We start from the raw sequence: 114,341 nt of genomic DNA, 5'->3' as shown, positions 1-114,341 counted from the left end.
GTGAATGACACATCAGGCACATGAACAAATGAATGCATGCTACACTGAGCATCCCCGGGATGATGTGCAGGGACAGACGGGCGAAGGTGGGTTCTGCTTGTGATCTCCCATGGGAAACAGGAGGAATTTGTTACCCTTTGACCCAAAAGTGCAAGGATCCCTCTTCAGGCCCCTGGGGGTCAGTCAGGATCTGCCACAAGAATACAATTATAATGGTTAAAGATGAGGACAAAGGATGGGTTGAGATCACTCTGGGATGGCCATTTTTCTGCATTAGGTCCTAATTGCTGCCATTAACTAGAAAAGTCCTTAAAAAGTCAAATTTATAACATAATTGCTTAAAAGGATCATGACAGTGAGTCTGTCATTAACTGAAACATGTTTTTTTAACAGAGTTAACTTTACAGTGCAACCACATAAGGAAGTACAGGGAAATTCTGATGATTTACATCAAAATAACATTAAAATACACTGTTGTAACTGGTAAAGCATTTCACTAGCAGTGCAAAGGTAATAAGTTCGATTTCCAGGGAAAACACACACACACACACACACACACACACACACACACACACACACACTTATAAAATGTATAGCATGAATGCACTTAAATGCATAAAAGCATCTACCATATGCATAAATGTAAATTATTATGTATGTGCTTAATATTTAACACTGTTACATTTAGCCAAAGTGACTTCAAATGCATTGAGTATATACATTTTTATTGGGATGTGGGATTCCTGGGATCAAACCCGTGACCTTTGTGAGGCTAATGCAAAGTTCTACCAACTGATCTACATGAACACATTTTGTTTAGCTGACTGCAAATGCATTTGTGTATTTAATTGTAATTAGTTATAACGTTTATTATTATAGTGTTATTTATTATATTGTATATTCAATTTAAACCTAAATACATTTATTGTTTATTTTCTTTTTCAACCTGCAGAATAGAAAACATGTTGTATACATTAGCACTGTGTAGGGTGCTGTTTGTTTTGCTCTCCTCAGCAACTAAATACAGTAGTGCACGAGCAGTTGTCTCGTGCCCTGGAATCTATCAAACAAGCCTGAAGTGAATGGGGTTTCCATAGCAACTGTTGCGGAGTCACTAAATGGCCGTTGATAAACTTTAAACACTGAGGAGGACGAAAAATACGCCAACTACTCGCTAAAACTTTTTGTTAACCAAAGGATTTCCCTTCTTATAAGCTTGAAGACGCTGCACATTATATTTAACGCGACGTCGGATGACGGCAGTGATTTTAAACGAGGTATCTGACATAAACCATGCTTTTAATCCCTTGATTTTTGATCATGGTATGTTTATTTTTCTAGGTACAGTATATCCCATTACGGCATATGTATACTGTCATGTTTAAGTGAAATGCAGTGATTTATAAATACGTTCAGGTTTTACGTTCAGGGTTCCTTTTTTAGTTTAACCAGCCAACGAACAAAACAATGATTACTTACATATCAGAATATGATTTCAAGCAACAATTTGTTGAACATTTGCTTTCCTTTCATTTACTGATGGGCGTGACGTCATCACCTCGTTTGCCGCCGTACCCAAGGCTACTAAACAAGGCCGCAGCCTCCGGAGGTCGCATTTCTAAGCTCCGTACGCCATCAATTTCAGAATATTAACAATTATAAAGTTGACTATTATTCTAAGTTAATTGTAAATTGTTGTATAAATGCTTATTATGACTTGCGAATTTAATCAGGTAACTTAAATAACCTAGGCTTGGTGACGTATGCACCGTGCATACGCGACCTCCGGAGACTGCAGCCTTCGGGTTGACGTGCACCTTGCGATGTGATTTTTAAAGGGATAGTCCCTTCAAAAATGAAACTTTTGTCATCATTTACTACCGCTCATGTTGTTCTAAACCTGTATGAGTTTTTATTTTATTTTGATGAACACGAACATATTTTGATAAATTGTGGTAAGCAAAGCACACATCTGCTGTAACCATTGACTTCCATTGTAGGAAGACAAATATTATACAAAAAACACTCATTAAAACTTTGCTGTCAATACATTAAACTAATGCGATTAATGTTATGATAATTTTTGTCCGTTTTTTGTCAAATCATGTAAATTGCCTTCTTCTGTAGATGCCATTAGCGGATATAAGAATGGTTATATATTCTAGCACCGAACAGAAGTCTCTGCAACTCTTTGAGGCGGTTTCCCGGACAGGGATTAGACTAATCCTAGACTAAAATAAATGTAAGGGCTGTCCAAACTGAAAACAACTTGCACTGACATATCTTAAACACATCAGTGCTCTTCGTTTTGCTTTAAAATTCACACAAGTAATGTTTTTAGTAAGGCGTGTTTGGTAAATCCATATTACCCAATATTAAACTAAGGCTTAGTCTTGGCTTAAGATAATCCCTGTCTGGGAAACCACCCCTTGTGTTTAATAAAAATGGTAATGACAAGTTGTGTAATATAAGTTAAAGTAAACCCATTTCTGTGTTAGTGTTGGTGAAGAGGTACAGTACCCGTTGATGGGTGCATACAATAAAGCAGGTTTCTTCTGCATTACTCAATAAATCAAGCTTGTGCTGAACAAAAGAACTAACCATTTCTGAAACTTGCTTCTGACAGTTTGTGAAGAAGATAGTATGGACAAAAAAGGTGAGGACCGTCTTTATGGGTCTGGTATGTTTCTTCCTCACCCTCCAAATGAGCCCAGAGCGGGTCAGAGGGGTAAACTGCCCCCTTTAAGGGGCATCTACTCTGAGCTCATAACAACATCAGGCAAAAGTTCACAACAGGTAAACCATCTTTCACTTTATCTCAAGCTTTTATTATTAACTTACCTCATGGTTTATATTATTTGTAATATTATATTATTATATTATATGGTTTATATTATTTACAAAATACGTAGTGTAACTTGCATTGCTGTTTGTAGTCTTATACACAGGGTCTAGTGACCCAGCAGAGTTTACTGTGCCAGGCAGTTTACGAATCCAACACCCACAAAGGTAACACAACAAATTAAATTACACTTAGCCAATATTAATGTCAAAACACAAATTGCTTAAAGGGAAATATGAGCATATTTCATTTTTGAAAATATGCTCATTTCTAGCTCATTTTCCAGCTCCCCTAGAGTTAAACATTTGAGTTTTACCGTTTTGGAATCCATTCAGCTGATCTCCGGGTCTGGCGGTACCGCTTTTAGCATAGCTTAGCATAATCCATTAAATCTGATTAGACCATTAGCATCGCGCTCAAAACGACGGCGGCAAAGTTCTTGATTGTTGCGCCAGAATGAGAGTATAGTTCCTAGCCATATCTGCCTAGAAAATCGCAAATTTTAATATTTTTCCCATTTAAAACTTGACTCTGTAGTTCTGTAGTTACATCAAGTACTAAGACTGATGGAAAATTAAAACTCTTTGGTCATTTTTGAGTGCGATGCTAATGTTCTAATCAGATTCAATGAATTATGCTAAGCTATGCTAAAAGTGATACCGCCAGACCCGGAGATCAGCTGAATTGATTCCAAAATGGTAAAACTCAAATGTTTAACCCTAGGGGAGCTGGAAAATGAGCATATTTTCAAAAAAAGTGGAATGTTCCTTTAAACATAGTTGTACTTTCTTACTTTAGCAGCAGCAATCAAGTCATCTCAAGACCTGCACAGTGTTTCAGAAAAGGATTGGTATGGGCCATCCACACAACACCCACATGAAACAGACTTTCACTCTGGAAGTTATACCCCAAAAGTTCAGCTGCCTTATACTGGCCTCCCCGGACAAGTGCCCCGTAAAATTGAGATTGAAAGGTGAGACGTTTAGACAGATGCTTTAAGAAGTTGGTGTGAATGATTTAAAATAGAATTGATTTCATTGTTTTGGCACTTTTTTATCTTTACATGTATTGTATGTTTATGAGAGGAGTATTGATATGTGATTTAATTGTAAAGTACATGTATATTCGTGCCTGTTCTGATTCTTAGGCGTAGGAGGGAGTATCAGAAGTTAGATATCACCTACCTTCTAGCTAGACATGGCATTGACTCCAACCAGCTGATGCCCAGAAATCAGACGAGTGCAGAGACGGGCCCAGAAAACATAAGTCTACCTGTTTCAAACTGGCTGCCTCTTGAGGTCACATGCACTGCTTTTATATAGATTTTATGATGTATTCTTTAAAGGTGAAGTGTGTGATTTCTGGGCCATTACTGTTATCAAATATAATTTATTTCTTGTCACATACAGATTGGCAAAGGTGCTTAGGTCACAGGTGGATCCATTCAAATTTATTTCTATAGCACTTTTTACAAATTTGCATTGTAGTGTGACATTTTATAAAGTACATTATTATAATTTATTTTTTAAAATGCATTAAATAAAGATTAGTGCAGGCATTTTTAAATAAAAGGCTGATTAAATATATTATGTCTACAATTAGGCTGGCACTAAAGAAAGCTTTTTAATTTAAAAAAAAACATTACACAATTCACCTTTAAATGTTTGAGTTTTATAAATCTTGCTAGTTTTTTTTATTCTAATTTTAGTCTCTATGATGCATCGTACAGCTGCTTTGTTTTGTGTCCAATAACTTTTCCTATATAAATCCAGATATTTGACAACGAGGAGTTCGACTGTCGGACCCCAGAGGAATGGCTAGCTTTAGGTTACGAGGAGGGCTCCAGTGACCGCAAACCTGTACCTGCCAAAGCCCTGCTACCAACAACAACCTTTATCCCATCTGGTAGGGTACTCTCTAAACTGTAAATTACTGACATGTTGTTGCATGGATTTTGTCATTTTTCTTGTAGTTTCTCATGAAAAGAAATTCATATAACAGGAACAGGAACCATATGGAAAATATAAAACTTTCTTTTCTTCATGTCTTTGAAATGTAGTGGATCTAAAGAGCCCAAATCTGGAGTATTCCTGGCAGTCGGTTGGGGTTCTCGAATACAGTCAGGAAGAGAAAGAGTACCTGGTACAAAAAGCAGACCAGAATGGACGTGTTCGAGATTGCGAAGGAAAGCCCATTGTGAATGGAGGAAAGAGAACAAGAGGCATGTACAAAAAACAAGTTTTAATTTTCTAGGAGATCACTAGCAAACTACAGTAGATGCCCTTACAACTCATAAACATTTACTACAAGCCACAAAACTCATAGAATCTTTAAGCTATTAACGTAATGTCACCTGCTTTCTTTATCAGGGGTTTTATTACTGCAGGATGGTCAGTACTGGGTACCAAGGATCAGGCTGCTTTTCTGTGCAGAAGACCCACGTGTCTTTGCCCAGAGAGTCCAGTATGCCCAAAACTGGAGACAGGACACAGAAGCCTCACTTCTGTACCACCTTTCCATTGACTGTATGCCAGTTTGGAGTGGCAGCCCCACCCTCAACCCCAAAAGTCTTGAACACATCAAAACATATGCACTCTCCACACCGGGCCTTCAACTTAAACTGTGAGAAAAATTTAAATATAATAAGATCAAATATCGTTTTACATTTTAAAGCAATTGGCACAAAACCACTTGGTCTTTAGCTGATAGTTAAGAAAAAGAAGATAAATATGCATATGAAAATTTATTTTTCCCAATGAGGATCTTCAGAACATTAAATAAAACATACTTTTTCTATAAAAACATCTGTGTCTTCCATCAGCACCAGATGTGACAAAGCACTTAAGATGGCTGTAGTTGTCAACACACACAATGCAATTATTGCATAAACAGTCTGTTGTCTGCTTAACAGTATTATCACTAATAGTTTGTTTGCTCAGTAGACAGCAAACACGTGGAATAAAAATCTCTATGCATTGGTGTATCTGTTATTTGTGACGTGTTTGTGTGTTTAGTCTGCAGGAGTGCGAGAAACAGCTGGAGAGGGAGCTTCATTTGGACTACAGTCGCACTATGAACCAGATGTGCTTTGACAAGGTGGTACAGGAGAATCCAGAGGAGTTCTCCTATATCACACTTCCAAAGAAAGAACCAGAGAGAGTTCCTGACAGAGGTCAGTTACTGATGGGCACAGATAAGAGACTTTATTAAAGTCAGAGAAGACACAAAAATTCTTAAAGGGATTTATCCATATCTTCAGTGGTGGCTCTTGACTGCACTTCCGGGGGGCGCAAATTCAAAATATGTGTTTGTTGCGTCATGTGAACCATGTGCATCACATGTCTCCTCAAAATAAGTGCCTGCTGCACACGGGCCACAACCATTTATGATAAAAGAGAAGCTCACGGTCACAAAATCCATGCAAGACACTCCCTTAACAGTATACTCTGATTACGCATGAGATTATGCGAGTATCTGGCAAACGCAAGCGTCTCTTTTATCATAAACCCTTTAGACGTACGCGTCTGCAGCAGGCACTTATTTTGACAAGACACGTGATGCACATAGGATCACTCGACGCGCAGAACACATATTTTGAAATTACAAACCAAACACATGACGAGCTACTGTACATACATGTTGTGACGAACTTCGCATCGAGCGCATAGACTTATGTGCTATATTAATCCAATTTGCGGCGTCTTTTTTTCTAGGTTTAGTGTCAGTTCCTGACTATCCATTTGAGAGGAACCGGAAAGCTTTTGTCTTCAATTCGTTGCTCACCAAACCTGAGGTAATCGCCGTGCTGTCAAACGTGAGAAAAGAGTGCAACCGGGTGGCAGACATGAGCTTGTTCCGCATCACATTCACAAAACCTCTTCGCCTGGAAGAGTTTGTTTCTTCACAGTCTCAGAAACGTGCAAAGGTATCAAACTGTCATCTACAGTACACACAAACAAACAGACTCCTATATTATCATCATCTTCTTTTTCATACAGGTCCATCTGTTCCTGCAAGACACGTGGTTGTCAGCTCTACGTAAGGGGATTTTGTCTGACCTGAGCGATGTGGGCCATGGCTGGTACAATCTCACCGTGTCACGCTGGGATGTTTACTGCATGTCCAAACTGTGCCGTCTGATGGCGCTGGTGCGCTGCATCCAGCACGACTCGATTAGGTTCCTGGTGCAAGGATCTCTTGCGAGTCTTGCCAAATTACTGCTTGACGCTTGCCACAGTGTCATACGCTGCACCGAGGACCTCACCTGGGGTTCTGATCTTAAAAACAGCCCATACAAGTACACAATTTTTTTTATCTTGGCAGCTGCTTAAATGTAGTTCGATAAAGGGGCAGTTTCCCGGACAGGGTTTAGATGAAACCAGAACTAGGCCTTAGTTATTTTAGGACATTTAAGTAGTTTTTACAAACATAACTTACAAAAAATATTACGGGTGTGCATCTTGAGATGAAACAATGGCACTGATATATGTTAAGATGTGCAAGGTTTGTTTTTAATCAAGGCAGCTTAAACATGGATTTTAAGCTTAAGCTCTGTCCGGGAAACCGCCCCAAAAAGTTTTTTTAATTAAACACTAACATAATTTTCATTTATTCTATGCAGGCCAAAAAATAAACCCTTGTTTTCAGTTGAACTGGTTCTGGACCAAACCGGTGTCCGTTATAGCACTCCTCTAGAGAGCTTTGAGACCTCGGTTATCGATGTGTTCGATAAAGGGATCCTGTCCACACACAAACTGCCTCAGCTAGACAAGGTTGTCCACCTGACCCACTGAACTGGTCTTTATGTACAATCTGCACTGAAAAAGTAAGGATTTTATATAAAATACTGCTTCTTCCTGTTTTTTTTCTTAGTCCGTGCTTAAGAACTTGTTTATTGTTGGTGATCCTGTGTTGGAGTCTGTGGGTTTGTGGGAACCTGAAGTCAAGAATCTGAGAGAGAGCATCAGTTTGGCACTGAGACAGGCCATCATACCCCTCAGAGCCTACGCCCATGAATATACCTGCCACCTTGAGCTCCACAACTCTGACATCAAAACATTTCTTGAGTTAATATCCACACATATCTGTTTTTTTATTCAAGACTATACACAAGTATACAGTACATTGTATAACAGATTGAGTTTCTCTAAGGTTGCACAGTCAGGAGAACCAGACTCCTCAGGAGGTGAAGCAGGAAGTTTTGGGGCACTTGAAAGAGATGCAACATCTGAATCAATCCATCCCCTCCACCATCGTCATCGGACCTTTTGCGGTCAGCGTGGAGGCGGTTCGGCAAAGTCTGGTGAAGAAACGAAAAGCCCTCGCGAATGCCGTGCTCGACAAACTCGCCCTGAGGTTACGTCAACAAATGCAGGATGTGAGTCACCTCTCTAGTACCTAATCAAGTCTGGTAAGCAAGGTTATATAATGTTGTCCCTGTGTTTTAGGCATGTAAGGAGTGTAAAGCCATCAGCAAAAAGCTGTTTGAGAAGCCCAGCAGCATTGAGGAGCTCACAGAACTGAGAGAATGGATGAAACTGATTCCTGAACAGCTCAAAGTTCATCAAGTACATTTACAGCCTTTTTTATCATATCAGTAACATGAACCACAACAGTTATGTCATCTTATTTCTCAACATGACTTTAGAGGGATGATCACAGATATTTTGGAAATGTTTTAAAGCTTTCTCACTGTAGTGTTTTGTCATTGTTGTGGTTGATGGTATTTCTTTTTTTGTGTTTTGGTCTTCCCCTTTTCATTACTTCTCTGAAAGGAGCTTTTATCCAAAGCTATGTCAGATTATGATCTTATAGATGAGTTCTTCTACAGTCTCTCTAATGAGGATGTCAACGAGAAGTAAGTTAGATGCAATTTTTACGGATTAAGAGGGAATCACTTCTGAAATCAGCCCAATGACTTCAGTTGATTTTGTCTAACTGTTTAATAAGTTAGTAATGTATAACTTACCCTTTATTAGTTTTTTAGCACCAAAATACTAAATTATGTTGAATGTGTATTGTGTAGATGGACAGCTATGGCGTGGCCGTGTAAGATCCTGAGCCAGATGGAGACAGTAAGAGTCCAGCATGCTGAAGAAGAAGAACGCTTCCAGAAGATACAGCTGGCTGACCAAAACATCTTCATGGAACGCTTGAGCTTCCTGCAGGTCAGATTCTGTGATCATTATTAGATGGATCAAAAGTAAAGTGAGGTTTTTCCACAGAAACGTGCTAAAATGGTTTAGGAGAACAATCTTTAGCAGATAGGATAAGATGAGATTAGTGGATGAACTCTAACTCTGAAGACAAAGAATATCTAATCATAAACCTCTTCTGTTAAAGGGGACATATCATGAAAATCTGACTTTTTCCATGTTTAAGTGCTATAATTGGGTTCCCACTGCTTCTATCAACCTAGAAAATGTGAAAAAGATCAACCCAGTAACTTAGTTTTGGTAAACCATTCTCTGCAAGCATGTGAAAAAAGAGTGAATTGAAATTTGGCTCCCTTTTGATGTCAGAAGGGGATAATACCACCCCTAAATCTGCACTATCCAACCACGGCACTGCCATTTATCTGGATATCAGCTAATTTGCATTTAAAAGGACACACCCAAAACGTCACATTTCTGCTCACACCAACATATAATAATATGATAATAAATGATCTATATGAGATTTTGAGCTAAAACTTCACATACATACTCTGGAGACAGCAAAGATTTATTTTACATCTTAAAAATATCTTGAGAAATTTCCACTTTAAATTATCCTTTTGTTTATTTTCAGACGGTGGTGGCTGGATTTGCCGCTCACACAAACACTGGCCGAGCACACGAGGTGGCCAATGAGGTGCGTCGAGTGGACAAGCAGCTAAAGGAGTGTCAGGAAATGGCACAGCTTTACAACAATCGAGAACGACACTTTGGAAAACCTGTAACAAATGTAAGATAACCCACGACATGCAAGATAAGAGACAAATAAGCTCTTATTTTTCCTGATATGCTTTTTTTTGTCCAGTACACTGAGTTGCAGAAGCTGAATCGAGAATTTCAGCCATTTCATGATCTGTGGAAGATGACATCTGATTGGCTGCGCTGGCATGAAAGCTGGCTCAATGACCCGCTGTCAGCCATCAACCCAGAGCAGCTGGAGCATAATGTCAATGACGCTTACAAGACCATGCACCAGTGTGTCAAACATTGTAAAGACATTCCTGGTAAGTCAGAAGACAGGTTGGGGTATTTAAGATGAAAGGACACAGACATGTACCGTGTTCTTACTGTGTGCTAATGCTAACAGTGTTCCTGATGTTGAGTCTCCTCTCTGTCCACCGTTGATACTTTTAGCCTGTCAGGAAGTGGCAGCTGAAATGCGGGCCAAGATTGAAGACTTTCGTCCCTTCGTTCCTCTGATCCGGGGCCTGAGGAATCCTGGCATGCGAAGCCGCCACTGGGAGCTTCTATCAGAACGCATTAACAACAATGTGAAGCTTAATGCAAACCTCACATTTTCCCATTGTCTGGAGTTGGGCCTCCAAGACCACATTGAGGAAATCACGCATGTGGCCCAAGAGGCTGGAAAAGAATTTGCTATAGAGCAGGTGAGTCCAGTACAGTGCTAATAATGGGGCAATATTTATAATAGGATTCTTCTGTGGGCATTTAACAGTTTGTTGGCTCTCATGCATTCATATTGTCATGTCTTAGGCTCTGAACAAGATGGAGGAAGATTGGTCAACAGTGATGTTTGAGGTGATGCCATATAAGGAGACAGGCACGTTCATCTTGAAGAGCCCAGATGAAGCATCTCAGCTCCTGGATGACCACATTGTCATGACCCAGAGCATGACCTTCTCCCCTTATAAAAAACCATTTGAGGAGAGAATTAGTAAATGGGAGAGTAAATTAAGAATGACACAGGTAAGCCCATGTTTTATTTGTTTAGATTGCATTGACATGTTTGTGCTAAAAAAGATATGTTAGTTATGAAGATTGAGACCTGATAATCTTACTTCTGTGCATTCTGTCACCCCCTGCTGTCAGGATGTTTTAGAGGAATGGCTGACCTGTCAGCGCTCATGGCTGTACATGGAGCCCATCTTTAGCTCTGATGACATCAACCGTCAGCTGCCCGTGGAGGGAAAGAGGTACCAGACCATGGAGTGGACCTGGAGGAAGATCATGAATGCTGCTTATGAAAATAAACAGGTTACCAGAGCAGACCCAGATTAAAGTTAATACTCCACAGTCGGGTTGTTATGAATGTGCTTGTGTTTGTAAATCCAGGTGATGTCCATATGTCCTGATGCACGCCTGTTGACCAGCCTCAAAGACTGTAATAGTTCACTGGAGCTGGTGCAGAAAGGATTGAGCGAATACCTGGAGACCAAACGCAGCGCCTTCCCCAGGTTAAAACAGTCATTTTCATGTGGTCCTATGGTCTTTATATTCTTGTGATATGTGAAGCAGTAACTCAAAGAAAACCAGCCTGATCTAGTCCTTTTACCTTCATCTTGTGCTTGTGTCTAAATATCACCTCATCTTATTTTTTTGGGGGGGGATCTGTAAGGATATTTTAAGGATTTTCAAACATATTGCTACATATTTATAAACTGTAGTCTTTATGGGGCAGTTTCCCAGACAGGGATTATACTAGTCCTAGACTAAAATAAATATAAGAGCTGTCCAAAATGAAAAACAACTTGGACTGACATATCTTAAAATACATCAGTGCTCCTTTGTTTTGCCTCAAAATGCAGGCTAGAAATTTTTTTAGTAAGGCATGTTTGATAAAACTAGTTATATTTCCTAATTAAACTAAGGCCTAGTCCTGTCTTAAGCTAATCCCTGTCCGGGAAACCACTCCGAAATGTTTCTGCTGCATGATCTACAGCAGTGTTTCTCAACCAAGGTGCAGGGACTTATAAGGGAGCCTCAAACTAAAAATAATTAAAATAAGACAAAACAAGCATTGAAATAAAACTAAAATACCACATTTCCAAACAAATTTGGATCACAAATCACATTTGGAAATTGGTTATTTTTATAATGATTTTTTTTCTTGTTATGCCAACCTCTTGAATATTTTAAATTTATTGCATAAAATTTGTGAGCTGTCAAAATTGTTGTGGATAATGGCAGGGGCATGAGAGGATTTTATCTATGGGGTGGAAAGACATGGGCAAGGGCACAAACATTGATTTGAACATCCGCTGTTGGGATGGCGGCTGCCAACCTGTGCCACCCCTGTGGCGATGGCACTGGATAATGCAAGTCGAAAAAGGTTGAGATCCACAGATCTGTAGTAAAATTTATTTGGGCAATTCCATGCAAATGTCAACCTTATTATGAAACTTACAATTTTTTCCCAAATTTTTAACCATTTATTTTTGGCTGCAGGTTTTACTTTTTATCAGATGATGAGTTACTGGAGATCCTGTCTCAGACTACAGACCCAACAGCAGTGCAGCCACATCTGCGTAAATGCTTTGAAAACGTTGCCAGGGTAAGGCGTCCGATGCAGGTTATATTTTATATAGTTATCAACCTGTATAGTATACCAACATCAGACACTAATCAATATCAATTTCACTTTATATGGATTTTACTTAAAGGGACACTCAACTTTTTTTTTAAAATATACTTATTTTCCAGCTCCCCTGGAGTTGAGCATTTGATTTTTGCCGTTTTGGAATCCATTCAGCTGATCTCTGGGTCTGGCTAGCACTTTTGGCATGGCTTGGCGCAATCCATTGAATCTGATTGGACCATTAGCATCACGCTCAAAAGAGTAACCAAAGAGTTTTGATATTTTTCCTATTTAAAACTTGACTCTTCTGTAGTTACATCGTGTACTAAGGCCGATGGAAAATTAAAAGTTGTGATTTTATAGGCAGATATGGCTAGGAACCCGAAAATAGTCCCCTGCTATTGAACTAAGGGGACTATTTTCATCTGCTGTGTAATATCATTGCGCCTCCTGCAGCCATGTTACAGCAGCAATGTCCTTTATTTTTACGCCAGAATGAGAGTATAGTTCCTAGCCATATCTGCCTATAAAATCGCAACTTTTAATTTTCCGTCGGTCTTAGTACACGATGTAACTACAGAAGAGTCAAGTTTAAAATAGGAAAAATATCGAAACTATTTGATCATTTTTGAGCGTGATGCTAATGGTCTAATCAGATTCAATGGATTATGCTAAGCTATGCTAAAAGTGGTAGCACCAGACCCGGAGATCAGCTGTATGGATTTCAAAACGGTAACAATCAAATGTTTAACTCTAGGTGAGCTGGAAAATTAGCATATTTTCAAAAAAAGTGGAGTGTCCCTTTAAGTAATTGGATTGCTCTAAATATTCATTTTGGGACCTCTGTTTGATTTGTGGTGCAATAATGTAATAATTCAATAGATCTCACAATTTGTTTTCAGCCAGAAGCATCTCATATTCGTTTATTTAATTAATAATATACGGTCTGTCATGTACAGCTTCAATTTCAGTCAGATCAGCTAATCACGCACATGTACTCTGCTGAGGGAGAAGTCGTGCAGTTAGTCGTCCCAGTGTTCCCATCTGGGAACGTGGAGAACTGGTTGCGTGAAGTGGAAGAGTCCATGAAGGCCAGCGTGAGAGAGAACATCAGCCGCTCGCTGCAAGCATACGTTGAGGTTAATGTCAGTCTGCTCGCATGATGTCACAAATCAGCTGTTTGGTATTGTACATCTCTGCTCTTTTGGCTTGTGTTTAATGAACCTTGTTTGATTGGAACACTCTGCAGAATCCTCGTACAGACTGGGTGTTGTCCTGGCCCGGTCAAGTGGTGATCGCCGGCTGTCAGACGTTTTGGACCCAAGAGGTGTCAGAGTCTCTGGAGAAAGGAGACCTGGCTGATAGACTTTACCCCCAGCTACAGACACAGGTATGTATTTTCAAAGCATTCAAAGTAAAGTATTGCCGCTAAAGTGCTATAAAAACCTAGTAAACAGGAAGATATTTTAAAGATGTGTTGTACTGTAACGTGAGGGCGTATGTGTTTGCGTGCACACAAACAGCTGGGAGATTTGGTACAGCTGGTGCGAGGTCGCCTGTCCAAGATGCAGCGTGCTGTGCTGTCTGCCCTCATCGTGATTGAGGTTCATGCCAAAGATGTGGCTGCCAAACTGGTGGAGGAAAAAGTTTGCAGCGTCAATGACTTTGAATGGATAAGTCAGCTGAGGTTTGAACACTGACTTCCTTTTCTGTGTTTATTTAATTGAGTTGTGTGGTATATATTGCATGTAAAGTAATTTAATGGTGTGTGTCTGTATGTAGATATTACTGGCGTGATGACTTGTATATCAGAGCGGTGAATGCCGAGTTCTTGTATGGTTATGAGTACCTGGGTAACTCAGGAAGACTGGTTATCACTCCACTAACCGATAGGTGACATTCAGAAAACCAAACACTATTTATACATACAGCAGGGGGAAAAGTATTTGACACATCAGCATTTTTATCAGTAAGGGGATTTCTAAGTGGGCTATTGACACAAAATTTCCACCAGTTGTAGCCATCAAGCCAAATATTGAATTTAAACAAAGAAATTTTAACATTTAAGTATACAAGTTGAGTCATAATAAATAAAGTAAAATAAATACTTATTTTCCCCGCTGTACATGTATCCAAAATTGTACATTTTAAAGGATATCTTCTTTCTTAATGCTTTTGCTATAAAGTGATGCATATACACTATCCGTCTGCTACACAGGTGCTATCTTACCCTAACTGGTGCACTTCACTTAAAGTTTGGTGGCGCCCCAGCAGGCCCCGCAGGTACTGGGAAGACAGAGACCACTAAAGATCTGGGCAAAGCTCTGGCTATCCAGACTGTGGTCTTTAACTGCTCCGATCAGTTGGACTTTATGGCCATGGGAAAGTTTCTCAAAGGCCTGGCTAGTTCAGGGGCATGGGCCTGCTTTGATGAATTTAACCGAATCGACGTGGAGGTTTTGTCAGTCGTGGCACAACAGATCACTACCATACAAAAAGCCCAACAGCAGAGAGTGAGCTAGTAAATGGACACACAGCATGTATATACTGTTGCGGTTCTTTCTAAACACAGTTTATTTGTGTTGTGTTTACAGGTGAAGACGTTTGTGTTTGAAGGAGTGGAAATTCCTCTTGTTTCATCCTGTGCTGTCTTTATCACTATGAACCCTGGGTATGCGGGCCGAACTGAACTTCCGGACAATTTAAAGGTGCAGAGATCAGAAATGGCATTCCAAAGACAGTTCACACCAAGAATGATATCTTGATATAAAGATGCCTATCGATAACGAGTTTCATATTTTAATGAACGAGTGAGTTGATTGGTTGTTAACGTTTTTATCATTTGTCAGCTGAAAGAAAATATACTTATAGTTATGGTTATCGTCCTTTGTGTGAACAGGCTTTAACTCATTCTCCCCCAGTTATTTTTTGAAAAGTTGCCCGCCAGCATTTTTTGTGATTTTCACAAAAGTTTCACAAAATGCCTTCAAGGAAAATTTTCTTCTGAAGATATACACTGCAAAAAATGATTTTCAATTTCCAAATTTCCAAGTATTTTTGTCTTGTTTTCAGTAAAAATATCAAAAAATTCTTAAATTAAGATGCTTTTTCTTGATGAGTAAAATAACCCAAGAAAATAAGTCTAGTTTTTAGACCAAAAATATCAAATTTAAGTGATTTTCTGCATAAAACAAACAAAAAATCTGCCAATGGGGTAAGCAAAAAAATCTTAAACATTTTTCTTAAACACTAAATTCAAGAAAAATTTACTTACCCAATTTTTTTGCTTGTTTTATGCACAAAATCACTTAAATTTGATATTTTTGGTCTAAAAACTAGACTTATTTTCTTGGGTCGTTTTGCTCATCAAGAAAAAGCATCTTAATTTAAGATTTTTTTTATATTTTTACTGAAAACAAGACAAAAATACTACGACTTTTTTTTCTTGAAAATCATTTTTTGCCGTGTATAAACATACAAATATATCAAATGAAAGAACAGACCCTCCTCTTTCAAACAAACAATTTTTTTTTTTAAATATATTATTTTAGCAAAAAGCTGAAATAATTGCATTTTTGTGAAGGAATTTGATCAGATTCAGAATGATTACCAAAACATACACAGAGTTTAAAATTTGTAAATAACGTTTTGGCTTCAGTTTTTTTTATAAATTCACTGCAAAAATTACTTTTTTAGTATTTTTGTCTTGTCTTCAGTAAAAATATAAAAAAATCTTAAATTAAGATGTATTTTCTTGATGAGCAAAATTACCTAGGAAAATAAGTCTAGTTTTTAGACAAAACATATAAACTTTACGTAAATTAGTGCTTAAAACAAGCAAAAAAAATCTGCCAATGGAAAGAGAAAAATGTTCTTGAAATAAGTTTACTTTTTTCATAAACACTTAATTCAATATTTTTTTCTTATTGTATTGGCAGATTTATCTTTTTTGTTGCTTTTTTAAAGCACAAATTTGCTTAAATTTTATATATTTTATATTTTCCTAGGTCATTTTGCTCATCAAGAAAATACATCTTAATTTAAGAATTTTCAGATATTTTTACTAAAAACAAGATAAAAATACTAAGTAAGAAAGTCATTGTTTGCAGTGTTGGGTAAGTGGGTAATCGCAGTATTGCATATTAACATAAAAATGTATCAGGAACACGTTTTTTTATTGCAAATGTTTTCTCTTAATTGACTAAATAAATTGTCAATGGCGGGGAAAGAGTTAATAATCAAATAAGAGGCACTAATTTCAATAAATAAAAGAAATATGAATAGGTTTTATTATTTTTGTGTATCACATGTGATTTTTAGGCCCTCTTCCGTCCTGTGGCTATGATGATACCTGACTACGCTATGATAGCAGAGATCTCTCTTTACTCTTTCGGCTTCAGTGATGCCAAAGTCCTGTCTAAAAAAATTACCAGCACCTTCAAGCTGTCTTCAGAACAGCTTAGCTCACAGGTTTGGCTGTTTATGCCATTTATGCATAAGCTGCTTTAATTCTCCTGTTACTTTAAATTTCCCTGCTTGTTATTTTTTAGGATCACTATGACTTTGGGATGAGAGCTGTAAAAACTGTGATCTCCGCAGCTGGAAACCTGAAGAGAGAAAACCCTGATATGAATGAGGTTTAATGATACACACAGCAACTGTACATAGCTGTAGCATTTACAGTATGCTGTTTTGTCTTTTTTCACGCATCACTCATGACTCTGGTTTGTGTACAGGAGCTGATATGCCTGCGGGCCATCAGGGACGTCAACGTACCGAAGTTCCTCCAGGATGATCTCAAGCTCTTCAATGGCATTGTGTCCGATCTCTTTCCCAATATCCGTGAGGAGCCAATTGACTACGGGTCCCTGGAAGAGTCCATCAGAAATGTGTGTGCAAACAAGTGTCTTAAAGATGTGGATGGTAAGTGCGGTGAAATTACTGTGATTAATACGAGAACCGAAGACATTAATTCATTAGTTTCATTAGGTTCATTTGCAAATTCAAATAATTTTATTTGTATACCGTATTTTCCAGACTATAAGTCACACTTTTTCATAGTTTGGCGGGTCCTGAAACGTATAGTCCGGTGCGACTTATACATCAAAATTATTTTATATGAACCAAGACCAAGAGAAACCGCGAGAGTCCACTTTATGCTGCTCTTGTATTTATGTAATTCAATGGATTCAGTGATGCGGAATGACTTCGGGACCTTTTTGAACTTGATTTGGCTTATCGTGTTAATTTAGCCTATTTAGCCTCCCAGGAATGTTCTGTATGCTATTGTGTATCATGTAAAAAAACTGTTTATGTTACTTTAACATGTACGGACACCTGTTCAGCCTGCTGTTCTGTGCTATTGTTTAGTTAAATAACTTGCCTTTCCAGATTAAATGTCTGTTCTTCGGCTTGGATTTTGTGAAATCATTTACTAAATAAATGCAACATATAGTCCAGTGCGACTTTTATATGTTTTTTCCTCTTCAACACATTTTTGACTGATGCGACTTATACTCCGGAGCGACTTATAGCCTGGAAAATATGGTAATCAAAGTATATTTGTTACTTTTTGTTATTTCTGTTGTTGATTCTTAGCATACAGTATGAAAAAAATGCACATATATATGCATATATTTAAATGTTTGAATGTTTCTTCTGTCCTGCAGGCTACATAACCAAATGTATTCAATTGTACGAGACCACTGTAGTCAGACACGGTCTCATGCTGGTCGGACCATCAGGCTCTGGGAAAACTAAGGTCTACTTCTGTAATACACAGACCATTGCACAAATGTAGCAGAAGTTACAATTTATTATAACTTTATTTAATTAATGTACAAATGATTGTAATTAAACATTATGCATGTTATTGCCAAATGTTCATAATCATGCATTCTCACATGTGTAGTGTTATGAGGTTTTGGGAGCGGCCATGACGGCCCTGAAAGGCCAGCCCTCAGTTAGTGGAGGGGTCTATGAGACTGTACACATATATGTGCTCAACCCAAAGTCCATCACCATGGGGCAGCTTTACGGAGAGTTCGACCAGCTCACTCATGAGTGGTGAGTGCATTTTGTATATACTGTAGGAAAACATGAATTCTTGGAGAAATTTCTGTAGCTCAACTGGTAGAGCATTATGTTAGCAGCTTATTGGTTGTGGGTTCAGTTACCAAGAAACACGTATGTATACCTTTTAATAGTCACTTTGGATTAAAGCATCTGTCAAATGCATGAATCTAATAGGAGTACTCTACAAAACAATGATTTTGTGAAGCTTTACTGCAATGTTGTGAAAAGCATGTTACAAATTGTCCAAATGCAGGACAGATGGTATATTGCCAAGTCTGATTCGGGCTGGAGCTTCAGCCATGGACCAGGAGAAGAAATGGTACATGTTTGATGGGCCGGTGGATGCTGTGTGGATCGAGAACATGAACACAGTTTTGGATGACAACAAGAAACTTTGCCTGAGTTCAGGAGAGATCATCAAACTCACCGATGTATGAGAAGTTCTTTTGCGTTTACTGTGATTTTCTGTATTGTGAATATCTGACAAGCTTTTGCCCCTCAGGTGATGACGATGATGTTCGTGGTGCAGTTCCTGGCTGTGGCGTCTCCTGATACAGTTTCTCGCTGTGGTATGGTCTATCTCGAGCCCAGTATTCTAGGTTTGGCCCCGTTCACAGAGTGTTGGCTTCGAAACATCCCTGCCATTTTTCAACCCTACAGAGATCTACTTGACTCTCTCTTCAAGAAGTTTTTACAGGTGATAAATCCTGCGGTCACATCAGATAATCTCAGATGTAATTTACAACAGTTTCTTTTGGAAGGACAGAGACCTTCTGATGTCTTATTGTAAAATAAAATGTATGCTTATATAGTCTTATGCTAGATGATGTTTTCACGGCAAACGCGCCACCCATATCGCGTCATTCGCATTGCCCCACGCGAGGACGTGTCTGATCGCGTCTTTGCATTGACTTTTATGTAATCTACTTGCACAAATCGTTAAACTCGCGTCTGGTGTGAACCCACAGTAAGACAGTAATTCGCAAACTGGGGGAAGCGAGATGGTGCCAGGGGGGCCCTAGTTTAATGGCATTTTATAAAATACATTATAATACATTTTATGTAATTAAACCTTAGTAAAATAAGGCTAATAAACAACAGCAATACGTTGTATAATTTATTATGTTTTGTTTAAATGGCACCTATTTCATTGTTAAAAAACCTTGTTATTTTGTGTATTTAGTAAAATACAATGTGTTTGCATGGTTTTTGGTTAAAAAACACATTATTTTCCACATACAGTAAATTTTTATAGCTCCAGATTTCACTTTCTTCCCGAAACGCACAGATTTGAGAAGCGCTGTGTCCCTGATTGGCCAGCTAATCTGTACGCTGTGATTGCCCTGAGTACCTCTGACGTCAGCTGGAAATGTGACGCTCCTTACCATGTTTGAAAGATTAGCTCACAATGCAATGCTAACAGGAGTTAACTTACAGGCTCTGACCCCGGATTTCCACCGACTGCAGAACGGCGCGGAGTCAATCGGTTTCCATTCAAGTCAATGTGTGTATTTCCACTGACTGCGTTCCGAATCCGTCACAGCTCCGGCCATCCGCAGCCCTCCGGAACAAATACGCAGAGCTTCTATTTTTGACGGATGCCGGACAGCTCCGCAGGGTGGAGCCATGACTATATCACGTGATCATACCTGAATTCGCGAGATCTCGTGTTGTGATCTGGGCTGGTCCAGCAAAACGTCATAATTTAACGTCATAATGGGCGGAAACAGAACTAGATATTGCGCGATCATAACGTGAATTTGCGAGACCTCGTCACTTCAGCACGCAGCCGCTCTGCAACAAATACGGAACTGGTGGGTATTGGCGGACGGCGGAGTGCGGAGCCGTAACGCAGTGGAGTCGGTGGAAATCCGGGGTGAGTCCGAAGCGGGATGAATAATGATAATGTCGGTCTTGTCTACATCACCAATCCCAGGAAGTAAACTGTTGCCTACAATCCGTGTTTTTGTTGTAGTCCAAGAAGGTTCTTACACCAAAGAAAATGTAAAAACGTGAATTGGACAATAGTTGCTCTTTAATTAAAATTTTACGTTTTAGAATGTTTTTATGTCATGCATTTTCTTTGGAGGGGGGCACAAAGGGATGCACTGGCCTAAGAAATGTTTGCTTTTTAATCTAGTCAAAATGCAATTTCTATATCACTTATATATAATAATAATAATAATATAGCAACATTAATAATGTGTGACCCTGTCTGTGAAAACCCAGCTAAAGTTTTTTTTTTAATTTACAGTTTTCTACACAAAATAATTTTTCTGTGAAAATATAATCTTGATATCTTTAAGGACATGACTAAACTATCAAAATTGATGCTTTTTTAAAATCATTTAAAACGTTATTAGACTAGATTTCACAGACAGGGTCACATAATGCAAGTGGAATTTCATGTTTCCTGTACCTGGAGATTATGGGTTTTAATGTAGGTTATGAATATGATACTTTAAAGGGACACTCCACTTTTTCTGAAAATTAAAAATTTTCCAGCTTCCCTAGAGTTAAACATTTGATTTTTACCATTTTGGAATCCATTCAGCCAATCTCCGGGTCTGGCGCTACCACTTTTAGCATAGCTTAGCACAATCCATTGAATCAGATTAGACCATTAGCATCGCACTAAAAAATATCCATAGATTGTGTATATTTTTTCTATTTAAAACGTGCCTCTTCTGTGATATTACGCACTGCTGAAAATAGTCCCCTGCCATTGAAAGATACTAAGGGGACTATTTTCGGCTGCTGCGTAATATCATTGCGGCTTCTGCAGCCATGTTACGGCAGCAAAGTTCTTGATTATTACACCAGAATGAGAGTATAGTTCCTAGCCATATCGGCCTAAAAAATCACAACTTTTAATTTTCTGTCTGTCTTAGTACACAATGTAACTACAGAAGAGTCAAGTTTTAAATAGGAAAAATATCCAAACTCTTTGCTTATTATTTTTGCACGATGTCTCTTTAACTTTCTTTCAAATAGCAGATAATATAATGTATGTGGTTCATTATCAAGTTTTTCAAGCGGTTGGCATGTTTTCTTAGGACTCCATACGATTTGTGCGTGAGTCAGTGAAGGAGGTGATCACCTCAATGGTCAGCAATCTCACCTGCTCTCTGCTCCGACTGCTGGACTGTTTTTTCCAGCCCTTCATCCCACAAGAGGTCAGAGATTTTGGTGTTGTTTGTAGCAGAATGGTTGAATTCGGTTAAAATCTCACCTGCGTGTATTTGTGTGGTCAGGGCAAGAGACCCATATCCCAGGAGAAACTGTCTCGACTGAAGGAGTTCATTGAGCCTTGGTTTATCTTCTCGCTCATATGGAGTGTTGGAGCAACAGGTGATGCTTTCAGCTGCCAACGCTTCAGTGCCTGGCTCAGGAACAAAATGGTTAAAGAAAAGGTCAATAAAACAATTTACAGACTCTTCTACAATACAAATCCCCTGTTCTATTTTTATTGATCTTATATGCAGTATTTTATATATTCAGAACCAAATTTTGCACAAAGCATTTTAAAAACCTCATGATTGTTTTGTTTTAGGTTCAGCTGTGTTTCCCAGAGGAGGGACTTGTGTACGATTATCATTTGGATGATGCAGGAATCAGTCGCTTTGATGATGATGAGGAGGAGAAAGAGGGGAAAGGGAGGAAGGTGAGAGAATAGTTGTTACTGCTCCAGTAAAGTTCTTTCAACTGGAACGTTAAAATTTGTAAAGGTATTAGTACTGTATTGGTTGAAATAGATAACGGACCATTCATTCATTTAATTATTTTTATGTTTCAGATGCAATGGGTCAGTTGGATGAAATATGCACAGGAAGTGGTCATCACCCCAGAAACTAGCTACTCGGACATCATTGTTCCCACGGTCGACACTGTTCGCATGTCCTTCCTGATAGATATGCTGCTGTCTAATAGGAAGCCTGTATGTAGTTTTGCCTCATTATACAAAAAAATATTTTAAAAAGTATAATATTTATTTATTAAATTTGGATGCATACTATTTTTTAGGCTGGTACTTTTGTGTAAAGTATTAAGTGAACACTGTACTGTACATAGACTTATGTTCCTTCTCTGATTGGTCAGGTGTTGTGCATCGGGCCAACTGGCACAGGAAAGACTTTAACCTTGTCAGATAAGCTCCTCAAGAACATGCCTGCCGAATACATCACACACTTCCTGACGTTCTCCGCCCGCACCTCCGCCAACCAGACTCAAGATTATATCGACAGCAAACTCGACAGAAGGTCCTAACATCATCTTTTCATGAAATAACTATGCTTGCTTGTAATGTTTCCTCATTTGGTCACATAAATCTCATTTATAGGCGTAAAGGTGTGTTTGGACCTCCATTGGGCAAATATTTCATCTTCTTCATTGATGATCTGAACATGCCCATGCTGGAAACATATGGAGCCCAGCCTCCGATTGAACTGCTGCGCCAGTGGATGGATCATGGAGGCTGGTATGACAGAAAGCAAATAGGTTAGTTTACCAACACTAGAAAATTGTATGTAAACATTTTTACAGACTGAGATGTTTAACTACTGAAGCAATTAGTGCTTATCAGTTCTGATTCATCCTCTCTGTTTGGCAGGCACATTTAAAAGTCTTGTTGACATAAACTTTGCTTGTGCCATGGGCCCACCCGGTGGTGGCAGAAACCCCATCACCCAGCGCTTCACACGCCACTTTAACTTCCTGTCATTCACTGAGATGGAGGATGCCAGTAAGAGAAAGATCTTCTCCACCATCCTGGGGAAATGGATGGGTGAGTGGCACTCGTCATGCGGGCATCCAGATATAAATGTGTTTTAATGTGGGCTTTTAGCAGAAAACACCTGTTGGTAGTGTTTGAAATTGAAATATTTTTGATGTCAACCGTGGATTTGTTTTTGGATGATTGGTTTCGATCATGTTTTCTTTTCAATGCGAATATGACTAAAAAGAGCCCATTCAGTGAGCTAGACTGACTTTATTTTACTTTAAAGGGACAGTAAGTAGGGTTTTAAGTGTTTTATTAATCAAAATCAATGTCTTTATTCATAAATATGTCCTTGTTGGTGTCAAATGACCTCTGCCAGTGATCTGACTTTTCTTTGTAAGCTTAGAATATCTTATCTTTACTTACAACGAACGGGTCCATCCAAGGAGGCTTCCATGTCGTCTGCCACAGCGCGTTTTCAATTAGAACACATGAACTAGCTGAAACGGACAAGGAGATCATAACGGCTACCGTAGTTGCAACACGCATTTGGAAAAGCGAGGCGCTAGAGAGCACTATTCGTTTGAATGCAAAATAAAATTTCACCACTAGATGGGGGTAAATCCTACTTATCGTCCCTTTAAAGACAGCTCAAATAATATCATGCTGATATATTTAATATTTATATATTTAATGGCCACGTTGCTAATTTTTGTTTTTCACTCCTAAAGAGAAAAGTCCAGAAATTCAACCGCTTAATGAACCACTGGTGAATGCTACCATCAGGGTTTACTCCACCATCACATCTGCTCTGCTACCCACACCTGCCAAGTCCCATTACACCTTCAACCTCAGAGACCTCTCTAAAGTCTTTCAGGGCATACTGATGGCAGAGGCTGCAAAAATACAGGTACCCCCACCGAAGTGCCTCAATACCCTTTTGATTTTCTTCGTTGTGTTTAGATACTGAATTTGTGATGTCTTGACTCAAGTTCTTGGTCATGTGTATTTGGGCAGAATAAAGTCCAGCTCCTTCAGCTTTGGTATCATGAGAGCTGTAGGGTGTTTCAGGATCGACTAGTGAATGATGAAGACAGGAGTTGGTTTGACCAGCTACTCCACACTCACATACAAGAGTTCGGGTGCAAGTTTGAGGATGTGGTCCCCTACCAGCCACTTCTGTATGGTGACTTAATGCTCCCTGGGCCTGTCAAGGTCTACCAACTTATGGAGGATAGAGAAAAGGTAGATGTGTATTATATTGTAAAACATTTGTTTGGTCTTACATGTTATTGGTGCTTGCTGAGGGTTTCATCACCTTTTCTATTGCTTATATTAGTGCAACCTTTACTGCATTGTTTGTACTATAATGGTCATAAATAGTACCTCAATGTGCAACCTAAAGGAATAGTTCACCCAATTAGCCCATATTTAATTTTTTGTGATTTTTGTGCTATGCTTTTATGTTTGTCTAAAGCATCAGACTTTAAATTTTGCACCACAGCATTCAAAAAAGCTTTACATTTAATACATGACCTTAGTTACATCATGGGACTGTATAATAGAGGACAGGGGCTTTTTCTGGCATAGGCTACTATCAACCACCAGAATATAAAATATAAAATAGTAAAGCCCTAGCAGCCACGTGGCTATATCCTGGTAACCTCCCGCAACATTTTGTTTCTTTTTCAGAACATATACAGTGGGGAAAATAACAATTTGACACATCAGCATTTTTATCAGTAAGGGGATTTCTAAGTGGGTTATTGACACAAAATTTCCACCAGATGTAGCCATCAAACCAAATATTGAATTCATACAAAGAAATCAGAACATTTAAGTATACAAGTTGAGTAATAATAAATAACGTGAAATGACACAGGGAATAAGTACTGAACACACTTTATTTAATACTTTGTAGAAAAGCATTTGTTGGTGATTACAGCTTCTAGACGACTCTTGTATGGAGAGACCAGTCGTCTGCATTGCTTACGAGTGATTCTGGCCCATTATTCCACACAAATGGTCTTTAAATCTTAAAGGTTCCTCTTTTATTGCCTCTTTTATGAACTTTGATCTTCAGTTCTCTTCATAGATTTTTGATGGGATTTAGGTCAGGTGATTGACTGGGACATTCAAGTAACTTGATTTTCTTTCTTTGAAACCACTTCATTGTTTCCTTGGCCTTGTGTTTGTCCACCCTCTTTTCATTTTCAGCTTTCTGGTAGATTGGAGCAGATTTTTATCCAGAATGTCCCGGTACATTTCTCCATTCATCCTACCTTAAATAATATGAAGTCTGCCAGTACCCCTTGCTGAAAAGCAGCCCCAAACCATGATGCTTCAACCCCCAAACTTAACTGTTGGTATGGTGTTATTGGGGTGGTGGGCAGTGCCATTTCTTCTCCAAACATGGTGTGTAGAATGACTGCCAAAAAGTTCAATTTTTCTTTCATCTGACCATACTATAGTCTCCCAATAATCCACATGCTTCTCCAAATGCTCTTTCGCAAACTTTTACAGAGCCTTAACATGCTTTTTGTTCAGCAATGGAGTCTTGCGTGGGGAGCTTGCATGGATGCCATGGCGGTTCAGTGCATTGCTTATAGTTTTCTTTGAAACAACAGTACCTGCTAATGCAAGGTCTTCCTGAAGTTCTGCGTAAGAGGTTCTTGGCTCTTGAGAACTCTCCTGATTATTCTTTGGACTTCTCGGACAGGGATCTTACAATGAGCACCTGATTGTGGCCGGTTTATGGTGAAGTGATGCTCTTTCCATTTCAGGATAATGGCCCCCACAGTTCTCACAGGAACATTCAGCATTCTGGAAATGCACCTATAACCATTCCCATCAAAATGCTTTTCAACGATAAGATTACGAAGACCTTAAGAGAGGTCTTTGCTTTTACCCATCATGAAGTCTTTCCTGTGTGTCTCCTGGGTAATTGAAGCATTTATAGGCCATCAATTAGGACTAAAGCAGCTGATATCAATTAGTACTGATAGGGGGCAGGGTATCTCTCTCAATACTGAGAGATTTCAGGTGATCTCCTGGCTTTCTATGCCATTTTGCACCTTGTTCTCTTCATGTGTCATTTCACTTTATTTATTATGACTCAACTTGTATACTTAAATGTTCTGATTTCTTTGTATGAATTCAATATTTGGCTTGATGGCTACATCTGGGTGAAATTTTGTGTCAATAGCCCACTTAGAAATCCCCTTACTGATAAAAATAGCTGATGTGTCAAATACTTATTTTCCCTGCTGTATATATTATTATTAGTATATATTGTTTTACTTTAACCATTTTGTTTGCTTTGTAATTTCCATTGCCACAGTTTACTTTGCATTAAATAATTTATTTAAAACATTGTGGCACCAAATTTTTACTCTTGAGAGAAGAATACTAATATGATATACTAATATTATTATAAATATAATATATACTAATAATAATAGTAACATTTCATTCGATAACCTCTAATGCAGTTGTCCCATGTGATGGAGGAGTGCATGGATGATTATAACCAGACCAGCACCACCAAGATGAAACTGGTGCTGTTCATGGACGCCATACAGCATGTGTGTCGCATCAGTCGAATCCTGCGCCAGCCGCTGGGTAACGCCTTACTTTTAGGGGTGGGTGGCAGCGGACGCCAGTCTCTCACCAGACTCGCCACACACATGTAAGAGCTGAAGCTTTTATTATGCTGAACCCTCAAAATATAAAAAGCATTACTAATGAGTCTCATTTTATTTAAACCAGAAGTTAAGTAGGTATTAGGCCAAACTGGTTTCAAGCTTTAACAGTTTTGGCATTAAAATTATAGATTTTGTCAAAGTGAACCTTGCCTGCAGCCCTTTTAGCTCTGCCACCCATAGAGAACAGAAACGGGTGATGTCATGCTTGGAGCGCATATGCGAGTGACATCTGTGACATATGTACTACAATCAAGAAATCGTATATTCTTTTATGAAGTAATATTTGTAAACTACAAAATCAAGTAATTTCAAAGTTACTGTTAAAATGTGTTAGGGGCCACATATGGAAGTAGTCACTATTCACTAATGTTAGGAAAGCATGTGCTAACATCTTTGTACTGTTTTTGTAATGTACTGTATATCTGCCGTTCCTGAATCTGAAAGCTCCATCAGTCTTGTGGCCTTATGGGAAAGCAATGTGTTTGTCACATGCACACTTTCGCTGATTCATGAATACTTTGCTTTTGACACATAAAAATGTATGTGCTGCTTCTAACATACTGTAAAGTAGGATAAGGTTTATTTTGGCATTGGACCTTAGATTTCCGCTTTAGTATCCATGTCTTGTGCTTTCAGGGCTGAGTATGAGTGCTTCCAAATTGAGCTTTCCAAGAACTATGGCCTCACAGAATGGAGAGAGGACATCAAAAACATCATGCTGAAGGCTGGTCTCCAAAATGTGCAAATCACTTTCCTGTTTGTAGATACACAGGTGAGAGAAACATTTAAACATGAAGTGATGTCACAGTAGTACAAACATTGGTAATGGCTGGGATTCATAATGCTTAATAAACAAAGTCCTTTCATGTAATCTACTGCATAATAAACTTTTTTATTACTTCTTAATAAACTTCTTGGCATTAGACTTTCCCATCTGTGTTAAAATGCTTCTTTGAAGATCACTGGCAAAGTCATTAGTGTCTCAATACACATAAATTTAGGCGAGAGTTCTCAACACACTAATGTTTGGTCTGGTTTTTAGATTAAGAGTGAATCTTTCCTGGAGGATGTAAATAACATCTTGAACTCGGGCGACGTGCCCGGTCTTTACACTACAGAGGAGCAGGAGCGGATCTTGACGACTATGAAACCTGTGGTTCAGGACATGGGCCAACAACCCACCAAAGCCAATCTCATGGCTGCCTACCTGAAAAGAGTTCGAAGCAACATCCACACTGTTCTTTGCATGAGGTGTGCATTTATTATTCATTGGACACTTTAAAATAAGATTGTATTTGTTGATATTAACATAAATGCATTAGCTAACATTAAAGGGACACTCCACTTTTTTTAAACATTTGCGTTTTTAACTGAACATTATACACTAACTAACATTATACACTAACACAATAAATGCTGAAACACAAAATTGCTTATTGTTTGTTAAAGGTACACTCCACTTTTTTTGAAAACATACTCATTTTCCAGCTTCCCTAAAGTGAAACATTTAATTTTTACCGTTTTGGAATCCATTCAGCCGATCTCCGGGCCCGGCGCCAGCACTTCCAGCACAGCTCAGCATAATCCATTGAATCTGATTAGACCATTAGCACAGCACAAAAAACAACCAAAGAGTTTCGATATTTTTCCCATTCAAAACTCGACTCTTCTGTAGTTACATTGTGTACTAGAGCCCTGTTTACATGGGAACGCTCGAGGGTGAAAACGTAAAAATATTTTATCGGATGTGCCTTTCATTGACAGTACACGGCGACTGCGTTTTTGGGGCTTAAAAACGCAAAAAAGTGAAACCACGCCCCAAAGTGAAAATCTTAAAAACACTTCACCATCGCGTTCCCGTCTGAAGGGTAAAAACTGAAAAGTCTGCTCACGGTGGCTCTCGTCGCGTATGCATGTTCGATTATTTCCATATGTCGGGCCTTCAAGTTGCCGTAGCAGCTGTGATAAATATACAAGTATACATTTCCAGCAGTTGTACAAAATATTCACAGCTAGAATTACTAATCAGAGAAGGTGCATTAATTACCTCTATCAAATTGTTGATGCGCCAATTCGTCGGAGGCAAACCAGACGGCTTTGGACGAGACATGGGAGAACAAGGAAGAAGGTTGTATGCAGGCACGTGAACTTGGTGTTGTTGTGTGCCAGTGCTTCACATTGCCACCTAGCCGCCTGGAGTGCATACTGCATCGAATATCATAAATTTTTGCATCACCATATGCACGCAGATCCCCCCCCCCCAAAATGCTCATATAAACGCGGAATAAAAAGTGATAATGCAGCGCCATTTTTGAGTTTTTCTTCAGATCGTTTCGTGTAAACGTAGCCTAAGTCCGACAGATCTATGTAAATGTAAAGTTGCGATATATATAGCCATATCTGCCTAGAAAATCACAACTTTTAATTTTCCATCTGTCTAACTACAGAAGAGTCAAGTTTTAAATAGGACAAATATCGAAACTCTTTGGTTATTTTTTAGCGCGATGCTAAATGGTCTAATCAGATCCAATGGATTGTGCTAAGCTATGCTAAAAGTGGTAGCGCCAGACACGTAGATCAGCTGAATGGATTCCAAAACGATAAAAATCAAATGTTTAACTCTAGGGAAGCTGGAAAATGAGTATATTTTCAAAAAAGTGGAGTGTCCCTTTAACAAACAATGAGCAATATTGTGTTTCAGCATTTATTGTGTTAGTCTATAATGTTTGTTCATTGTGCATTCACTAATGTTAAAAGTTATAATTTTTTATTTCAAAAATGTATTATTAAATGCTGAAATTATCATGAATTAAGATTAATAAGCTTCACAAGTATTGTTTATTGTTAGTTTATAATAGCTAACGCATCTACTAATGCTAGTGTTAAAATTTCAAGTTTTGCTCAACTGTCATTTTTGTCTCTAATACTACATAATATCTAATGTGCTAGAAATAATTTTCGTTTGCTGCATATTATGCTTTTGGATGCTTTTATTAAAAGCTGTTAATGGAAAAAGGGTCTTATGTGAAAAACTGTTACGTTGTATCTATAGTTTTATGCATATATGTGCTATGCATAAGTGTAAGATTCTTTTGTCTTTATACATCAAAATATCATTCAATATTGCACTTAAACATTTAACTTTTTTAAAACCTCTGTTATTTGTCTCCATCTACAGTCCAGTAGGGGAAGTGTTCAGGGCTCGACTCAGGCAGTTCCCATCTCTGGTCAACTGTTGCACTATTGACTGGTTCAGTGCCTGGCCACAGGATGCGCTACAGTCTGTGGCAACATCTTTCCTTAATGAGCTTCCAGAACTGGAGGCCAACTCTACTGCCGTAAAAAGCCTGGTGAGGATGATGACTGTGTTTGTGAGCTTAAGTATATACCAGACACTGAAAAGTGAAGCCAAAACAGGTGGCTGACTGTAGTAAAGGTCATAAACCTTGTCCTTTCCATGTAAAAAAGGAATGGGACGTAATATATAAATCAAATTACACTTCAAATACCTTTTTTCCAACGATGGTTTCTGTTATTTCAGTTATGCTGGTGTACTGGTCAGCTGCTTTTTTTGGGAGATTTTGGCTTCATTTTTCAACATTGGAAGTCTATGGAGACACAATGTACATCTTTTTTTACAGTCTATGACAGAAGCGTAAAAATACCTTTGCTTTATCCATACAGGCGCTGATGTGTGTTGAGATCCATCAAATGGTGTCCAGGAGGTGTGAACAGTACCTTGCTGAACTTTCTCGCCACAACTGTGTAACTCCTAAAAGCTACCTGGAGCTTCTCAGCATATTTTCATCTCTGATTGGCCGTAAGAAGCAAGAGCTACACACCGCTCGGCAGCGAATGAAAACCGGCCTGGACAAGGTGATGAGGGCAAACAACTAATCGGGGCTCTGTACACACACTACAGTATATCGGCTGCGATGTGTTTTGTGATCCTACAGTATGTATGTTTTTGTGTAGTTGCTGAGCACAGCAGAAGATGTGAGCAAGATGCAGGAAGAGTTGGAGATGATGCGACCACAGCTCGAAGAGGCAGCCAAGGACACTGTGGTCACCATGGAGAAAATTAAAGTGAATAATACCAAAATCAAAGAAAAAATATGAATGCAGATACAGAGGCATACAACTCTATCATTATTTTTGTGTGTATGTGTAGAAAGACACTGTTGTAGCCGAGGAAACCCGCATAGCTGTGCAGGCCGAGGAGGCTAAAGCCTCTGAAAAGGCTCTTGTAGCTCAGGCCATCGCTAGTGATGCTCAGAAGGATCTGGACGAAGCACTGCCTGCTCTAGACGCTGCCCTCACCAGCCTTCAATCACTCAAAAAGAATGATGTCGTTGAGGTGCCACACATACAGTTCATTATTACCTCTTAATGTTTACTTTGCAATGTGTATATTATGCTATATAATTACTGCTCAACTATATAACAAGTGTGACCAAATGTCAAATATCCTTTCAATTCAGCTGTTATAAATCATCCTCATTTAGGTGATTGTGTGGACTTTGATGCGCAGGTTAGGGCTCTGCAGAGGCCTCCTCCAGGAGTAAAATTGGTTATAGAAGCGGTCTGCATCCTGAAGGGTATCAAACCGAAGAAGGTTGCAGGAGAGAAGCTTGGAGAGAAGGTTGATGATTACTGGGATGCAGGAAGGAGCCTGCTGCAAGATCCTGGGAGGTTTCTGGAGAGTCTGTTCAAGTATGACAAGGTAAGGAGGTGACCCGTGTTGGCAAAATAAGTCTAATTTTGAGCTATAGGCGAAAGAAAGTATAAATATCGGTTTTCATAAAAGTAAGTACATTAGCGATCCCAATGCTCTAAATAGTGGTTAAACGTTTAAAATTAATTTTATTTGTACGCTTTCTGAGAGGTGTACCATCCTAAATGGGTGATTCTTGCGAAATTAGACTTATAAGGTGTCATGAAACATTTTAATTAAAAAAGTAAATGCAAAGTAAGAGTATCAAAATAAGAAGCATACAGTTACAAACATCTCTTCATGTACTATTTTACACATGATTTCAAATGACATCATACAAACAAATTTTGTTTTTTTTCCACATTTAAGGGGAAAATTTTCATGCTTCAGTGCATGTTATAAACATTTACAGTAAAGAAATGTGGTATTTGGTGATCATTGGTAAATATAGAGACATTAATAAGGAATATAAATGTGTCCAAGACCAATTTTCTCAACCTCCGCAACAATTTTCAATCATTGTTTTAGCCCTCAAGGAACTAACATTTAAAAAAAGATTTTTTGGAAGGGACATAATTGACTGTGACACTCAAGATGGCTACCAGGTAAGCAGTTCTTATTTTTTTCTCCAGATAAGAGTAAAAATTTTGTTTGTCATAGTATCTAGACAACTTTTTAGTTCTCATTTCCGAAACATGAGTTTGTAAATGCATACATTTAATGTAATATCATGTTGCGTTAATGATAATTTTTATAACGATAATCTAAAAAAATGTAATAATTCTATAGGAAATATTTTTTAAATCTTCTAAAAATAATGTTTATAGTAAGTTCAGACCTTAATCGTATATATGTGCAAAACAAATTACTTCAAGAGCTTTTTAAAAAATCTGATGCTGGACACCTTCTAAATCTGGATTTCGTGAGAATCGCCCAAATGCTTAATAATACAAAGATGCGTCCATCCACATGGACATCTGACATTTTGGTTTTGATTTTAAAACATACAGGAATTAAAAAACTAAAGTGCAGGAACAGTTGTGATACACTATACTGTATATGGACAGTGAGTCTGTCAAAGCGGATATGCATCAAAATATGGGATATGGGCTGACACACAGATGCACGAGTGCGCAACCCCCATATATACACTTATATACACAGAATTACAGTTTAAAAATATTTGTTTAGACACATTTTTTTTATTTTCTACATATTTCTAAACCCATGCTCTATGTGAAACAATGAAAAATCTTGCTCCTCAATAGCATCCAATAAAAGTTCACAGTCGTGGCTGTCAAGTTGCAATTAGAATGTTAAAAGGATATTATAGTAGGTAGCTTGGTGTAAGAAACACAAAAATATGCCAGCAGTGGTCCTAACATTTTTTGTGAAACATTTGAATGAAAGCATTTCAGGCCAAAGTGTATAAAATTGATGTATTTGTCTGCTCCTGACAGGACAATATCCCAGACTCAGTGATCAAACAAGTACAGCCCTACATTGACAATCCAGAGTTCCAGCCTGCCTCCATTGCCAAGGTGTCCAAAGCTTGTACCTCCATCTGTCAGTGGGTGCGAGCAATGCACGTGTACCATTTTGTGGCCAGAGCTGTAGAGCCCAAACGGGTAAGAGTTTCATTCTTCTAATTCTTCTCTTTTAAAGTTGTCACCTGGCACTTCTTAAAAGACTGCAGGCATGTTTTTTTATTTCTTAAACTTATGGTTGTATGGACTAAACAGCACTTGAGATTATGAAATCTGAATGTATATGTGCTGTATGTGTGTGTTTGTGTACGAGCAGCAAGCTTTGCGAGAGGCTCAGGAGGATCTGGAGGTAACCCAACGCATTCTGGATGAAGCTAAGAATAAGTTAGCAGCCGTGGAAAAAGGCATCGCCACACTAGAGGCTAAATATCACGAATGCCTTGCCAAGAGAGATGATCTTGATGCTAAGTGTCAACTGTGTGAGACCAGACTGGTCCGTGCAGATAAAGTGAGTGAAAGAAGCTGACCTTTTGAATTTTTTAACTCACCTGTCTGTTATATACTCTGTCTTTCACTATATAAATATATGTGTTAGGTTCATATACTGTAAAAAAATAAGATGGACGTAGGGTCCATGACGTCTGTTCTGCTCTAAAGATGGGCATTTTAACATGGGGGTCAATGGGGATTTACTCCCTTTTGGAGCCAGCCTCATAGCGACCAGTCGATGAATTGCAGTTTAAGTCCCTTCCGTATTGGCTTCATCAGAGAAATCGGAAGGTTGCCCCTTGGTTAAGTTACACTACTAAAGATACATTTCTTTTAAGATGTGCAGTGACTAAAGTTTAATCTTCTGTTGCATCGAACAGTGGAAAATTGTCTACATACAGCATTTCAACCAGGGGTCCTTGAATCTACAGCACGGGTCCGTTGGAAAAGATGCAACAAATGAAACATTGCTTTGAAAAATTGATTGACATTACTAACTACTATTAGAATCTGAATTGAACATAAACTAATTATCTGATAAGCATTCTAGAATGCAGTAATGCAGTCATTTTAATGCGAGTTATTATAAGGATTTTAAAATCTAGCTTTTATGTTGAGTTTCTCAGGGTTTTCTGAGAGTATGGTGGGTGTTTTTAGGGTCTAAAAGGATTAAAAAAATTTGGGCTAAAATAATAACTTATAATAAATAAAACAGAATGGAGTAGCATAAACATAGAATAAACTTTTTAAATGTATATGGGGGACCAAAGTACTCAAAATGAAATCATTAAATAGACTGTCAAAAGATTAATCGCATATATATATAATAAATAAAATATATATATATATATATATATATAATAAATAAAAAAAAAAAAAAAAAAAATATATATATATATATATATATATATATATATATATATATATATATATATATTACATGTTTCTTAAACACATGCATGAATGTGTGTGTATTTATATATATACAGAATAACTACACACAGTGCACACACATTTATTATGCAATTAAACAAACTTTTATTTTATAAGCAATAAATCACGATAAATCTTTTCACAGCCCTAAAAATAATGTAATAAGCCAATAATAAAATATAAAATTGTATATATAAATATACACATTTTACCATAATGTAATTAAATAATTCAATAATCCAAAATATGTATTCATTCTTTTTGTAATATCAAATGCATTTATTTAATGCAAATTACTATAAATTCTGCCTATTATTATTATGCAAAAAAATGAAAAATATTGTCAACATTAAATGTTGTATTTTCCTGGAATTTCCCTCTCAAAAAATGTATTTTTTTTAAAGTTATTAAGTTATAAAATTATTGCAAAAAATTGTGCGTATTTACTTTGTTTGTTAAATTAATTGTTTATTATTTCATATTGGTTGGTCCTCCACATATATACCGTGTATAATTATGCTAAATCTACAGATGTTGTATGTTACAGTTAATTGGAGGTCTGGCAGATGAGAAGGTGCGCTGGAGAGAGACCGTGCAACAGCTGGAATACATGGTGAATAACGTAACAGGAGATGTTCTGCTGGCTGCAGGATACGTGGCTTATCTCGGACCTTTCACTGTAAGTTTGTGTGTCTCTGTGTAAGATTGAGCCAGGGCATTGTGCATGCTACAACTTTTTATGTGTTATGTATTTTTATAAGTCTGCTTGTTAAAGTTGTTTCACACTGATAAAAACCAAAGAGGTATGTGGGTTTTTTTTTTTATTAGTGTAGATCATTTTGTTAGATGTATGAAATGAATCATCAACCCCAAATCATTCATCAAGTGCAGTAACTTATGACCTTATTGTAATAAAGTAAAATGACTGAATATATGACATAGTGGAGTGTATGTAAATATGTATTTCTTTCAGGGAGAATATCGTTCAGCGATGGCTGAGGAGTGGATCAGAGGTTTTAAAGAGCTGCAGGTTCCTCACACAGAACAACCAAACCTGGTCAGCACACTGGGAGACAAAGTCAAGATCCGCTCCTGGCAGGTTAGACAATAACAAATGATGTACTGTACTTTAATTATGTGTGCATTGGCAAAAGCTGCTGGAATATAGTGTTTGCTTATGGTAATGTTTGTTTTTCACATTAGCCTATGCAAATAATATTAAACACTTTAACAATGGGTGTTCATTATTTTGTCCACCCCCATATAGCATATTCACATCAATGTGTTGTTATAGCATTCCCTACAGTGTAAAGCTAACTTCCTGTTTGTGTGTATGTATTTATATGTTAATTTGTGCAGATTGCCGGCTTGCCCAGGGATAGTCTGTCTGTGGAAAACGGAGTAATCGCCCAGTACTCTCAGCGCTGGCCTTTGTTTATCGATCCTCAGGGACAGGCAAACAAGTGGATCAAGAACATGGCAAGAAATATTTTAAAATGCAAAACTAGTCAAATCATACTTATCCAAATGTTGATTATTTTTGCATTTTCACATGCTGTGTATTCGTCACAGGAGTGTGATAACAGATTAGACGTGATGAAGCTGAGTGACCGGGACTTCCTGCGTAGTTTAGAAAATGCTATTCGCTTTGGGAAACCCTGCTTGCTGGAGAACGTTGGGGAGGAGCTTGACCCTGCATTGGACCCTGTGCTCCTACGACAGGTGCACACATTTACTTAAGTTTGATAAAAAAGCCTTCATATCAGCTCTAGCTTCCTAAAAATCTGAATGTTCTGAATGTTTAACGCTAGACTCAACATACAGTATTTACATCAATGTGTTGTTATAGTATTTACTTGTCTCTACAGTGTAAAGCTAACGTGCTGTTTGTGTGTTCCTCAGACCTATATTCATGAAGGTAACAGGGTTATGAAGCTGGGAGACACTGTCATTCATTATCATGATGATTTTAAGATGTATATCACCACCAAGCTGCCCAACCCACGCTACTCACCTGAGATCTCTACCAAAGTCACTCTGATCAACTTCACCCTTTCACCCAGGTAGGATTCCTCTTTACCTGTCTTCAGGTAGGATGTTGATAAAGAAATCAAATGGATTTGATGGATTTGAAACGGGGAAAGAGTTCTGATCTGTGCTTGGATAGCTAAACTTTTATGTTTGTACCTGCAGTGGTCTTGAGGATCAACTGCTGGGCCGTCTTGTAGCTGAAGAGAGACCCGATCTGGAGAGTGCAAAGAACCAGCTGATAGTGAGTAATGCACACATGAAGCAGGAGTTAAAGGAGATAGAAGATCAGATCCTGTTTCGCTTGAGCTCTTCTGAGGGAAACCCTGTTGATGACGAGGAACTGATCCGAGTGCTGGCGGCCTCCAAAGTCAAAGCGGAAGAGATTCAGGTCTGTCTAAGAAAAAATGCTTGTTTCCCAGTTTTGTAGAAAAGCTCAAGGTACCAAATTTTTATTTTTAATGCATTTAGATTTATTTATCCGTTTTATCCTATTGTATTCTCTACAAATGTCTGCTTTGAAATTTGTTGTCTACCCACACTGCAAAAGAATGATTTTCAAGAAAAAAAATTCTTAGTATTTTTGTCTTGTTTTCACTAAAAATATCTAAAATTTCTTAAATTAAGATGCTTTTTCTTGATGAGCAAAACGACCCAAGAAAATAAGTCTAGTTTTAAAACCAAAAATTTCAAATTTAAGTGATTTTGTGCAAAAAAAAAAAAAATCTGCCAATGGGGTAAGCAAAAAATCTTGAAAATTTTTCTTAAACACTAAATTCAAGAAATTGATTTTTGATTTTTTTTTTTTGCTTGTTTTATGCACAAAATCACTTAAATTTGATATTTTTGGTCTAAAAACTAGACTTATTTTCTTGGGTAATTTTGCTCATCAAGAAAAAGCATCTTAATTTAAGAATTTTTTGATATTTTTACTGAAAACATGACAAAAAAAACTAAGATTTTTTTTCTTGAAATGTCAAGAATTTTTTTGCCGTGTACTTAGTATAAAAAAAATTCTTAAATTAAGATGTACTTTCTTGATGAGCAAAATGACCTAGGAAAATAATTTAAAAAATGAATGCGAATTTGTGCTTAAAACAAGCAAAAAATCTCCCAATGGAATAAGAAACATTTTCTTGAATTAAAGGAATAGTCCATTTTCTTAAACAAAAAATCCAGATAATTTACTCACCACCATGTCATCCAAAAAATGTATGTCTTTCTTTGTTCAGTCGAGAAGAAATTATGTTTTTTTTTGGAAAACATTGCAGGATTTTTCTCATTTTGGTGGACTTTGGTGGAGCCCAACACTTAATACTTAACTCAACACTTAACAATTTTTTTCAACGGAGTTTCAAAGGACTATAAACAATCCCAAACGAGAAGGGTCTTATCTAGCGAAACGATTGTCAAGAAAAATACAATTTTTGACAAGAAAAATAAAAAATATGCACTTTTGGAGCACAGCTTCTCGTCTGGGTCCGGTCGTGATGCGCCAGCGTGGCCCCACGCAATACGTCATCACGTCAAGAGGTCACAGAGGACGAACACGAAACTATGCCCAGTGTTGAGAAAGAGGACTGTTCCTACGTTGTTGTATGTCAACTGATACTAATTAATGGCTTTGTGTCAGTTTATTGTTTACAATGGTCCGCAAATGTGCGTTTCATATATGTAACACGTGACCTCTCTACGTCACTACGCATTTACGTTAGGTCACGCTGGCGTATCACAGGATCGGACCTGGACGAAAAGTTGTGGTTTAAAAGTGCATACTTTTTATTTTTCTTGTCAAAAATGACAATCGTTTTGCTAGATAAGACCCTTGTGCCTCGTTTGGGATCGTTTGTAGTCCTTTGAGACTCCGTTGAAGAAACTGTCAAGTGTTAAGTGTTAAATGTTGGGCTCTACTAAAGTCCATTCAAATGGACTCCTGCAATGTTTTCCTCAAAAAACATAATTTCTTCTCGACTGAACAAAGAAAGACATCAACATTTTGGATGACATTGTGGTGAGTAAATTATCTGGATTTTTCTTTTAAGAAAATGGACTAATCCTTTAAGTGTTTATGAAAAAGTAAGCAGTTTTTTGCTTGTTTTAAGCACCAACTTACTTAAAGTTTATATTTTTGTCTAAAAACTAGTATTATTTACTTAGGTCATTTTGCTCATCAAGAAAATACATTTTAATTTAAGAATTTTTAGATATTTTTACTGAAAACAAGACAAAAATACTAAGTAAGAAAGTCATTTTTGCAGTGCAGAGGGAGGGGAGGGTGCTTTAGAAAGGAGTGTTACTGTAAACTTTGAACTCAGTTTTTTAAAAAGGACAATTAAGTAATGATTACAAAAGTTTATTTCTTGAGAGATATTAATGGAGTGCTAACTAATAAAACTGGTTTGATTTCTCGAACCCACTAGGCTAAAGTAACAGTAGCCGAGGCGACTGAGAGGGACATTGATGCCACTCGTCTGGAGTACGTTCCTGTGGCTGTCCGAGCGCAGATTCTCTTCTTCTGTGTGTCAGATCTGTCAATCGTGGACCCCATGTATCAGTATTCTTTGGAGTGGTTTCTAGGAATTTTCATGGCTGGTATCGCCAACTCGAATAAAGCAGGTTCGATAAACAATAAAAAGTACTTCAAAATCTAAAGTATCCAACATTAAAAAACATTACTTTGTAATCTCAACTGTTTGGTTGACAGTATTTTCCCAAATTTACAACACACTCATCAAATGTGTATACTGTGATTTGCTCTGTAAAACGAGAGTTACGTATGTAACTACGGTTCTATGAATCCCGGATGACCGCCAGAGGCGGTGCTTAAGCACTGAATGATCCATCTCGCGCATGCACAGGTCGAGTGTTTATACCAACAAAGTCACCCGTGACCCCTGATGCCTACGGAGAGTCTATAACTTCCGGTGACATCAGAGGATCTGTTCCTACAGAATCTTCTCGCGAGTACACGGGAATTCTGAGTGACAGAACGCTCTGGCGGTCATCCGGGATTCATAGAACCGTAGTTACATACGTAACTCTCGTTCTATTTCATCCCTACTGACCGCCAGAGGCGGTGCTTAAGCACTGGATGACACATACCAGAAAAGTCACGAGGAATTTAGCACGTACCTTATTGAGAGGACAGCGCAGAGTCTGGCAACAGGACCACCTCCAGTGGATGGGGGGTGGCGACATTCACCCGGTAGAACCTGGAGAAGGTACTCGGGGATGCCCATGATGCCACCTCACAGATCCGCTCCAGGGGCACGCCGCGCAGGGCCGCCCATGAAGTTGAGACTGCCCTGGTAGAGTGGCACCTCACCCCGGATGGCAGGGGGTGACCACCTCGTTTATATGCCTGGGTGATTACATCCACCACCCAATGAGACAACCGCTGTTTGGAGAGAGCACAGCCCCTCCTAGGACCACCATAGCAGAGGAAGAGTTTGTCTGACTGCCTTATACTCGCAGTCGCGACAACGCAGGCTCTGAGAGCCCGTACGGGACACAGCAGCTGTAATCTGTCCTCCCCTTCTGGGGGAGTAAATTGTGCCAGGTGGATAGGTTGGTTAAGGTTGGTTGATGACAAAACCTTCGGAAGAAAAGCTGAATTCGGCCACAGGGTAACCCCTGAGCCATCGGAGTTCCACCTCAAACATGAGTCACTCACAGAGAGCGCATGAAGTTCCCCAACACGTTTCGCTGACGTGATAGCAAGGAGAAAGGCAGTCTTAATAGAGACCCACTTCAGCTCTGCCTGAGCCAGGGGTTCAAAGGGAGGTGAACATAGGGAATCGAGCACCAGGTGTAGATCCCAGGCTGGAGCGCGTTGTGCTCGTGGGGGGCGTAACCGCCATGCACCCTTCAGAAAAAGGGACACCAATCTGTGACACCCCACCGTGTCGTTGTCCACCCGAGCATGTCGAGAGGAAATGGCTGCCACATATACCCTCAAGGTAGCCGGGGACCGGCCGCCATCCAAGAGTGACTGGAGAAACTCTAGAATCTTTGGAACTGAACAGTGCACAGGGTCCACATTCCTGTCTGAGCACCATGTAGTAAACAGCCGCCACCTGTTCTCATACTGCGCCCGGGTAGAAGGCGCCCTTGCATTCAATATGGTATTGCAGACGCCATCTGAAAACTCAGTCAGCAGCGGGTCGGGCCCTGCAGTGACCAGACCCACAGCTGCAGGCGGTGAGGATCGGGATGCCAGATTTGGCCCCGTAACTGAGACAGGAGATCCCTCCTGTCTGGGAGGCGCCACGGTGAACCGTTGCAGAGACTGTACAACAGTGGAAACCATGTTCTTCCCGGCCAGAAGGGGGCTACCAACAGTAGCCTGTGACCGTGTTGGAGGACTCTCTGCAGTGTTGGAAGAATCAGAGGGATTGGTGGAAAGGCATAGAGGAGAACCTCTGGCCAATCGTGTGCGAGAGCATCCTGGCCCAGAGGGCTGCTCTTCTCCGTCCAGGAGAACCAAAGGGGACAATGGGTCGATTCCTCTGAGGCAAAGAGATCCACCCCTGCCCTGCCGAAGATGTCCCAGATGCTGAGGACCACATCCGGATGAAGCCGCCACTCCCCCTGCGGAGGCTTGCAACGGGAGAGTAAGTCTGCCGCCTGATTCTGCTCCCCAGGCAAATACATCGCCCTCAGGCTGGCCAGGTGTGGCCCTGCCCACAGCAGGAGATCCTGGGATGCCTGCAGCAGTGGTGCAGACTTGGTGCCTCCGTGGTGGTTTATGTGAGACACAGTCGAGACATTGTCTGATCGCACAAGCACATGCCGGCCTCCCAGGAAGGGAAGGAAAACCTGCAATGCCCTGTGCACAGCCCGCAGTTCCAGGACATTGATGTGCTGTGAGCGCTCCTGCACAGACCACAGCCCCTGAGCTGTTCGATTCTGCCACACAGCACCCCATCCTGAGAGGGAAGCATCTGTTGTGAGGATTTCCCGACGAGATGCGATGGAACCCAAGGGCATGCCCTGCAGGAGAAATGACCTTACTCTCCATGGGGCCAGAGCAAGAAGGCAACGACGTGACACCTTGAGTTTCCTGTGCCGGTGCCACTTGACATCTAGATGAAAGCCGTGCAACCACCTCTGGAGGGGACGCAGCGACAGCAGTCCTAGAGGAATCACGGTAGCGGCAGCTGTGAGTTTTCCTAGGAGGCGCAAAAACTCCACATAGCATAACTGCCTGCCCCCCCGAAACAGGAGGAGGCGGCGGAGGATGTCGTCCACCCGCTGTGGTGATGGGCGAGCCTTCATGGTGATTGCGTCGAGAGTCATCCCGAGAAAAAGCGTGCCCTGCGATGGAACCAGGCAACTCTTTGTAAAATTCACCCGGAGGCCCAGGCGGGCCACATGGGAGAGAAGACACGACGTGTCCAGTGCCACTTGAGACTGGGATGGCGCACCGATGAGCCAGTGGTCCAGATATGGGAGAATCTTCATGCCCTGCGACTGCAAGTGCGAAAGGGCTGCCGTCACACACCTGGTGAACACCCGAGGGGAGAGGGAGAGACCGAATGGGAGCACTCGGAACTGGAAATGGCGCCCTTGAAAGGCAAACCGCAGAAACTGCCGATGGTGTGGATGTGGAAGTAGGCATCCTTCAGGTCTACTGACGTAAACCACTCTCCTTTGGCAATTGTACGTAGAACCTCTGCAGTGGTCAGCATGTGGAACCTCAGAACCTTCAGGAACCTGTTGAGACCCCTCAGGTCGAGGATAGGACGGAGTCCGCCATCTTTCTTTGCTACCAGAAAGTAAGTTGAGTAGAACCCCCCGGGGTGCAACAGGGGATCTACTGGCTCGATGGCACCCTTGTCCAGGAGGGCGGACAACTCCTGGGTGAGGGCTTGGGCTTTTGCCGGGTCGCTTATGATGGTCATCTTGACCCGGCCATGGGCTGGGGGCCGGCGTCGGAACTGAAGTTTGTACCCGTGGGTTAAGGTTGAGAGCACCCATGGGTCCCTGGTGGAGGCAGCCCAATAGCTGAGCTGCTGCTGGGAAAAACAGCCGACGGCCGACCCCCGGGCTTCAGCGCCGGGGTCCCCGGCCTCTAAAGGTTCCAGAGGCACGACGGGTTGGAAAGGACTGAGGCTGTCCTGAGGGAAGCCGGTCAGGCACCCGAAAGGTCGGTGCCTGCTGCTGAGCAGGCTGTGGACGTGGGCGCAGAGACCTTCGGTAGCCCCTGGGGTGAGCCTGTGGACGAGAGCTGCGCTGTGGGGCAGCTGGAGGACCTCTAGGCCTGCTAGGAGGCGGAACGCTTCTTTGAAGCCCGGACAGCTGCTGTCGAGTCCGTCCGGCTTGGACCGTGCGCTCAAGCGCTTCCAGAGCTGTGGAACCAAACAGCTCCCCTGGTTCCACCGGAACACTGCAGAGGGTTCTCCTACAGGCCTCAGTGAGAGGAGATTGTGCCAACCATACCTGGCGGCGAGCCTGCACAAGAGTAGACATCAACCGCCCCAATTCCCTAGACATCAAAGCGAATGCCTGTAGTGAAGCATCACTAAAATTGTGGACAGAGGCATCCAACTCAGTCTCCTGCAGGGAAGTTGACAAAGCGAGCATCAGGTGGGACATGGAGTTACTGATGCGTCCCATGCGGGCCGCTGCATCATAGGCCTTACAGAGCAGGTCATCTGTAACCCGGCACTGGGGACGAGGGCACCTAGCATCCGGCCTCAAGGCCTCATCAGGTGAGATGATAAGAGCCGCTATTGTTGGCTCAACTGCTGGCATGCGGTCCAATCCGAACTTCTGTGCGTCCTGCATGGCTGCCAGGGTCCGGCCATCGGACGTTGCATGAGAGAGGGCCCTAGAATCCCTCCAACATGCCTGCAACTCCCTCAAATACTCCTCCGATGGGGGCGCAGTAAAGCTGACGGAGGCTGGGACACGCCTGAAAAAAGCACTGGCCGGAGCCGGCTGAGTTTGCGGGACGTCCAACTGGAGACGAGCAAGAGCCATACGAATGATGGCTCCCATAGAGCAGTCCTCAACACCACCAGTAGAGCTATGGGTTGAAGAACGGGAGCAGGCCCCAGAAGGTTGGGAGGCTCCCATCTGTGGAAGTACCTCTGGCTCATATTCATTAAACTGGCCAGCTGACGCTGCCATGGAAAGCACATCGTCCTCCGACTCCAAGGAGGCTGCCGAGGGGACAAAATCATCCGGCGGCTCTGCTCCAGTCCCGGACTGGAAAGCCAGGAAGAGTGACTTCATAGTATTGAGCTCCGCTGTTAGTTGGTCCACTTTAGAGGCAAGCCGGGGTCCCTTAGCCTTTTTTGCAGGAGTGGGGCCTGCAGCCTCAGCAGCCTGACGTTTAGACTGCCCAGACTGATCTGGAACCAGTCGCTGGGCTGGGGTCAAATGTCCAATCGACGAAGTAGAGCCCAACAGTTGCTCCACCTCAGCCAGTCTAGCTGCCCTCACTGCCCGAGGCATGATACCACAGTTCATGCAGGGGTCGTCAGAAAGACCCTCCTTTAAATGTTCGAAGCCAAGACATGAGGGACATAAATCATGGCCATCCTCAAGCTGCAGAGGAGCCATACAGGCCGAGCAGGAGTGTTTGCCAACCATGCTGGCAACTGAGAAAAAAGGTAGCCTCGGCGGAAACGCTGCCACCAGTCAGTCACAGGGGCACGCCTATGCTGGGAGCGGGAGCGAAAACACTGCCTTCACCAGCTAAGGGTAAACTATCCCAACGAAAAAATAGACACAGAATGCAGTACAGATGCCGGGAGAGGAAGCGAAAGCACAACCTTCACCAACAAATGTAGCAAAAAAGAAAAAAGATTAGCTTCAGCGGGAACACTGCAACCAATCTAGTCACTGAGGCACAAATATGCTGGGAACGGGAGCGAAAGCACTGCCTTCACCAGCTTAGGGTAACGAAAAAATAAGACACTAAACGCAGTACCGGTGCCGGGAGTGAAAGCACAACCGTCACCGCAAACGTTGTGAAGCCAGTTAAGGGTAAGCGCTATTAACAAAAACCGGCACAACCGAGTTGGCACGAATACACAAAGCGCCGTTAAGCGCCGAAACGATTAACAAAAAACTGGCACAACCGAGTTGTTGCAAAATACACAAAGCGCAGTTAAGCGCCGAATGATTAACAAAAAGCTGGCACAACCGAGTTGGCACGAATACACAAGCGCAGTTAAGCGCCGAACGTTTAACAAAACCGACACAACCGAGTTGGTACTAAATACACAAAGCGCAGTTAAAGCGCAAAAAGACGTTTAACAAAATAAACCGGCACAACCGAGTTGGCACAAAGTAACTACACGAGCGCAGCTTAACAATCAACCAAAAAACGCGTCCGTGTTACAACAATAAATCGCAGATGAATCAATAATATAAAGGTAACTGTTAACGTTAGATTACAAATGTCGGGAGAGGGAGCGAAAACACAGCCGTCACCAACAAATGCACCAAACGAGCAGTTATATAAAAAGTTTGTAACTCACCTGTCGGTGGATTTCGTTGCGGCCTTTGGAGGGCGAGCAACTCGCTGCTCCGACAATAAAATGTCACGAGGCCACCAGCAACGAATGAAACACAATATCCTAGTCTTTTTGCTAGCGCGGAAAAAACAACTTGCGAAGCGAGAAGATGAAAAGGAACAGATCCTCTGATGTCACCGGAAGTTATAGACTCTCCGTAGGCATCAGGGGTCACGGGTGACTTTGTTGGTATAAACACTCGACCTGCGCATGCGCGAGATGGATCATTCAGTGCTTAAGCACCGCCTCTGGCGGTCAGTAGGGATGAAATAGAAATGCGCTTTACCAAATGTTAGCAGGCCTGTGTAAACCCAGCTTAAAATGTTAAGATTAGATTTAGATTATAAGACTTTATCCTGGATTTCACAGACATGCAGTGGCGGCCGGTGACTTATTTTTTCGAGGGCTCACGATGCAAAGTTCGTCACATGTATATGTAGCCTGTCATGTGTGTGGTTCCTTATGTGTTCTGCGCGTTGAGCGATTTTATGTTCATCACGTGTCTTCTCAAAATAAGTGTCTGCTGCAGACGCATCTAAAGGCTTTATGATAAAAGAGACGCTTGCGTTTGCCAGATACTCGCATAATCTCATGCATAATCAGAGTTTACTGTTAAGGGAGTGTCTTGCGTGTATTTTATCGTGAACGTGAGCGTCTCTTTTATCATAAATGACGCGTGTGCAGCAGGCACTTATTTTGACAAAACACAGGATGCACATGGTTCACATGACACAACAAACACATATTTTGAAAACAAAAGCAACACACGACACACCAAACACATATTTTAAATTTGCACCCCTCGGAAAAGCAGTCACGAGCCGCCACTGCAGACATCCTCACAAATGATTAAGATTTATGCTGAGAAATGTTTGGTTTCAACCCCAACCTTTAATCTCTCCACAGAGACAGTAAAGGAGCGCATTACCAACATTAATGAGTTCTTCACCTTCAGCCTGTACTGTAACGTCTGCCGCAGCCTGTTTGAGAAACACAAGCTTATGTTTGCCTTCCTCCTGTGTGCCCGAATCCTGATGAACGACAACAAGATTGACATGGTCAGAGATAAAAAAATATGCTAATACAGTGGTGTTCAATGTTTTTTAGGGCAAGGACCCCTTAGATGAGAGAGGCATGGAGCAGAGTACCTACTGATACTAAATGTGTAAAACTATGGTGACCATACGTGCCATTCTTCCCGGACGCGTCCTGGCCGGGAATTCTGGAGTGTCTTTTGGAAGTCATATTTGTTGACAGCATACGCCATTTATTTAAAAACATAAGACATACAATCGTAGTTTCATTCTTACCTTAAAATGTAGCGGTTGCTTTTCTGTAATAATAATAATAATCCTCTATAACGTATGCGGTCGACAAGGAGGACTTCCAGAAGACGCACCTGAAATCCTGGCCAGGACGCGTCCGAGAAGAATGGCACGTATGGTCACCCTAGTAAAACAGAGATATTTAAGTAGGCAGTAAAGTACAAGAGGCTGCTTTATTGTATTAGGCACAAATTACGCAAAGCACAATAATTTAATAATAAAGCACATCATTTTCTATATGGTATTTGTTATTGTTATAATAGATTTAGTTTTACTCTTTCCCCGCCATTGACAAGTTAACGCGTCAATTAAAAGAAAACATTTGCATAAAAAAAATTTGATGAGGTTTTGTAATCTGTAACCGTGATTATCCACTAGATGGTGCACATACCTTATTTATAAAAAAAAAATGAAGCAAAAATGTTTACTAATTTTAAACTCTGTGTATGTTTTGATAATTGTTCTGAATCTGATCTCTAACAAAATTCCTTCACAAAAATGCAATTATTTCAGCTTTTTGCTATTTTTTTTTAAAAGAAAAATACCCATATTTAAAAGTTTATAAACAGAGAAAAAATATAGATAGGATGAAAAGTTTTTTTTTCCATTTATGTTTGTTTATTGTTTGTTTGGAAGCAGAGGGTCTTTTATTTTATTTTATATATTTGTATGTTTATATATTTTTAGAAGAAAATTTTCCTGGAAGTCATTTTGTGAAAATCACAAAAAATGCTGGCAGGCAACGTTTCAAAAAATGGCTGGCGGGAAATGAGTTAATTATTATTTTAAGGAATTTGCAGTGTAATACATTTTCATTTTAATGTGAGATGGACAATTACACATTTATCTGAACCTAAGCTTTTAGTTTAGTTTTCAGTTTCAGACCTTCAATAAGCCTATGCGGCCACACACGTGTGCAACTTAAAGGGCACATTGGTTGTAAAGTTTTGTACATATGTTATACATTTTTAACAACAAAAAAACTTGTGATTAAACATCATTTGGCGGACCCCCTGTGGGCCGCGAATCTCCGTTTAAAGACCCATGTGCTTGTAGATATCATATTGATAGTGAAATAATGGCATTAGGAAATAGGCACCTTGTAAACTTGGTTATCTAAGACCCATTTGTGTGTGTTTATACAGGCTGAGTGGCGTTACATGTTATCAGGTGGCCTTACCCAGAAACAGGCTCCAAACCCTGCACCAAACTGGCTGTCAATAAGAGCTTGGCAGGACGTACTGGCACTGAGTGCCCTGCCCACCTTCAGCAAACTGGCAGAGAGTTTTACCGAACATAAACTTAGTTTCAAGAGGATATTCGATAGTAACCAACCACACAGGTACAAACACACCTACAATATAGGTCCTGTTAAAGGACTGTCCTCGCTGTAGTTCTTGTGTTTAGATTTTCTGTGTTTGCAGGGAACCTCTTCCAGGTGAGTGGCACAACATTTTAGACTCTTTCCAGAAGCTTCTGGTCCTGAAATGTCTAAGAGCCGACACGCTCACTCACGGCCTGCAGGACTTTGTGGCATCACAGCTTGGTCAGAGATTCATTGAGCCTCAGGTGCACAGATCATAGTCCACACATTGATTCACCATCAAACTGGTGATGTTTATTATGCAGTAAATATCTCATTATCCTCGGTTTGTAATTTGTCTCTTATTCCCAGACGTCAGACCTGTCTGTGGTGTTTAAAGAGTCGTCTCCGTCCACCCCACTAATTTTCGTCCTGTCTCCTGGCACTGACCCCGCTGCTGACCTCTACAAGTTCGCAGAGGTCATGAAGTTTTCAAAGAAACTGAATGCCATTTCTCTTGGCCAAGGCCAGGTCAGAATATTGTCTAAAAATATAAGCAAAACCTTACATACATACACAGTTTTATGCTTTAAACATACAAAACATTTTGCCCAGCTCTGCACTGTAAGCATTGACAATATAATATATATGCAATAATATATTGAATCAATACATTTTAATCCTCATATCACATGCATTGCCATGGTGTCACCACTAGATGCCTGTATAACTCTATAAAGAGGCTTAGACATATATCTTAGACATAATTACATTTAGACACATATTTAGATATTTTCAATGACTACTGTTTTTTAAGGTGTTCTCGTCTGACATGTTGAATTGCATTATTATTACAGTACAACCTGAACATTGTTTTAGAAAAAGGACACATGGGGTGCATTTTGTTGCCCATTATTTGATTAAAAATGTACTAAAAGTACAACAAAAAACAGACATTGATAGAGATCAATTAGACATAACACTTATTTTGGTATTTTTTATTTTCTAAATTTTTGTTTTCTTTCATTTCCCATGGAGTAGAATTGTGACCGATTACATCCAATCAAATTGTGCCCATGTGTTCCCTTAGCAAGTGCCACAAAAGTCACCAAGTTTTGTATCAAAATTCAAAACGTATTTTTTTGGTCAAAAGTGACTGAAGACAACAAAAAATGTAAATTTAGTTCCTTAAATCAAATGACCTTGTTTTTGTGCCTTTTTTTTCAAATTTAGAAACCAACTTGAAATTCATTTGACATTTTATTATTACACACAGACTGATATATGTTAAATGTTTCTTTCTTTTAATTTTGATGATTATAACTAGAGCCAGACCGATATATCGGCAGGCGGATATTATCGGCCGATATTAGGTATTTTTCAAACTATCGGTATCAGCATTCATAATGGCCGATAAATGAATATTAAAAAAAAATGGACGAAACAGCCTTCATTAGATTTCCTCACTGTTGGTGTTTTTGACAGAGCGCTCTGAACCAGTAGCTGCTGGTGGGGTCCAGATTTAGGCGTCTAGCCACTGCCTGAGTCAATTGATCAGCAATTTATATTTTGCTGTTGTTGTTATTTATCAGAACTTAACAGGATTTGTCTCCAGTCCTATTCAAAGTTATATTTATGAACCAAGTCTTTTAAAACTAGTAACTTTGATTTGGTTGTTGTTGTCTTTGTTCAAAGGCCTTTACATTTCATATCTTAAGTTTGTATTTTTATACATTTTATTTATCAGAACTTTAATATATTTTGATGTTCCTCTGTTCTGTTGTGACAATATTTAAAATGCATTATCATATTATTTTAGTTAAAACTCATAAATAACTACAAATAACTAATGTTAGGGAAATCTGTTAATGTTTTGTTGCGCTTTTTTGATGGAAAATATCGGCCGATATATCGGAATATCGGATTTTAAAACCAACAAACATTTGTATCGGTATCGGCCTTCAAAATCCTTTATCGTCGGGCTCTAATTATAACTGACAACTAAGGAAAATCCCAAATATCTCAGAAAATTAGAATATTGTGAAAGGTTCAGTTTTTAAGACACCTGGTGCAACACTCTAATCAGCTAATTAACTCAAAACACCTGCAAAGGCCTTTAAATAGTCTCTCAGTCTAGTTCTGTAGGCTACACAATCATGGGGAAGACTGCTGACTTGACATTTGTCCAAAAGACGACCATTGAAACCTTGCACAAGGAGGGCAAGACACAAAAGGTCATTGCAAAAGAGGCTGGCTGTTCACAGAGCTCTGTGGCCAAGCACATTAACAGAGATGCGAAGGGAAGGAAAAGATGTGGTAGAAAAAAGTGTACAAGCAATATGGATAACCGCACTATCAGAGCAACCTGGGCTCTCAAAAGTAGCCCCAACTAAGTATTGAGTGCTGTACATGCTCATTCTTTTCATGTTCATACTTTTCAGTTGGCCAAGATTTCTAAAAATCCCTTCTTTGGATTGGTCTTTTTTCTGAGATACTGAATTTGGGATTTTCCTTAGTTTTCAGTTATAATCATCAAAATTAAAAGAAATAAACATTTGAAATATATCAGTCTGTGTGTAATGAATGAATATACTACACAAGTTTCACTTTTTGAATGGAATTAGTGAAATTAAATTTTTTTGATGATATTCTAATTATATGACCAGCACCTGTGTAAATAAAATCGTAGTCATCATAGTGAAAAGTTTCCACCGCCTTTGAAATACATTCCTAGTGGCAAAGAGGATCTTATACATATGCATAGTGGAACATTAATAAAAGATTCCCCACTCAAGTGCTAATTATGTTACTAAAAACACTTACTAAAAACTATGACATTACTGACCTACACACTTAAAAAAACATTTATATAGTCTAATCTAATACAATTCATATAATTTGTGTTTCACAGGCTGTATTAGATGTATTTTTCTTTTACAGTATGTTTATGTTCACAAATTTGTTTGTTTTTTATAACTGATTTGCATTAGTGAAATGTCCCCAGGGATTATGAATCTAGACATTGGAGTATACGGTATATATTTGAGAATGCGGGTGTTTAGAAGGCTGACATTAGATGTTGTGTTTCAGGGCCCCGCTGCTGAGTCCATGATGCAGAATGCTATGGAGACAGGGAAATGGGTCTTCTTTCAGAACTGCCACCTCGCCCCCAGCTGGATGCCATCTCTGGAGAGACTTATCGAGAACATCGACCCAAACAAAGTCTGAGCTACAGTATTATAGACCTTTTGTTAAATAAACATTGTTATTATTAACCTTATTACTTTAGCTTGATGACTTTTTGTTATTTCCTTACATAAACATTTGTGCTACAGGTCCATCATGACTTTCGTCTCTGGCTGACTAGTTTGCCCAGTAATAGGTTCCCAGTGGCCATCCTGCAAAACGGCTCCAAGATGACAATAGAACCACCGCGAGGCATTAAAGCCAATCTACTGAAAACTTACGCCAGCCTTAATGATGATTTCATCACTTCTTGCTCGAAGGTTCACATTTATTACATTTACAATTATGCATTTGATAGATCCTGTTATCCAATAAAAAAATAAAAAACAAGACCACTATATGAAACTTTGACTTTCTTCTGGCAGACAGCGGAGTTTAAGGCTCTTCTCTTGTCCCTGTGCCTTTTCCACGGGAATGCTATTGAGCGCAGAAAGTTCGGCCCACTTGGATTCAACATTCCATATGAGTTTACAGATGGGGATCTGCAGATCTGCATCAGCCAACTGAAAATGTTCCTGGATGAATATCAGGACATCCCATACAAGGCAAATCCAGATGTTTTGTTGCAAAAAAAAACGGTCATCTTCCAGTACCAACTTCTCTGATCCTATTTTATTCCTCCTTTCATTTCTTCTCAGGTTTTGAAGTATACTGCGGGTGAAATAAACTATGGGGGCCGTGTGACGGACAACTGGGATCGTCGTTGTATTTCAAACATCCTGGAGAATTTCTACTCCCCCGATGTCCTGAACCCAGAACACATTTACTCTCCTTCTGGAGAATACAGACAGATCAACACTCAAAACAATCTCAAGGTCCATAATTAACTTAACTTGCTATAGTTGCTATAGTCACTATAAGTAAAGTGTGTACTTTTTGTGCAATGTCGGCTGGGATGCTACAACAGTGTAATATTTGATAGCAACACAAATCCACGGTGTTTCCTTTGGGCAAATCATACTATAAACGGCTTGACATCTTCTTTACATAAATCAATATAAAAGAATTTCAGATCCACGTAACAAGAATTTTCTGCTGCACAAACACACCACATCTTATGTAATACATTTTGGTACAGGGTTATTTGTCACATTTCCGTGGCTTACCAATTAACGACTCGCCGGAGATCTTCGGCCTCCATGACAACGCCAACATCAGCTTCGCACAAAATGAGACCTTCGCTCTGCTGGGAACTTTAGTAAAACTCCAGCCTAGAGTAGCAGCAAGCGGAGGCAAATCCAGAGAGGAGGCAAGTGCTTCAGTACATTTGATGTGTTTTGTATAGTACAATTTTAACCAGCCCAATTAGTTTGGATCTAGTAATGTAGTTAAAAAACATGAATACATGGTTTGCAGTTTTAAAAGGCAGCATTTGAAAGTGCACGACCTTGAATTTTGGTTTTAATATTATCCATCTTTTCAAATGCAAGGATGTGATTACCATAGCGACAGCAGCTCAGCTACTGTATGGATTGTGCTTTACACACCTTGGTAGTGTTAAATGCATACACTCCTTTTTAATATAAATCTGAATATGGGCTTTCTCTGTTTCTCTCTCACATTAAGATCATAGAGGAGATTGTGGAGGGTATCGTGGAGAAGATTCCTGGCCTTATTAATGTGCAGGAGGTCATGGAGAAATACCCAGTCATGTATGAAGAATCTATGAACACAGTGCTGGTCCAGGAGGTTATAAGGTGCACACACATTCTGCAATAACACAAATATTTGCCAGACAAAATACAAGCTGTGTCTCAATTCAAGGGCTGCAACCTTATAAGCATGCGACCTTAAAAGATGAGCCCTCGGTCTTTCAAGGTGGAAGCCTCAGAAGTTCGCGAAGAGAACTAAAATGAGACGGTCTAATCTTCGGAGGACCCTTAATTGGCGTCACCTGCTGCACACGCCCACCACGCCTGTCAGCAGGACACAGCGGAGACGTTTCTAACTCATTAAAATTAATTAAGTAATTAATAATTAATTTATTTTAGAAAATATGAGACGTTGATGTAGATTAAACTATTCAACAGTACACTGAAAAAATTATATATTGAATTTAATCAATTTTTTAAGGTAAGTGGTTGCAATCAGTTTATTTAAGCTACATTTAAACAAAAGTTTATATTTTATTTTACGTTAATAATCTTTTTTGTTTAAATGTAGCTTAAATAAATTGATTGCAGCCACTTGCCTTAAAAAAATGTATTAAATTCAATGAATAATTTTTTTCGGTGTATATCAAATTTATCAACCTTAGAAATATACGCAACATAAAAAGAATAATATTAACACAAAACATAAGTTAATAATAATAATAAGACGAAATGATGATAATAATAATAAACCAAACAGATAATAATACATATTTGTGTAGTAATAATGATAAAAATAATAATAATAATTATAATATGTACAGACCGTTTCAGCAGTAACAACATAAACAAGCGGCTGCACGTAGCTTCCGGTAAACTCCGCTAAGAATAAATAACTACAAAGTTCTTTAAACGTAGTTTATTTATATAACAAGCAAAAAAAACAACACATAGATTACCTAGAAAACCAAAACATTTGTTATTTTCGACGAGGCATTTGTTCAAGAGATCAGTTTAGCAACTAGTTAGAGCATTACAATAATGGTGGTAATACCAATAATAATTCTAGGGATTGTTATGATTTTAGGATTTTTTTTTCTAATCCCATAATAATGCATACTTTTATTTAATAAAGGTTTTAATTGTTTATTTTAGAATATCCAGCCATTATATACAGCCGTTGCAGGCACGCAATTACTCTTGGGATATCCTCGGCTGTTAAGGATCCATTCGTTCTATCCTTAACAGCGCGGAGAAATTGGGACGCATTTTGAGGCTCCATTGGCCCTGTCCCAAATGGCGCACTTCATGTGGACTTTCAGTCTCGTGGACTTAAATGGCGCGTGCTCGCTTAGTCTACGAGTCCGTAGGGTTTCCCATCTGTCATGTTTACACTTTAAAGTGTGCTCATCAGCGTCCCCTTGATGCGGTCTACGGCAAAGCCCGCACTGCGGCAGGCTTTGCGCACTTTACCAACCCAGAAGTCCTTACGAAAGAGTAATCAGACCAATCCGACGACGAAAGGGAGGAGTTTAAACTGACGTGCAACTTCCCTTACTATTTCCGGCGTGACGCTCGAGTCTGTCCCAAAACATGACTCCGGTGCACCCACGTGGACTAGCATCAAGGGTCCCTAAAGTCTGCACTCTATGATGTCATCAAAGTGTGGACTCTGAGAAGGACCACAAGTCCGAAGTGTGCCATTTGGGACAGGGCCGATCTAAGCATTCTTTGAATTGGGACGGCCTTACTAGCCTCAAGTCGCCCTGCTGTGATGCAATCGGTCTTAAAATACGTCCTTAGAAGGTCGCAGCCTTTGAATTGGGACACAGCTACAGTCTGTTGCACTACTAAGCACTCTAAATATGTACCTTGCTATCTCTCTTTGTCTCTCTCTCACAGATATAATAAGTTGTTATCAGTGATTTCTCATAGTCTCAGTGATCTGGTGAAGGCTTTGAAGGGTTTGGTGGTTATGTCATCTGAACTGGAGCTCATGTCTAACAGTCTGTTCATCAATGCTGTTCCAGACTTATGGAAGGCCAAGGCAAGAATTTTCCAAATGTTAACCATGTTAGACATGCAATGAATTATCTTTTATTATCTTTTTGTTTGTTCTAACACTCATGGCTGTGTCTACTTAAACACTGTGTAACGCACTATCATCGTAAACATAAGTGTGAGTGCTGTGGTTATTTACTGTACAATTTTCCACAAAACATTTCTCCCAGGCATATCCATCCCTGAAGCCACTGGCGTCTTGGGTGTCGGATCTGGTCCGGCGAATTAGCTTTCTGCAGAACTGGATCTCGGATGGCATTCCTGTTGTGTTCTGGATCAGCGGGTTCTTCTTCCCACAGGCTTTCCTCACAGGAACACTGCAGAACTTCGCCCGTTGCTGTAGGATTTCTATTGACACCATTGCTTTTGACTTCAAGGTGCACAATCCATTTTCAACCACAAGGCTTTCTTGAAATAAACCAAGAGTAATGCAATTAAAGTCCTAAAGTATGTTTCCATATTAAGCTCTCTAAGTAAGCTTGATATTTGATAGACCAATATGAGAACCACGTATAACTTAGGAGGTCAAACATTTGTGTTGTTCATTACCTTCCATATTTGATGATCAACATTATACATTTTCTTTAGAAATCTAGATCCATAAGCCATGTTCTTATTGATTTTGATGGGTGACCTTGACCTCTTGAAAAACCCTTGGCATGTTTCCGGTTTCAAGGTGATGAAGCAGTCAGCAGCAGAGCTAACTAAGAGGCCAGACATTGGCTGCTTCATCCACGGTCTGTTTTTGGAGGGGGCACGTTGGAATCCAGATGAAGGCCAGCTGGCTGAGTCTCAGCCCAAAGAGCTCTACACCGAGATGGCCGTTATCTGGATGGTCCCTGTCCCCAACCGCACATCGCCGCTATCTGGAATCTACGTCTGCCCAATCTACAAAACTCTCACTCGTGCTGGTAAGCTTTTTGTGCATGGGTTAACTTTATCAGAGCAGTTTTTTAGATGTATTGTTTCTCTGTGAACTGACCCAGTCAATATATTAGTATAGTATATCCTGTGACAAAGATTTATGTCACAATTTGTTTTGTGTTTAATCACAAAGCTTTATCTCCCACAGGAACTCTTTCTACCACTGGGCACTCCACCAACTACGTTATTGCAGTTGAGCTGCCCACAGATCGTACCCAGGGGCACTGGATCAAACGGGGTGTGGCTCTGATCTGTGCTTTGGACTACTAGACTCACTCATGCACACACATTTGCATCTAAATTCACACGCACACACAAACATTTTATTGGCATCTGTTAAAAAAATGCTAAAGTTAATATGTACTTTCCCATACGGAAAATTAAACATTTCAAGATAAGCACTTTCGTAGTTTCCAAGAACATTAACTTCACATCTGACCGAGTTTGTGGAAATTAACTTTAGGTTACAATGTAATTTGTAATTCAATAGAAACTGAGAGTCATTATTTAGTTTGTAGAAATGTTTGAATTTCCCTGTTTAATTTTTACATTTAGGCATTTCACAGATGCTTTTATAAAAAAAACTCGTATTAGTAAATTTGTTCCTTGGGAATCAAACCCACAACATTTACACTCCAAATGCAACACAATTGAGCTACAGTCAGTTCTGGTTTGTGTGCATGAAAGCTAAAGATAAAATGCAAACTATAAGATCTTGGATGTGAAGGTGTTAGGAGATCATAACGTGTAAAACACGTCGTTAAAAGTTTGACACTGATGCTTATCTCGATCTCGCGCTGCATGAATAAAGTGCGCGGCTCCTTTAAGAGATTAGCTGTGGAGAAATTGAGCCATGTGAACAGAGTCGGTCAATGACGGGAACTCACTTTCCTTTTCATATCCTTCACTGTTTCACCGCCAGCACATCTCTTCAAAGTCAGTAGTATGACTTTAATATTAACAGAACAGTGTTTTTGATTACAATCGTATAGATTAAATGTGATTTTTTTTATGTCTAGTAACTATCTAGTAACAATATGGTAATGTTAAACTTGAAATCCTAGTGATGTTGAATCTGGTATTTTTTCTAAATGCATCTCAATATCACAGACTAAGATTAGTGTTGGTAAATGCGCTGTGACAGTAGACATCAGTCAGCACACAGGAATTTATCAGCGGTGTATTTTCGGATCAGCGTCACTCTCTGACCGCGCGAGTCTACCGGCGGATTTTAAAGCCCCTTTGAGACTCACTCATTTACACCGGACTTGAAGATGCTTCAAAACGGAAAGTCTCAAGCGGACAGCCCTGACGCGTCCGAGTCCAAACCCGAAGAGCCACGCGAGGAAACAGACACGAGCGAAAGCGCGGCGGCTCGCGCACAGAATGAACCGGCGGACAGCGAGCCCACGCGCTTACCCGTCCATCCCAAACTGGAAATCAAGCGCCATGCCGTGACTGAAGACTACAAAATTTCCAGTCAAGTGTTGGGTCTGGGAGTCAACGGGAAAGTTGTAGAGTGTTATAATAAGAAAACAGGACAGAAGTGCGCACTGAAGGTAACATACTACACACATGCGTGTTATAACGGTTACGCGAGGGTTTATGTATGTAGTTTAATTCCTTGAAGCTCATACAGATAACAGACGTCTTGTTTATATTAACATAGTATTGTATTAAATGTATAACAACTTATAAGTAGGTTATTGCTTTTTTTGCTGCACACATACAGTATGACAAAGTATTTCTTAAGCATATAATAATTATACATATTTTATAAATAATGACTCGGTTATAAGTAATAAAAGCGGTGTATATAATTATAAATAAATGGAAAATACTATAGGGCTATTAGAAGTAAATTACCTCACATTGCTGTGTTACGACGTTGTTTTATTTATTCATATTTAATCCATTCAAGATGAAGGAGACATTTCTCCTCAGTAGAACAGTTAAGAAGACGTTAAGCTAAAATCATGATTTTTTTTTGTCACATTTTTGTAAATTTACAGCAATTTTTATTTTAACATGCAGTGTTAACCACACAAAAAAAACTTAGATTAAGATAAAATTCAGATTTGCTTATTCTAAGACCATTGTCAACCAACTTCTTGTTTCTGCGGTTAAGTCTTTTTATAAGTCCATATAAAACCATTCTATCTTTGTCTTATAAGTTTCCAAAAAAGTCATGAGAGGTGTGACATCATATTTGTAAAGTTCTCTAAGCATATTTTGCAATCCACATTTCTTAGGAATTTGCATTGCACTTTTGAACTGCTGACTTAGCCACCATTAAGTCTAAAATTTTGTTTATTGGCTTAAGTATTAAGATGTTAACCTTAAAAATATCTACTGCATAAATTAGTGTGCTCCAAAACATTGGCCTAATTCGCATTTCGAAGATATGAGGCCCCATTTAGACCGCCAGCGACTAGCAGAGCAATCTCATGCGTCATTTTTTGACGAACTGGGGACTTCAATACTGTTAAGTCCGTTGCATTCTCTTTCCTATTTTCTTACCATTTTCGCGTCGGTTTAGGGTTAGATTTACATAATGACATCCCTACCCAAACCTAACCCTAATCCCAACGCCAGGTGACAACTGTTTAATTTCGCGTACCTAATAGTATTGAAGTCCCCAGTTCGTCAAAAAATGACGCGAAAGGTATACCCTCCGCGTCAACATATTGACGCATGGTCAAGTGTCGTCAAATATTGACGCCATGGGGTGAGACTGTGTTGTCATTTCAAAGCTTGGCTACTTTCGGTGACATGAGGGAAAGTAACCGTTGGCGACCGGATAGGCGTGTCCAGCAACACGAGAAAGTTAACCATGGGTTCACACCAGCCGCGTTTGAGGTGTCAAATTTGCGTCTACCACGTCTAGTTTGCCGCTTGAAAATGTTGAGTGTGTGAAAGCCGCGCGTGAAATTCTAGTCATCGAGACATTCACGCGGAAATTCGCGTCATGGGAGGGGCTACTGCGACTCCCCCTGCATCCTGTAATCACTTCACTACTTGAGCAAGCTCCTGATTGGTTAACGCGATGCGTTTTTCCGCAAAAGTTAAAATTTTTCAACTCGCGCGTTTGCCACGGCAACACTCAATTCGCGCCATTTGTGCGAATGAGGCGGAATCGCGTCTACCGCACCGTGCTTAATGCCACATTCGCACCGCGAGACCTCCAACGCGTCTTCACATTTACTTAACATTGAAATCACTCGCGCTTGACGCTTCTACTGCGGCTGGTGTGAACGCATAAGAAAGTTTAACTTTATGTAAACAAAAAGCGATTTTCAGGAGTGCCTACCAATGAGAGCGAATCAGTGGAATTCACGTCATCCTTCCTGTCAGTTACTGGAGTGGCCGGTACTCATTTGTTTATGACAACCAAATTTAGAAATGAAAGAGACGGGCGACACAAAGCAAGAAAGTCGCTAGTGGTCTGAACGAGGGATAGTCTCTCACTTCCACCTATACAGATCAACGATTTTTTTATGACGTCATTCTGCACTTCAGCCTCTCATCAAATTCCAAGCTGTGAGGTAAACTAACACCTCGTTCAGACCGCCAGCAAATTTCTTGCTGTGTGTCGCCAATCTCTGAGGCTGTTTACACTTGGCATTAACATGCCAGGTGTAAATGGTGTTCAAAACGTTTTGAACGCGTCCACTTTCGACCACTTTCAACCACATTCAGAGGTAGTTGAAAACCCTTTAGATCGGATTGCTTTTTTAGTGTAAACGCATGTGGTTGAATGTGTTCGAACAGCCACACGGACCTCCTTCTCTCCGCTCATTTATCTAATCTGAGGTACTGAAAACAATGTTTTACGTCTTTTCTGACTTCTGCCGCGAACACACGGTGTACAGTGCTATTTTTAGCCTTTCATTGATGAAACTATAGCGGCTGATCTCCACAATTTCATTTTGCAAGTGTGTGAAAGTTGCGCGATCCTATTTCATCAATTGCACTGAAAAATCAGAGAAAGCTCTAACATATACATGTACAAAACACTGTGCAGCATGTTTGCTTACAAAAGCAATGGACTCCGACCATAATATTAGTTTGCGTCCATATAAACTCATCATTACTCCGGCTCGCGTTTAAATGACAGCGGAGAGACTCGCCCACCGTCTCGATAGACCACCCCCTCACAGTATTCAGGACAGAAGTGGTCGAAAGTGGACAAAAGAGACAGATTTAAATACCATGTGTAAACAAGATGTGTGTCTCTCGTCCACTTGTGATCCGATCGATGAAAACTCATTATTTCCATAAAGTTAAACTTTTCGTAACTTTCCCGCATCGCTGGACATGCCCATATGGTCGCCAGTGGTCACTTTCACTTATGTCGCCGGTAGTCACCAAGGTCCAATTGAAAATTCGCGCTGCTATTGCTTATCACTGTCTGTTTGAATCGGGCATAAGGCTGTTTCTGAATCCGAAGGCTGCAGCCTCTAGAGGTCGCATTTGTAGGCTGCATACGCCATCAGTATATACGTCTTATTTCAGTATATTAACTATAAAGTTGACTTTTATTCTTAGTTAATTGTAATTGTTGCCATATGCATATGCAACCCAGTATCACGAAATTATGTATAGTCACATACATTTTTTTATCATTTTTTCGTGACACTGTCACCTATTTCTGCATTTTTGCGTGACTATATCACGCATTTCTGTTTATATCATTGTCACGTATTGGTTACTCAACTGTTTTGTCCTATTTTCTGACCATTGTTGCTTCGGTTTAGGGTTAGATTTACATAAAAGACATCCTTACCCAAACCCAACTCTAACCCTAACGCCAGGCGACAATGGTTTAAAAATCAGAAAATATAAAAAATAAATCAGAAAAATAGGAAACAGCAGTTTAGTGGCCAATACGTGACAATGACACGTAGACTGAGGTGCGTGATAGGGTCATGCAAGAGTGCAGAGATACGTGACAGTGTCACAGAAAAGGATCAAAAAATGTACGTGACTATAGGTACATAATTTCGTGATACAGGGTTGGCATATGACTTGCGAATGTAATGCTCAGTCAACTTAAATAAATCAGGCTTGATGACGTATGCAGTCTGCATGCGATCTCCGGAGGCTGTATGCTATTGGCTATTAGGGGGAGAGCAGCTCAGCATGTCGGGCCCTAACTTTCTGATCCAGTGGAAATTCTGTCAACACATGGAACAAGCTGTGCATAATATCAAAGCACTTGTAAACAGACTTTAAGAGTAGATGTTGTATTTAGCACTACATGGCACTATCATATTATAACAACAGCAATATGTACGTCTCTATATGTCTAGATGTTTGGCTGTTTATTTACATGTGTTTTAAGGGTCTCTGTGTGCCTCTGTGTACCTGTATGTCATGGCAGCACACTTACTGGGGTTACAAACCATGTTCGTGGAAATTCAAGGGCTGGTGTGAGCCATTAGATATGACTTGACTCTTTAAGGAGATGAGGTGTGACAAGCAGCATTTGAGTGATGCAATGGAAACATGTCATCCACGTGACCACATGGCCGAGGATTTACTGTCCACTATAATCCAGCAGGATCAGAGTAACTCTAGACACATAAAGAGAGAGGGAGAGCAGAAAGAGTTGTGTTTGTTGGAGAAAGAATATTTGTTACCTAAAAAGGATTTTAAACTGTGGCACTGTATACAAATGATTATTTTTATGGCTTTACAGTGTAAACACCACAAGTTATTGGTTTGGGTAAATGTTAAATAAAAACGTTATAAATTATTATTAAAGAGCACCAACGGTCTGATTCACGATTTTAAATTTCCTTTGGTGTGTAAGTGTGTATTAGTACATGTTAATGATATGCAAAAGGTTATCGTCTCCAACGTAAATTTATTTTCTTGGACTGCAACAAACACACGGATTGTAGTCAAAAGTTTACTTCCTGGGATTGGTGACGTAGACAAGACCGACATTATCATAATTCCTCCCACTTTGGACTCAGCCTGTAAGTTAACTCCTGTTAGCATTGCATTGTGTGCGAATCTTTCAAACATGGTAAGGAGTGTCACATTTCCGGCTGACGTCAGAGGTATTCAGGCCAATCACAATGTACAGATTAGCTGGCCAATCAGGGACACAGCGCTTTTCAAATCCGTGCGTTTCAGGAAGAGAGGGAAATCTGGAGCTACAAAAATGTACGGTATGTGGAAAATAATGTGTTTTTTTAACCATAAACCACGCGAACACATTGTATTATACCAAATACACAAAATAACATGTTTTTTTTTTTAAATAATGTAGTGTGCCAAAATGTCAGCTAATAAGTTCCTATCCAAATAACATTTAAAGTTAAGAGAACTTAAACTCTCATCTGGTTTGGCAGGTCTGTGCTGCACCTCCTTGTTTTGGGCTAAAATGCTTAGTAAAAGATAACTAACATGGTTTTAACAGCAGCTTACCTGAGTTACACACTTTGTGTCTCTAATAGTGGTTGAGTAGAGGGCTTGGATATCAATATAACAACCGTTCAATATGTAAGGGATAATGTAGAGGCAGCCGGTAGTTATCGGGAAATAAGCCCCGACAGTGTGATCAGGACCCGACGCGAAGCGGAGGGTCTTGTATCACACTGAAGGGGCTTATTTTCCCGATAACTACCGGCTGCCTCTACATTATCCCGCTTATTACACGGCTACTTGTCACATAAGAAAAAAAACTGGACATGAATATGAATTTGAAACATTTTATTGCCATATTTGTTTTAAATTAACATTTTTATCCTTCCGCGAAACTTTGCACAGATGCATAAAATGATCGTAATACCTTATTAAGATCCGCTGCTTCATACTTGTCTGTCTCCATTTTTTTCTCTTTTAGCCAGTCTTTGAGAAGTTTTAATGCCCATTCTGTATTTTTTTGTGTGTTGGCTTCGTAGCTGTCATGCTCTATTTTGTCAAGTTCAGTCTCAGTAAGCTCTCTGTGTCTTGTCGTTGTTCGTTTGTCTATCCACTGTTTAAATGTTTTGTTTTTTCCATACATGTTAAAATTAATGTCAAAATTTTCCATTCTTAATTGTGGTTGTCCAGTGTTTGTCACAAGATGGCGCCAAAAACAGTAATCTTTATTGGTCTTTATTGGCGCGGAGCGATTTTAATCGTACAAGTAGTACCGGCTATGCGTTATTACTTTGGAGCGGTTATTATTTGAAAAGAACGAACCTGCAATTGTCTCAACTGACCAATCAGAATCAAGCATTCCAGAGAGCCGTGTAATAAGTGCAAATACTGACCGGTTCTCTCTTGCATATGACTCCAAATATCTTTCTACCCTTATGAAAGTTAACCATGTTTTTGTGGTAAAAGTGTAGTAACCCGTGTTTTTTGGTGTACTGATTATACAGTAACCATGTTTTTTTAAACTGTTAAGTATCTCCGTCTTGAATACGGACACCTAAGTTTACTTCAATGTTGTTGATGTAAATTTTAATCTATCACTACAAACTATGTATCTAAGAAAGGTCTAAGCCTCTAGAATAAACATTTCAACAGTGTTTTATAAAATAAATTATGTAGGGTGAATAATTGATTCATTTATGAAGAGACTAGTGTGCCTCAAAACATTTATATCCTGCTAAATCTCACTGCGCCGCCAGCGGGACATCTACGTTTACATCAGTGTTTTTTGTGTGAATTTTTATTTAATCATGACAATCATCGTTTGAAATGTCTAAGAGTGTAGATTTTACTCAATAGGGTGAGGTGATGCCTAAAGGGTTAACTGTAGTAAAACTTGGTTAATTTTCTTAATAGTATAGTGATAGGCATTGCTTATTGTTACACCAATGATATACAGAGCTAACAATGTAAATACGTTTCTTTTAATAAAAATTATAATGGATGATGTGTTTAGGATATCGCACAAGTGTAAACAAATCTCTTTGTACTGGGATACAATGAAAATCAAATTGACCTGATCTCCCTTTCTTGTGAGTCGTTCATTAGTAATTTATTACCCAATATCCTCTTTGCTTTTTAATCACAGGGTAAACAGGCACGAAGCAGAGCCACAGGGTGAACAGCCTTTTAAATCAAGTACGATTTTGGCGGCTAAGTATAATGAATGTGATTGTATAGGTCCTGTTTAATCCACTCTAGCTGGATGACAGCCGTCCTTTAAACCTAATTCATTTAATTCAGCCTTGATTTTCCATATTAGACTTGAATGGCTGCCAAGCGAATGAAAGATATCTTATAGCTTGATCAAACCCCTGAGGTTTATTTTGGTTCTGTTCCGCATACAGTGCAACACAAGTGGTGATCCTTGATCCATGACATTGGTTTTTGTGAGCTTAAAACAATTAGAAACCATTCTGGTGTGAAAGGTCAGCTTCTGCCCAAGACTGCCATGATGCAGTAGGGGAGAGGAGAGCACAACCTAACACTTTTTGGTTTTGACTCAATCATTTAAAAATATTTGAGTTTGATTAATTATATTTTTACACAAGCAACACACACATCTCTGCTACAAATTTGAAGTTTGTTTGTAGTACTTACCATTCTTGGATAATTACACCAAATGTGACAGAAGTGCAAACGTTACAACTTACCCCATAGGTGCGGGGTTAATTGTAACAGGCAGGGGGTTAGTTGTAACACTAACAAAAAATTAAGTTTGCAGGCAAATATTTCAGTACTATTTTGTCTATAAACTTGAAGTGGATTTGTTTATATATCTTTCTATTATAGACAGGTATCTACACTGTATTCATTCATTCAGCCCTTTTCTAACAATAGTTCAATTATAAATGGATACAAATGTATAAATATGTGAGAAAGAGCAGCACAATGATGACAAAACATTTTTTATATGTGACCCGGTCTGTAAGAACCATACTACAGTTTTAAAATCAAATTCTGAGATAATGAGCATCAAAGTCTGATTTTAGCCATTAATTTCATTATGATTTCAATCTTTGGCATGACCTTATTCAATCAATATTAAAGATACGAACAAAAATACATTTGACATGCAATTTTTTTATAAGACAGGTACATTTATTTTGTTGGCAGCCAGCAATCATTCGTGTGTAGCTTATTTATTATTAAAAATTAGGGAACGGTTTTCATATCGTAAGTGCTGAGGGGTTAGTTGTAACACAGCGTTACAATTAAACCCCGCTGGGTCAAAATATTTTCAAGCCCAACAAAAAAGTTGCTAGGAGCTGCAGACATATTTCAAAACGATGCTATGTTTTAGTCAACAAGACACTGATTAATATGACATGGCATTGGATTTGGTATCTTACACGCTCAACTCAGAAACCAAAAAAAAACATATGATGAAAAAATTTACTTACATGCCACCAAAACACTCGTTCATCAATAACTCTCTGGAAGAACATTATACATTTCCAATAATTTGCGGGAGATCGTCTTTTGGCAGTGTGAAAAAAATACCGGAAAAATAAAACGCTCAACGTTGTGCAACAATGTAAACAGTCTATGTTACAACTAACTAGGGATGCGCGATATATATCGGTCGACATATCGTTATCGGCCGATAACTGCTTATTTTTAATATTATCGGTTATCGGTCTGATAGCAAAATTAGGCCGATAAATGAAAGACGATAAATGATGGATTATTTTGGTTTGTTGAACCACTTCACTTGCTCATTGCTGGCCATGTGGAGTTTTAATTGGTGCTTTCTGTGACATAGCACGAAGATGACACGTGTTGCGGGCTTAAGAAGAGTATGCTAGTCTAGCGCAAAGACCAGATGTCCGCGGTCTGCGAGTTTTTCATTGTGAAAATAATATGAATATTTATCGGCCTATAGATATCGGTTATCGCCCCCCAAATGCAAAGAGTTATCGGTTATCGGCATCAGCCAAAATTTCCATATCGGTGCATCCCTACAACTAACCCCACGTTAGTTTTTGCCCAGCGCACCCCTACATGTCATGGAGTTTTTGTATATATTATGACATACAGTAATTGACTGTTGAATATCTGAAAATTAATATACTTTCCATGTAGTCATTTGGTTATTTAAAGACATCTTTCAGGTTTTGATTCTTAAAACCTTACTCTGTTTAAGTCTGCTTTCTTCTGTATTTTAATCTTGTTTAATACAGCCAAGCCACATTAGTCGCTAGCTTTGAAAGAACGTGACAGAGTTATATGGGACTGCAATACAGAAATAAAGCAATAAGGAAATCGGGATTTTTAAAAAAATAAATAAAACATGTGCAAGTCATTTCAAAAGCTCTACTGTTTCTATTCTGCATTTGGCATCTGTATGGTCCATTGGTTCGTATTACAGCCCTGGCAGTGCCACTCTTATGAGTTCATCTTTCTTGGCTGGATCCTGCAATCTGGACCAGCTATTGTTCAGGATTCAGTCTTTGTTGTTTAGTACTGACGTTTGCTTTAAGGCTTTTTAGGAAAACGCTTTGATTTCTGTGGAAAGAGGGTGAAATTTGTTCCCCCCAAGGGGCACACTGAGGGAGGTGAATGAGAAATTGCAATCTGAACTGCTAGTGTGTCTGTAGAAGTTGCTCAAATGCTGATCCCAGGTCTGTTTTATAAGTATAGCCTATTATTCATAAGTGTTTGAGCACTGAAATGAACTTGAATCTGCTAGTAATGAACATAATCTTTGGTTGTTTTACAACAGAGAGCAACAAGATAAGAAATTTTTAGCAGCTCAGGTGAGATAATACAGCGGTGTCATTTAGTTTGATTTTAAATGGAACAAAGTATCATGTTACACGTGTTATCATAAAACGTGACTCAGGGGACACACATTCACAAACATAGCAAGTACTCATGGCAAGTGTGTGTGTGTATGTTTGACAAAGAACCCAGTGAGTGATAAAGCAAACAGAATGACTATGACTAAGTTGACCTCTTTATAAAGATTACCAAGTTTTATTTAACACAACAATAATGGGACAGTCACTAAATGTCCACTAAACTGAAAAAGGGTGGTTTCTAGTTGTCATTTTCAATTCCAGTTTCAGTTGTGTAATGTTAAAACCTTGTAGCTAAGTGGTGAGCATTGCGTTAGTAGCACAAAAGGTCATAGGGAACAGACATACGGCTAAAAATGTGTACCTTGTAATGCACTACAAAGTCACTTTGGATAAACGCATCTGCCAAATGCATAAATGTAAATGTATCTGTAAAAACGGTATGCAACTGTAAATTGTGCTTCATACTGTAAAATCTAAAGTGATGCCCAAATATCATAATATCACTGAATCTGTCCAATAATTATTTGTGTTGCGTAGATATAGAAATAATAGCACATTCTCAGCTATTAACGTATCTATAAACATAAGTCTTTCATTTAAATTAACGACTCATAAGAAAACGTAATTTGGAAAGCAGTTGGATGTCTATTTACACGACAGTACTCTATCTAACTAATTTTACCGTTGAGACTCATAAATCCTAAGACCCAGCCGGCCTGTAGCTCAGGAAATTAAATGCAGTCATAAACATTAAAGAGTCAGTATACCCATTAAGCATTTGTGGTTCTGCAAACAGTCCCTGCAGACATGCTGTTGAAACGGCCTGTTGCTGCATAAGACATCAACTGGGTTCTCCAACAATAACTAATTGCTTTCACTGTAAATACAATGCTGTATTGTTTATTTGTCCCTAATGAAGTCTATTGTGGCATTTCCTTTGGCTAAAAATTTTGGTTTAAAATAGACCCAACTCTATAAACATAACCACCCATTTGTAGTTTTTACATATGAAGAGCACAGATGCAAAAGCTGCTAAACCTTAGTCAAAAATCAGATAATTATATTAACCAAATTCTCTTGGCACGTACAATATGTTCATCAAATATCGCTTCAAATCCCGGCCTCGGGTCATTTAGAAATACCTTTTTTTTTTGTTGCAGAATCCATTAAGAGCCTGATTAAAAAAAAAGCTTATTTACAAAAAAGTCAGGTGCACTTTGAGGGTGCAAATTCTAAATTGTGCGCCTTATAAATTCTTAAAGGCCACCTATTACGCCCATTTTTACAAGATGTTATATAAGTCTCAGATGTGCCCAGAATGTGTCTGTGAAGTTTCAGTTCAAAATACCCCATGGATCATTTATTATAGCATGTCCAAAATCCTCCTACTTGGGTGGGAGCAAAAATGCGTTGTTTTCGTGCCTGTACCTTTAAATGCAAATGAGCTACTCACTTCCTTACAAAAAAGAGAGTAACACTTTCAGTTAAAAATAATCTGATACTCACTATTGAGTTATGGCGGACATCATACAAGTCACTGAGGGCGGAAACTATGGTTATGCAGGATTGTCAGTCAGTGGCCGTGGGCGGAGCTTTATCAGTGTGACGTCACATTACCAAGAGGATCAAAACAGCCTGTCTAATGAGACTTTTTGGTTTAATGGGGATTAAAAAAGAAAAAATTTGGATTTTTTTCCAACACACATTTATGTCCAAACACCTTGTAAAAGTGGATTTTGCATTATAGGTGCTCTTTAAAAAAAAGTGCTCTTTGAAGCAATGCCATTGGAGGACCATTATTTGTTTCCCCATAGAACTTTTTAGTGAAGTCATAGTGTGTAGTGGTCGATACCGATGTGGATAAAGTAGTTTGGCCAATTAGCCGAAATGATGCCAATTTAACACAAATGTAATAACAGTAAATAAGTGACAAACAAAACATTTGTAAAACTATATTCACAGTAGCAGAGTCGGCGCCAGACCGTAACTCACAGGGGGGCACGCGGATTCCACGCAATTAGCAACAATGACTTGCAAAACTTACCTTTGAAAAAAGCTGAAGGCGGCGTTTGCGAACATTAAACTTCCTTAAACAGTGCCCTGTAGATTTGAAAATGTTGACCTTGTTGCTAATCTCCGAGTTTGAGCCAATCGGTGTTTGCATGAAATAGGCGGTGCTGGTTCTTTCTCAATGTTCTAATATCCATATTTTACACGATCATAAAAGTAAAATGACATAAAATGAAGTGAAAAAACATTTTGCTAGTATCAAGTATCACATTAGTATGCTAAAGACGTAAAGACGCATGAGACGCCGCAGTAGCTACAACCAGAGAAACTGGTCTATTTTAATTAAAAAAACTTATATCAACTATTTTCCTCATTTGATTACATTAAAAGTCATGAAACATTCAATGTTTAATTTATTTTAATTATTCTTGATATATATTAAATTAATAAAAAAACTGTGTAGGGGGCACAACAACCTGTTTGGGGGGGCACGGCCTGCGAAAGCCCCCCCTTGACACCAGCCCTGCACAGGAGTGATGATGTTACTGCGCCAGAGGTCGAAGTGCTGCAAACTGGTGGCGCTTTTCCATTGCATAGTACCCCACGGTTTGGTTTGGTTTGGGTCGGGTCAGCTTTCTTTTGGGGCTTTTCCACTGGGTGCAGTACGTAGTACCCAATACTTTTTTTAGTATCACCTTGGCTGGGGTTCCAAGTGACCCGAGCTGATACCAAAATGTGACGCGAACACACTGTAGATCACTGATTGGTCTTAGAGAATCGTCACTACTAGTGTCATCGCTATAATGTAAAAGATTAGCTTTACCTTCATACTAGCTTGCGCTGTCTCGAGTAAACCTGTTTCATCTGTGCTCAGCTGTAAGTTCCCAAACTCCCTTTTAGCGATGAAAAACATCCACAGGTTGAGAATCAGAATCACCATACCAGTTTTTTTCAGACTTACAGTTTGTGGCGGCACATTCGACGAGCACGTCCGCATATTTGCTTAAAAGCAAGTTAAATGAGGCTCAGCGGAGCGCCTTGACCGACACCACGGGTGTTTGTACAGAAACTGTGAGACAGAGGTAGTGATAAACGCGATGTGCAAACATCTATTTGTGGTGGTCAATTTTAATTTTGTGGCAGACTGAGAAATAAATAAATGTATGGGAATGTACAACGACGCTCTCACTTGTATGATGTCGCAGTAGTAGGCAGCGCAAATATAACGACACGCCAATAATCCCTCCCACTCCGAAGTGTTACTAAACTTGATGGAAAAGCTAACCAAGCCAAAGGCAGGTGACGTGAGCTGACCTGACCTGAACCAAACCGTGGGGTGCTATGCAATGGAAAAGCGCAATTAGTGTTCTTCCGCCATACAATATAGTTCTCATTTTTATCAGCTTAAAAAATCACCACGTTTTATTTTTGTGCCACCATACTTACTCATGTAACAGTCTTTAAATAGGGAAGTGTTTGGTGGCTTCTAAATTCATCCCTGTTTGGATCCTAAGGAATGAATGGGGCTAGGCTAAATGCTAACACATTCACGAGGCGCTGTACAAAGATTAAAAGTGCATGCATTGAATAAAGATAAGTATGTATTCATTCGTCTAAGTTGAGGTAAGAACGTAGTAAAATATTGAAAAACAGTGGTGTTTTCCTTTAAGTGTTTTTCATTAGGAACAATAATTTAAGAAACAGAAAGCGTAATTTTCAAGAGTGTGGTTTCTTAGGGTTGCTGATTTCAACGGAATAACAACACATGTGGTTTACTGGCATGGACCAGTGATAGTAACACTGTCACATGGTTAGTTACGGGCATACAGGAGAAACTTAAGGTCTTATGTTATGTACGAACATCAAGACCACAAGTACGTAGTAAGTTAACTACAGGCATGACTGTACTGTACATGCCACTACCGTTACATATTAATCTTAACATAAACCTATAAAGCTTATGGAGCTCAACCAGTGCACGTGTGTTGTGTGTGTCTGTGTTATATCCTCTTGCGGTTTGACTCCCACCACAACTTCTGTTCTGTGTTATTGTTGTAAAGGAGTTTCCTGATGTCTGTTCCCTTGTGATACTACAGCAGTTTGTCTGGGTTGTTCCTGTATCTTTTTGAATCAAGTCTGAACTATAAATGTTACTCTAGTCAATCACCGAAACTATCCTGCCCACGGACATCTCTGTTATATGAGTCAAGATGTTTTTGGGCTCCTCTCATTGGAAAGCGAATGCAACGCGTCTCTCCCACACAGACACGCGCTGTAAACTTTACATTTTCAGCTGTAGAGATGAACGCAGAGTGGGTGGAGGTCAAACGAAATGACAGCGGTTTACGCCTCTGCAGGTCCTTTAGCCACAAACAGCTTTTGGGCTTTAATTGATGATAGAAAAAACTGAATCACATTTCTGTTTGTTGCTTGTGTGTGTAAACAATATGTAAAATCATGTTTAAGAATTTTTAACAGTGTTTTATGTTCAAATTTACTTACATGAACACAAAAGAATAAATACTGTAGCCGGTTAGATGTTTTTAGTGTAAATGGCATTATGACCGCACTCGTGCTGAGTTCATTATTTTCAACCCTGCGTTGCATAAAACCGGGACAAACCCAAACCATTAAGTTGTATTTAACCTATGCTGGTTTGTTTCAACTCGTTGCTATGTCAAATATGAACATTTTCTGGGTTAATTTAACCCAATGGCTGGTTTTGTCTCTTTTTGTCTCACCCACTCTTTTCTATGCATAATGATTATAAAAAGTTGACAGAATTTCCTTTTTTTAAAAGGACGTTTGGGTGATTCTCGCGAAATTAGACTTATGAGGTGTCATGAGATATTTTGATAAAAAAGTAAATGTTATCAAAATAAGAAGCATCAGTTACAAACATCTCTTCATGTACTATTTTGCACATGATTACAAATGACATCATACAAACTGATTTTGTTGTTTTTTCCACATTTAAGGGGAAAAATTTCATTACCGCAACGTGTCCATGACTGGATTTCGGTTCTTTGACATGGAAAATTTATAATTAAAAAATCTAAAAATTTAAAGGCTTCAGTGCATGTTATACTATAAATATTTACAGTAAAGAAACATGTGGTATTTGGTGATCATTGGTAAAAAAATAACAAGGAATATAAGTGTGTCCAAGACCAATTTTCTCATCCTCCGCAAAAATTTTCAATCAATTCAATCAAATTTCAATTTTCATTAAGCCCTCAAGGAACTAACATTTTTTTAAAAAAATGGTTGGAAGGGACATAATTGACTGTGACACTAAAGATGGCTACCAGCAGTTCTTATTTTTTATCTCCAGATAAAAGTTGAAATTTGGTTTGTCATAGTACCCAGACAACTTTTTATTTCTCATTACCGAAACATGAGTTTGTAAATGCATATTTAATGTAATATCATGTTTCGGTAATGATAATTTTTGATAATGATTATCCAAAAAATGTGAATAATTCTATAGGAAATATTTTTTAAATCCTCTAAAAATAATGTTCATAGTAAGTTCAGACCTTAATCTTATATGTGCATAAAAATTGGCCTCAAGGGCTTTTTAAAAACCTTCTAAATCTGGATTTCGTAAAAATCACCCGTTTGTCTTAGAAAGAGTAATATACACAAAATACCTAGAGGGCTCTTGACCTTTTCTGTCCCCAAAAATGTACTATACGTGCAATGTCAAGGTCTCTTTTATTTACGTTCACATCGTGTTGTAGTCTCATCCTTCATGTGAAGAAACAAATGTGTCTGAATCTCATGGAGAAACTGAGAAAAGCCAAATAGGGGGTTTCTGAACTGACTCAGTAACACGCAGTTCCCTTTTCTTTTGGAAGAAATGAGCTATTGTATGTACAGTATGTTCACCTTTAAAGGAATAGTCTACTCATTTTCAATATTAAAATATGTTATTACCTTAACTAAGAATTGTTGATACATCCCTCTTCCCATCCCATCATCTGTGTGCGTGCACGTAAGCGCTGGAGCGTGCTTCGACGTTTCGATAGCATTTAGCTTAGCCCCATTCATTCAATGGTACCATTTAGAGATAAAGTTAGAAGTGACCAAACACATCAACGTTTTTCCTATTTAAGACGAGTAGTTATACGAGCAAGTTTGGTGGTACAAAATAAAACGTAGCGCTTTTCTAAGCGGATTTAAAAGAAGAACTATATTTTATGGCGTAATAGCACTTTTGGGAGTACTCGCCTGAAAAGTCCGCTCCCCTTCTCACTCTCATAATGGGAGAGGGAGGGTGTTACTGCGCCGAGTCGAAGTACTCCCAAAAGTGCTATTACGCCATAAAATGTAGCTCCTCTTTTAAATCCGCTTAGAAAAGCGCTACGTTTTATTTTGTACCACCAAACTTGCTCGTATAACTACTCGTCTTAAATAGGAAAAACGTTGATGTGTTTGGTCACTTCTAACTTTATCTCTAAATGGTACCATTGAATGAATGGGGCTAAGCTAAATGCTATCAAAGCGTCGCAGCGCGCTCCATCGCTTACGTGCACGCACACAGATGATAGAGGGATGTATCAACAATTCTTAGTTAAGGTAATAACATATTTTAATATTGAAAATGAGTAGACTATTCCTTTAATGGTCGACAAATCTGTTGGTCAAAATTACTGTAAAAACTGATGTAGAGTATAAATCAGATTTATTGACTCATAGCAAAATGTTTCTCATTTGTAAATCACGTTGAATAAAAGTGTCTACACTGTAAAAAAATTAGCTGTAATTATGCAGCTGGTTGCCAGTAACTTACTGTAGGTGATAAAGACTGAAAATGTTTCATGTTCATTTAACTTTGAACAAACTGTTGGCAGTAAAAAAAAACATAAATGTAATCTACAATAAGTTACTGGCAACCAGCTGCCAGTAATACTGTAATTTCTACAGACATTTTTTACAATTTAAATAAATAAACAAATCCAAGTTGTTGTTAAAAGAAATGCATAAAAGAATGCATTTTGCAGACAGTTTTCTTCAAAGCAACTTTCTTTTTCTCAGTGTGCAGGTTCCTGGGAATTGAACCCACAACCTTTTGCACTGGTAGTGCAGTGCTGTACCAACTGAGGTATAAATAGGAATAAATGTGTTGGACCCACATTGTTCCTCTGTATTTTTTGTGGTACACGTGATCCTGTAGCTCAGTTTGTAGAGCGTTGTCTTGGCAGTGCAAAGGTTGTGGGTTTGAACCCCATTGACCATACGTACTGATAAAATGTATAGGATGACTGCACTGTAAGCTGCTTTGGATAAAAGTGTCTGCCAAATGCACAAATGTAAATTTAGAGTACCAGAAATTCTCTCATACTGTTTATAGGAGCTGTATGTAATATTGACTTCTAGCTTGAACTTGGTACCGCAGTCTAAATTTAAAATATTGGAGATGTTTTTTACCCCAACCCCTCTCGGGTTGCCAGACACATATAGGAGCGCAACTGATGATGGAAAGCATAAGTTTATCTGCTCAGGTTTACGTTTGCAATGATTTTTGCTGTCTGCATATTATTAACTCACTCGTGTGGAGTTTTATAAACTTATTTATGGACGATTGCGGCAGTGGCGGCTTGTAACTGCTCATACGAGGGGTGCTAATTCAAAATAAGTGTTTGGAGTGTCACATGTGTTTTTTTGCTTCTGTGATAACTGGCAACCGAGCTGTTGACATACACTATTGGGTAAATTGGCATTGGGCAGGATCACGCAGACCAAAACAATAACATTCCGACACGGAAGGCACATTTCAAAGAGAAAATAACTGGCTACAGCATTGTTTTTTAGAGAAACAACAGATATGTGAACTTAGCATGTTTCCTTAAAGGAAAACACCACCATTTTTCAATATTTTGTTTTTTTGTTATTTTTCAATGTTCTTACCTCAACTTAGACAAATTAATACATACCTATCTTTTTTTAAAGAGTGCACTTAATCTTTGTACAGCGCGTCGTGAATGTGTTAGCATTTAGCCTAGCCTCATTCATTCCTTAGGATCCAAACAAGGATGAATTTAGAAGCCTCCAAACACTTCCATGTTTTCCCTATTTAAAGACTGTTACGAGTAGTTACACGAGTAAGCATGGCCACACAAAATAAAATGTGGCTATTTTTTAAGTGGATATAAAAGAGAACTATTGTATGGCGGAAGAGCACTTCGTTTTCAGCACTTCGACCCCGGGCGCAGTAATATTGACAGAGCGAGAGAGGGAGTTTTATTTTGTGCCACCATACTTATTCGTGTAACTACTCATGTAACAGTCTTTAAACAGGGAAAACATGGAAGTGTTTGGTGGCTTTTAAATTCATCCCTGTTTGGATCCTAAGGAATGAATGGGGCTAGGCTAAATGGTAACACATTCATGATGCGCTGTACAAAGATTAAGTGCACGCATTGATAAAAGATAGGCATGTATTAATTAGTCTAAGCTGAGGTAAGAACATAGTAAAATATTAAAAAACTGTGCTGTTTTCCTTTAATTTAAGAATATATTATAGTATTTTTATTTAGTACAGTCATAAACCTACATAAAGCTCATTTAAAGCATATAACATCAATTTTATATCTTATATCTACAGATTCTGTACGAATGCCCAAAAGCTCAGAGAGAAGTCGAGCTGCACTGGAGAGTTTCTGCAGGGCCACACATTGTTCGCATCATCAGTCTTTACGAAAACATGTATCGTGGGAAAAAGTGTCTTCTCATCATTATGGAATGGTAAGTCTTTTTTTAACCAAAGTTAAGTGGTTATAGATGCAACAGCTTCTTATAAGGTATATAGATAATAGTAGCTGCCACTCAGATATAATGCAATAGTGCTGGCATTTCAGTTAAAAAAAAAACTAAAATGTTGTTTTTAAATGTAAAGTGCCTCGTTTTGATACCTGTAGTGGCTTTAACATGAATATACAGTATAAATAATAATCATTTTTGGGTTAGGCAAATAAATTCACGGCAAACTTGCCATCAGTTGAGACAGAGTTGCTATGAAGAACCAACTTATCAGATTACTTATTGTGACTGAATATTATGTTTCTATAGATGCAATTTTTACACTTCACTTTTAATTTTTAATAAGCCCCATTCACTATTTTCTAAATCGTGCACAAAACCAGAATGGTGCTGTAGTAATTTTAGTTTTTAATCTTGCTATGAATAATAGTTTCGGTTCTCATTTCCAAGATTTTTTAACGCTTTTCTTGTTGAAGATGCAAATATGGATTTCTTCACCAACGGCAACCACATTCACTGAATGAAATGTTGGCCTTGCGTGCTGTGCTAACAGGGGTACACTGCATTTTATCTAAATGTAGACAGACATAGCGGAAGGAAATGGGTGAGAGATAGTGGTAAGATGGTTTTAAATGGCTAAGCTGTTTAAGAGCTCTCTTGTTTTTTAAGTGCAGCCGTCAGAGTTTCACACAGACAAATGTTCCATTCCTTCATTAGAGCTCATTTCCTGAAACTCGCTCGCATTCGGACATTCTTGGCAATGAAATAAAGACACATCAATTTCTATACCCATAATGCCATGTTGTTTGTTCCACTCGTTTTCCTGATGGGAAAGCAATTACACGTATTGTGATTGTGTAGTTGTGCATTAAACTGTGTAAATTACTTTGTGTGTGTGTGTGTGTGTGTGTTTCGTGTCAGTATGGAGGGAGGAGAGCTGTTCAGCCGAATCCAGGCCAGAGGTGACCAGGCCTTCACTGAGAGAGGTGAGTTGTGTGTCACATATATACACATACACAGTGCCAACCTAAACAGGTCACTGTCACTAATTTGTATGGCAATCAAATCTGAAAACTATAACCTGATATCTGTCAGCGTGTACATTTTATATTATATTTACATTTATGCATTTGACACACTTTTATCCAAAGCAACCATTCTACAGAATTGGCCCAAATTGCTGTCGCACTAAATTTGTCACCACCGAAACTTCACAACATGTTTCGGGTCATGACTGGTTTCGTACTGACAATTTTAGATAGTTTTGAGTCAAAGATGCTAATCAGCACATACTGCTAGCATGGTTCTGAACAGTTGGACAAATATAAAAAATACTTTAAAAAAAAACACCTAAAGATTATTGCTTAAACTAAAATGGGTGTTCGGTAGTGATGTTTCTTAAAGTTACACACATAATTTTTATTATTTTGAACACATATATTTTGCGGACATACATATCTAGTCACAATGTAGCTATGAGAGAGAGGGATGAAGCAATAATTCCTGATCGAAAATGTAGGGTACTATGGTTAAAAATAAATCAGTCTCAGCCATTGAACTAAAAAACATTTCGGTAGTGACATAAAAAACATATTTCTACATAAAGTTTCATGATTTACAAAGAACATGAAAAAATATTTTTTTTAAATTTAAAAAATATTAAATATATATTTTTAAAAACAACAAAGCAAAAATTATTTTCACTTTAATTTGAAATAAAATGTAGGGGTTATCGGGATAGCTAAGTTGAACCCAATAAAGGATCATTTTGTATTTATAATTTTACACAGTATATGTGAACCTGGACCACAAAACCAGTCATAAGTAGCACAGGTATATATGAAGAGTTTGGTTCCAAAATGAGATAAGATTTTTCAAAAATCTTGTTTTTTGATTATGTATTCCAATTGATATCAATAAAACTGCAGTTGGTTTGTATTGATGTAAGCCTTCATAACAAAAAAATACAGCTAAGAAGCACAATAAAACACATTAAAACATGATAACATAATAATAAACGTGTTTTGACAAAAAAATAAAAAATGGAGTTATCTCGTTTTGGAACAAATTTTGTAGCAATAGCCAAAAATACATTATAATAATTATCATTATTTTTATACCAAAAATTATTAGGATATTAAAGGGATAGTTTGGCCAAAAATTATATTAACACATTCTCAACCAGCCTTTTTTTTAAGTTGGCAGCATTTTTTTGTGATTTTCACAAAAGTTTCACAAAATGCCTTCCAGGAAAAATTATCTTCTAAAAATATATAAACACAAAGAACAGACCCTCTCTGCTTTCAAACAAACAAACAAACAAAACGTGAAAAAAAAAAACTTTTCATCCTATCTATATTTTTTTCTCTGCTTATAAACTCTTAAATATGGGTGTTTTTCTTAAAAATATTTTTTTTATCAAAAAGCTAAAATAATGGCATTTTTTTGAAGGAATTTAGTTAGAGATCAAATTCAGAACGATTATCAAAACATACACAGAGTTTAAAATTTGTAAATATTTTTTTGGCTTCAGTTTTTTAATAAATGGTAGGTCTAGTGGATAATCACGGTATTGCAGATTAACATAAAAACTCATCAGGAACACGCGTTTCTGCATGCAAAATAGCTTGTCAATGGCGGGAAAAGAGTTAACCCCATGATTTACCCATCCTCAAGCCGTCTGAAATTAATATGAGCAAATGTCCATCATTCTTCAGACAAACACATTTTCAGTTGTTTTACAAAATATCCTAGATCTTTCAGTTTATAAAATTCAAGGATATGGGGTCCACCTCCTTCAAGTCCAAAAAATGGCCTCAAAAATGGGTCCAAACAGCTCCAGGGCGATAAACAAAGGTCTTCTAAGGGTAATGTGTGCCGTTTTTGTCGTAAAAATATCAATATTTAAAACTTTAAAAGAAAATAACTAGCTTCCGGTAACGCTATCATCTTAGACGGCTTTATAACACATATATAAAAAATAGATATTCTATGACCCAAACTTCAAATCTACCCTGGTACCCACCAACATATTTTTAAATGTACTGTAAATATAAGCAAACACACTTTTTACTCTTTTATAATTAAGTGTTTTGTATGTTCCTTGTATTTTTTTATGAAATGTAAGTTCAAAAGTACCTTATGGTATATCATTAGTTTATTAGTTTAATATTTTTGTGTCATTCACCGCTACAGCCAAGCAACTTTGCGTGACCACCTTATCCGACCGTGCGACCCACAGTGTGAAAACCGCAGCGCTATATCATCACCGAAGACCGTTTAGTATAACCTATTTTTAACAGTATAAAAACATAGTAGTTTGTTTGAAAGTTGGTTGGTCTGCTAGTTGGTTATTTAGTCATTGAATGCAGTTGTCAAAGTGAGATCATTCACAAATCCTCTTATCATGTGTTAGTGGAAAATGACTCAATTGTTTGTCCTCTATAATAGATATCCCTTCTGCTGATATGATCAGGAGGTTAATTCCTGTAATGTTCATAATGGGAAATGCCCATGTATGATCATGTTACATGTTACATTACATGTATGCATTTGACGGAAACTTTTATCCACTTATATACTTGCATTGCATTTATTTTATTTACTCACCCAGTGTTGTGTAACTATATTGTTTGCTATTAATTTTTTATTTCGGTAGAGGCCTCTGAGATCATGAGAGACATTGGCACAGCCATCCAGTTCCTGCACAACATGAACATTGCTCACAGAGACATCAAGGTAACAAGTACACATGAGTTGTGATTTATACGTCTCACACGGCCTGAGTAGTTTGTAATGAACACCAAGAAAGCAGGGATGTATTATATTAACAGTAGCCTATGTGTCATCGTCTTCGCTCTTCAGCCGGAGAACCTGTTGTACAACAGTAAAGACAACGCCGCGGTTCTGAAACTAACAGATTTTGGCTTTGCTAAAGAAACATCACTTCAAAACTCCTTACAGACGCCCTGCTACACACCTTATTATGTAGCTCAGTATGCTTATCGTAAGAAGCACAACCTTTGTCCGTCTGAGATGCTGTATAACAGATCAATGTAATCAAATGCCTCTTTCTTTATGTGTATTTCGGCATGACTCTGCAGCCCCTGAGGTTTTAGGACCTGAGAAATACGACAAATCGTGTGATATGTGGTCCCTGGGCGTAATAATGTACATCCTGTGAGTATAACAGATTTTGTTTGCCTGTCAATTTAAGTGTTGAAGAACAGCTGCAATATACACTCTTTAAAATAAAGACTACTCCAGATGTTTTTTAAGGGGATATATCATGAAAATCTGACCTTTTCTATGTTTAAGTGCTATTATTGGGTCCCTAGTGCTTCTATCAATGTAAAAAATGTGATAAAGATCAACCCAATTACTTAGTCTTGGTAAACCATTCTCATGCAAGCAATAGGTAATTCAAATTTGGCTCCCCTTGTTATTTCAGAAGGGGATTATACCGTCTCTAAATCTGCATTATCCAACCACAGCACTGCTATTTAGTGCAGAGATCAGCTAATTTGCATTTAAAAGGACACACCCAAAACGACACATTTTTGCTCACAAAGTGGCAATTTTAACATGTTATATTAAATTATCTATATGGTATTTTGAGCTAAAACTTGACATACGCACTCTCTCTGGGGACACCAAAGACTTATTTGACATCTTAAAAAAGTCTTGTGATATGTCCCCTTTAAATTATTTAAAAAAATGTAGATGTTTATAAGACTTGAGTTTTTATGTGAATCTGCTCCTGTTGTTGTCTGCAGATTGTGCGGCTTTCCACCATTTTACTCCAACACAGGACAAGCCATTTCGCCGGGTATGAAGCGACGTATCCGAATGGGCCAATATGAGTTTCCCAACCCAGAATGGGCTGAAGTGTCCGAAGAAGGTATGGACTGTTTGTACATTACTGCATGTCACTTGAGGACACTGTCACTTGTTTGTTTTGATCATTGTTTGCATGACTACATATACTGTAAATGTTTATGTGCCTGTATGGTTATAGTTCCTGTTTTCCATAGTGCAGAGTTTTGCTTTAGTGTTTCCTGTCATGAGCTTTTTAAACATTATTCTCATGCGGTTGTTAAAGGGATAGTTCACCCAAAAATGAAATTTTCTCACCTTCATGTTGTTCTAAACCTGTATGATTGTATTTTGATGGACACAGGGGGGGATATTTTGGTAAATGATGGTAAGCACACAGTTGACGGTACCCATTGACTTCCACTGTATTTGTTTTTCCTACTATGGAAGTCAATGGTTACCATCAGCTTATCATCATTTATGGAGATATCTTTTCTTTTGTGTATATCAGAAACAAAGAAATTCATACAGGTTTAAAGGTGCAGTATGTAGATTTTAGCAGCATCTAGCAGTGAGATTGTGAATTGCAACCAATAGCTCAGTCCACCGTTCGCCAAAACGCATAGAGAAGCTACAGTACTCGTCACAGGACAAACATGTTGTTGTCTAAGACAAAATACAACTACAATTTAGTGCAATTTAGTGAAAAAAACGCACTCTGTAGAGCACTTTGTCCATTTAGAAAAATGGTGGAACAAAATGGGGACTTCCATGTAACTGTGGATTCACACCAGACGCGAGTTCAACGATTTGCGCTAGTAGATTACATACAAAGTCAATGCAAAGACGCGATCAGATGCGTCCTCGTGCGGGGCGATGCTAATGACGCGAATGCCTCAAACACGCCTTCGCGCAAGTTGAAAATATTCAAAGTGAAAAATTCGCATGACACAAAGTTAAATCCCGCGGGTAATCTAGAGCGAGCAACACGTTTGGTGTGTACGTAGCATAAGGGGACCCGCAGCGTATGTAGATAAAATGGCTCATTCTAACTGCGTTCACACCAAACGCAGAAGAGGCGGAAAAACGCGCTATTCGCGTGTTGTTGGACACTTGAATATTTTGAGTTTAGGGCTTTATTCGCGCGTGAAAGTCGCACAGGAAATTCTAGTCATTCGAGACATTCACGCATAAATTCGCGTCATGGGAGGGGCTTATATAGTTTCAATTGAGTAAACTTACCAGATTGTTTGACCTCTTCACTCACTTTCTTCCCAACAAGATTCTATGAATTCCTGTAAAAGTACAAATATGTCTCGTACAGAAGTTAACTTTTTTGACCACCAGCCACTGTGGCAGGTGGATTTAGAAATCCACCTGCCACAGTGACTTTTACCAGCCAGTTTTTTTTTTTTGCCTGAATAGTGAATGATAACCCTGTCTTTATTGTATGAATTAAATATAATTATTTTTTTAGAGCTACAAAAGTGATTTTCTCTTTGTCTTAGGTTGTTTGATTAACATTAATGACAAAGACTTAAGTATGTTAATTGAAGTTACAGTCTCTTTAAGACCACAGACTGGTTTTTGACTCTCTATACATACACTTAAGACATAAGGAACTGTTTTATTAGAAAAGGAATACTGTGAAGATCATTTTGTTTATATGTGCCCTGTCAAGAGCAGAAAGATTTTATGTACGCTTGCTTTTGGGAACGCGTCTCTCCGATGTGCCCTATTGAGAGCCCTTAAACCCGCGGCGCGCACACAGAGCGGAGGGTCTTGTATCACACTGAAGGGGCTTATTTTCCTGATAACTACCGGCTGCCTCTACATTATCCCGCTTATTACACGGCTACTTGTCACATAAGAAAAAAAAACGGACATGAATATGAATTTGAAACATTTTATTGGCATATTTGTTTTAAATTAACATTTTTATCCTTCCGCGAAACTTTGCACGGATGCATAAAATGATCGTAATACCTTATTAAGATCCTCTGCTTCATACTTGTCTGTCCCCATTTTTTCTCTTTTAGGCAGTCTTTGAGAAGTTTTAATGCCCATTCTGTATTTTTTGTGTGTTGGCTTTGTAGCTGTCATGCTCTATTTTGTCAAGTTCAGTCTCAGTAAGCTCTCTGTGTCTTGTCGTTGTTCTTCCTTCTATCCACTGTTTAAATGTTTTGTTTTTTCCGTACAAGTTAAAATAAATGCCAAACTTTCCATTCTTAATTGTGGTTGTCCAGTGTTTATCACAAGATGGCGCCAAACAGTAATCTTTATTGGTCTTTATTGGCGCGGAGCGATTTTAATCGTACAAGTACTACCGGCTATGCGTTATTACTTTGGAGCGGTTATTATTTGAAAAGAACGAACCTGCAAATGTCTCAACTGACCAATCAGAATCAAGCATTCTGGAGAGCCGTGTAATAATAAAAAAATAATAAATCTTAATATACCATGATAATATAGTTATGTAGATTATATTGCATTTCTGTCATTAGATCCCTCTAAAAGTTACAGGTTAACTATACCTTTAAATTTCTGTCTGGCTATATTTTGACTTGTTTTACCTTTAATCATTGGATTTTTGTTGTTGTTGGACTTTAAAAGACAGGCATGCATACTTGAATTTATGCTTAGTAAACATTGCTATCTGTATCTGTGACAACATAGGGGAACATTTAAGATGTGATAATGCTGAGTTAAGATCATGTTTGTGACATGCTAAAAATTGGAGTTTGTCAATACACTTTGGGTCTCAGTTCAGTTTGTATGTCTACACGGATGCTATGATCAACTGTCTAAAACTACAGATGTGCACATCGATGTTGCAGGATCGATAAATCAATGCCTAGAAGCCAATCATTTGGTATGGATGTTATCTAATAAAAAAAGTATCGATATAATTATATTAATCATTTTATCATAAGTAAGCGTTCCTGATGAAGATACACATTGATCGGTATGCGACTGCGCAGCGCGAGTAATGTGTGCTTCAACACACGCATACACACTTCAGCACCATGACTGAAGGCAAAAACGCAGCGTAATTATTAAAAATAATTTAAACATTTACAAACAACATACCCTAAACAATATAAGGAGGCTGAACAAAAACAAGCTGCCAAGTTTCTCTCTGTCCGTTACAGGAGAGTTTTCAGGGAGGGAAACCCTATCCAGGTACAAAAAGCACAGTTAACTTAATTACTGTACTCCTTCTATTTTTTGTAAGCATTAGATGAATAAGTGAATAAGTGCGTGTGTGGGCATGTCTTGGTATTCTTAGGTTAGGGATCAAAACGTCTCCACAAAATAAATAAAGTAATACCAACAAATTTTGACTTTGTGTGGACATTTTTAGGGCCCCATAAGGGTAGCAGCATATAAATCATACACATTAAAGAGATAGTTCACCCAAAAATGAAAATTCTATCATCATTTACTCACTCTCATGTAACCAAACTGATCAAAAGCACCATTGACTTCTATAGTATTATTTTTACCCTCTTTAGATGTCAATCAATGGGGCTTCTGATTGGTTTGGTTACAAAAATTCCTCAAAATATCTTTCTTTGTGTTTATCTGAACAAAGACATTTATGCAGGTTAGTAACAACATTAAGGTGAGTAAAGGGTGAACTATCCCTAACAGAATAGGCTTAGATTTCGTTGGATGTTTAATAATTTTCTCAACCCAATAATATCTTTATGATTATGGATATTTTTCTCTTTTAGCCAAACAGTTGATTAACCAACTGTTGAAGACCGATCCCAATGAAAGAATGACCATTAATAAGTTCATGAATCACCCTTGGATAAATGTGAGTGTTTCTACTATTTGTATGTGTTTGTTCATGGATATATCAGCACTGAATCTATACCAGTATTTCAACACTGACCTGTTTCTTTTAGCAATCAATGGTGGTCCCCCAAACACCCCTCCACACCACACGAGTGCTGGCAGAAGACAGTGAGATGTGGGACGAGGTCAAGGTGAGATTAGACTGCACTGCACCCTACTGGCCAATATGAGAGTTACAAATATATCCAAATACTATATATATATATATGTATGTATAAACGTAAAGCTCTACTGGGACATAGTCCCCCGATTTTTTCTGACATTTTTCTTAAAAGCCTGCTACCTGCAAGATGTGTGCAACACAGTGAACTATACAAATTTATTTTATTCTAGCAACGCCCCTGGTGGGTGGTTTAATACAGTGTTTTTATTGTTAAAAGGATAGTTCACCCAAAAATGAAAATTTTGTCATCATTTACTCCTCCTCATGTTGTTCTTAACCTGTATGAGTTTTTTTATTTGGATAAACACAAAAGCCGCTATTTTGATAAATGATGGTAAGCACACAGCCGATTGGAACCATTGACTTCCATAGTAGGAAAAATATTATGGAAGTATTGTGATTAATGATGATGAAGATATTTCGATAAATGATGGTAAGCACACAGATGGTACCCATTGAATTCCATCATATTTTTTATTCCTACTAGGAAGTCAATGGTTTGATAAATGGTGCTTACCATCATTTATCAAAATATCTGCTTTTGTGTTTAGCAGAATAAAGAAAACTTGTATATAGGCCTAAATATTAGTTGAAAAACTTAAAGTGAACAAAAATAGCAATCAACTAAATTAAGTTTAAGGTGAGGCACTAAAATGATTAATTAAAACAAAAACGAAAATAAATGTAAAATAAAATAGCCATATTAGTTTATATAAAAATATTTATAAGTTTAATTAGCTTTAATCTAATAAAAAGTAATGAATAATATGAAAAAGCTCGTAACTACGGAGCCCCTAAGGGGACATGGAGCACAAATTAAATAAAGTTTAGTTTCGTGTGCGCACGTGAAACTATCGCATGTGCACATGAAACTTGCGTGTGCGCGCGTGAAACTATCGCGTGCGTGCGGGAAAGCGAAAGTTTCATGTGCGCACGCGAAACTAAACTTTATTTAAATAAACTTTTTAAAAAAATTCTGCACATGAAGGTTTCACGTGAGCAGATGAAAGTTTCACGTGAGCACATGAAACTAAACGTTAATTTTTTTTACTCCTATGTCACCTTAGGGGCTCGGTACGTAGCCAATATTATTAAAAATAAACAAAAGTTAACATGAAAAATAAAAACTGATTCAAAATATTAATTGAACTACTACTAAATTAAGTACAAACAAAATTTTAAAACAGCAGTTTTCAAACTTTTTGGGCATATCTGTTCTTAGTTTTCTATATATTGTGATATATTGTAGTGTTGTCTGTAATGCTCACATGACATTCAGATTAAGGAAATAAAAAATACATTTTGTGTATGTTAGTGATTTATTTAGATTTAATTTTTTTATTATTTATTTAAATTTTTACATTTGATTGTAGTTAGATAATTGTATTTCATCTACTCACGAACCACCTGCAAATCCAAGAACAGTCAAATCATTGTTATTTCCTGTACTGTCATTGCAATAATATTAATACATAAAAAAATTTGTAAAGTGTTACCATTGTTTCAGTGTACTATTTTGTGTAATATTAATTCTGTCTAATATTATTTTTAAGTAAAAACAATGTAATACAAAATTGTGCTTGTAGTGATTACTATTATTAGTTGCAATACCATCTATGACCTCAAGAGGGCTCTATAACATACAGTAATAAACCTATTATGCAACCCTGTTCAAATTAAATATTAATATTAACATATTAAATATTGTATTTCTCTCTCTCTCTCTCTCTCTCTCTCTCTCTCTCTCTCTCTCTTTGTTTGTAGGAAGAGTTGACTAGTGCTTTGGCCACCATGCGTGTAGATTACGAGCAGGTGAAGATTAAAGACTTAGATGCCTCCAGTAATCCCTTACTGAACAAGAGACGCAAGAAAGCGGCTACAGGTGTGAAGAGCGGAGGAACTGGCTGCAGTAGCCAATGAGAAACGGTTCAGTGACATGAATGGGAGTTAATGAACAGTTGAAAGGAAGATAAGATGGAACCAGGCATTGGGAATAGATGAGCTGTCCAATGAACAAGAGATGATGGATGGATGGATGGATGGAGAAGACAATAACAGGAGATGCATAATTTATTAAACAAGAAAAACTGAAGGAATTGGAAGAGAAAATGCAGGAGGAAGAGGAATTTTCGTACTTCTAACACCAGCAGTAAAAAACTGAAAACTTTTTCAGCGTTGTGTGTGTATGTGAGTGTACGTTAATGTTATATTCTCTCTTTATACTGTATGTGTAGTCATCTATTATTTGACACACACCTCTGCGTAACTATATGTGTATTTGTATAAAATGTCTCTTTTGTCCTCAAAGTCTTTTAGCTCAACTGCAGCATTCCCATCATGCATTTTTAGGAATAAAACTTTTCAGTGCAATTGCGTCTCCTTACGGGAAATGATTCACAATCACTTTTGTGTTGCAAGATTTGATTCTCGTTCGTCCAGTGAGTCATAATGTTTTTCTACAAGGCATGCCAACTTCTTAAACCGCAATGCAACAGTATCTGCTGCATAAGTGTCTATAAACACCTGATCTCAGATCAGGACAATATGAAAACAATGTGCACAGTTCTATAGAAATCCAGATTGAGACATAATCAGATTTCCATATGCAATCTTTTTTATTCAGGAACTCTTTTATTATTTATTTATCAGAACTTACATCAGCAGATAATTACACATTCAGCTTGATGTGATGAAATACTGGGATTTCTGACGGTTATGACGGGTTGTGACTTTTCTTACAGTAAAGCCATGTAGAAGACATTTTCTTTTGCCTATATTTTTTAGGACAGAATGGCTAGTAAATTAATTTCAGATGCATTGTCTGAAAACATTTTGAGAGACAGCATTCATTGTAGTCAGGCAATGATTTATAAATAGCACTTGACTTGACATTCAGTGCTTTGGTGCAAAGCCAGCATCAGTGGCTGACAATCTTATCAGGCCACTTTCTAGTGCATAAATTTAGACAACCACTTCACAGTGAACTTTCCCCTAGTTTTTGCCTGTGCCCATATGAAATAATATCTAACCTCAAGTCACTATTGGTGAGGGTGCAATGTGAATATTTAATATAACTGAAACATGTATAGATTTAGTATCAGTGTCAGAATAGATTCAGAATGAACAAACTAAACCTTGATCAAAATTTGTTTGAAATTTTTAAACGTTTGTGGCCCCAAACATTTTTGACACTTAAACCATGATTTAAAGAATGGAATAATATTTATACTGTTCAAAATGACATTTTACTTTCTGATTGTCAATCATAGAGGGCGGAGCCAGGTTAAGTTAATGTAATGCATGGTTACTAACTGTTTTCTAACATTCCATGTAAAAAAAAAACTATTTTTTAAAAATATATTTCAAAATGTAGCAAAAATGGCCCAAAATATATTTTCTTAAATATTTTTACCAAAAAAATATATATATATCTTTTGGATTTTTTTTATTTTATTTTAAAATATAGTTTAAAAAAATACATTTTAAAGCATTTAAATGTATATTTAACTCTCCATATATTTTAGTCCAAGGAAATATACTCATGTCACATTGGAAGATTTTTTTTACATTTTATTTAATTTTTGTTACAAACTGTTAACATATAAAAATGTTAAAATTAAATATATTTTTAACTGCAAAAAACTAGGCAATTTTATAATTTTAATTATTTTCACTGTTGATAAAATGTACTTAACATATATTTAAAATATATTGTGGGCAGGAAAAAAATTTATATATATATTTGCCTTATGGGATTATAAAATTTGAAATATTATTTAACTTTTTTGCTTGCTCCTGAAAAACATTTTGAAATATACGGTACATTGTCAGAAAAAAAGATTTAAAACTGTATCTTTTCTTTTGCTGGGGCGGTACCCTACAGTTCTGTCTTGTACCTTTACAGGTATTCTAAACATAATACAATGTTGTACCTTTTTGGGTAGATTACTGCACCTTTAAATGTACAGTTAACTGTTTTTTTACCCCTAAAATTTAACAAAATTGTTCCTACAATAGGTCCATGGGTGTAATATTGTACTCCAAAAAGTACTAAATGAACCTTTGGGGGTACTACCTAAGCAAAAGAAAAGTACAGTTTTAAACCTTTTTTTGGGTTTTCAACAGGGGCTCTGGGGCCCCTTGGGGGCCTGTGGTGGTATTACTGGGGGTCCCCCAAATATTATTTGAATTCTTTTTTTTTGGGGGGGGGGGGGAATAAAATTAGGCATTAAAAAAAAATGAATTAATAGGCTTATAACACAAATGATAAAAAACTTGATTGAAATGAAGGTTCCCATATTATATAATATAAACCTTTACTAAAATAAATGTTCCCTAAAATGTAATCATTTAAAATTTAATTTTAAATGCAAAGTTATAGGTATGTTAACAGTATGTATCTATGTATACAAAAAATATAAGTTTATATATTTGTAATGCAACCATCATAACAAAAAAAAGGTAAATACATGATACATGTACTGGGGGTCCTTGGTTCTTCTCTCCAATAAGGGGTCCTTGGACTGAAAAAGGTTGAAGACCTCTGCTGTATGTTGATATATGAAGGTTAAAACTATATGTAATATCAAATACAAACATACGAGATTTACTTTCTACAAAATGTATATTTTTAACATTTTTGACCAGAGTGATTCACTTAATGATCTTGGGAGATGATTCAAGGTCCTAATTTTTTTTTTTTAAACTATAGCGCTAAACTACTTGTTTGCAGATATCACTAGTTTGATATTTGACTGTCTAATGCCATTACAATGTTAAAAATGTATAGCAGCTCAAAAGGTCATCGAACCCACTGATAAAAATGTATACCTTCTAATGTATTTTAAGTTGCTTTGGATAAAAGCGTCTACCATGCGTAAATGTACTATTGATTTGGTAGTTTTTGAGGCCAGTGGCAGTGATGATTGTTTTTTGTACAGATAAATAGGAGATTATTATTTATTTTATTCTAGTCTATTCCCTTTTTCAGTAAAACACAATAGAACATACACAATAAACACAATAAACCCAGACAATGAGAGCCAGAGCCAGTATGGCTACATATAGACATCTGAAGAAGATGACAGGGGTAGGGTCACTAATCACTATGGCCTTTATAAAATATGTTCCAGAAAGAATCAGAAAGGTCAGGATATTCAGTTACAACTGTTCGCACAATTTTCCATTCATGTTTTATGAATAAATAACTATTATGTGAACTTTGGCTTTACTTGGCTTTTATCCACAGCACATGTTTTACCGTGATGTTTCCTATGCTACATGGCTACGTGACCAACGTGTTACATCATACGTGCTAAATATGTTACAGAATGTGGAAGTTGTTCTGCATCCAGCAGGTCAATGTATTCTTAATGTAGATGTAAATGTCTTCTGAATAGACAGTAATTAAAACACCTATCTTGTCATGTAGGCCTTTGTAAATGAGATTTTAACAGTTTCTCAACATTTAAAGCACTTTCATGGCATGCTATACAGTGACTTTTATCTTTACAAACTTACAAGGATTTGATTTTTACAAGGATATAACATTTATATATAAGTTTATATAGATAGATACATTAAAAAAACATACAAAATGGCAGATATGTATTTTTTAAATAAAAAAAATAAAACATTTATATTTAATTTTTGAATTTGACTTTAGATAGGTTTGGTCAAATATCTACCTTAAAAATATAAATTTACCATGGTTTTACTACAAAACAGACATGGTTACTGTAGTAAATCAATGATAATCAATACACTAAAAAAATGTGCAGATTGATATCTGTCTGATGCTTCCGTAGAAATAAGACCCAAAACACACATAAAATAATTTCGTAATTGTTTAAACATTAAATATTTGATGTATTATAATTATATTTGCAGCGGATGAGACGATGTGGACACACTGTGTAATATAGCCTACTCTTACACGCGCAACAGTATAAACAAAAACTTTCCCCTAATTCCCTTAATAAAAAGTGGGCGTGACCCTTTATCTCTCATTCACAGCGATTGGCTCCGCTCCATGTCAATCAGTGGGCGTGTGCGCTGACGGTTTTACATACTTCTGCTTTCCACACCGCGGGTCGCGCATCAAAATAAAGCACTAACACGCAAACCACGGACGATGAGGGGTGTTGGCAGATCAAGAAACGCGCAGATTGTGGATAGGAGAGGTAAGGATATGATGTTTTGCTGGAGTATGTCTGTGTTTTGGCGGAAGAGTCTCGGATTGTGTACGCGAAGAAGTAAACAAGAGTCTGTCACGTAGGCGCGTGTGCATGCGACTCTAGTGTCCACGAGTCGTTTATTTGAGCTGTTACATCATATTTGCAGCGTACTCGAAACTCATTATCTATGCTTGCACGTTATTATATTTAATCTGCAAGCCATGAATTTGGTGTACAGTTAAAAAGCTGAAGTGTTCTGTATAATGCTTGTGAATGAATGAGATGCATGCATCGAAATGCATGTGCACGTATAGTTGATTTCATTGCTTTGAGAATTTTGTAGTCGTTAGTGTTTGTTGGGTATGTCATTCAGGATGTGCACTACTGTGAGACAGCTGAGGTCAAACCTTGGCTTTGGGTTATTGGCATGGTGGTAAAAATAGAATACTACGACCCAGAAAACTCACAATCGTTTTATTATTTTTAAAGTTATTTAAGGAGATACAATGAATGCTACTGCTGTTGCCTTGTAAAGAGAATCTTATGGGTTTGTGTAAATGACTATAAAATTAAGGGTTTGTTGTAAAGACTACAATCTGAGCTGGTAATTGAATGGCTGTGTGTGCACAAGAGTGACACATGGGGCAGTTTCTTGGACAGGGTTTAGATTAATCCAGGACTAGGCGTTAGTTATTTTAGGACATTTAAGTAGTTTTTACAAACAAACTTTACAAAAAAACATTACTTGTGGTGTTCATCTTGAGACAAAACAATGTTATGTCATTGCAAGTTGTTTTTAGTAAAGACACCTTAATTATGCATTTTAGTCTGGGACTTAAGACTTGTTCAGGAAACCGCCCCATAAAGAATTAGTTTATACAAACACAGCCACAGCAAGAGCATACAAAAACATGGTTTGGCATATTGGAATATGCAAGTAACTACATTAGGCCAAAGCTGTTGCCTGGCATGTTAAAACAAGCTTTCGAATACAGTAATTTCTTTGGAGCATCTGGAAGATATGGTAATTTGGTTTACAGGAAGTTTGATAAATCATGACAGATAATGGCATGGACTTATTTAATACCCACCTTCTATTGTTTCGCAACACATGAGAAATGGGAATCTGAATGGCGAGTAATAAAAGGCATAATAAGGATTTAATTCAGAATTGATTTAAATATTGCACATCTAAATCTTAAAAATGCCTTTTATACATGAAACCTTTTGCTTTAATAAATATAATGTATGTGTGTATCAGTATTAAGTTGCAAAATAATTGTATTAGGTTGCAATTTATAGATGGGCAAAGGCTTGTAATATGTAGTAACACTTTCAGTCGTGCATGATTTTAGGGCTTTAGTGGTTTTGTTGTTTCTCTTGCTGGAGTTTCAGGATCCGCTGTATATAAAGTGATTTTATATTTGATAAGGACATTCATTAAACATGTCACATTTTTTGGGCATATCAGTGGTTTGTGAGAGAAAAATACTTCCCACAAGATGAGATATTTAGTAAAAGACATCAGTCTTGTTTAAACTATCTACAAAAATAAGCTAACACGTATTGATAAACACTGTTCTCTGATGACATCACACATAGTGTTGTTGTATGCAAATACTCAAAAAGCCATTAATCTCATCTGTTTTTTACTTTAGAATAACCCATTTGAGATTAAAGACAATGGAAGCTGGTTAGTTAGAGATAAAGTATTGCTCTCACAAATCACTGTTATCAAGCTGTGGACAAAGCATGAGTCAAATCCCTTACCCACAATTCACAGGGGCTGAATGGAAGAGGATGTATCGCCATCTAGTGGATGGCTTGTGTATAATATACTGACTGGCTTATTTTATGTTTAAAAGGAATAAAATGCATATTATGTTTATATGGAAATAAAACCACATAAATTGTTAGGAAATAAAACAAGTGCCATCATATTGTTCAGAAAAATTTATGTTTATGTATCATAATAATGTTTAAAATCATTTACACTCCTATTTTGAATTTGACCTTTGACCTAATTTCGCTCTGTAGCATGTAATGCAACTGCTTATTACACGTTTTACATTTTTATCTTCCTCCTGTTGTTGGGCAAACAGGTTTTACAAGGTAGACTGGGGATTCTTAGATTTTGCTGACCTAGTGGTGACAAATCTAAACAGACCAGATCGTCCAAGTTTAAACCTGCCATCTCTCTTTGCAGAATCTGCATCAGGCGTTACTGACTTATAGGCGTAGTTGCTTCAAAAATTATTTTTGACAGTAACATTTAGCTATAATAATGAATAGACCGGATCATCAAGTTAAAACTTGCCACTTCTAACAAAAGCTGCATCAGGTAGTAGTGTTTTGCATGCATAGTTCACCCAAATTTTTATTAGTTATATATTAATACTTAAAACTAGCCCATACACACAGAAACGCACTTTAATATTAGATAACAAAATTCAGTTTATAATTGATAAACATGTCTGATATGCAAACTAATGGCTTTCTGTAGGGGGCGCATTTGGACACCAAAAAAGCCTTCATTCAAAGACCCATTCAAATATTTTCAAAGAATAATATCTGGAAAACAAATGAACATTTAATTCGTTAAAAAACAATACTAATATATTAAACAAAAAAAAAACCCGAATAAAAATACTAAAATAGTACAGTTATCAAAATTACGCAGAGGAAGTGTCAGGTGACGTGACTCCAGTGCCTTTCTAAAAAACAACACTGATTCATTTTAATAGCCATTACTTTTTAATCATATGCATTAGGTGATTCATATATTTTAATTTATAATTTATAATTTTATTATTATTATTACCTAACAAACGTGGGAAGATGTTAAGTTTTACGGTACACTTCTCTCTGCGCCTCTTCTTGCGCCGTTACGGTAAAATAACCTGATGCACTTCTTTGTTTGTCATTACGGTACAGTAACAGGGTGTGGGTGTGCTTCTTTTTGTGTCATCACAGTAAATGAAATGGGTGTGCTTAGTTTGTGTTATTACAGTAGAGTAACGAACTGTACGTCTTCTCTTGTGATTACGGTAAAGTATCCATTTTGCGCTAATTTTTACGCCGTTACGGTAGGCCAGTCCTTTATCAGTTATCGGTGACGTTTCAGTTCCCTGTTTTTTAATGCTCGTAGACGACCGTACGCGGAGAGGACGCTTCACCGAATCGGATGTTCGAGCAAGATAATGAGTTTAATAGAGACAAACATCGAATGTTGCGGCAACGATCGACCCCGAGAGCTCACCCAGAACCCCTTGAAGAAAATATGGGTGCCATTCTGCAGGAACGGCCTTGCGGAGAAAAACACTAAACAGAGAAAGGGTATGTGTGTGCGCGTGAAAGGATGCGAGGATGCTGGAGTCAGCGCGTTCACACATATGATGCAATATAGATGAAGATCGAGGTTTAAAAATATTCATTTATGAAATGCGGTGTAATAATAACGTTATTTTCTTTAGGTTACGTTGAAACGGCTTGCTCTTAAATTTGTAATTTTTAAATGTATACACTTGTCCTATCAGTTTTTTTGCTGTTGCATGTGTAACATAACCTGTCCATTACAAACCTTAGTTAAATTAACCATAGTTTAAGTTACCTAGGTTATTATTAGCCACAGTTTAAAGTGACAGGAGTGCACGAGCATCGCCTCCGCTCCATCTGTGAAACCGCCCGCATTTTGACACTTTTCACATGTCTTCTATTAAAAAAACAACAACTACACAGTCGCAACTGCCGCAAAACGCACTTAAAGGGATAGTTCACCCAAAAATGAAAATTTTGTCATCATTTACTAACTCTCATTTTGTTACAAAACTGTATACATTTCTTTGTTCTGATGAACACGAATGAAGATATTTTGAGGAATGTTTGTAACCAAACAGTTCATGAGCCCCATTCACTTCCATGGTATTCTTTTTTTCCTACTATTGAAGTGAATGGAGTTCATGAAATAATATTGGATAACATAATTAAGTTTATAATTCATAGATCTGTTTGATATGCAAACTAATGGCTTTCTCTAGGGGGCGCATTTGGACACAAAAAGACAAATCCTTCATTCAAGGACCCATTCAAATCTTTTCAAAGAAAAATACCTGGAAAACAAATTAACATTTAATTCTGTAAAAAAGCAATACTAATATAATAAACAAACACAAAAAAATCTAATAAAAAATACTAAAATAGTAAAGTTATCAAAATTGCGCAGAGGAAAGTGTCAGGTACCACGTGACTCCAGTGCCTTTTTAAAAAACAACACTGATTCATTTTGATAACCATTACTTGAGCATATGCATTAGGTGATTAATATATTTGAATTATTTTTGTATTAGACCTAAACGTTTGGATACATTAAGTATTACGGTACACTGCTCTTTGCGCTTTCTTCTTGCGCTGTTACGGTAAAATAACCTGATGCACTTCTTTGTATCTTCATTTATGAAATGCGGTGTAAATACGGTGTAATAATAACATTATTTTCTTTAGGTTACACTGAAACAGCTTGCTCTTAAATTTTACATTTTTAAATGTATGTACAGTTGTCCTTTCAGTTTTTTTTGCTGTTGTGTGTGTAACATAACCTGTCCATTACAAACCTTAGTTAAATTAACCATAGGTTATTATTAGCCACGATTTAAAGTGACAGGAGTGCACGGGCATCGCCTCCGCTCCGTCTGTGGAGCCGGCCGCATTTTGCCACTTTTCACATGTATTCAATAGAAAAAAAACGGTACAGTTGCGACTGCCGCGAAACGAACTTAAAGGGATAGTTCACCCAAAAATGAAAATTTTGTGATAATTTACTAACTCTCATTTTGTTACAAAACTGTATACCTTTCTTTGTTCTGATGAACACAAATGAAGATATTTTGAGGATATTTTGAAGATATTTTGAGCACCATTCACTTCCATGGTGTTCTTTTTTTCCTACTATTGAAGTGAATGGGGCTCATGAACGCTTTGGTTACAAACATTCCTTAAAATATCTTCATTTGTGTTCTTAAAAACAAAGAAATGTATACAGTTTTGTAACAAAATGAGAGTGAGTAAATGATGACAAAATTTTCATTTTTGGGTGAACTATCACTTTAAGGGCATTTCCCTGCAGCTGCGACTATATAATTTATATTTTTTTTAATAAAAGACATGTGAAAAGTGTCAAAATGCGGGCAGTTTCACAGATGGAGCGGAGGCGATGCTCGTGCACTCCTATTTTAGGGTGAACTATCCCTTTAAGACGGATTAACAATTAACTCCTATTTGGTCAGTCGTGTTCTTAGGACACTTACCGACTTACCGTCTATGTTTTTGCAGCTGGCTACAGGACTACATAGACATTGGTATGATCTGATGTTATGCAATTTGACGGGTAGATACTAAAATGACCTCTGCTTTACAATGACAACTTAATGATTTTATTAAGGCAATAAAATGTCTAAGATTCGTGTCTTTGCTTGGCCACAGTATGTGTTTACACATTCACGGTATGGAGTCATTGCGTTTATTCTCTTTTTCAGTATGTATGACCAACTGCCCAACGCTTATAGTTACCGTGGGACTACCAGCCAGAGGAAAGACCTACATCTCCAAAAAACTCACACGCTACCTCAACTGGATTGACGTTCCAACAAAAGGTACAGTAGATAAGTGTTTGTTTCCTTGATGTGTTGAATACAGTAACTTTGTTGATCCTTAGCTTGGTTTGTCTTCCTGCTTTGCCTTCACAGAGTTTAATGTTGGGCAGTACAGACGAGAATGTGTGAAGATCTACAAATCCTTTGAGTTTTTTCGGCCGGACAATGAAGAAGGCCTACAAATCAGGAAGTAAGATACATTTTTTTTAAATGGTGACTGGTGGTTAATTGTCGTGTTTCTTTTATGCCATTATATGTACAGTATATAATATTAATTTAAACAATTTAATGAAGACAAATAAATTATTGAACTTATGCACTTCAAACATTTCAATTCATAATTCAAAGGAGTTGTGTATTTGATTGTTCTGGTTGTCAAACTTTCTAATATTTTTAATACCATTTAAAGCTCATATAAAGTTTATGTTTGTTCCAGACAATGTGCATTGACAGCTCTCAATGACGTAAGACAGTACCTCACAGATGAAGGTGGCCAAGTAGCGGTAAGGAAAACATCATTTGAGCACAAATAAAATACATGTGGGTACACATAATCTGTTTAAATTCAAGCCATCTAGTACATTATCTCTGCTTAGCTGCAATTTAAATGGTGCTTTAAGTGATATTTTTTGTTATACACCATATAAATGTCCATATTAACAAGTAAAATTTGTTTAAAGTATCCTACGGTTATCTCTTTGACGGCCATAAACTCTGTAAACAGAGATAAAAAGTCAGCCAGTGTCATGGAGGCCCTGCTTTGCATTTTTCTTATTGGCTGATTTAATCCTTTACATTTTATACATTTTAAATTTTTTTTTTATAATCTTCAGGTTTTTGATGCCACAAACACAACAAGAGAGCGACGAGAGACAATCCTAAGATTTGCAGAGCAGAATGGTTTTAAGGTGACATGTCTTATTTATCAAATGTGTTTGTTTCTCTCATGTGTGTGTGTGTTTCTAACTTAAGTGCCTTTTCCAAAATATATATATTTTCAGGTTTTCTTTGTAGAATCTGTATGTGAAGACCCAGATGTTATTGCTGAGAACATTGTGGTGAGTATCAGAACAGAAAATCTATGCAATGTTCAACATAAAGCCTTAAAAAATGTACATGTGCATTTATGCATTTGCAGATGCTTTTATTCAAAATGCATTGATCTGTACACATTATTAGTATGTGTGATCCCGGGGATCGAATCCGTGACCTTTGCAGTGCTAACACAATACTGTTTAGGTTCTCTGATTTACATCCTTTCTAACAAGAGTTGTGTTTGTTGCCTTGGTGTTCAGCAAGTGAAGTTGGGCAGTCCAGACTACACGCACTGTAACACAGAAGATGCTGTCGCAGACTTCATGAAGAGAATTAAATGTTATGAGAACTCCTATCAGACGCTGGATGAGGAGCTGGACAGGTAAACATAAAAGTGCTTGCATAAACTAAACGAGTGGTTTCCCAGACTGGGTTTAGATTAAGCCAGGATTAGGTCTAAGTTATATTACATACAAACGTTACCAATTAACCATACTGGTGTGCATCTTGAGACAAAACAATGCCACTGATATATTTTAAAATATATATATGTTTTTTTTTTAGTTTAGACTGCTCAAAAATGCATTTTAGTCTTTGTCTAAGCTTAAGCCCTGTCTGGGAAACCACACCTTATTGGGTGATTCTCACGAAAACTTGGTTTTAAAAATGTCAAGCATGAAAATGTAAAAATTGCTTAAATTAACTTTTTTTCCCACCAGACATTGAAAAACAAAGTCTGGAGTAAATGGGAACATTAATTTAAAAACTTTTACTTATCATTTAACACTTTTTGTAGCATAATTGAAAAAATTAGTCCTAAAAAATCTCATTACCGCAACAGTCAGAAAACATCAACACTGACATATTTTCAAAATGACATGACAAACCTGAAAGAACATAATTTGGAGATTCTGCACATGCATTTAAATCAAAGTATTATGCTTCTATTAATTAAATTAACATTTAATACGCATCTGTTGCGGTAATGATAATCAAAATGTCGTGTAAGCATTCTGACAAGACAATATTTCAAATTAATGATCTTACCTGGTAGCCATCTTGAAGTAACTGGTCCTGCTTGGTCACTCAAAATCAAACTTTATTAAAATTCTGTATGTGTGCTTAAACTGTTCTCAAAAAGTGTTGCGGAGGATGAGAACATCAGGCATGGACACATCATTTTCCTAATTTTTCTTCATTATTATTATACATGAATATTCAGTAAATATTTTTTCTGTCATCTAAAGTAGTCTAGCAAAACATCCATTTATTTTTTCAAACACAGCCGGACACATTGCGGTAATGAGAATTTCAGCAGAAAATGAGATAACATTTACAATTATAAATTCTTATGTTGAAATCACTTTTTGCAAGGTAGAACACAGTATTGTGTTAATTCTGATGCTTTTTAATGTTACTATATTACACATTTTAAAGCTAAAATCATTAGTGCCGTGGTGTTTCAATGGTTTCGTGAGAATCACCCTATTATTTTAAGATTAATTATGTATAGCTTTTTTACCATGTTGAAATCTTTTCTTCTTAACTTCTGGTTCAATTCAGGGATCTTTCCTTTATTAAGATAATTGATGTCGGACGGCGGTACCTTGTGAACCGAGTCCAGGACCACATACAGAGCCGAATAGTTTATTACCTCATGAACATCCACATCACACCCCGCTCCATCTACCTGTGCCGGCACGGAGAGAGTGACCTGAATCTCAAAGGTCGGATCGGAGGTGATTCAGGGCTTTCGGCCCGGGGAAAGGAGGTGAGATAAAAAAGTTTACCCCCAAAAAATAAAATGTTATCATTTACTCACCCTCATGTTGTTCTAAACCTATTTGAGTTTCTTTTTTTCTGATAAAAAAACAAGATATTTTGATAAATGATAGCAACCACAAGGGAGAGAAAATGACAGAATTTTTTTGCTGAACTATTCCTTTAAAGGAAAACACCAATGTTTTCCAATATTTTACTATGTTCTTACCTTTTATGAATTAATACATACCTATCTTTTTTCACTGCGTGCACTTAATCTTTGTACGGCGCATCGTGTTAGCATTTAGCCTAGCCTCATTCATTCCTTAGGATCTAAACAGGGAAACTTCTGTCAATATTACTGCGCCCGAGTTTGAAATGCTAAGTGCTCTTCCGCCATGCAAAATAGTTCTCATTTTTTATCCGTTTTATTTTGTGCAACCATAATTACTTGAGTAAACACTCATGTAACAGTATTTAAATAGGGAAAACATGGAAGTGTTTGGTGGCTTCTAAATTAATCCCTGTTTGGATCCTAAGGAATGAATTGGGCTAGGCTAAATGCTAACACATTCATGACGCGCTGAGCAAAGATGAAGTGCACACATTGAAAAAAGATTGGCATGCATCAATTCATCCAAGTTGAGGCAATAACATAGCAAAATATTGAAAAAAAAGGTGGCGTTTTCCTTTAAAGTGGTAGTACATTAAATTCTGCCGATATATCATTTCAGACTTTTAGATACTTAAAAGCATTTTTCAACCTCTGTTGTCCTCCTGTCTTTCTCTCTTTTCAGTTTGCTAAGGCTATGGGTCAGTTTATCCAGTCACAGAATATTCGTGATTTGAAGGTGTGGACGAGTCAGATGAAGAGGACAATACAGACAGCAGAAGCTCTGGGTGTGCCATACGAACAGTGGAAAGCTCTTAATGAGATAGATGCTGTAAGTAACACTTTATATAAAATGTAAAAAAATTATCGGATACGTTTCTGATCATCTTGTTGTTTTGTATGTTTAGGGTGTTTGTGAAGAGCTCATGTATGAGGAGATACAGCAGAAATATCCTCAGGAATTTGCATTACGTGACCAGGACAAATATCGCTACCGCTATCCCAAAGGAGAGGTGAGACTATGTTGAAGCAGCTGATGGGGTTTTCAAAATAAAGTGCTGGGCAATGATTAATCACATACAAAATAAAAGTGTTTTTTTTGCATAATATACGTGTGTGTACCGTGTTTAATTATTATGTATATTTAACCACACACACATACATATTTCAGAATTTTTTTATTTATATATAATTTTTTTTATATATCATGCAGAATATATACAAATGAAGAGTTTCGTTGCAAAACGAGATAAATCCATTTTTTAACATTTTTGTCAAAACATGTTTATTATTATGTTATCATGTTATTATTTTGTTTTATGGTGCTACTTAGCTGTATTTTTTAAGTTATGAAGGTTTAAATCAAAACAAACCAACTGCAGTTGCATTTAAATTAATTGGAATGCACAACCAAAAAAACGAGATTTCTGAACAATAAAAAAAACGGTGGTTATCTCGTTTTGCAACGAAACTCTTCAAATATACATTAAGGTTTGTGTATTTATATAATATAATAATTACACACAGCACACACTCATATATTATGCAAAAAAAATCACTTTTATTTTGTATGCGGTTAATTACGATTAATCTTTGCCCAGCACTTTTCTATTTTGCAATCAATTTTAGTTTACAGAGGTGTATTGATTTCTATTAAATGCATGTTAGGTGTTACCCTTTGCTGCCCTCTCTTTTAACCATTATAATCGGGTTAAGCTACCGGCCTAATGCACCTAAATGTAGTAAACAAATCAATCTGTTGAGCTGTTTTCTTGACGTTGTTCCTTAAGGGCTTCATTGATGTTTTTTTTGTGAGCTGTTCTTCTCTATCTGAACACTTTGCACAGCATTAACCTGAGCTTCTACACACGCACACACACACACACACACACACACACACACACACACACACACACACACACACACACACACACACACACACACACACACACACACACACACACACACACACGCACGCTCACACAAACACACTAATACAAGTTATACTGTCATCTGTCCAGTTGTGTGTGTATGTGTCTTAATGCAAGTCCTGTTGACTGAGACAGGCCTAACGCTCCACACTGTTCTATTTGATAAAGGGAACAAGATCCTTATCACCTGTGATTAGATTTGTAAGATGAGATGCATGTAATAAACAGGAACAGATGTGTTGTAAACAGGGATCTGTGTATTGCTGATTAAACTGTGACCCCACCCACTAAGCTCTTGTGTGATATATATAAGTAAGATAATAGTGTTTCTTGCTCTCTCCACACATAGTCTTATGAAGACTTGGTCCAGCGGTTAGAACCTGTGATCATGGAGTTGGAGCGTCAGGAAAATGTTCTGGTTGTTTGTCATCAAGCTGTCATGAGATGCCTGCTGGCCTACTTTCTGGATAAACCTGCAGGTGATGTACCTGATCTTTAAAAATGATAACCATTGCTTGAGGATTAAAGGTGCATTGTGTAACTTTTAAGAGGATCTCTTGACAGAAATGCAATATGATATACATAACTATATTATCAGTGGTGAATAAAGACCTTACAAAATTAACTGTATTGTTTATATTACCTTAGAATGAGACATTTCTATCTAGATACACCACGGATCTCTTTACACGGGAGTCGCCGCCATGTTTTAAGAGTAGTGCGTTTTGTCACTATGTTGTCTTAGACGATGACATGTTTGTCCTGTGGCAACTACTGTAGCTTCTCCATGCGTTTCGTAAGAGAAGGGTGAGCTGTGGACTGAGCCATTGGTTGCAATTCACAGTCTCACCACTAGATGCCGCTAAAAATCTACACAGTGGACCTTTAAAGGCAACATATCATGAAAATCTTACTTTTTCCGCGTTTAAGTGCTATAATTGGGTCCCCATTGCTTCTATCAACCTAGAAAATGTGAAAAAGATTAACCCAGTAACGTAGTTTTGGTAAACCATTCTCTACAAGCACGTGAAAAAATAGGTAATTGAAATGTGGCTCCCATTGTGATGCCAAAAGGGGATACTGGCCCTTAATCTGCACTATCCAACCACGACACTGCCATTTAGTGCAGAGATCAGCTCATTTGCATTTTAAAGAATTTTGCTCACACCTACAAAGTGGCAATTTTAACATGTTATAATAAATTATCTAGATGGTATTTCGAGCTTCAACTTCACATAGGTACTCTGGGGGTAACAAAGATTTATTTTACATCTTAAAAAAGTCCCATTTAACACTGTGTTCGCAATACTAGCATACTGCACACTATATACTACCTGTAAACTGCAGTGGCGGCCGGTGACTTCTTTTTCGAGGGACGCAAATTCAAAATGTGTTCGTAGAGTCATGTGCAATGTTGAGGAAAGTTACTGGTAACACTTTACAATAAGGTTCATAAGTTAACATTAGTTAACTACATTAATTAACATGAACTAATAATGAACGGCACTTTATTCATCCTTGTTAATGCTAATTTCAACAATTACTAATACTTTTATTAAAATTTTGTTAACATTAGTTAATGCACTGTGAACTAACATGAACAAGCAAATAAAGCTTTATTTCTATTAACTAACATTAACAAAGATTAATAAATACTGTAACAAATGTATTGCTCATGGTTTGTTCATGTTAGTTAATACATTAACTAATGTTAACTAATGAACCTTATTGTAAAGTGTTACCAAGTTACTTTTAAAAGTAATGCATTACAATATTTAATTACTCTCCAAAAAGTAACTAATTGTGTTACTTAGTTACTTGTCATGGAAAGTTATACTTGAGTTAATTTTGCGTTGCTTTTTTTAGTTGGCTGAGGCTTGATCTCTTTCAGGCCTTGCAGGTTTTTTCTTATGAAGTCCTGCATTCAGGAATTTTACAAATTTCCATCGCAAAAATTTCAAGCTCTGGCCTGCCATCCCCGTATCTGATTCAAACTGTTCCCGCATAGAGTGCGTAATTGTACGACTACGTTCTGTGTAGTTCAGTAAATAAATTTTTTTATATAATTAATGAAACTTAAAAGTAACTTGCATTACTTTAAAAAAACTAAAATATTAATTTGTACATTTATATAGTAATGCGTTACGTTTCTTGTTACTTCGGAAAAATATATATTACGTAATGCATGTTACTTGTAATGCGTTACCCCCAACACTGTTCATGTGTGTTGCTCGTCATGTCAAAATATGTGTTCGTTGCGTCATGTGAACCATGTGCATCATGCATCATTTTAAAATGCATGCCTGCTGCACACGCATCAAAACCGTTTATGATAAAAGAGGCACTTATGTTCACAAAATACTCGCAAGACATTAACTTAACATTAACTTGATTAAGCGAGTATCTGGCAAACGCGAGTGTCTCTTTTATCATAAACCCTTTAGACGCGTCTGCAGCAGGCACTTATTTTGACAAGACACGTGATGCACATAGGCTTACATAATGCGCCGAACACATATTTTGAAATGACGAGCCACGCACATGACGGGCTAAATATATGTTATATGACGAGCTTCGCATCGAACGCCCTCGAAAAAGAAGTCACCGCCCGCCACTGGTAAAAAGAATATGATATGAAACAATACAGTAAACAGAAGCATGCTGCATTACTGCTGCATGATCTTAAGTTTTCAATTATGTGGCTTTCAAATAATTGTGTAGCTTTCACATGTTTAATCCAGTATTTGTATGAGTAATTTTTGTTTCTTGTGTTTTCTACAGAGGAACTGCCCTACCTGAAATGCCCTTTACATACAGTATTGAAGTTAACACCGGTGGCCTATGGTGAGACGCATTTTTTTATATAAATCTATTAAAATCATGTTTTTTATTTTATATATCTGATTGTGAGGCTTTAAGTGACTGACTGTAAATTTTTGTGTGTCTTCAGGTTGTAAAGTGGAGTCAGTTTGTTTGAAGGTGGAAGCTGTGAATACACATAGAGACAGACCAGCGGTAAGACACATACTCTTCATCACACAAACACACTCACTAACTCACGGTTTGATAGACTCCTTATCATTTGTGACCCTGGACCACAAAACCAGTCATACGTAGCAGGTGAAGATATTTTGTAGCATAAATATATCAAATGTATTTATCAATGTGTCAAGGCAAATTTCTCAATATTTAGATTTTTTGCACCATCAGATTCCAGATTTTTAAATAAATATTTTCATATCCTAACAATACACCATACATCAGGGCTAGTCAACTGGCGGCCCGCGGGCCAAGTGCGGCCCGCCAATCATCTTTATCCGGCCCGCCGGTCACCTTTAGCCGTTTCTCAATCGGAAGGCTGCAGCCTCCGGAGGTCGCATATGCAGACTGCATACGTCATTAAGTTTAAGTTAAATGAGCATTACATTCACAAATCATAAGCATATTACAACAATTTACGATTAACTAAGAATAATAGTCAACTTTATAATTGTTAAAATTCTGAAATAAGACTTAATGACGTATGCAGCCTGGAAATGCGACCTCCGGAGGCTGCAGCCTTATTGAGAAACGACTATAGTCTGATTTAAATTCAGCGTGGTTACTTTACCTTTACACTGTACAAGACAACACAGAAAGGGGCTGTGTGGGGTGCCAACCATCTGCGGGTGCGTAATTATCTGATCCAATTCGAGCTTTGGATGCTTTAAAGAAAATAAACTTATGCGACTACACCGCATGTGACGCGGCGACCGGAAGTGATGTATTTCAGTGTGTTCCAATCAAAACTGTGTGCAAAGTTAAAATGATTACTTATTTTTTGTTTTACTTTATTAGTAACACTTGAATACTTTAATTACTGGTAAGTAAATATTAACATATTTTCGTAGATTAAAGGTTCTCTCCCATGACAGATTTATGATTAAACTACATTTTCATTACGACTGCCACTAGGGGGCGTACTCCCGACAGTTATATCTGTATGTAATGTACAATGGAAAGGCTGTTTAGCCTATATATCTATAAAATATTAAAAAAGAAAACATGTAGTGCAATTTTAGTCATTAGGAGAAGACTGACTATTGTGAATACTTGACATGTAACAAATAATGAAAGTTAAACAGTTATAAACAAAATATGTTTAGGAGTGTTGATCTTTTACACTTTTACTATTAACATTTGGCACTTACATCTTAAACTGCAATTGTTTTTAAATATTAATAAAGAAAATATGAGTTTTCAGTAATTTAAAGGCTTTTAAATTTCTTTTTTTTGAAAATGCATGTTTTTAATATGTTTTTTTCAAATATACTACAACAAAAGTAACAAAAACGACAACAACACACAAACATATATGGTAAAAGTAAAAAATATATTAAAAGTAAAAATAGGGGTAAAAGTTTGGCCCGCGTCATATTTACAATTTTAAAATCTGGCCCCCGAAGAAAAGTAGTTGAAGACCCCTGCCGTACATCAACGGAAAGCTTATTTATTTATTTATTTATAAATCAATCTTAAATTGACCCTTATGACTGGTTTTGTGGTCCATGGTGACATGGAAGAAAGAAAGTGTGGACTCATTGATGAATGTTCCCCATTCCCCAACAACATAACAGAAATGTTTCCTATACGTGATAAGGGGGTCAGCTCTGGTCATTGTTTTGGCTCATCATGTTGTTATTTCGGGAGCTACACCTGTTTGTTGTCATGTTTCCCACTCGCTCACTCATCTGTATGACATCACTCCCTTTGTTTGCTTCAAACAGAACGTAGATGTGTCACGGCTGACAGAAGAGGCTTTGTTAACAGTGCCAAATCATCAGTGACATTTTTATCTGTCTCTATTCCTGTTTATATCATTCCCACTTAGTATTGACTCTCTCAGGATTTCTAGGCATTTACTTTATTTCCTAAACTGTTGTTGGCTCAGGAAATGTGTTTTGTTTTACAATACAGCAAATAACTTTAATAGGTGATTAACACTAAATGTGAAGGTTAGTATGGTAGGAATAACGTTCATGTCTGCTAATCCACTATGCGTATAAAGCCTTGGCTTCAATGACATCATTTAGTATTAAAATTAAGATTTAATACGGCACTTTATTACAAACATACACTGAAATTTATGTTGCACTGTAATTGCTGCTAAAATATCAATCACTCCAATGGCATATGTAACAATGTGTTATTTATTTATAGTGCAAAAGAATTTATAATTTAAGTTTGGATGAAATCTAGTAGACCCAATGGTTTTGGATGTTATAGTATAGTATTTATAGTAAAGGGGATGTTTTTTTTATATAAAATGCTAAGCTGTATTATAGATTTTAGAAAACATTTTTACACTATAATACAATTTTACATATGCAAAACCAGGATGTCATGATACAAACCTTCCTCAGAGGAAAATCTCTGTTGTAATGTTCATGTGCGATGCTAATAAAATGTATTTAAAATAGTGTTTGAAATTCTGTCTTTTCATACACCCATAATTCAGTCTGTCACTAAAGACAGATACTAAACAATTTTTAAAACATAACTGCAATGATCTTTCAAAACATGATATAATAAACAACATATGCAGAGACTAGAAGTAATAAAGGGCAGTAATATATGTGGACTTTGACAAGATATAAACATTGAGGCCAAAGGACAACAACAAGACATAAAATGCAATTATTCATTGTTTTGCACAAAGCGTTCTCTGATGACATAAGCAGATTTTTGCTTACATCACCTCACATTTCTATGTCATTTAATCTCTATGTGTGATTTTATTAATAGTTTTTGTTTTTTTACAGAGTATTTGTGCCTTTACATTAACCCTTTCCCTGATTGAAGAGTTATCTCGCAATAATGTGCAATACCGTGATTATCCACTAGATGGCACACTTACCCAATTTATAAAAACCGAAGCCAAAATGTTATTTACTAATTTTAAACTCTGTGTATGTTTTGATTATCGTTCTAAATGTGATCTCTAACAAAATTCCTTCACGTAAATGCAATTATTTCAGCTTTTTGTTAAAAAATACCCATATTTAAGAGTTTATAAGCAGAAAAAATATAGATAGGATGATTTTTTTTTTTCATTTTGTTTGTTTGTTGTTTGTTTAAAAGCAGAGGGTCTGTTCTTTTATTTGATATATTTGTATGTTACTGTGACATTGGAGTAAAAAAAATCTAAAGTTTAGTTTCATGTGCTCACGCAAAACCTTCATGTGCAGAATTTTTTTCAAAGTTTAGTTTCGCGTGCGCACGCGATAGTTTCACGTGGGCGCACTAAACTAAACTTGATTTAATTTTTGCTCCGTGTCCCCTTAGGGGCTCCGTAGTATGTTCATATATTTTTACAATTTTTTTCCTGGAAGGCATTTTGTAAACTTTTGTGAAAATCACAAAAAACACTGGCAGGCAACTTTTTAAAAAAATGGCTGGCGGGGAATGAGTTAAGAGTAAAAAAGTTTAAGCCTTTTAGATAAAAAATAGTTTCTAATATTCCTATTTTAGTTCTCACAAAGTTTTATTATCATAAAAATAAATAATTTATCCATTTCTGTTCTTATCCTAGAATGTTAATGTACATCGCACAGCTGAAGATGCCTTGCAGACTGTCCCACCTCATCTTTGACCTACAGTCACTCCTCTGTATCATCTCCAAACCGGCTTCGCTGTTTCAACTTAGCCTTCCACTGACGGTCGCCTGGTCAACTTTTGCTCTGTAATACTGAAAGAGTCATTTCTGTACTGTATGTTATGTGCTGGTTGTATATAGTGTGGCGGATTTTGGAGTTCGGGAAATCGAGTATATCTGTATTTAATATGCATATATGTATATACACAAATTTAAATGTATATACATTATACCTATGGGTAATAATGTATAGGTTTGTTATTTTGCTGCTCCTCCGATATCTGAGCCCTAATTTTGTCAGATTTATTTAATCTCTCTGTTATTTTGAGGGATGGATGACTAAATATGTGCAAGATGTTTGTGTGTGACAAAGAAACACTCATTGTGTCAAAGAACATAACATTCAGTTTTACTTTATAATGGTTTCGGTTTTAAATGCACCTCCTTCATATGATGATTGATGGAGTGTATGTATTTATTCACATTTTATATGCTTTAAAGATTTAAATGTAATACTGACCTTTATCGCTTGACATTTAAATCAGACGACTATACTGCCCTACAAAGCCAAAGCGCAGTAACTACGCATTTGGTCAAAATTGATTTAAGGGTTGAAATGGGCTTTGTGAGATCTGATGTGTCTTGTGACAAAGTCTCCTGGTTCAATTTTGTCCCATTTCAGAGAAACATGCGTGCCAAAATTGCAGTAACATGTTTCACTGCCTGGTGTAAAAACTTTAAGGGCTTTTTTCTCAGTTTTTGTGTTTGCGTAGTTACTGCACTTAGCCTTTGGAGGGCAGTATACTGTATTAATTCAAGTGTTATTTGAACGAAATACTGATGGTTGATCAATTAGGTCATTTTATATCATGTCAGTTTTTGTTCAGAGAAATTAAGGTATACTTCAACTGTATTTCAAAATATCTAGATGTTTCTTATATTGTCAAATGTTGTAACAAAATTATAAACTTGGTTTAAGTATTAAAAACAATAAATAGCTTTTCAGGGACCATTAAAGGGCACCTATTATGCAAAATCCACTTTTACAAGGTGTTTGGACATAAATGTGTGTTGGCAGTGTGTAAACAAAACACACCCTACAATAAAAAAAATCCATTAAACCAAAGCAGTCTTATTAGATATGCTGTTCTGATTCTCTTGTTAATGTGATGTCACACTGACAAAGCTCCGCCCACAGCAACTGACTGACTGGTAATTTTACACAAAGCTTTCTAAATGTGTCTGTTAGCACGTTAAATATACTATTGTCTCCGTCTGTATTCACAGGAATCACATCTATGTTAACCAAAAGCGCTCACTGACTGTTGGTAAGGAAGTGAGTTTGCATTTAAAGGTACACACATGAAACAGCACTTTTTGACACGCTATAACGAATGATCTGTGGGGTATTTTGACATAAAACTTCACAGACACACCTAAGACTTACATTTTCGAAAATGAACATAATATGTGCCCTTAAAAAGTTTATAGCAACTTTCTCTCCAGCTTATAAAATAACTGACAATTCTCTAGTATTACCTAAAATGATACGATTTATCTGAGGCTGTCCAATGTTGCTATCCAATTTGACCGGTATGATATATTGTTACCTCCAATGTTACCTCAAACAATGTCCAAAGCACACTGTAATATAGTGTAAACTTAAGATCATCATTTAAAATTGGATTTTTGAAATATGAATCATGTATTATTATGATTGTTTGGTGCAACAAATACAGAAATATGTACAAAATATGATTTAGGATGTTAGATGTTACCACAATTACAGATTATAAGTCATTGATCTGAATTGTATTTTAAAGTATAATTGGATCACAAAGTAATTTGTGTAAGAGCCAGATAATCTAGTTTTAATGGTTAATACCAAAACTGATGTCCAGAATTTCTGGAATGTGTTGAAAATGATGATTCATTTGTATGTGTTGTAATGCCATGTCTTTGAATAAAACATTTGTGGTGATTTTATCTGTGTAATAGTTTTAATGGACTGATACAGTACAATAAACAAGAGATTGATTTCAGCTATAAGCCCCTGGAGGCCTTATGTAACAGTGATCAAAGATGATATCATATTATAAAAATCTTCCAGTTCATCTACTATCAAAGACACAAACCATATTTCTAAAGCAGATGCAAACCTCCATTCGCACAACCTTCATGGTATGTATGAATATTCGCCATTCGGTGAAACAGTCCCCTAAACTAGGCTATTTTAACACTTTCGACACAGCTATGAATGTTGATATAATAAATCAAACCAAGTAATGTCAAACCTGACTTTCTTTTTTTTGTGATACACAAAGGTGATCATTTTTACTGTATGATACTGTAAATCAGAGCACCCCCAAATATGATGAACCTTTTGTGAGGGACCCTTTTTCTAAAATATATCCACTAATATTTTGGTGTATTGAAACATTTAAACTGTGTTAGATAAATACTAAGTGTGAAGTATTTATGAAGACAGCATATTGTTTATAAAGCATATTGTTTACAAACCTAAATAATCGGCTAAAAACTTACAAAAAGTAATATTGGATTAACTTGAAAATGTCTAAATTTAAACAATACATTATATGTTTAAGTAGACTTTTATACATTTTGCATATTCACATTATACAGAAAAACTGAATTAAATTTAAGCTGTTCTGTACACTGAATAAAAGAACTATAAAATGAATATCACTATACAGATAACTATTATAATCATTATTATTTTTAACTGAGTGAATAATACACCGAATATCCAGTAAGAAACGTAGAAATATGCTAAAACATGATTGAATCAATGAGTTGAACCAGATCAGTTCTATTCACGTGTGAATCATTCAGACTGCGGTTAAAAATTGGATTCACTTGAATGAATCAACTCAAGTAAACAATTCACTCAGGAATCGGCCGTTTCTCAATCGGAAGGCTGCAGCCTCCGGAGGTCGTATTTGTAGGCTGCAAACGTCATCAACCAAATATTTCAGAATATTAACAATTATAAAGTTGACTATTTATTATTATTAGTTAATCGTAAATTATTGAAATATGCTCAAGACTTGCAAATATAATGCTCAGTTAACTTAAATAAATCAGAATTGATGACGTATGCAGCCTGCATACTATGCGATATCCGGAGGCTGGAGCCTTCGGATTGACAAACGGCATTCATCTATGAACTCACCCGGTGAACTAAAGCAGATGTTTACCATTATTATAGCGTTCAATTTAATCGAGTTATTATAGATAACTGTCGCGAGGCTTCACAAAGCGTGACTATATAACACAAAATATTAATTGATTGCTTTTATTGTCATACGATGCTTTTGAAGCTCAATTATGCTAGCCTGGTCCAACCAGACTCTCGTACATTCATTTCAGTACTGCTGAAGCGAAATGAAAATTAAGCGGAAGCACGTCGGAGGGCGGAGCCAGGCTACAATTATGCTCGATTGCTTAGCAAATACAGAAAAAGCGTGTTCAAAGGATAAACATCAGGGTGAGTACATTATAGTATTTTTTTTATTTTAGGTTAAATATGCCATGTTTTTTATTTTAGATAGCAAGCTGTAAAATCACAGGATGGACTTGTTAAAAAGTCAGCGGTATAAATTTCCAATGCTTGACACGTGTGTGAATTTTATTGAACACAGAGACGTACCTGCTTGTTGCTGTTAGGAGGTAGTTTATAAAGATAAATCAAAAAATTAAGAAATGTGTTTTTATATATCTAAAATTTAATCTTTTCTCATTTGATAAGATGTAATTATGAGCACAAAACCAGCAGGTTAAAGGTTTAGTTTTACACAGTTAATGCTTAGTTTGGTAAACAGTGCCCTCTTGTGGCCAAATCACGCAATTGCATATCTAAAACAAACTACTGCAGAAATGACCATCATGTCCAGGTAAGTGTCATGTGGGGACAGTTGTATATTTAGCCTATAACATCATATTATACTGTGATGTAAGTGAGCACACATTTTTTGTCTTTTGTGCTTTGCAAAAAACAGTGTTGTACACTTGTATGCTGTTTTAGATAAAACTAAAACTAACTAGCTGGTTTCACTTCAGTATGAAGTTGGATGCTTTTGACAATATTTTTAATGATAGTATCTTGTGATACATTCCTGTCATTTCGAGTAAGTCGGATGTATGGTACATTTCCAGTAAGTTGTTGTATGACAACATATTTTGTGATCAAAGTCTATTACATTGGCATGCAAAGGCATAGACGTTTTCTATGACTTTTTGTCTGTGATAATTGGATGACTTATAATTAATATGATGAATCCCAGGCATCCTAACTAGTCCTGCCTTTTCATCTTACATCGAAATGGCCCTTAAAAAGTAAATTGAAATTGACAGAAAATTACATAAGAGCAGGAATTTGACATTACATAATTGCAGTAATACCATGAACAGCAGTGAAAAAAGCATAGAGAAATGGTATCAAGTGCACTCCAGCACCACACACCTACATCATTTTAACAGTGACAATTTTAAAGGAATAGTCTACTCATTTTCAATATTAAAATATGTTATTACCTTAACTAAGAATTGTTGATACATCCCTCTATCATCTGTGTGCGTGCACGTAAGCGCTGGAGCGCGCTGCGACGCTTCGATAGCATTTAGCTTATTCATTTAATGGTACCATTTAGGGATAAAGTTAGAAGTGACCAAACACATCAACGTTTTTCCTATTTAAGACGAGTAGTTATACGAGCAAGTTTGGTGGTACAAAATAAAACGTAGCGCTTTTCTAAGCGGATTTAAAAGAGGAGCTACATGTTATGGCGCAGTAACACCCTCCCTCTTCCATTATGAGAGGGAGAAGGGGAGCGGAGTACTCCCAAAAGTGCTATTACGCCATAAAATATAGTTCCTCTTTTAACTCCGCTTAGAAAAGCGCTACGTTTTATTTTGTACCACATACTTGCTCGTATAACTACTCGTCTTAAATAGGAAAAACGTTGATGTGTTTGGTCACTTCTAACTTTATCTCTAAATGGTACGATTGACTGAATGGGGCTAAGCTAAATGCTATTGAAGCGTCGCAGCGCGCTCCAGCGCTTACGTGCACGCACACAGATGATAGAGGGATGTATCAACAATTCTTAGTTAAGGTAATAACATATTTTAATATTGAAAATGAGTAGACTATTCCTTTAAGATTGTAGTCGTACTATTTCAATTGAAGCTATTTTATTATACAAAATTTACAAAAAGCTAAGGTAAAGTTATGTCAGCAGTCTCCTAGTAAGCAAGCAATCATGGAGACAGCAGCAAGAATCAGATGTTTTTTATGTTGCTTTAATTATTTCTTTCCGAAAATAGTCCCCTTGGTAACTTTCAATAGCAGGGGACTCTTTTTTGGTCAGTGCGTAATATCACTACGCCTGCTGCAGCCATGTTACAGCAGCAAAGTCCTTGATTATTACGCCAGAATGAGAGTATAGGTCCTAGCCATATCTGCCTAGAATATCACAATTTTTAATTTCTCGTTGGTCTTAGTACACGATGTAACTACAGAAGAGCCAAGTTTTAAATAGTAAAAATATTGAAATTCTTTGGTTATTTTTTAGCACGATGCTAATGGTCTAATCAGAATCAATGGATTATGCTAAGCTATGCTAAAAGTGTTAGCGCCATGAGATCAGCTGAATGGATTCCAAACGGTAAGAATCAAATGTTTAGGGGAGCTGGAAAATTAGCATATTTAAAAAAAAAGTGGAGTGTCCCTTTAACGTTTTTGAGGTAGTGTTTATAAAACCCGTTTATCATTTTGTTTTTGCCATTGGCTTCTTCCTTCCCAGAACAGCTTCTGCAAGAATAACACACAAACAGAAAACACATTCATTACATTTCTAGAGAGAGAGAGAGTGAGAGTGAGAGAGAGTCGGATATTCCATGAGAATTTACCCACCTGTCCAGATTAACCAGAAAGACTTTAGTTCAAAACATAATATGCTAATTAGTATTCTCCAGTGTATATATCTTCTGTTTTATATATAGTGTGTTGGTTGCTTACTGGCCCAGTATAAGCGGATTATATTAGCATAAAGTCGATGATGATCCTTAAGCCGGAAACCATATAAGCATCAAGTGCTGGAACATGACATTACTCATTTCGGAAGTTCACCGCACGCCACTGCTGAATGAGTGTTTAGAGCACTAGGAATAACTCTGCACACAATTTGAATAAATGAAGTTGTGGATTATGGGAAGAGATTGGCCAATGCCAAACCTCACGCTTATGTCCAAGGGCAGTCTTCGTATACCCAGGACAACTTCGACATGCCCTCCCACAATGCCATGAATGAACGGAGTGACTTCAACCATAACCCCCTGGGCCATTAACAGCACCCGGTGGATATATTTTCCTTTCTGAATACTTTACGTTTGCAATTCAATTTGTGTTGAATCTTTGGCTATTTTGTGGTTGTCATTGGAATCAAAAACGATCACATCTCAGCCGATCTCATTGGAATTCCCAAACCGAGTTCCCTGTCACAGCTGTCATTTATCCCAGAGGGCCTCAGTCATGCAGACCATAGAAATCAGCACACAAGTTTGTCAGTCGACTTGGCCCTGTACAAGGCATCTCACTCATTTCAATGCGTCCGCAAACCCACAGACTTTGGGTGGGGTGATGAATAACAGACTGCCTTTGAATGTCATTGTTTGAGGGAAGAAACCATGTTCTTCTGAAATAAACAGCTGGAGTGAAAGACGGTCATGGGAATTTGGGAAGTTAATAAGAAAAGTGTAAACTTAAAAAAATAGCATTTGAACTATTCAACTATTATCTCACAAAAACACACATATGCTGAGCAAGTACTGAATAAGAATTGTTTTTAATGAAATATTTCATTACAACATGATATATATTGCCTTCGAAAGTATCCAGTACTTCTTACAACAAAGTTAAAATGTTTTCTTAAACTCCACATTTAAGGGAAACAGATTGAAGAGGTCAAATAAATATCATTGTCATCTGTATTGCACTCAAACCTTTGATGGACATGAAATTACAGACTTCAGTAAAATACATCCCAAAGGCAACCATTATATAAGAATGTGTCTTAAAAAGGCACTACATCTCAATTTTATTTCGATGGCCTTCCAAATAAAATGTGCAATACGTGAAATACGACTCCATAAAAAACGCAAAAACTTTTGA

The 114,341-nt window shown here is 37.6% G+C and overlaps 4 protein-coding genes across 7 annotated transcripts; 3 read left to right on the top strand and 1 right to left on the bottom strand.

Moving 5' to 3' along the window:
• Window positions 1-1,084: 1,084 nt before the first annotated feature.
• dnah1 (dynein, axonemal, heavy chain 1) lies at window positions 1,085-55,900 on the top strand. Its single transcript, XM_073876191.1, has 77 exons — window positions 1,085-1,277; window positions 2,627-2,796; window positions 2,937-3,009; window positions 3,641-3,815; window positions 3,990-4,140; window positions 4,615-4,747; window positions 4,902-5,080; window positions 5,238-5,464; window positions 5,857-6,014; window positions 6,556-6,767; window positions 6,841-7,139; window positions 7,464-7,614; window positions 7,715-7,908; window positions 7,994-8,219; window positions 8,290-8,409; window positions 8,617-8,699; window positions 8,868-9,009; window positions 9,632-9,787; window positions 9,863-10,061; window positions 10,192-10,445; window positions 10,552-10,764; window positions 10,888-11,052; window positions 11,131-11,252; window positions 12,244-12,349; window positions 13,333-13,512; window positions 13,623-13,763; window positions 13,897-14,060; window positions 14,156-14,266; window positions 14,592-14,886; window positions 14,968-15,081; window positions 16,694-16,843; window positions 16,924-17,010; window positions 17,110-17,296; window positions 18,043-18,134; window positions 18,285-18,439; window positions 18,702-18,879; window positions 18,951-19,145; window positions 21,505-21,624; window positions 21,703-21,861; window positions 22,002-22,112; window positions 22,245-22,385; window positions 22,547-22,707; window positions 22,788-22,945; window positions 23,058-23,231; window positions 23,897-24,075; window positions 24,183-24,410; window positions 26,657-26,853; window positions 27,506-27,641; window positions 27,912-28,120; window positions 30,048-30,219; window positions 30,554-30,745; window positions 30,845-30,955; window positions 31,041-31,226; window positions 31,401-31,592; window positions 33,044-33,211; window positions 33,387-33,578; window positions 35,040-35,171; window positions 35,466-35,591; window positions 35,852-35,971; window positions 36,065-36,214; window positions 36,395-36,555; window positions 36,686-36,911; window positions 38,941-39,136; window positions 45,955-46,106; window positions 47,519-47,715; window positions 47,798-47,942; window positions 48,049-48,207; window positions 50,767-50,898; window positions 51,012-51,182; window positions 51,288-51,467; window positions 51,561-51,737; window positions 52,001-52,171; window positions 52,489-52,619; window positions 54,417-54,561; window positions 54,746-54,952; window positions 55,252-55,486; window positions 55,648-55,900. The coding sequence occupies exons 2-77, from the start codon at window positions 2,644-2,646 to the stop codon at window positions 55,767-55,769; spliced, it is 12,561 nt and encodes a 4,186-aa protein (XP_073732292.1). The 5' UTR covers window positions 1,085-1,277; window positions 2,627-2,643; the 3' UTR covers window positions 55,770-55,900.
• LOC141369490 (uncharacterized) lies at window positions 42,122-44,641 on the bottom strand. The gene is made up of 2 exons (XM_073876189.1): window positions 42,314-44,641; window positions 42,122-42,217 (listed from the first exon to the last, which is right to left on the bottom strand). The coding sequence occupies exon 1, from the start codon at window positions 44,117-44,119 to the stop codon at window positions 42,572-42,574; it is 1,548 nt and encodes a 515-aa protein (XP_073732290.1). The 5' UTR covers window positions 44,120-44,641; the 3' UTR covers window positions 42,122-42,217; window positions 42,314-42,571.
• Window positions 55,901-56,066: 166 nt separating the features above from the next.
• On the top strand, window positions 56,067-86,222 carry mapkapk3 (MAPK activated protein kinase 3). The gene is made up of 10 exons (XM_073876190.1): window positions 56,067-57,058; window positions 74,856-74,995; window positions 75,932-75,996; window positions 78,669-78,748; window positions 78,875-79,004; window positions 79,117-79,189; window positions 79,786-79,910; window positions 83,563-83,648; window positions 83,740-83,820; window positions 85,617-86,222. The coding sequence occupies exons 1-10, from the start codon at window positions 56,774-56,776 to the stop codon at window positions 85,770-85,772; spliced, it is 1,221 nt and encodes a 406-aa protein (XP_073732291.1). The 5' UTR covers window positions 56,067-56,773; the 3' UTR covers window positions 85,773-86,222.
• Window positions 86,223-89,876: 3,654 nt separating this feature from the next.
• pfkfb4a (6-phosphofructo-2-kinase/fructose-2,6-biphosphatase 4a) lies at window positions 89,877-109,131 on the top strand. Of its 4 annotated transcripts, none has more exons than XM_055184335.2 (14): window positions 89,877-90,034; window positions 95,560-95,676; window positions 95,770-95,866; window positions 96,113-96,179; window positions 96,510-96,584; window positions 96,678-96,734; window positions 96,972-97,093; window positions 98,275-98,482; window positions 99,270-99,416; window positions 99,493-99,597; window positions 100,865-100,994; window positions 103,297-103,359; window positions 103,466-103,530; window positions 107,087-109,131. In XM_055184335.2, the coding sequence occupies exons 1-14, from the start codon at window positions 89,986-89,988 to the stop codon at window positions 107,144-107,146; spliced, it is 1,362 nt and encodes a 453-aa protein (XP_055040310.1). In that variant the 5' UTR covers window positions 89,877-89,985; the 3' UTR covers window positions 107,147-109,131. The 4 variants fall into 4 exon arrangements, with proteins under 4 accessions (XP_055040310.1, XP_073732289.1, XP_055040309.1 ...); XM_073876188.1 differs by lacking the exon at window positions 107,087-109,131 and adding an exon at window positions 105,282-105,976; XM_055184334.2 differs by lacking the exon at window positions 89,877-90,034 and adding an exon at window positions 93,059-93,364.
• Window positions 109,132-114,341: the final 5,210 nt, after the last annotated feature.

This window comes from Misgurnus anguillicaudatus, chromosome 14 (genome assembly GCF_027580225.2).
Source record: "Misgurnus anguillicaudatus chromosome 14, ASM2758022v2, whole genome shotgun sequence".
In the NCBI taxonomy this organism is placed as follows: Eukaryota; Metazoa; Chordata; class Actinopteri; order Cypriniformes; family Cobitidae; genus Misgurnus; species Misgurnus anguillicaudatus.
The sequence above is the reverse complement of the archived record's forward strand: the minus strand, read 5'-3'. Positions and strand labels throughout refer to the sequence as shown.

Excerpts from the sequence above, each read along its gene's own strand:
- pfkfb4a (XM_055184334.2), top strand. The coding sequence starts at position 93,229 with ATGAGTTTAATAGAGACAAACATCGAATGTTGCGGCAACGATCGACCC. Across the intron at positions 96,585-96,677 it reads CAGAGCAGAATGGTTTTAAG|GTTTTCTTTGTAGAATCTGT; the intron begins GTGACATGTCTT and ends ATATATTTTCAG. Across the intron at positions 99,417-99,492 it reads CTCTTAATGAGATAGATGCT|GGTGTTTGTGAAGAGCTCAT; the intron begins GTAAGTAACACT and ends TTGTATGTTTAG.
- dnah1 (XM_073876191.1), top strand. The coding sequence starts at position 2,644 with ATGGACAAAAAAGGTGAGGACCGTCTTTATGGGTCTGGTATGTTTCTT. Across the intron at positions 3,010-3,640 it reads CGAATCCAACACCCACAAAG|CAGCAGCAATCAAGTCATCT; the intron begins GTAACACAACAA and ends TTCTTACTTTAG. Across the intron at positions 33,579-35,039 it reads GACTGGTCCGTGCAGATAAA|TTAATTGGAGGTCTGGCAGA; the intron begins GTGAGTGAAAGA and ends TGTATGTTACAG.
- mapkapk3 (XM_073876190.1), top strand. The coding sequence starts at position 56,774 with ATGCTTCAAAACGGAAAGTCTCAAGCGGACAGCCCTGACGCGTCCGAG. Across the intron at positions 79,005-79,116 it reads CACACCTTATTATGTAGCTC|CTGAGGTTTTAGGACCTGAG; the intron begins AGTATGCTTATC and ends ACTCTGCAGCCC. Across the intron at positions 83,649-83,739 it reads TGAATCACCCTTGGATAAAT|CAATCAATGGTGGTCCCCCA; the intron begins GTGAGTGTTTCT and ends TGTTTCTTTTAG.
- LOC141369490 (XM_073876189.1), bottom strand. The coding sequence starts at position 44,119 with ATGGTTGGCAAACACTCCTGCTCGGCCTGTATGGCTCCTCTGCAGCTT.